Genomic DNA, 144179 nt, shown 5'->3' on the forward strand with positions numbered 1-144179 from the left:
GCCACACATTCTGGAAATGCTATTGCAAAAATAAAAAAGAACATTAAAAAAAGTGGAATGAGGTGAAATCTAACGAGAAAAAGTTGCAACGTTGACACAAAGCTGCCATACAGGCTTTTTTTTTTTTCTTTTGTCTTTCTTTCTTTTTCTTTTTTTGCCATTGCTCAAAAAAAATAATTACAAAAAATCCATGTTATAATGAATTATTTTCAAGGCTCCAATTATTTCAAATATTTAACTTTAAAATGTTTTATGTGGTAAATATTGCAATATATTGTGTAGTTGCCATATAAAAACATCAAAGTTTTCTTTGACAAAAGCGCATAAAACAAACAAAATAATAGTTCAAACGTAAAATCGACAGATATATCTGAAGTTGATCTCGTAACTTAAGTGTTGAAAGTAAAAGAAAAACCTAATAAAAATGTATCACTTAATGAGTGGGGCACCTTTTAGATCCCAAATATATTTGGTATTGTATTTATCTTTTCACTGTGATCACTCAAAAATATTAAAGAAATAAAATCAATGGTGTCCTGCATTATTGATATTTTAGGGCTCTAATTACTAAATACTGCATATTTCAGTTTTACTATAAAAAAAACAACGTTTTTTTTTGACAGAAAAGCCATAAAACCTTATTTTTTTAAAATGTGTATTACTTTATATCAACTTGAAGTTATTATAGAGATCTACTGTAAGTGTTAAATAATTTAAAAAAATAATAATTTCACTTATTTTTAACATTTTAATGACTGAGACCCTTTATGGTCCCCGGGACCCCTAAAGGTAAAATACATTTAAAAAATCCATATATTTTGTTATGGTTTGAAAATGAAAAATATCAAAATGGCCCCCACATGCTTTAATTTTTCCGTGTGCGGCCCTCAGTGAAAAAAGTTTGGATACCCCTGGTTTAAATGGTTGTATTATATTCCCTCAAACTTATTGTTTAATATTAACATTAAACATGCTGAATGTTGGAAATATTGCAAACACTAATGTTTTGTAGTCAATAAATTTTTATTTTTTTTTGAGAAAACTGTTTGTATCAGTTGAAAATACCGTAAAACTTATAGTCCGAAAAATACGGTATTTGGTTTTGGCATGCACCGTATTTTTCGGAGTATAAGTCGCTCCGGAGTATAAGTCGCACCGGCCGAAAATGCATAATAAAGAAGGAAAAAAACATATATAAGTCGCACTGGAGTATAAGTCACGTTTTTTGGGGAAATGTATTTGATAAAACCCAAAACCAAGAATAGACATTTGAAAGGCAATTTAAAATAAATAAAGAATAGTGAACAACAGGCTGAATAAGTGTACGTTATATGACGCATAAATAACCAACTGAGAACGTGCCTGGTATGTTAACGTAACATATTATGGTAAGAGTCATTCAAATAACTATAACATATAGAACATGCTATACGTTTACAAAACAATCTGTTACTCCTAATCGCTAAATACGATTAAATCTTATACGTCTAGTCTCCTACGTGAATGAGCTAAATAATATTATTTGATATTTTACGGTAATGTGTTAATAATTTCACACATAAGTCGCTCCTGAGTATAAGTCGCACCCTTGGCCAAACTATGAAAAAAACTGTGATTTATAGTCCGAAAAATACGGTATGTGTTTTGATTCTTTCTCTCTGAACTCCACAGTTACAGCTACATAGATGGATGGACCAGCAGTACATTAAAACATGCTTATTTGCTTTAAATAGATTATTGAAACAATGATTCTTGAAAATAACACATTTTAAGACTTCCAGAACACATTATTTCAAAATTGTAGGACTAAACTACTTACTATTTAATTTTGTCACTACCAAAATGATCATGTCATATTTATTAATTAACATATATTTCGGGCGTTAGAATTGTAGCTAATTTTGACCATAACTGAATAATGCTGGCAAGCATATGGCTAGCAAACACATATTTTAAGAGTTGAACACGCATAAAAACATATGTTGCAAAAAAGTTGAAAACGTTTACATAACTGAAGAGAATATGTGTTCGGTAGTGACAGTTTTTAAAGGTACACACTGATTTCAAAACTTTGGAACACATTTATTTAAAAACTATTTCCTATGCAACAATGAGGCGGATAAATGAAATGTCACTTCCTGGTCAAAAATGTAGGAGTGTGGCCTAAATTTAGAATCAGCCATGCCTTTAAAACTCGTGTTTCACTAGTGACAAACTAGGGACATGATTTTTTTGAATGCAGTTTTTTTTTTTTTAATTAAACCTACAATTAATCTCTCTTTCAACCTCTGTTTAAACTTAATCATAAAGAGCTTTTAAATTATACAATCGAAACAAATCCAAACAATGTTTTAAGCAGTACTTTTATAAATTGAAATTTAGGGGTTATGTTGGGGCACAGCTACTTCTCAATAGAAAGTACTCTATAAAAGATGATTTTGTATTTATCTATCTTATTATTATTCCAATTAATGCCTTGGGTTGAAACAAATCATAATATAAACTAAGTAAAATGCATGTTTGAATACTTAAGTGTTTTATTAAATCCTTTTTTTTTTTGGTCAAGGGACCGCTCTTTGCTTTAATTCGGTAGAATGCCCCATTTATAACAGAGACTTTTTTTTTTAGGAGCGCTGTGTGGACAGATGTGCAGGGAAGCTGATCCGCTCGAACCACCGCCTGATGGCCACCTACGTGCAGCTGATGCCCCGGCTCGTGCAGCGGCGAATGGAGGAGATGGAGAGCAAGGCTGCTGCGAATAGGGCGGCAGAAGCAGCCGGTTCTCTCGCAAGCACATCCGAAACCTCAGTTAGCACAATCCCACCGCCTCAAGAACCGCTGTTGTTACCTCAGCCAGTGACTGATGATATCCACACATCACCGACTGAGACATAAAGGCTCACGACGTCTGCTTCCCTAAGATGGCAGCAAACTCCTTTTGTAGCCGACGTCCCAGTAGGTGGCACACAAGTGGAACAACTTAACAGAACAGGATGCATTTTTTTTTGTCACAAAAGTCAACAGTTGACTGGGAAATGCCTTGTGGGATGCATTGTGGTTGTCAAAACCTTGCATTGGTGGTTTAAATGTACAGTACAAAAGGTGCTGTCTCACCAGTTTATGGAAGTGAGTTATTTAGCGCATGTTCCAAACTGTAAAATAAAACTGTGGCTTGGTTGCAACCCCTGAGACTGGACTTTCAGACTAAATTGACAGGCAACAAGTTTTTCACACCTGGATTTGGGGATCCTCTGCCATTCTTCCTTGCAGATACTCTACAGTTCTGTCAGGTTGGATGGTGAACATTGGTGGACAGCCATTTTCAGGTATCTCCAAAGATGCTCAATAGGGTTTAGGTAAGGGCTCTGGCTGGGCCAGTCAAAACTGGTCACAAAGTTATTCCGAAGCCACTCTCGTTATTGTAGCTGTGTGCTTAGGGTCAATGTCTTGTTGGAAGGTGAACCTTTGGCCCAGTTAGTGCTCTTGAGCACTCCCGAAGAGGTTTTCTTCCAGGATGTCTCTGTACTTGGCCACATTCATCTTTTCCTTCAATTGCCACCAGTCGTCCTACAGTATCTCTGCAGCTGAAAAACACCCCCATAGCATGATGCTGCCACCACAATGTTTTACTGTTGGAATTGAATTGGGCAGGTGATGGAGTAGTGCCCTTTTTTCCCCCTACATATAATGCTTAGAATTTAAGTCTTGGTCTCATCAGACCAGATAATCCTCTTTCTCATAGTCTGGGAGTCCTCCATGTGTTTTTGGCAAACTATGCAGGCTTTCATATGTCTTGCACTGAGGAGAAGCTTCCGTCAAGCCACTCTGCCATAAAGCCCTGAATAGTGGAAAACAGCAGTGATAGTTGACATTGAGGAACATTCTCCCATCTCCTTACTGCATCTCTGGAGCTCAGCCACAGTGATCTTTTGGCTCTTCTCCCACGATTGCTCAGTTTGGCTGGATGGCCAGGTCTACGAAGCGTTGTGGTTGTCCCAAACGTATTCCATATAAGGATTATAGAAGCCACTGTCCTATTAGAACTTTGAGTGCTGCAGAAATTATTTTGTAACCTTGGCCAGATCACTGCCTTGCCACAATCCTGTCTCCAAGCTCCTTGGGCGGTTCCTTTGACCCCATGATTCTCATATGCTCTGACATGCCCTATGAGCTGTAAGGTCTTGTATAATAATAATAATAATTGATTAGATTTATATAGCGCTTCACAGAGTAGTGAGAACCCATCATTCATTCACACCTGGTGGTGGTAAGCTACTTTCATAGCCACAGCTGCCCTGGGGTGGACTGACGGAAGCGTGGCTGAAGAAATGTGTCGTGCGATGCTTTGTGGAAAACACCGGAGGTTGTAGTGATTTTAAAATGCAGACGAACGACGTGGCAGCGTGCAGTAAAAAGGGGACTTATTGATTAAACAAACTGAACAAAAAGTGAGAGCAACAGGGAAGTGCTCTGAAAGGACAGACGGAGGGAAACAAAGCATAATGCTGGAACACAGCAAAAACACTTCCTAGGAATGTGGAGAAGACAGTGTCCACAAAGTATGTGCGTACTAGAGCTCAGCTTCAAATTAAACAACATTATTGATCCCTCAAAGTTTGCGACGCTTACACATGGCCCACAATAAATAAATAGTCAAAATACATAAAGAGTACAACAAAACAGCACTCTGAAATTGTTTTATGTTTAAGAGTCTAAGTGCAGAGGGGACGAATGATTTGGAAAGGCGATTTGTTTTACACATTGGAAGGGCATAACGTCGGCCTGAAGGCAATAGAGAGAATCACCCGCAAGGACATGGCTCAGGGAGGCAAAAATGCTCTTTGCTTTTCGGAGGATTTGCTGGTTGCAGAAGAAGTTTAATTCTCTTAGTTTTACTCCGGTAATCTTAGGGCAAGACTTAATACTAGTCGGGCTGTTTCGGTCTTTGACTGAAAGACAGTAAAAATAAAAGAAAAACACATAAGACTCTCAAATGTTTGATGAAAACGGGCCTGACAGAGAAATGATTTAGTTTCCTGAGAAAATAAATTATCTGTTGTGCTCGCTTCACTATAAAGTCTGTGTTCACATCAAACTTGAGCTGGTCGTCAAAAAAGATCTTCAAGTATTTATATGATTATACAATGTCAACTTTTTGGTTATGTATGATGCACTACATAGAAATGTCCTTATTACGTCTGAAATTTAATAAATAATTTGGTTTTAGGTACATTTAAATCCAAAAAGTTATAGTCACACCAGGAGATAAAATCAGTTAGTGCGCTCTCATGCTTTGATTGTGAACCATAGAGGAGGGACAGCAGTGCCGTATCATCAGAGAATATAATCAGATCACTGTCCTGCATTCATCAGTATACATAATAAAAAGTAAGGGTGAAAGGACATATCCTTACCTCAGAGAAACAGCCGTTTACAGAGACTCTTTGCCAGTTAAAAAGTCTAAAATCCATAACACGAGCTGGTGATGAGACAATTCAAGTTCAGACACAAGCCTCTCTATTAAGAGATGTGGCTGAATTGTATTAAATGCTGAAGAGAAATCTGAAAATAAGAGCCTGGCATGGGCTTGTGGCTTCTCTAAGTGTTTGTAGAGAATGTTGAGTATAAAAAGCTTTGCATCATCTACACCTCTCCCTGCTTGATAGGCAAATTGTAGTGGATCAAGTCCCTCTATAGAAGCCATGACCAGGCCTTTAATAATGTTTTTCAAAGATTTTCATGATTAATGATGTTAATGCATCTGGTCTTAAATCACTAAGTTGTTTAGTTTACATGTTTTTGGGATGGGGATCACAGTAGAATATTTCAAAAAATGCCAGGACTGGTTACAGTTCAGTGACATTTGAAATATATGTTGGAGGACACTGCAAAGTTGGTCAGCACAATATTGGAGATTGCGCGCACAAATAAGGTCTGGACCAGTGGTTCTTAACCTTGTTGGAGGTACCGAACCCCACCAGTTTCATATGCGCATTCACCGAACCCTTCTTTAGTGAAAAATACAATGTTTTTTTCTTAATTTTATCTTAATTTATGAATATTAACCATGAAGTTATGTTATTATATTAAAGAAATACTAATAAAGATCTATTTTACTAACAGAAAGTTACAGGAATGTACACAGGATCCCATGTTTACATCTCATTGTGCAACATGTGAACGTTTTAGTGGGAACTAAATGCGATATCTGAAAAGGGTATAAACTATTTCCAAAGCAGGAACCCCACCCAGACATACAATACTAGTACACAGCTCATGAAAAACTATATATTTTTGTTATTGTCATTGTAATTGGGCCAAAAGTATATTAGGAAATAATCTCATGGGAATGATTGCTGTCATTTGATTATAATAATAAAATATTTAACTTGTTATTTAGTCAGGTTTGGGACCGGTGTGCTGCTGGTGTGGCCACAGTGCATGTGCTCCACTGAATGCTCAAGGAGTTTTTGCGTTTGCTCACGCATATGGAAAATTAGAGGGAACATTGTTTGGGGGTATCCATAATACGCCGATAGGGAGAAGTTTTTATTTACACGATGAGTCGGGTGTGTCTTGACCTCCGCGGCGGAGGCTCCGCCGAACCCCTGAGGCCGACTCACTGAACCCCTAGGGTTCAATCGAACCCAGGTTAAGAACCACTGGTATGGACCAAGGGCCTTCCTTATTTTGACTTGTTTTAAAAGCCCTCTAACATGCTCCTGCTTGATGATAATGTTTGGATCAGGGGTAAGAGACTTTTTAAGGAGGGCAATATCGGAAAATAATCCTCAAAAGTCACCAGTGAATCGTGAATAATGTCCTGACAAACCAATGGTGTCGCAAGGTCAACTTAAATAGTGCTAATTACAAACAGAAAACAGGTGAGGGCGAAAGTGCTCGAAGGCAGGTGTAAAGTTTCTGCAGGACAGGGGAAAACAGGAAGTGAAAAACCACAAAATAAGAGCGCAAGACAGGAACTAAAACTATACCCAGAAAATCACCAATAAACTCAAAATAAGGAACAGTGTGGTGTGACAAGCCATGACAAAATGGAGAGCATGTGAGTTAAATATGAGTGTCACAGCAAAGGGGCTGAATACGTATGACCCTGTGATATATATGTTTTTCTTTTTTTAAATACATTTGCCAAAAATTTTACATTTTTATTTTTTCTGTCAAGATGAGGTGCTGAGTGTACAACAATGAGCAATACTATGAACTTTTTGATTTTTAGCAATTGACTGCAATGAAACAAAGAGTGAAACATTTAAAGGGGTCTGAATACTTTCTGTATCAACTGTACATGCTCTACTTAAAATCAGTAATTGAGTATGACTTGAGAGATCGCGAAGTGAGAATGCAAAAACAATAACTGGTTACGGCTCTGGGCATTTACGGGGATGGCATTCCCTTTGTCATTTATTTATTTTTCGCTTACTTTGCCTTTTAATGGTTTTGCAGAAAATGTTAAATATGTTTGAAATAATTAGTTGGCACTAGGGTTGTACTGTATACAGGTATTAGTATAGTACCGCGATACTAATGAATCATATTGATACTAATGAATCATATTCAGTACTATACCGCCTCTGAAAAGTACCGGTCCGCCACCCCCCCAAAATGTAAACAAACGCCATGGGTGGATCTACACCTAACATCCACTGAAATGATACCAAGTACAGTAGCATATCTAGTCGATACTACTATGATTACGTCTATATTTGTTGGCATCACAACATCATCTTTCGTTTTTTTAAATATTTATATTATGTTCCCGTGACTGCGTGGGTTCCCTCCGGGTACTCCGGCTTCCTCCCACCTCCAATGACATGCACCTGGGGATAGGTTGATTGGCAACACTAAATTGGCCCTAGTGTGTGAATGTGAGTGTGAATGTTTTCTGTCTATCTGTGTTGGCCCTGCGATGAAGTGGCGACTTGTCCGGGGTCTACCCCGCCTTCCGCCCGATTGTAGCTGAGATAGGCTCCAGCGCCCCCCGCGACCCCGAAGGGAATAAGCGGTAGAAAATGGATGGATGGATGGATGTTTATAAACTCAGGAAATATGTCCCTGAACACATGAGGACTTTGAATATGACCAATGTATGATCCTGTAACGACTTGGTATCGGATTGATACCCAAATTTGTGGTATCATCCAAAACTAATGTAAAGTATCAAACAACAGAAGAATAAGTGATTATTACATTTTAACAGAAGTGTAGATAGAACATGTTAAAAGAGAAAGTAAGCAGATTAACAGTAAATGAACACGAAAGGGACAAGCGGTATACAATGGATGGATGAACAAGTAGATTAATAATTAATTTTCTACCACTTGTCCTTAATACTTTTAACAAAATAATAGAATGATTTTTTATTTTTTTAAATGACACAATATGTTACTGCATATGTCAGCAGCTAAATTAGGAGCCTTTGTTTTGTTTACTTATTAATAAAAGACAAGTTGTCTTGTATGTTCACTATTTTATTTAAGGACAAACTTGCAATAAGAAACATATGTTTAATGTACTGTAAGATGTTTTGTTAAAGTAAAGCCAATAATGCAATTTGTTTGTGGTCCCCTTTATTTAGAAAAGTACAGAAAATAATCAAAATAATTTCAGTACCGGTACCGGTACCAAAATATTGGTATCGGGATAGGTTGATTGGCAACACTAAATTGGCCGTAGTGTGTGAATGTTAGTGTGAATGTTGTCTGTCTATCTGTGTTGGCCCTGCGATGAGGTGGCGACTTGTCCAGGGTGTACCCCGCCTTCCGCCTGAATGCACCCCCCGCGACCCCGAAAGGGACAAGCGGTAGAAAATGGATGGATGGATGGGACAACAGTAGTTGGCACTGAGTATATCCTCATGCGTTTTAGTTATTGATAGTACGGAAACACATGTATCTTGTATGCAATTAATTTAAATATTTGTAAACAAAAAATAATGGGTGTGGAACGTTCAAACAAAACATTTTAAAGGCCTACTGAAACCCACTACTACCGACCACGCAGTCTGATAGTTTATATATCAATGATGAAATCTTAACATTGCAACACATGCCAATACGGCCGGGTTAACTTATAAAGTGCAATTTTAAATTTCCCGGGAAACTTCCGGCTGAAAACGTCTAGGTATGATGACGTTTGCGCGTGACGTCAATGGTTGAAGCGGAAGTGTTGGTACACCATTGTATCCCAATACAAACAGCTCTGTTTTCATCGCAAAATTCCACAGTATTCTGGACATCTGTGTTGGTGAATCTTTTGCAATTGGTTCAATTAACAATGGAGACTGCAAAGAAGAAAGCTGTAGGTGGGATCGGTGTATTAGCGCCTGGCTGCAGCAACACAACCAGGAGGACTTTGAGTTGGATAGCAGACGCGCTATCCGACGCTAGCCGCCGACCGCATCGATGATCGGGTGAAGTCCTTTGTCGCGCCGCCGATCGCTGGAACGCAGGTGAGCACGGGTGTTGATGAGCAGATGAGAGCTGGCGTAGGTGGAGAGCTAATGTTTTTAGCATAGCTCTGTCGAGGTCCCGTAGCTAAGTTAGCTTCAATGGTGTCGTTAGCAACAGCATTAACCGTGTGGTTACAGGTCCAGAGTTTGGTAGTATTGTTGATCTTCTGTCTATCCTTCCAGTCAGGAGCTTATTTAGTCTGTTTCTATATGCAGTTAAGCACAATGCTATCACGTTAGTTCCGTAGCTAAAGTGCTTCACCAATGTAGTGCCGTGGAGATAAAAGTCACTGTGAGTGTGAATGTCCATTTCGCATTCTCAACTCTCATTTTCAAGAGGATATAGTATCCGAGGTGGTTTAAAATACAAATCCGTGATCCAAAATAGAAAAAGGAGAAAGTTTGGAATCCAATGAGCCCTTGTACCTAAGTTACGGTCAGAGCGAAAAAAGATACGTCCTGCACTACACTGAAATCCTTCACTCCAACGTTCCTCATCCACAAATCTTTCATCCTGGCTCAAATTAATGGGGTAATCGTCGCTTTCTCGGTCCGAATCACTCTCGCTGCTGGTGTAAACAATGGGGAAATGTGAGGAGCCCTTCAACCTGTGATGTCACGCTACTTCCGGTACAGGCAAGGCTTTTTTTTATCAGCGACCAAAAGTTGTGAACTTTATCGTTGATGTTCTCTACTAAATCCTTTCAGCAAAAATATGGCAATATCGTGAAATGATCAAGTATGACACATAGAATGGATCTGCTATCCCCGTTTAAATAAGAAAATTTCATTTCAGTAGGCCTTTAAACCGGGAAAAGAACAGATTTCTAAACAACACTTTTTTAAAAACCCAAATACTTTTGTTTTTAAATCAAACTTATTTCCCTCATGAAACAGTTTTGTTTGCGTTTTTTTGAGTGTGTGTTGCAAATCCTGGTGTTTATTTTAAGCTAAATGGTAGTTGTTTTATTGTATTAACAGTTGCCCTGATTTATTTCAATCTGAACGGCTGCAGTACCTCCTTCTCTCCGGCAGGTGATGCTAACTTATTAAGAGTTACTCGTCATCGTATTTTTTTTTATAAGGGAGGCATGTCTTTTCTTATTCATCATTCTGCAACCTTCTTCGCACCATGAGACCACTTTACCTCCCACTAAAAATCACAAAGCAACTGTTTGCACTTTACAGAAGTGCTCCATAGAAGCCCACCTTGATGCACGTCAGGAGGTGAAGGAGACCTCAGAGCTTCTCCTCCAGGTGCCTCCGATGCAACTGACCCGGGAAGAGGACTCGACCAGGGGGGACTCAACGCCGCCGACTTCTCGCAGGTCTCCGGGCAAGATGTGCAGCGAGTGCTACGAAAACCAAACGTTTATTAATGACAATGGCAGCGTGAGCGCCCACAAGACACGGTAATGATTGACATTTTCTTTGCAATTGTCTTTTTTTTATGTGTTGTAGACATCAGCTATCCCAAATTTAGTTATTGATTAGTCAACTCTGTGCGAGTGTAATGTTGCTGTACTCTTTGACACTATGGCAAAAATGGAAACCAATAAGGATGTGAAATTTTTAAATTCTCAAAAAACTTTGAACACCTGTGTGCACTATAACATCAATTTGTCTTAGTCAGCATTCCATCAGGGGTCGGGAACCTTTTTGGCTGAGAAAGCCAAATATTTTCAAATGTATTTCCATGTGAGCCATATAATATTTTTTTGACACTGCATACAACTAAATGCGTGCATTTTTAAGTAAGAACAACATTTTTACAACTTATTATTTTTTAATAACATTGTTATTCGGAAGCTAACCAATAATAAATAAAAGACTTCTTACCATAAATGCGACTTCTTGAACAGGTGCGGTAGAAAACGGATGGATGGATTAAAATGCATGAGAATGTTATTTTTATCACTGTGATTAGATAGATAGATAGATAGATATGTCTTTATTGCCATTGCACGAGTACAAGGAAACTTTGTTTTCAGCACAAACCCGTTCAAGATTAGACAAAACTAACAGTGTACAGCAGGGGTGTCCAAAGTGTGGCCCGGGGGCCATTTGCGGCCCGCAGGTAATTGTTTACTGGCCCGCCACACATTCTGGAAATGTTATTGCAAAAATATAAAAGAACATTAAAAATGAAATCTAACGAGAAAAAAGTTGCAATGTTGACACAAAGCTGTCATGCAGGCTGTTTTTTTAATTTTGTCTTTCTTTATTTTTCTTTTTTTGCCATTGCTCAAAAAAAAAATAATGACAAAAAATCCATGCTATAATGAATTATTTTCCAAGCTCAAATTACTTCAAATATTTCACTTTAAAATGTTTTATGTGGTAAATATTGCATATATTGTGTAGTTGCCTTATAAAAACATCAACGTCTTATTTGACAAAAGAGCATAAAACAAACACAATAATAGTTCAAACGTAAAATCGACAGATACAACTGAAGTTGATATCGTAACTTAAGTGTTGAAAGTAAAAGAAAAACCTAATAAAAATGTATCACTTTATGAGTGGGGCACCTTTTAGATCCCAAATATATTTGGTGGTATTGTATTTATCTTTTCACTGTGATCACTCAAAAATATTGCATAATTGATCTAATAGGGCTCTAATTACTAAATACTGCATATTTCAGTTTTACTATAAAAAACAAAGTTGTTTTTGACATAAAAGCCATAAAACCTTTTTTTTTATTACGTTATATCAACTTGAAGTTGATATAGAGATTTACTGTAATCGTTAAATAAAAAAAAAATAATAATAATTTGACTTATTTTTAACATTTAAATGATAAATAAATGGGTTATAATTGTATAGCGCTTTTCTATCTTCAAGGTACTCAAAGCGCTTTGACAGTATTTCCACATTCACCCATTCACACACACATTCACACACTGATGGCGGGAGCTGCCAATCAAGGCGCTAACCAGCAGCCATCAGGAGCAAGGGTGAAGTGTCTTGCCCAAGGACACAACGGACGTGACTAGGATGGTAGAAGGTGGGGATCGAACCCCAGTAACCAGCAACCCTCCGATTGCTGGCACGGCCACTCTACCAACTTCGCCACGCCGCCCCATAATGACTGAGACCCTTTATGATCCCCGGTACCCCTAAAGGTAAAATAAAAAAAATAAAAATCCATATATTTTGTTATGGTTTAAAAATGAAAAATATCAAAATGGCCCCTACATGCTTTAATTTTTCCGTGTGCGGCCCTCAATGGGAAAAGTTTGGACACCCCTGGTGTACAGGGTTACAGAACAGCAACGCTGATGGGTCGCCACAAGGCGCCCCGTAAAAGATGGGGAAAAGGTAAAACGCTGGGGAAGGATGAGTAAAAAAATACAATCTAGACTGGACTCCTAAGGGGGCCCAGTCTGGAGTGGGGAAAAAACCACCGTAGCAAAGCACATATACATATTACAACGTACATCTCGAGATATCTAGCAACAGAGGGAAGGAAGTGCGAGGTCATGATGATAGGCCGCAGCTCTCTAGGGCGCTGACCATCCATTCATCACCCCTATGGGATTTGCGTCGAGGGCGTTGGGTTGGGGGCGTGGGGTGTGTATGTGTAGCGTATATTTTTGTGGTTGCATGTGTGTGTGTAAGCCCCTAGTGTGTCTCTGTTCCGCGGCCTTGATGTTTGTGCAGTTGCTAGTCTAAAGTCAACAACACCATGTGTGTGTCCATGAGAGACAAGAAGGGAGTTTGTTGTGTCTTCGCTGCACTGTCCTTCGGGAGAGTCTCGACGCCAGGGAAACAATCCAAGTTAGAATGTTTTGTATGCGAGTGAAAATAAAATTTGCTTTTCACTCTAAATTGTCTAAGACTGGTCCTCAAACATTACCAGCGGAATTATTCATTACTTACCGTGTTAAGCAATGTCAGCTAAGATTTTTTTCCGAGAGCCAGATGCTGTCCATCAAAAGAGCCACATCTGGCTCGAGAGCCATAGGTTCCCTACCCCTGCATTAGATGTTCACATATTTATCTTAAAGTCCTGCAAACATTCAATACTTGAAAGATTATTTATTGGCAATTTTCCATATCTAATGAAATACTGTTTTGCTCTTACCCTGTACTCTAAAGCAAATTGAGGGGGGGGGGGAGGATTCAAATAACATTGTAATAATATTGTGTATTGTCAAATAACTGACATTGAAATAAGACGTAAAATAATTGGACATTAAGATATAAAAATGTAAAGAAAATAACCCTCTTACAAAAAAAAAAAAAAAAGATGGCCAAATCATCAAAAAACGACTGAAAGGAGAAAAAAGTAAGCTTTTGTCCCCTAATATATTGTACCTTCTGTAAGGATGTTGTACTTTACATTGCCGATGTACCCTTGAACAACCCATTCGTTTTATGGTCGTCACTTGCTATTGAATTGTCGTCCCGGTTTTTATGTGTCCCATTGACCCCTTATTCATGCATACGGCTGGTTGTGACCGCTCTCTTTTGTGTTGTCGGTTCACTTTTTAAACCCTTTACTTCCATCCAGCTTGTGTAAGGGACCGCGCCACACCATGAGCAGCACCAGCGGGGTGATCTTGGACATTTCCAGGTTGAAGATGGAGCAACTGGAGAGCGAAGTGCCACCGTTGCCACGTCGCTTCCGCTTCCGAGACCTTCTCCTCGGGGACCAGAGCTTCCAGAACGACAGGTACGGACAGCATTGTGGTTTGGCTTCTAGACACATTAGGACAGGACTAACCAACTACATTATTGGGGGGACCACTTTTTTTTTTTAGAAAACTAGGGACTTCATTGTGTATATAACATATTTATACATACAGTCGTGGTCAAAAGTTTACACTTGTAAAGAACATAATGTCATGGCTGTCTTGACTTTCCAATAATTTCTACAACTCTTATTTTTTTGTGATAGAGTGATTGGAGCACATACTTGTTTGTCACAAAAAACAACCATGAATGTTATGAATTTATTATGGGTCTACTGAAAATGTGACTAAATCTGCTGGGTCAAAAGTATACATACAGCAATGTTAATATTTGGTTACATGTCCCTTGGCAAGTTTCACTGCAATAAGGTACTTTTGGTAGCCATCCACAAGCTTCTGGTTGAATGTTTGACCACTCCTCTTGACAAAATTGGTGCAGTTCAGCTAAATTTGTTTCTTCAGCATTGTCCACACGTTTAAGTCAGGACTTTGGGAAGGCTATTCTAAAACCTTAATTCTAGCCTGATTTAGCCATTCCTTTACTACTTTTGACGTGTTTTTGGGGTCATTGTCATGTTGGAACACCCAACTGCGCCCAAAACCCAACCTCCGGGCTGATGATTTTAGGTTGTCCTGAAGAATTTGGGGGTAACGCTCCTTTTTCATTGTCCCATTCACTCTCTGTAAAGCACCAGTTCCATTGGCAGCAAAACAGGCCCAGAGCATAATACTACCACCACCATGTTTGATGGTAGGTATGGCGTTCTTGGGATTAAAGACCTCACCTATTCTCCTCCAAACATATTGCTGGGTATTGTGGCCAAACAGCTCAATTTTTGTTTCATCTGACCACAGAACTTTCCTCCAGAAGGTATTATCTTTGTCACATTTTCAGTAGACCCATAATAAATTCATAAAAGAACCAAACTTCATGGTTGTTTTTTGTGACCAACAAGTATGTTCTCCAATCACTCTATCACAAAAAAATAAGAGTTGTAGAAATTATTGGAAACTCAAGACAGCCATGACATTATGTTCTTACAAGTGTATGTAAAATTTTGACAACGACTGTATGTATAAATATGTTACATACACAATGAAGTCCCTAGTTTTCTAAAAAAAAAAAGGTGGTCCCCCCAATAATGTAGTTGGTTAGTAAGGTGGCCACTTAATGCAAGTTGGCGAACATTTTGAGCCATACTTTGCGGTGGTTGGAGCCATGACAAACTCACACATTGAAGCTATGATGCGACGCGTCGGAATAGTGAACACAGGGGATGAGACATTACAACCCCAGGAAAACAAATATGGAATCGCCAGACTTGGAGGATGTTCATTCACTTGTTACATTTTGTAGGAAAAAGCAGATAATAGTCATTTTGAATGGCAACTTTCTGTCTTTAAGAAACACTAAACAAAATCGAGAATATAAATTGTGGTAGTCAATAACAGTTTAATTTTTGGATCAAACAAGAGTGAAAACATTTTGAATTGCTCAATTCTGAGGGGAAAACAATTATAGAATCAGCCTGCACGTTTTCATTCCCCAAGCTAAAACCTGCATCAGATGAAAGGGGAATGTTGGCTATCATTCACAATCTGTATGTAAGACAAGAACACATATGTTTTTATTTTTTTTGTTAATGCATCCTAACTCTTGAATAAACGCTAGCAAAAGTCAGCTAACAATGGAAGTAATCAGAATTTGCAATATAACGCCTATAAAGGGCTGTAAAAAAAACATCCAAACACCTCCATCAGAATAGAATAGAAAGTACTTTATTGATCCCTGGGGGAAATTCAACGTTTTATATAGACGCTGTTAGTATGTTAGTATGGTTGTATGTTAGTAATGGGCACATTCACAACAACATGTGATATTTACGTATTTTGCTCATTTTAAGCCTTCGGTAGCGTATTAATTTAACAGATGCATCACAACGTTTGCTTTTTCCTTCAACTATAACAACAACACTACTTCAACAATGACTACTTTGGGACAAATGATGATCCAAACCTTATATTTGAGAAGCAGTGTGCTAAACAGATCCAGCTTTAGTGAAACACGAACCATCTTGCAGCAGTATTGCTAAGTACTAAACAAGAATTACAAACTACGAGCATGAAAAAAACGATCACTTACTGTACAATGTCTGATTTCACTGGGATGTTGAGTTCATATGGATACGGAGTTCATTCTGATGTTCACATCTTTGTACTTAGATGAAGAATTAATCATAATCCTTCCGCTTGTAAAAAAAAAAAAAAGTGCGCACAAACGTCTAAACCGTCTTATCGTGTCTTTGTAGACATCTCGCCATTATCGCCATCTCCGGGTTTAAGTTGAATGTCCAAGTTGACCAACTTTTCGGTTTATGGCCACAACCTTCTACAAACCCCGTTTCCATATGAGTTGGGAAATTGTGTTAGATGTAAATATAAACGGAACACAATGATTTGCAAATCATTTCCAACCCATATTCAGTTGAATGTGCTACAAAGACAACATATTTGATGTTCAAACTGATAAACATTTTGCAAATAATCATTAACTTTAGAATTTGATGCCAGCAACACATGACAAAGAAGTTGGGAAAGGTGGCAATAAATACTGATAAAGTTGAGGAATGCTCATCAAACACTTATTTGGAACATCCCACAGGTGTGCAGGCTAATTGGGAACAGGTGGGTGCCATGATTGGGCATAAAAACAGCTTCCCAAAAAATGCTCAGTCTTTCAAAAGAAAGTATGAGGCAAGGTACACCCCTTTGTCCACAACTGCGTGAGCAAATAGTCAAACAGTTTAAGAACAACGTTTCTCAAAGTGCAATTGCAAGAAATTTAGGGATTTCAACATCTACGGTCCATAATATCATCAAAAGGTTCAGAGAATCTGGAGAAATCACTCCACGTAAGCGGCATGGCCGGAAACCAACATTGAATGACCGTGACCTTCGATCCCTCAGACGGCACTGTATCAAAAACCGACATCAATCTCTAAAGGATATCACCACATGGGCTCAGGAACACTTCAGAAAACCACAGTCACTAAATACAGTTCGTCACTACATCTGTAAGTGCAAGTTAAAGCTCTACTATGCAAAGCGAAAGCCATTTATCAACAACATCCAGAAACGCCGCCGGCGTCTCTGGGCCCGAGATCATCTAAGATGGACTCGTGCAAAGTGGAAAAGTGTTCTGTGGTCTGACGAGTCCACATTTCAAATTGTTTTTAGAAATATTCGACATTGTGTCATCCGGACCAAAGGGGAAGCGAACCATCCAGACTGTTATCTACGCAAAGTTCAAAAGCCAGCATCTGTGATGGTGTGGGGGTGCATTAGTGCCCAAGGCATGGGTAACTTACACATCTGTGAAGGCACCATTAATGCTGAAAGGTACATACAGGTTTTGGAACAACATATGCTGCCATCTAAGCGCCGTCTTTTTCATGGACGCCCCTGCTTATTTCAGCAAGACAATGCCAAGCCACATTCAGCACGTGTTACAACAGCGTGGCTTAGTAAAAAAAGAGTGTGGGTTCTTTCCTGGCCCGCCTGCAGTCCAGACCTGTCTCCCATCGAAAATGTGTGGCGCATTATGAAGCGTAAAATACGACAGCGGAGACCCCGGACTGTTGAACGACTGAAGCTCTACATAAAACAAGAATGGGAAATAATTCCACTTTCAAAGCTTCAACAGTTAGTTTCCTCAGTTCCCAATCGTTTATTGAGTGTTGTTAAAAGAAAAGGTGATGTAACACAGTGGTGAACATGCCCTTTCCCAACTACTTTGGCACGTGTTGCAGCCATGAAATTCTAAGTTAATTATTATTTACAAAAAAAAAAAAAAGTTTATGAGTTTGAACATCAAACATCTTGTCTTTGTAGTGCATTCAATTGAATATGGGTTGAAAAGGATTTGCAAATCATTGTATTCCGTTTATATTTACATCTAACACAATTTCCCAACTCATATGGAAACGGGGTTTGTACTATAAAAGTGAGAGGCATGATTGATAATATAAAATTATCGTATACCATATCAGAGGCGATGCAGCAGCTCAGTATGTCAATACTGTGCGGCATTAGCCACAATGGTTACCTTTCTGTGATTTTGACGCCGCTAAAGTAATTTGTCTGTGTTAGCGCTTATAATAACAATATCGCTAATACTTTGCTAATATTTAGGAGTGTTCACCTTGGAGAGCTGTTTAACAACATAGGATGTTTATAAAAGGCAAGCATACTAGTGGACCGAGAAAAACATTAAAAGAGTCAAGACAGAAATTGTACAACAAAACAAATGAAGAACAAATGTGTGGAAACTGGAGTCACCATCAGTGACCAAACTGTAAGAAAGTGCCTAAAGGAAATGGGATTTAAATACAAAAAAAGCTAAACGTAAGCCATCATTAACAGTTAAACATAAAAAACAAGGTTCCAATGCACTAAGGCAGTCCTTCTCAATTAGTGCATGGCTCCCCCTGGGGAGGCGCAGTGCAATGCTTTTTTTCGCCATACCAGAATATGATGAAGCGTATGTAGCACTCGTTACAGAGAATATTTGAGAGGCACTGGGCTAAGAAAAAGTAATTGTTGACTATGGAAGACTGGGTGAAAGTCATATTCAATAATGAATCGCAAATCTGCAATGGGCAAAGTGATGATGACTTTTGTTTGGTGCCAATTCAATGACATTTATGAAGAAAGCATGCACATTTCCACTGTCATCGATGATATGGGGCTGCATGTCAGTAATCGCACTGGGGAGATGGCTGTCATTCCATCTTCAATAAATGCACAAGTTTACATTGACATTTTGGACAATTTTCTTCTTCTATTAATAAAAAGGATGTTTGGGCATGATGACATGATGAAAATGCATCTTGCCATATGCAACAACTGTAAAAACTTTCCTTATAGAAAGATATGGTAAAGTAAATGTCATGGCCTACAAATAGTTTAGATCTCAATCCAATTGAAAATCTGTGGTGGAAATTGAAGAAAATGGTCCATGACAAGACTCCAACCTGCAAAGTTGATCTGAAAAAAGCAATCACAGAAAGTTGGTGTGTTGTCGTGTTTCTTGTCTGTTTTTCATGATTCCATAATTTTTTCATCAGAATTGAGTGATTCCATATTTGATATAAAAAAGAAACTGTTACTGGCAACCGCAATTGATCCTCCTCGAGTTATCTTAGTGTTTCTTAAAGCCAGAAAGTTGCCATTTAAAATGACTATAGTTTTGTGTCATGTCTGCTATCTGTTTTTTTTTCCTACAAAGTTAAACAAGTGAATGTAAATTCTCCAAGTCTGGGGATTTCATTATTTTTGCTAGGGGTTGTAGTAATGGAGATGATTCGTTGAGACGGCAAGAGTAGAGAGCTGCTGCTGGCTTATTGTGATTCTTTGAATGTTTGACAACAAATGAGGGCGAGTGGATGTAACTGTAGTACGTACGGCACTGCCCACCTCATTGCAAACTTCCGTATATGAATCGCACCTGAGTGTCATCGTTAATTTCTGTCATTTATTAAGGCACTTATTCTCCCATGTGCTTAAATAAAAACATTTTCAAAAACTGTGCGGATTCCGACTGTGCAGCATTCTCCCCCTCGACTAAAGGGGACCTATTATGATTTTTTTTTCTACATTTAAAATACTTCCTTGTGATCTACATAACATATAATGGTGGTTCTTTGGTCAAAATGTTGCATGTATTATGTTTTACAGACCATCTTTAAGCTGCTTTCTGACCCTCTCGTCAGGATGCCTAATTTTTTTGGGCGGTCTTATTTACATGCCTCCATTTCAACTGCATCTTCTCCCCAACATTCATTTTTTAGTTTTTAGCACTTCCATATGGAGTATACTGACAGACGTAAGTTCGAGCTATACGCTCTTTTGTATTAGAAATGGCAACAGCAGAGGATCCATATGCATGTACGAGCCAGTCTGCCCCACAACTAAAAAATAAAAAGAAGAAACTTATTGACTAAGGCATCCGACTACAATGGCAGAGATGTGGATGACATCACAGGTCAGAAAATGTTGCAAGTTGGAACGAATTCCAAACGACTGATTTGGCGGTAGTATGAAAGCAGGTAAGATTATTTTATAAATATCTCCGCCATTCAATTTTTCGGGGTCCCTAATACACAAACGCAGGTAAGAAAAGTTTGTTTTGTATAGAATGTCCCCATAAAGTCTGTCAGTGCATGCCTTTATCCAATTTGCATACTTTGGGAGGAGCGACCCTTCACGGTGGGCATTCCCTGTCAAATCCGTCCTTTATTGTATTCTCCTATCGATTTAAGTTTTGTTGTTCCTACGTGCTTCTGAGGCTGTAATAAGTCTAGCACCCTAGGAAGGTGGAACAATATATTGCATTTAAAGTTTGGATGCAGTGTACACCACACACAACAACATGATATAAGAAACTACCAGAAATCAATCAAATCAATTCTGCTTGCTTCAATTGAGACACCTGGAAACATCCATTGAGATGAGGATAAAAAGATACATGATTCCACTCTGTATTAACTATCGAAAATCAAAATGCACATCACTGTCTCGTGAGTCAACCACAGCGGAAGAGGACACGCGTATATCTGCCGTGTTTGAACATCCTGGTGGTAAAGGACGTTGAATGCATGTTACAATTTCATCTGGATCGTGGTCTTTGAACTGTGTGACTATTTAATAGAAAATACATATTTAATGTGGCATCTATCAGTTAATATGATTTTTTTTATAGTTAATATTAAACTGTCACGCTACCTGCACACACACACACACACACACACACACACACACACACACACACACACACACACACACAAAACACATACAGCTGTCTCCGTTATACACGACATGGCTTCACAAACATTTGTACTAAACAGAGCTCCTAACATCACAAATAACATCAGATTGGTCATAACAAGTGAATCAAAGTTACATCTAGGAACTATTATTCAGATCAAGCCAGGAAGAAGAAGCTGTTTTAGCGTGCATACACACACACTACTCATCACCATGACGATGCACGTTCACATGACAAGCACTGCCTGGTTTGATACTGCCTTTGCACATTTAAAATGTTATCTTTTTCGTGAAATTCAATGACATTCACAATTATTAGTAAAACTCCATGTACCATGATTATTGTATTCCTGCTCTTGGACTGTCCTTGTATTTTTTTAAGTGCAATGACAATAAAGCTATTCTATTCTATTCAATTTTTACGCAGCCAAAAAAAGATGTCACAGCAAAGCCAGCCTTATTTGTAAGGTAATTCACGACTTTAGCACTTTTGCCTCACTGGATGGGAGAATACGACTTAGAGAAACACTTGGGGGCAAAAGGAAGAATAAGGACCTAAATTCATCTATCCATCCATTTTCTACCTATTGTCCCTTTCGGGGTCGCGGGGGGTGCTGGAGCCTATTAAACGTAAATATTATAGAAAAAAGCAATTCATAACAAGAAAATAATTCATCACATGGTAGCACGTTTATCCTAAAAAGAGTAAACTATTTTTAAAAACAACAACTGCCACTCCATCTACCAACATCATGTGTCATTGCAGCAAAAAGGGCCTACTGAAAAAAACTAACCGCTGGTTAAAGCGCCTCTATACAACAAGGGCACTCTACTGTTCAGAAAAAAAACGCAAGTCAAAGATCCTCTTTCAGGTAGAAGCGCTCTGCTGTTTTTAGGAGTCTGCAACAGCAACGTTGGTCTCTGCAAAGTCCGGAACTCGCGTCATCACCTTGAATGTTTAAAAAAAATGTCACAACATTTATGAAATATTATTTGACTGATAATCATCATTCCTAATTCCTACTTCACTCTTGTGCTGCTATGTGATAGTGTTCTTCGAGGAGATTGATTACAATTTTCACAGGTAGTGCATATTTGCCAATGTCACCATTTACCGCCACTAAGTATTTTTCTCAAAAAAATAGGACCCCCAAAAAAGCAGGATGATCAAGAGAGCATGGAACCAAACCCACGAAAAGGATCACAAGCAAAAGGAGAGGCAGCTGGTTGGTGTCTGGTTGACATAGTGTAGGTAAGGCGATTATTGGCCATGAGCTGATTTGTTTACGCAAATGCCGAAGGTTGGACAAAGCGCTGTTAAGTTGAATCCATGTATCTGCCCAAGCAAGGTGTCTATAAATATCAATGTCTTATAGCATATAGACGTGCAATCTCTTCATGACTAACCTGATGTGGGTGAAAGCAGTAGTGGACTCTGAAGAGTGCTGGGACATATGAAATGAGTGAGTACAAGCCTCACATTTTAGCAATCATTTTATTATACTGTTGGTATAGTAATGACACCGGGACATAACTTAGAGTAGTCCGTGTATTGCTTGTACTGCAGTATAGGTTTACTGAGCACTGAAAATAGGTCAAGACACAGCCTTTATTGTCTAAACCATTGGGCCCCAAAATCCAGCCCGTGGAAAGTCCCAAGTTAAAAACAAAAAACAAACAAACAAAACAAACATATATATATATATATATATATATATATATATATATATATATATATATATATATATATATATATATATATATATATATATATATATATATATATATATATATATATATATATGTGTGTGTGTAATATATATACAGTATATATATTTATATATATATATATATATATATATATATATATATATATATATATATATATATATATATATATGTATATATATATATATGTGTAATATATATATGTATATATATGTAATATATATACAGTATATGTATACATATATATATATATATATATATATATATATATATATATATATATATATATATATATATATATATATATATATATATATATATATATATATATATATATATATATATATATATATATATATATATATATATGTGTGTGTGTGTGTAATATATATACATCATATGTATACATATATATATATATATATATACAGTATATATATATATATATATATATATATATATATATATATACATACATACATACATATAACGTATGTATGTATGTAGAGAGTTTGAGTTTAGAGTTTGAGTTTATTTCGAACATGCAAGCATACAACAGGATACATCACAATTTCCAGTTTCTCTTTTCAACATGTTCGAAAAGGAGTAGGAAGAAGCAGAGCTTATTTAATCATACCCCTTTTCTTTACATAACAATTGCTGAAACTTTTTTATTCACTTCCTGTTCTCAATTTATTCACAATAAACTCCATAGGTAATCACAATAAAAATAAATAATAGTAAGAATTTAATAATAATAATTGGTGAAGAAAGTCATATTTAATATGATGAGATAAGTAAGATTACTTTAAGAATGAATGAATGGATGGATGAAATAAATTGAAAATGTTTGTCATGATTTTTCTTCTTTGTACTTTGTAAACACTTTAAGTTTGAAGAGTTTCTTGAAGTGGATCATATTAGTACATTGTTTGATTGCTTTGCTTAATCCATTCCATAATTTAATTCCACATATTGATATACTGAAGGTCTTAAGTGTTGTACGTGCGTACAAATGTTTTAAATTACATTTTTCTCTAAGATTATATTTATCCTCTTTTGTTGAGAAGAATTGTTGTATATTCTTGGGTAGCAGGTTATAGTTTGCTTTGTGCATAATTTTAGCTGTTTGCAAATTCACTATGTCGTGGAATTTCAGTATCTTTGATTCAATAAATAAAGGATTTGTATGTTCTCTATATCCAACATTATGTATTATTCTAACTGATCTTTTTTGTAACACCGTTAATGAATGAAGTGTACTTTTGTAATTATTTCCCCATATTTCTACACAGTAGCTCAGATATGGTAACACTAGTGAACAGTATAGAATATGAAGTGATTTTTTGTCTAGAACATGTTTTGCTTTATTCATTATTGACGTATTTCTTGCTACTTTATGTTGTATATTTTTTACGTGAGATTTCCAGTTCAATTTATCATCAATCATTATACCTAGAAATTTGGTTTCATTTACTCTTTCAATTTCTATTCCGTCTATTTGTATTTGTGTTTGACTTTCTCTACTACTATTACCAAATAGCATTATTTTAGTTTTACTAAGATTCAACGATAGTCTGTTTTTGTCAAACCATCTTTTTAATTTGTTAATTTTTTCTGTTATTATTTGTATTATCTCCTGTGTGTTCTCTCCTGAACAAAACGCTGTTGTATCATCCGCAAATAATACTAACTTTAAATCTTTTGTAACTTTACAAATGTCATTTATATAGAGATTGAATAATTTAGGTCCTAATATTGATCCCTGAGGTACACCACAGGATATATTTAGCGTTGTAGACATGTGTTCGCCTAGCTTCACGTATTGTTTCCTGTTCGTTAGATAACTTCTTATCCAGTTTAATACTAACCCTCTGATGCCATATCGTTCTAGTTTTTTGATTAAAATATTGTGATTAATTGTGTCAAATGCTTTAGTTAGATCCATAAAAACTGCTGCTGCACATTTTTTACTGTCTATTGCATTGGTAATTTCTTCTGTAATTTCAATTAAAGCCATTGAAGTTGAGACATTAGCTCTGTATCCATATTGGTTCTCTTCGAGTATTCTATTTTTATTTATGAAACTCTCTAATCTGTTATTAAACAGTTTTTCAATGATTTTAGAAAATTGTGGAAGTAAAGAAACAAGTCTATAATTTGTAAATTGATGTTTATCTCCAGTCTTATAAATTGGTGCAACTTTAGCTATTTTCATTTTGTTTGGGAATGTACCTGTTTGAAATGATAGGTTACTAATATACATTAATGGTCCTGAGATCTCTTCTATGACCTTTTTTATCGTTTCCATATCAATTCCATTACAAGCAGTTGAAGTCTTAGATTTACATTTTTTCACGATTGTAACTATTTCCTCCGTGTCACATTACTGAGGAACATGGAGTTGGGATTTCGCTCTATGGTATCATTATAGTCCTCAATTGGAAATGGGTCTGGAATCCTTTCTTCCAATTTTGGTCCAATATTTACAAAATAATTATTGAAGCTTTCAACTACTTCCTTTATGTTGTCATTGTTTTTATTTCCGTCTAAAAAGTATTGAGGGTAGTCCCTCTTAGTTCCATTTTTAATAATGCTATTGAGGATGCCCCATGTTGCTCTCATATTATTTTTGTTCCTGTCCAATAATTCACTGTAATATTCTTTTCTACAAGATCGTAGTATGTCTGTTAACTTGTTTTTATACTTTTTGTACTTAATTTCTGCCTCTATAGTTCTTTGTGCTATAAATTCTCTATATAGTGTATTCTTCTTCTTACAAGCATTTTTTAATCCTTTTGTCATCCATGGTTGATTATTCTTTCTCTGTTTATTACTAAGTTGTATCCATGGACAATGTTTGTCATAAAGTATTATGAACTTGTTTAAGAAATGTTCATATGCTTCATCAACCTCTTTTTCATTGTACACATTGTCCCAATCTTGCTTTTGTAGCTCAATTTTGAAAGCAGTCATCCTCTTCTCTGTGCATAGTCTTCGAAATGTCCTTTTGTCTTCCATGTTCTTCTTGTAGTTTCCATCATATATTGTAAAAACTGGCAGATGATCACTAACGTCGCTTATAAGTAGACCACTTGTAGTGTTATTGTCAAACTCATTGGTAAAAATATTATCAATAAGCGTGGCACAGTGTGCTGTGATTCTACTTGGCTTTGTGATTTTAGGATATAGACTGATGCTGTACATTGTATCAATGAAGTCATCAATAGACTTTTGCTTGTTGGGGTTCAATAAGTCAATATTAAAGTCATCACATAAGAACATTATTCTTTGACCATTATCCATGTAAGTAGCCTTGATCCATTCTTCAAATGTTTCTATACTTGACTTAGGTGATCTATATATACAACTGATGAAAATGTTTTTGCTTTTTTCCTGACATATTTCAATGGTTATACATTCTAAGATATTATCTATAGCAAATGACATGTTTTTTTTACCACTTTGTAGTTCAGGTTCTTCATCACGTACACAGCTACTCCTCCTCCATTTTTGTTGGTTCTGTTGATGTAGTTTAGTTCATATCCCTCCAGATCAAAATCTATTCCTTTTTTATCATCAATCCATGTTTCTGTGACAGCAATCACTTTGAATGGTTCGTTGATGTGTTCCAAAAAGTTCTTAATGTTGTTGTAGTTTGCATACAAGCTTCTGCTATTAAAATGAATAATTGACAATTTGTTATCGCATGTAATGTTGCTATTATATTGATCATCTGTATAATAAAAACAATTATTACTGATGTGGGAGAAAAAATTTGTATCTGGATCTATATCATTTTCCAAATCCTGGTTTTTGTAATCTTTGTTGCAGAAATTTTTTAGTTCCATATTTTCTTGTTCAACAATCTTTGATGTTGTTTCAATAATCTCAATAAGTGTAGGTGAATGCAATCCTGAATGTAGGTCCTCTTGTTTAGTCGTCCTTTGGAACATAGTAGTGTCGATGTTGAATTTGGGTGTTTGTTTTCTGTCAGAGTCCATTATCATCGTTGTTTTGGTAGCTGTGTAAACTTTAAAAATTGTCCAGGTCCTTGATGTCATGGACAACAATTACTCTTGCTTCTGGACTTCCATTCAGCTTGATGTAGATTTTACAGTTGGTGCTCCAAGTTCCCTGGATTTTTCCCTGCTTTCTCAAGTCGCGTGCTTTCTTGGCGATTCCAGCATTGCGTTTTGTGAGATGCTCATTCATGTACACATTTGTTCCCTTCAGCTTCTTTCCCTGTCTCAGCAATGCCATTTTAGATTTTCTGTTTACGAGTTTCACGAGCACGACTGGAGTGGCGTTGTTGTTTCTTCCGTTCAGTGGGATGCATGTTTCGATGGTATTAATGTCAATTTCAATTTCCTTTGATTGCAGAAAGTTGACCACTTGCTGTTCTGCTGAGATCATATCCATTTCATCTGGTTCACCTTCATTATTCACAGCTTTCGCATAGGATCTTGGTTTAATTCGGTGCCCAGTCACGATGATATCATTCATTCGTTTGTCCTGATCCATTTCATCTATGATATTCCTCAACATGTTGTTGTCTTCTTGAAGGGTCTTCATTCGTTTGCCCATTTCAGTGGCTTCATTATTTCTTCTGTTGTTCTGAGATTGCAGATTTTCTATATTTTCCTGCAGACTTTTCACATCTTGTTGGTGTTCTGTTGTTACTTTTCTCAGATATTCTTTCAATTCTTCTTTCATTTCTTTCATTTCTTTTTTCATTTCTTCTTTCATTTCTTTCATTTCTTTCATTTCTTTCATTTCTTTTTTCATTTCTTTCATTTCTTTCATTTCTTTTTTCATTTCTTTAATTTCTTCTTTCATTTCTTTTTTAATTTATTTCATTTCTTCTTTAATTTCTTCACGTATTTGTATTATCACTTCTTGATTCCCATCATGTCCTGTGTCCAACCTCAAATCTTGTTCCCAGTTGTGTTCTGTAACAGCTGACCCCGAAGGTTTCGGGATTTCAATCTTTCCTTTACCTTTTCGCATCGCGGCAGTCACTGACGTCACTGCCTCTTGCTTGTGTCTTAACGGCAGTTGCTTCTTTAGCGACTTGCGGCACTTTAACTTGTTTTTTCCAACAATTTCGTATCTTGCGCCGTTCAGAGATCAATTTGAGGTGTCAGCCTGTCAACTTATATCACTCTGCGACGTCGGGATCACTTTAAAACAGCTGTAAACTCGCCGTAGCTTTTGGTTGCTAGGCAACCGCTTTGAACTGCGGCAAGGCGCCTTTGGCTTGAGTCTAACGGCTCTCCCAACTCGCCTTCTTTCAGCGTATCAGTGCCTCTCAACTGACCAAAATCAGACTGAAGATGCCAGGGTACTCTCCTGTGGCTGTGATCGCAAATCAGTGGTCAAAATCTTCAGATTTAACAAAAAACTCCGGTAGCAAGAGCGGAGCCTTTCTCTTTTGCGTCCTTTCTCATTGACAGGAAGTGACGTGTATGTATGTATGTATGTATATATATATATATATATATATATATATATATATATATATATATATTGAAAAAATAAAAATAAAATATACATACATACATACACACATATATATATATATATATATATATATATATATATATATATATATATATATATATATATATATATATATATATATGTGTGTGTGTGTGTGTGTGTGTGTGTGTGTGTGTGTGTGTGTGTGTGTGTGTGTGTGTGTGTGTGTGTGTGTGTGTGTGTGTATATATGTATTTTTTATTGTTATTTTTTCTATATATATATACAGTATACTGTATATTTTATTTTTATTTTTATTTGTTCTATATATATACTGTATATATATATACATATCCATATATACACAGATACCGATTCATATATATATATATATATATATATATATATATATATATATATATATATATATATATATATATATATATATATATATATATATATATATATATATATGTATATATATATATATATATATGTATATATATATATATATATATATATATATATGTATATATATATATATATATATATATATATATATGTATATATATATATATATATATATATATATATATGTATATATATATATATATATATATATATATATATATATACATATATATATATATATATATATATATATATATATACATATATATATATATATATATATATATATATATATATATATATATAAAATATATATATATATATATACCTGTATATATACATACATATAGTCATGGTCAAAAGTTTACATTCACTTGTAAAGAACACAATGTCATGTCTGTCTAGAGTTTCCAATCATTTTTGCAAGTTTTTTTTTTTTTTGTGATGTAGTGATTGACGCGCAACATATTTTTTTGCACATAATGTCACATCCAGAAGACTCAGCGCCGGCTCAAGCTTCTGGTTGGTAAACAATCAAACATATTTCACAGTTTTCCATGCCAACAAAGCAAGAAGAAAGTGCTCAAAAGAACAGTAAGGCTGCACTTTTCAAAATGCACTAGCTCAATGCTAATTCACATTGGATTTGCATTATACATGCTAACGATTTGCATGAGCAATTTTACATGGAGATTTGATTGATTGATTGAAACTTTTATTAGTAGATTGCACATTGAAGTACATATTCCGTACAATTGACTACTAAATGGTAACAACCGGATAAGTTTTTCAACTTGTTTAAGTCGGGGTCCACTTAAATTGATTCATGATACAGATATATACTATTTTCATAATACAGTCATCACACAAGATAATCATCAGAGTATATACAATGAATTGTTTACATTATTTACAATCCGGGGTGTGGGATATGGAGGGAGGAGGGGGGGGGGGGTTAGGATTGGATGGTATCAACACTTCAGTCATCAACAATTGCATCATCAGAGAAAGTTAGTTTAGGGCTGAAGTTGCCTGGAGGTGTTGTTTTAGTGCGGTTTTGAAGGAGGATAGAGATGCCCTTTCTTTTACACCTGTTGGGAGCGCATTCCACATTGATGTGGCATAGAAAGAGAATGAGTTAAGACCTTTGTTTGATCGGAATCTAGGTTTAACGTGGTTAGTGGAGCTCCCCCTGGTGTTGTGGTTATGGCGGTCATTTACGTTAAGGAAGTAGTTTGACATATCAGGGAGGTGTAGCGGATTTTATAGACTAGGCTCAGTGCAAGTTGTTTTACTCTGTCCTCCAACCTGAGCCAGCCCACTTTGGAGAAGTGGGTAGGAGTGAGGTGTGATCTGGGGTGGAGGTCTAAAAGTAACCTGACTAGCTTGTTCTGGGATGTTTGGAGTCTAGATTTGAGGGTTTTGGAGGTGCTAGGGTACCAGGAGGTGCATGCGTAATCGAAAAAGGGTTGAACGAGAGTTCCCGCCAGAATCCTCATGGGGCTTTTGTTGACCAGAGAGGAGATTCTGTAGAGAAATCTCGTTCGTTGGTTAACCTTTTTGATTACCTTGGTTGCCATTTTATCACAGGAAAGGTTAGCCTCTAGAATGGAACCTAGGTAGGTGACCTCATCTTTCCTGGTGATAACAATGTCACCCACTTTTATAGTGAAGTCATTGACTTTCTTAAGGTTGATGTGGGACCCAAATAGGATGGATTCCGTTTTACCCAAGTGTATGGATAGCTTGTTGTCAGCGAGCCAGGTGCAAATGCTACAGAGTTCAGCACTGAGGATTTTCTCCACCTGTGACCCGTCCTTGCCGGATACTAGCAGGGCCGAGTCATCCGCAAACAAAAACAATTCACAGTCTCATGCTGATGACAAGTCGTTCATGTATATTAGGAACAGTAAAGGCCCTAATATACTGCCTTGGGGGACTCCACAGCTTACTGAGAGGGGGGGTGACACCGTGCCTTTCACCTCTACCACCTGTTTCCTCCCCTCCAAGTAGGATTGCATCCAGCTCGATGAGGTTTTATCAAATCCGATTGCTCTGAGCTTATCCAACAGTATAACGTGGTTAACGGTGTCAAAGACATTCTGAAGGTCCAGCACGACTATGCTGCAGTATTTGCCCGCGTCCACCTCATGTTTGATGTGGTCGGTCAGATAGAGAAGGCATGTGTCAGTGGAGTGGTTAGTTCTGACAAGATTTCAACACGTCAAAACCTTTGCTTTATGGTTTAAGTTTATTTTTAACGTGCATACAGTTCTAACATGATACATCACAATTTCCAGTTTCTCTTTTCAACAAATTTGAAAAAAAGTAGGAAGAAGCAGAGTTTATTTAATCCTACCCCTTTTCCATTTCATGGCAATCACTAACACTTTTATTTACTTCCTGTTCTTAATTTGTTCACAATTTACTCCATAAATAATACAATTCTAAATAAAAAAATAGTAAAGCAAGTTGTAATTCCCATAATGAGATTAATAGGAGTACCTAATTTTCAGTAAGTTCAAAATGTTTATCAAGATTCTTCTACTTTGTTCAACTTCTTTGCTTTAACAATAATACAATTGTTTCATCATCATCATTTTTATTTATCTCCTTCATTGATGTGCATCTTTGATAGACAATTATACCACAATTATTCAGTTACACCGTTACACACCAATGCCTGAGAAGGAGCAGGATGAAGAAAAATCTTATATTTTCCTGCCCCCTTCACATAATACATAGTCTTACTTAATGATATGTAAGACTATGTATTATGTGAAGGGGGCAGGTTTTAAATTACATTTTTCTCAAAGGTTATATTTCTCCTCTTTTGTTGAGAAGAATTGGAATAAAAACGACAACCAAGATGTACGTTACAAACAGCAACTGTGTAATAGGTACAACACTTACAGTACAAACACTTTGTAAGACTCAACAAAAGAAAATACTGGCGAATTCAACTTAATTACAAAGACTATTCTTGGCTAAGGCACCACACCATAGTTTATGCTAACATCTTGGAATTGTAACCACATGCAAAGTCTATACTGTATTATACAGAATACTTGCAAATGCGACACAGAAATGCAAGGAAAAATAAAAACTGGATATCACAGCTCAGTATTAAATGTTATATAAAAACATGTTTTACATTTATCATTTATTAACACGTTTAAACAAAAATACTGAAAATTGGTACCAGTGAGTACCAGTATCGATTCAAATGTGAAAGGTACCCATCCCTATTTAACCACCATGCTGCTTTACTGTAAGATTGTAGACTAAGGATGTCCGATAATGGCTTTTTACCGATATCCGATCTTCCGATATTGTCCAACTCTTAATGATCGATACCGATATCAACCGATACCGATATTTACAGTCGTGGAATTAACACATTATTATGCCTAATTTGGACAACCAAGTATGGTGAAGATAAGGTCCTTTTTAAAATTAATAATAAAATAAGATAAATAAATTAAAAACATTTTCTTGAATAAAAAAAAGAAGTAAAACAATATAAAAACATTTACATAGAAACTAGTAATTAATGAAAATGAGTCAAATTAACTGTTAAAGGTTAGTACTATTAGTGGACCAGCAGCACACACAATCATGTGTGCTTACGGACTGTATCCCTTGCAGACTGTATTGATATATATTGATATATAATGTAGGAACCAGAATATTAATAACAGAAAGAAAAAACCCTTTTGTGTGAATGAGTGTAAATGGGGGAGAGATGTTTTTTGGGTTGGTGCACTAATTGTAAGTGTATCTTGTGTTTTTAATGTTAATTTAATTAAAAAAACCAAAACCAATACCGATACCGATAATTTAAAAAACGATACCGATAATTTCCGATATTAAATTTTAAAGCATTTATCGGCATCTCTATTGTAGACCTTTACATAACAGGACAATTATGGCTGTGTATTCATTTTCAGTGGATAGTAAATATATACTGATATACAGGCTGTGCATTGACTACTCCAAATTATGCCCAAGTTTTATTTCGGTCCCTTAGGGAAATATATGTTAAGAAAAAATGGTGGCTGTCATGTCAAAGATGTATTCACTTTTGTCAGAAATTCTGGGACATTTGTGGACATTTGCCTGTAGGAATGCAACAATTGCGATACATTGTCTGATTATACTCTACCTACAAACGCACGCTTTGTATCCCTGCATGGAGCTGTACCCAGCATCAGCCACTTTTCCTTCTTGTTCAGTCTGTAGCAATGTTGCTGTGGCAACAGCTTGAGAGATGGAGGGGCAAGGAGAGAGAGATTGTATATGTTTCATAGGATATTCCAATAAGCTTTCCTGCTTCTCATGTCCAAGTTCCTTCATCAGAATGCTTGGACGTATTACTGAATGAGTTGTAAAGAGCATTTTAATAGGTTGAGGAGAGACCGCAACGCATAGCTACAGGTGTTTTCCACCATGGATCCGAGGATCATTATTCCGACCTGGAATAGTCCGACTGTAGGCACTTGGAGTTTGGATCCTTGGGGTAGTGATACAGGGCAGAGGTACGGTACAGAGCCACACGAGGGATGATTTATATCGCTTACACCACGGAATGATATATTAATTTTTAACGCATGTGAGCAGTTATGTCTTTGTTGTTTAGCCCAGTCACATGTTGAGGCAAAACAGATTGTGGTTTTCTCGTACATTTTTGTGTGGAGTGACCTAATCTTTTATCAGAAATTATTTAACCTGGTATTAGTTTGAATTTAGACGGTTTCTCCATAAGAAATGATGGACATTGAGTGAATCCAGTGCAGTGTCAAACTGTTTCAAGCTATGTTCTAACATTCCTAACAGTCATTCAAACATACGTTTAACAAATGTAATGGATGTGTTTTGTCAGATACAACACACGACATTAAAGAGGACATAAACATAGCAACACTAGAATAGCAATGCAAGTTAAAAAAACATTAGAAAAAACTAACTATAGCTCCCATGTCTGTAGCTGACTGATGGATATTTGGCAGAACTCTAGTCTTTATTTTATAGTGTCTAGCAAAGTCTGGTTTCTATTTTTACAACGCCTGTATGTCAAAAAGGGCAGTATAATAAAAAAGTGTCGCTCTCATGTCTGTAGCTGACTGATGGTAGAAATCTAGTCTTTATTTTTCAAATCTGTAGCAAAACCTGCTTTTTTTTTACAAAGCTGTCCTCTATGAAGTGCTTGTCATATACATGGAGAGAGCTCATCTCTAGGTGGTATCAAGTCCATGAACAGGGTCATGAAAATCAGAAACTTTAAAATTTACCGTTTGAGCACATCTTTTTTTCCAAAAATAGAGCAAACAAGTAAGGGAGGAGATGTGTTCTTCTGATAAATAGGCTCTAAGGACATGTTCTAACAACTGTTAGAACAAAATATATTAAAAAAAATAAAAAATAAAACTCCTGTATATAATACATTGTTTGTATTATATTTAACACTAAAGTTTAAAAAAAAAAAGGTTTAAGTTGGAAATATCGTCCAAAAGTAATTTCATTAGTGACATTATTTAAGCTGCAAATAATGTGATTGGAGGAATGCCCGCTGTAAGATATTTGCGTCTTTTTGCATACCAGAGCTGTTCAGAGAGTATGTAATTCTGTGATCGACAGCGGCCAATTAAAGGTCAATACATAACCCGCCTGTGATGGCGCGTGGGTGGATGGGGCACTCTATTGTATAGAAGTGTTCATACCTCGTCTGCTATTGTGGCAGCTGTTTGTGGAGAATATTTTGCATCTCTGAAGGATTCTGTCTGCTCTCTGGTGCACTGGGGCCAGAAATAGCAGTTACACTTGACGTCTGGGCAGCCGTCAACCCACGCCCCCGTTTTGTTCCTCCACTGAGGACCTTGCAGTCGCAAGCCAAAAACCTGCAATGTAACAATTATTAGGTTCATCTGCAAGATGTGATGAGAGCTGAAAGAATACATTTTGTCTTTAATAAGGTAATAATAATGTATGATGCTTACTACAACCCAGAATTGTACAAAGATTGTGTTTAATACCACTGATTATTACTGAGCTTCATTAGGGCCTGAGCACCTAGTGATGGTAAAACAAAGGTCCTATTGAAACTGCTTTTTAATATAATCATTTGCGTTTCTTTGCACTTTTGGGAGCCTTAATATGCATGACAATTCACCAAACCTGTGAAAAATTGTAAATTTTAAAGGTCCTAAATTGAGATGTCCAATAATGGCTTTTTTGCCGGTACCCGATATTCCGATATTGTCCAACTCTTAATTACCGATTCCGATATCAACCGATACTGATATATACAGTCGTGGAATTAACACATTATTATGCCTAATTTTGTTGTGATGCCCCGCTGGATGCATTAAACAATGTAACAAGGTTTTCCAAAATAAATCAACTCAAGTTATGGAAAAAAATGCCAACATGGCACTGCCATATTTATTATTGAAGTCACAAAGTGCATTATTTTTTTTAACATGTCTCAAAACAGCAGCTTGGAATTTGGGACATGCTCTCTCAGAGAAAGCATGAGGAGGTTGAGGTGGGCGTAGGGGCTTGCGGGGGGTGTATATTGTAGCGTCCCGGAAGAGTTAGTGCTGCAAGGGGTTCTGGGTATTTGTTCTGTTGTGTTTATGTTGTGTCACGGTGCGGATGTTCTCCCGAAATGTGTTTGTCATTCTTGTTTGGTGTGGGTTCACAGTGTGGCGCATATTTCTAACAGTGTTAAAGTTGTTTATACGGCTACCCTCAGTGTGACCTGTATGGCTGTTGACAAAGTATGCTTTGCATTCACTTGTGTGTGTGAAAAGCCGTAAATATTATGTGATTGCCTTTAAGGCACGCCCCCCATATTGTTGTCTGGGTGGAAATTGTGAGAAATTTCAGGAGAATGGTTGCCCCGGGAGATTTTCGGGAGGGCCACTGAAATTCGGGAGTCTCCCGGGAAAATCGGGAGGGTTGGCAAGTATGACTGGGAGACGTAACTGCTCTGTACTTCTCCCTACGTCCGTGTACCACTCCGTACAGCAGCGTTTTAAAAAGTCATACATTTTACTTTTTGAAACCGATACCGATAATTTTCGATAGTACATTTTAAAGCATTTATCAGCCGATAATATCGGCAGTCCCATATTATCGGACATCTCTAGTCCTAAACGAAAACCCCAAACACTTACTCAACACTACTCCCTATATATATATATATATATATATATATATATATATATATATATATATATATATATATATATATATATATATATATATATATATATATATTCCTTAAAAATTAGTCGCTGCCGTCAGTTTCACCGATTGTCATCGAACTCGATGGAGACATCTGTCATAACAGGACACGCATTTTAATTTGGACTTAAAACAAAATAATGGTCCCTATTTTACCAAACTCGGACTTGGACCAAATGAGCCCAAATCCAAATTGTGGAGACTAAAGAGATGGACAAAGACAAACTGCAACTTGGCTTGGCCACAAACTTTGATGGTCAGTCTGAAAATTCACTACAAAAATGTATATCTAACTCTGCTCCACTCAGTCAGATCTTGATCATATTTGGTGTGCATGATGAAGATGACACCTTGAAGCCATGCATGGGTCGGTCAATCAATTCGTCAAAGAGCCACGCAGTGGCAACAGGAAATTGCACTTCTGTTATGGTGCGAGGGCTCGTTCAAAGCTGCTCGCTGTGTAATTGAATGTCAGCAGAAGGGTAAATGTTCCAAGTGTATCGTTACACACAATGCTCATGATTGTCTCATGCAGAAAAATTCACAGATGTCTGACCTATCCCCGGATAATTACTTAATTTCAGTCAGAATTGATTGTAAAAGCATTATCATAAGTACACAATTTGAAGCTTGTGCTAATGATAAGATGTGTGTTGTGTTTGTGCTCCCTCTGCCAGGGTGCAAGTTGAATTTTACGTGAATGAAAACACCTTCAAGGAGCGTCTGAAGTTGTTCTTCATCAAAAATCAACGATCAAGTATGCCATTTACAAAGTTCAAGTATACTCAGATGCAGAAATCCATATTGTATGACAGAGTCTACTTTACGGACATTAAAAACTACTTTGATATGTAACAAGATTTCCTCCTTTGCCGTCAGGCCTCAGAATCCGCGTGTTCAACTTCTCCCTGAAGCTGCTCACCTGTCTGCTCTACATCATCCGAGTGGTGACGGACAACCCAGTACAGAGCGCAAACGCTACCCACAGCCCGAGCCAAACGAATGCTATCGGTGGGAACACCAAGTGGTTCGTACAATTGTCTAACATCTGATGTTGGCATAAGTACAATGGAAAGAGGCAACAATAAGAAATGCTAATATGCAAGTGCCCCTAAATCCTATATGAAGGACTGTCACCTTGTAGCATAGCAACAAGATGCATGGCTTAATGAGATGAGAGGCGGTTGGTGTACATGAAGCCTGACTTTGCAAGTGTGACTAATACATGTTTGCTCGCTTCTGGCAGTCCAAAATCGTAAGTAACCATAAGATTGAAAATGAAAAGCTATGTTTGTATTCGTACACAGCATAGACTGTCCCTGGAATGGATCGGTGCAGGATCGGGACATTAACTGGTAAGCAGTAGAAGGTAATACATAGAAATATTGCTGTCTTTTCACCGATAACAATGCTCAGATTTGATTGACACTATTAGAAAGGTTTTATTTTTAATATAATTACACTAATTGTATTCTGGTTACCTTGCCTGATGAGAACAAATTATTAGGAACAGCTATAGTCTAGACCAGGGGTCCCCAAACTACGGATCTGGACCGCCAGTATCCAATATATATTTTTCGAAATTATTAATATTATTTTAAATCTGTCCTTTCTAATCCATTTTCTACCGCTTGTTACTCTCTGTGATTTGCTCAGGCAAATCATATTGTCTTAAAATGCATTTTCCCATCGATAATGTGACATCATCAGCGGCAAGTACGCGCTCTTCCAGTCAATTAGTGCGCAAGGAATACATATACAGTATATATATATATATATATATATATATATATATATATATATATATATATATATATATATATATATATATATATATATATATATATATATATATATATATATATACATATATATATATATATATATATATATATATATATGTACTACCGTTCAAAAGTTTGGGGTCACCCAAACAATTTTGTGGAATAGCCTTCATTTCTAAGAACAAGAATAGTTTCAGATGAAAGTTCTCTTTTTCTGGCCATTTTGAGCGTTTAATTGACCCCACAAATGTGATGCTCCAGAAACTCCATCTGCTCAAAGGAAGGTCAGTTTTGTAGCTTCTGTAACGAGCTAAACTGTTTTCAGATGTGTGAACATGATCGCACAAGGGTTTTCTAATCATCAATTAGCCTTCTGAGCCTTTTTGATTGATTGATTGATTGAGACTTTTATTAGTAGGTTTCACAGTGAAGTACATATTCCGTACAATTGACCACTAAATGGTAACACCCGAATAAGTTTTTCAACTTGTTTAAGTCGGGGTCCAATGAGCAAATACATTGTACCATTAGAACACTGGAGTGATAGTTGCTGGAAATGGGCCTCTATACACCTATGTAGATATTGCACCAAAAACCAGACATTTGCAGCTAGAATAGTCATTTACCCCATTAGCAATGTATAGAGTGTATTTCTTTAAAGTTAAGACTAGTTTAAAGTTATCTTCATTGAAAAGGACAGTGCTTTTCCTTCAAAAATAAGGACATTTCAATGTGACCCCAAACTTTTGAACGGTAGTATATATATATATATATATATATATATATATATATATATATATATATATATATATATATATATATATATATATATATATATATATATATATATATATATATACAGCCTGGCCCCCGGCCAAATTGTTTTAACCAAATGTGGCCCCTGAGTCAAAAAGTTTGGGGACCCCTGGTCTAGACCATTGAGTTTTATATGACAGTAGCATGTTTACATTTTGTGTGTTAACAGCCCTTGATCGAAAAATAACTTCTAAAAACTTCTCCAACATTAAAATGTTTACAATTTTTAGTGAACATTTAGCCAAAGAGTGAAAGAAGCAAAAAACATTGTAGCATGTCCTCCTATAGTCATAATTGCATGAATGCTGCTTTAGCTTAGAATGTATTAACATAGTTCCAATCATTGTCATGATGTACAAATTAAATTATGTCTAATAATTGCTACACTCTTTCTGTAAGGGAGTTGATCTTTTGGGTGGACAGGAAAGTACCTGTTTGGGCTATTCAAGTAAGTATAACTACTATAACTACTTTAAATGAATGTATAAGCCACGCTCAAATGCAAAGTTTTGATCAACAGTGAAACCTCAAAGTAAAGTAGAACCTCGATTTATGAACGCCTCTTTTTGTGAACTTTTTGACCGAGCCAAATATGCCTCCGTGTGCGAACATTATTTCTGTGTACGAACGCTTTATTCATTCATTTGTGCTTACTTGTATTAAAGCAGACCTGGGCATTATACGGCCCGCGGGCCACATCCGGCCCTTTGTGCGTCCCTGTCCGGCCCGCGTGAGGCCAATCATAAATTACAAAATACATTTTAAAAAGTATCTATGTCGAGTGTGCAATACAACGGTGCTGCTTTTGTTTTGAAAAGCGTTATTTGTATTACTTCCGTGTGGACGTATGCGCGTGAGTGATTGGAACAGCGCAATCACAAATTACAAAATAAAGTTTAAAAAACATCTATGTCGTGCGCGCAATACAACTGTGCTGCTTTTATTTTGAAAAGTGTTATTTATGGGCGTATGTCCGGGTGTAACCTGTGAGTGAAGGTGCACAGCGACAAGTGATGAGACGCTAAAAAGAGAAAAGTTGATGACGAATGGCGTGTTTTCAACAAGACATGGACTGCCAAGTATTTCTTTACAGAAATTAAAGGTAAAGCCATGTGCTTAATGTGTGGTACACAGCTTGCTGTGTTTAAAGAATATAATTTGAATCTCCACTACATGACGAAGCACGAGGAAAAATACCGGAATCTGTCCGATGAAGAGCGCGCAAGGGAGGCTGATGCGTTGATGGTAAAACTGCAAACCCAACAAGGACTTTTTGCCATACTTCACACCCCCAGAGATGCAGCTGTCAGGACAAGTTTCGTCATTTCTCACAAAAGCGCCAGAAAAAGTAAGGCGTTTTCTGACGGAGAGTTTATTAAGGAGTGCTTATTGGACTCTGTTGCGCTGTATGCCCGGAGACTTTGACTGTTTTTCGCTGGCTTTGGATGAGAGCTGCGATGTACGTAACACCGCCCAGCTGCTCATCTTCTTACGTGGGATAACTACAGAATTTCAAATCACGGAGGAGCTGGCAGCCATGCAGTCAATTAAAGGGACAACCCCAGGTAATGACTTGTTCACATAGGTAAATGCATGTTTGGACATGTTAGGACTGAAATGGGACAAGCTGGCAGGTGTGACAATCCAATCCACTTTATTTATATAGCACATTTAAACAACAAAATGTTTCCAAAGTGCTGCACAACAGTATTAAAAACAATATTCAAATATTATCCTTAGCGCCACCAATAACTGAATAAAAACAAAACATAATTACATATAAAACCAATATAACAAACAATATAAAATAAATATGATTAAAAACGATTTTTAACAGCAGATAGTTGTCCAAATCTGACGGGGAAAAATGTTGGATAATGCAGGATAAAGTGACAGAAATTAAACCTGTGCAGAAATAGAAATTTTTGCATTGTATTATACGTCAGGAAGTGTAGTGTAAAACAGTGTTAAAAATAAAACCATCAAAAGCAATCTGCTTTTGTATAAAGTTAAGTTAGGTTAAATTAAATCATTATTATTATTATTCATTATTATTATTGTTATCATTATTATTATTTATGTTACGGTATATCAAAAATAATATTGAGCAAAATTTAATTGAAATATTGACGGTGTGGCCCTCCAGCAGTGCTCGGGTTGCTTATGCGGCCCCCGGTAAAAATTAATTGCCCACCCCTGTATTAAAGAGTGTGACGACGCAGGCTTTGTACCAAAGTGTTTTGATTGTGATGAGACCAGATTTTTCTGGCAAAAGATGCCAAGGAGGACTAATATCACAGCGGAGAAAAAGCCATTACCTGTCGTTCAGCGGCGCCTCTTCCAAAAGGGCACACACACACACACATTGCGCCTCCTCCTCCTGCCCTCCCTTCTCCCCCTTTGTCTGCTTCTTTCTCTCCTCTCGCCAGTTGCTCATTTGCCAATAAGAATTTAAAGTGGATTTTTTTCAAAAATATTTATTATCGCAGCAAATGTAGTTGTTGAAGTTAAGGGGGGTGTGTGATTTCTGATCGTTTGGCCACCAAAGGGACTGAAGAGGTGTGTGTACTCTTTATTATTCGCCTTTAATATACCTACTTCATTATCTTTCTGTGACGATCTGTCACTTCATTTATGTTTGTTTCCTTGTTTTTGTATTTACTTACCGTCAGTGCTCTTAATTTATTCCATTTCCTGTTTTTTCCTCACCTGCCGTTGATTGGCAGCCGGTCCACACCTGCTGCCAATCAGCATATGTTCTATTTATGCCTTGTCTCGAGCACTCTTCAGTGCTTCCAAGATCGCCTTATGTTTGGAAGGCTTACATGCAAGACTGCTTCTTTTCCCTCTCTGTTTTGAGTAATAAAACTCATCTTACCTTCACGTCATCTGCTGGTTCCTGCATCTTGGGGTCTCAAAAACTGCAGCCATGCGAGTTCCTAACACTTTCATCTCATTCGTATTTCGTTCGTATTACGTTTCCTTAGCTACCTTCTTAAATAAATCGGTTTCTTTTTTTCTACCATCGATGCACTTCAAAATATTATTTTCTTTTAATTTGCGAAGCGAGTAAAACATATCCTTTTGATTACAATTGTTACTGTTGTTATTGAATGGTATCTGCTTCCGGGTTAAGGGTCCTCTCTGGCATCACACGCCCCCTCGAGAGATGTGGTTTCGAATCGCATAATCCAGGTGCGTTAGTCCGACTTTTCAAAAACTGAACACGATCGGTTTAAGGTGTTTCCATGGGCTGTGGGATGCTTATTTAGAGCCAAACTATTTGAGAAATCGGACTAATTTAGTGCATGGATACGTACTGATTGTTTCTTATGGAGAAAATTGCTTCACGACACAAACTTTTCAATTTATGAACCCTGTTAAATAATCAATTAAGTTCCTAAATCGAGGTTCCACTGCATGATCTACAAAACCCAAAACCAGTGAAGTTGGCACGTTGTGTAATTCGTAATTAAAAACAGAATGCAATGATTTACAAATCCAATTTTAACTTATATTCAATTGAATAGACTGCAAAGACAAGATATTTAATGTTCGAACTGAGAAACTTTTTTTTTGCAAATAATTATTAACTTAGAATTTAATGGCAGCAACACCTTGCAAACAAGTTGGCACAGGGACATTTTTACCACTGTGTTACATGGCCTTTCCTTTTAACAACACTCAGTAAATGTTTGGGAACTGAGGAGACCAATTTTTTAAGCTTCTCAGGTGGAATTATTTCCCATTCTTGCTTGATGTACAGCTTAAGTTGTCCAACAGTCCGGGGGTCTCCGTTGTAGTATTTTAGGCTTCATAATGCGCCACACATTTTCAATGAGAGACAAGTCTGGACTACAGGCAGGCCAGTCTAGTACCCGCACTCTTTTACTATGAAGCCACGCTGTTGTCATCATCATCGGCGGTCTCTCGAAGCGAGTATGACGATCATCCTGGTAGGGGTGTATCCCTTTATGGAGGATGCCTGTGCGTGTGTTTAACGTGGGGAGACTGGTGCACAGACAGTCACCACACGATCCTTGACAGATCCGGGTCAGGGTCCAGTGGCATGGAGTCCAAGACGACTGGGGACCCTTTTCTGCTGCAGCTTTCATCCGCCATCGCAGCCGTTGTGGTAGTTCTTACGTCTACCGTCTTCCGCCTGCTCCGCCGTTGAGGTCTTCACCGTATCCCTGGCTGGGGGGCAGTCAGGTACTAGGCCTTTGCCAAGGTTGTAACACGTGGCTTGGCATCGTCTTGCTGAAATAAGCAGGGGCGTCCATGATAACAATGCTTGGATGGCAACATATGTTGCTCCAAAACCTGTATGTACCTTTTCAGCATCAATGGCACCTTCACAGATGTGTAAGTTACCCATGTCTTGGGCACTAATACACCCACATACCATCACAGATGCTGGCTTTTGAACTTTGCACATATAACAATCCGGATGGTTCTTTTCCTCTTTGGTCTGGAGGACACAACATCCACAGTTTCCTAGAACAATTTGAAATGTGGACTCGTCAGACCACAGAGCCCTTTTACACTTTGCATCGGTCCATCTTAGATGAGCTCGGGCCCAGCTTCCGGGTTAAGGGTCCTCTCTGGCATCACACGCCCCCTCAAGAGATGTGGTTTCGAATCGCATAATCCAGGTGCGTTAATCCGACTTTTCAAAAACTGAACACCCAGTGTTTCTGGGTGTTGTTGATAAATGGCTTTGGCTTTGTATAGTAGGGTTTTAACTTGAACTTACAGATGTAACGACCAACTGTAGTTACTGACAGTGGTTTTCTGAAGTGTTCCTGAGCCCATGTGGTGATATCCTTTACACACTGATGTCGTTTTTTGATGCAGTACAGCCTGAGGGATCAAAGGTCCGTAATATCATCACTTACGTGCAGTGATTTCTCCAGATTCTCTTAACCTTTTAAAGTTAAAGTTAAAGTACCACTGATAGTCACACACACACTAGGTGTGGTGAAATTACCCTCTGCATTTAACCCATCCCCTTGTTCCACCCCCTGGAATGTGAGGGGAGCAGTGAGCAGCAGCGGTGGCGGCGCTCGGGAGTCATTGTGGTGATTTAACCCCTAATTCCAACCCTTGATGCTGAGTGCCAAGCAGGGAGGTAATGGGTCCCGTTTGTATAGTCTTTGGTATGACTCGGCCGAGGTTTGAAGTCACGACCTACCGATCTCCGGGCGGACACTCTAACCACTAGCCCACAGAGCAGGCTTTTTTTGATGATATTATGGACCGTTGATGGTGAAATCTCTAAAATTCCTTGCAATAGCTGGTTGAGAAATGTTGTTCTTAAACTGTTCAACAATTTGCTCACGCATTTGTTCACAAAGTGGTGACCCTCGCCCCATCCTTGTTTGTGAATGACTGAACATTTCATGGAAGCTACTTTTATACCCAATCATGGCACCCACCTGTTCCCATTTAGCCTGTTCACCTCTGGGATGTTCTAAATAAGTGTTTGATGAGCATTCCTCAACTTTCTCAGTCTTTTTTGCCACTTGTGCCAGCTTTTTTGAAACATGTTGCAGGCATCAAATTCCAAATGAGCTAATACTTGCAAAAAAATAACAAAGTGTATCAGTTTGAACATTAAGTATCTTGTCTTTGCAGTCTATTCAATTGAATATACCGGTAAGTTGAAAATAATTTGAAACTCATTGTATTTTGTTTTTATTTACGATTTACACAACGTGAAAAACTTCACTGGTTTTGGGGTTTGAATTAGTCATTGCTCCAATTTGTTTGAATTTAGAAATGGAAATACAATGTCTAGATAAATCATGTATTAACCGTCCATGTGAAGTTTTGATATTTTCCAACTCTATAATGTCACACAACTGCAAAATTCATGAAATTTAATTGGACTTTGGGATTTTAATTTGGCATTTTGCACAAGCCCGGTTCGAAGTCAAAATATTTTCCCAAACTTCCAATTCTTAAATCATCTGTTTAGATTTTAGATTGTGATGATAAATGATTGCTGTCATAACAGGTTACAGTGGCCATCATCAGCTTCCTGGAAACAATGCTGCTGATGTATCTGAGCTACAAGGTGAGACCTTATCTTGTTTAGGCTGAAGCAGTGAAGAAATCGACCCCTGTGCAGTTGTAAATGGGTTTTATTCTCTAGGGTAACCTTTGGGAACAGATATTCCAAGTTTCCTTTCTTCTGGAGATGATCAACACCGTTCCTTTCATCATCACGGTAAATGATGATTCAAGAGAGGATGACCTATGTGATTTAAGAAATTAATAATTGTCATTATCAGATCTTCTGGCCCTCCATAAGGAACATTTTCATCCCTGTCTTCCTCAACTGCTGGCTTGCCAAATGCGCTCTGGAAAACATGATTGTGAGTCATGATCATTAACTTGATGGCTTGTGTTAACGAGCTGGTGTCATTTGCATATTAACGACCTGCATTGTCAGTGGTTTAAATTTCAACTAATTCACTAATCAGGAATTCTCATTTGAGCAACTATTCGCAGATAGTGCACATCTCAGAGGACTCCTCCTGGGGTTTTTGCAAATTCCATCATGATGTGTATCTTTTGTAGCTCAGTTGTACTGCACCAGCAGGGAACATCCATTATCATCACCTATTTTCACTAAGCATCTAACCCAATGACGGGAGAGATTTCAGACACCTAAGTACAATACCCATCGGAAGTTTCCTACAAGAATATTTGCTTGTGTTTAGTTTGTTTTCTTTAAATGTATTTTGTATGCAGAATGATGTCCACAGAGCAATCCAGAGAACCAACTCGGCCATGTTCAACCAGGTGCTCATTCTCATCTGCACTCTGCTTTGCTTGGTCTTCACTGGGTGAGTCTACTCCACACATGAAAAAATTAACTTGAAGCCACCCAAACTTTCTGTTTGTCTGTCTATGTGACGTTAAATTGGTAAAACTAGAGATGTCCGATAATGGCTTTTTTGCCGATATCCGATATTCCGATATTGTCCAACTCTTAATTACCGATTCCGATATCAACCGATTCCGATATCAACCGATACCGATATATACAGTCGTGGAATTAACACATTATCATGCCTAATTGTGTTGTGATGCCCCGCTGGATGCATTAAACAATGTAACAAGGTTTTCCAAAAAGACCAGAAATAGCAGTTACACTTGACGTCTGGGCAGCCGTCAACCCACGCCCCCGTTGTGTTCCTCCACTGAGAACCTTGCAGTCGCAAGCCCAAAACCTACAATGTAACAATTATTAGGTTCATCTGCAAGATGTGATGAGAGCTGAAAGAATACATTCTGTCTTTAATAAGGTAATAATAATGTATGATGCTTACTACAACCCAGAAATGTACAAAGATTTTGATTAAGACCACTGATTATTACTGAGCTTCATTAAGGCCTGAGCACCTAGTGATGGTAAAACAAAGGTCCTATTGAAACTGCTTTTTAATATACAAACCCCGTTTCCATATGAGTTGGGAAATTGTGTTGGATGTAAATATAAACGGAATACAATTTGCAAATCATTTTCAACCCATATTCAGTTGAATATGCTACAAAGACAACATATTTGATGTTCAAACTCATAAACATTTTTTTTTGTTGCAAATAATCATTAACTTTAGAATTTGATGCCAGCAACACGTGACAAAGAAGTTGGGAAAGGTGGCAATAAATACTGATAAAGTTGAGGAATGCTCATCAAACACTTATTTGGAACATCCCACAGGTGAACAGGCAAATTGGGAACAGGTGGGTGCCATGATTGGGTATAAAAGTAGATTCCATGAAATGCTCAGTCATTCACAAACAAGGATGGGGCGAAGGTCACCACTTTGTCAACAAATGCGTGAGCAAATTGTTGAACAGTTAAAGAAAAACCTTTCTCAAGCAGCTATTGCAAGGAATTTAGGGATGTCACCATCTACGGTCCGTAATATCATCAAAGGGTTCAGAGAATCTGGAGAAATCACTGCACGTAAGCAGCTAAGTCTGTGACCTTCCATCCCTCAGGCTTTACTGCATCAACAAGCGACATCAGTGTGTAAAGGATATCACCACATAGGCTCAGGAACACTTCAGAAACCCACTGTCAGTAACTACAGTCGGTCGCTACATCTGTAAGTGCAAGTTAAAACTCTCCTATGCAAGGCGAAAACCATTTATCAACAACACCCAGAAACGCCGTCGGCTTCGCTGGGCCTGAGCTCATCTGAGATGGACTGATACAAAGTGGAAAAGTGTTCTGTGGTCTGACGAGTCCACATTTCAAATTGTTTTTGGAAACTGTGGACATCGTGTCCTCCGGACCAAAGAGGAAAAGAACCATCCGGATTGTTATAGGCGCAAAGTTGAAAAGCCAGCATCTGTGATGGTATGAGGGTGTATTAGTGCCCAAGACATGGGTAACTTACACATCTGTGAAGGCGCCATTAATGCTGAAAGGTACATACAGGTTTTGGAGCAACATATGTTGCCATCCAAGCAACGTTACCATGGACGCCCCTGCTTATTTCAGCAAGACAATGCCAAGCCACGTGTTACATCAACGTGGCTTCATAGTAAAAGAGTGCGGGTACTAGACTGGCATGCCTGTAGTCCAGACCTGTCTTCCATTGAAAATGTGTGGCGCATTATGAAGCCTAAAATACCACAACGGAGACCCCCGGACTGTTGAACAACTTAAGCTGTACATCAAGCAAGAATGGGAAAGAATTCCACCTGAGAAGCTTAAAAAATGTGTCTCCTCAGTTCCCAAACGTTTACTGAGTGTTGTTAAAAGGAAAGGCCAATGTAACACAGTGGTGAACATGCCCTTTTCCAACTACTTTGGCACGTGTTGCAGCCATGAAATTCTAAGTTAATTATTATTTGCAAAAAAAAAATAAAGTTTATGAGTTTGAACATCAAATATCTTGTCTTTGTAGTGCATTCAATTGAATATGGGTTGAAAAGGATTTGCAAATCATTGTATTCCGTTTATATTTACATCTAACACAATTTCCCAACTCATATGGAAACGGGGTGTGTAAGAAACAACGCTGAAAGCAGACACATGCTTGCCGCGGCTCTTTTCTTTCGCCAGAACAATTGAGGGACGGTCTCTAAACACATGTACATTTTATAATAACACCAGAAGAAAGTGATGCATTTGTTGATAGCTGGTTTTAATTATAAAAACAATTAATTAAAAGTCTAAAAACACTTGAAAATATCTCAACAAAGTACATTGTACAAAAAGCAGCAACAATGAAAAATTTGGCAAAACGATTAAACATTTTTTTAATACTAATTAATAACAGATTGGTTTTAAATGTATATATTAGGGATGTCCGATAATATCCACCATTTACACTCATTCACACAAAAGGGTTGTTTCTTTCTTTTATTAATATTCTGGTTCCTACATTGTATATCAATATATATCAATACAGTCTGCAAGGGATACAGTCCGTAAGCACATGTGATTGTGCGTGCTGCTGGTCCACTAATAATACTAACCTTAAACAGTTAATTTTACTCATTTTCATTAATTACTAGTTTCTATGTAACTGTTTTTATATTGTTTTACTTTCTTTTTTATTTAAGAAAATGTTTAAGAAAATTTATTTATCTTTTATTTTAATAATTTTTTTAAAAAGGACCTTATCTTCACCATACCTGGTTGTCCAAATTAGGCATATTAATGTGTTAATTCCACGACTGTATATATCGGTATCGGTTGATATCGGTATCAGTAATTAAGAGTTGGACAATATTGGAATATCGGATATCGGCAAAAAAGCCATTATCGGACATCCCTAGTATATATGCATGTTTCTAGCCTTTTTAAAGAAAATCATATCATCATAGCAAATCATGCAAATTGCTCGATTATGTCAGGGTGGCCACGCCCATAACCACGCCCCCACCGCCACAAATATCTTGGCAGTTTAGGGGAAACCCTGCGAACGATGGGCAAAATTCCGTGAAAGTGTGTTAAACTCCAAAGTCAAAATTTGTAGTTTGGATTTGCAATATATATAGTCTGACACACCTTGTATATTAATTACGTCAGTATTAAAATCCACCATAAACATCAGATTTACAGATGCCATGTCTGCTGTGCAGGTGGTAGGTGTCGTGGTAAAGACATCTACAATCACAGTCCTGGCGATGTCATTTAAAGCCCCTTTGTGGCACCGTCCGTTTGTTTTTCATTCCCTGACGGCTTTTATTTGAGGTGTGGCATTTCTTTATATAAGTGGACCTCACAATTAAATGTGGTTATCTGCAGCTATCTAAGCAGAGGCTGACTCACTATTGTCTATTCTAAACAGCACATGTGGAATCCAGCACCTAGAGCGAGCAGGGAAAAACCTCTCCCTGTTCAACTCCTTCTACTTCTGCATCGTCACCTTCTCCACGGTAGGCTTTGGCGACGTCACACCCCGGATTTGGCCGTCGCAGCTTTTGGTGGTCATCATGATCTGCGTGGCCCTGGTGGTGTTGCCACTGCAAGTAAGTAGATGTTGGTGTTTAAACCACATGTGGGTTTTTGTAGTCTCACAATGCTTGTTGGTGGGTTAGTTTGAGGAGCTGATGTACCTGTGGATGGAGAGCCAGAAGTCCGGGGGGAATTACAGCCGCCACCGCGCGCAGACGGAAAAACATGTGGTGCTGTGTGTTAGCGCGCTTAAAATCGACCTGCTTATGGACTTCCTCAATGAGTTCTACGCCCACCCCAGACTGCAGGTACCAGTCGCCACCCCCGCCTTTAGGTTATTCTTGTGCTGTCAATAAACACAAAGGGTGAGAAGAGAATAGTTATGAGTATATGTTTCATATGCATACATTTCTTATTCTTCAGTCTTTTCATTAGCATACAACCAGAAAACAACCCTCTCGCTCCCCCATGCTGTATGTGTGATTACCAGCACATCTGTAATATTGTATTATTACTGTGTCAAAATGAAAATCAAGCTTTAGCATTTCACATAAAGTGCATATTTTTATCCAAAAAATGTGTTTATATTAATAAAAAAAATACAAGAATTACCAAATTACGCAAAGAGAAGTATTATGGAACATTCAAAGTTTATTTTAACACGACACATTCTGTGATGCTGGTTCACTCCCAAATTGGCCTAATTTACTTCAAGTAGAAATAATATAAGGTGGATAAATACTACGGGTTTGCATGCACTAAATAAAACATGTGAAAACTTAACAGCACACGCAAAGCTGATCGACTAAACATGTGCAAAGTGGATTCCGTCTGTTAACTGACCAAAATAAGGAGCGCAATCATTAAGTGTCTCTGTCTGCATTATGTTTGCACAATATACAGTATGCTATATGATTATCAAAACGCAAATGCAAATACCTGTATATTATACAGCACATGCAATGTGATTTATCAACACTCATCACTGTTTTGGGGGCACTTTTGAACGTTTTATTTAGCACCTCTGAAAAGTATGTGCAAACTGACAGTTACGCACACGGCCATGAGAAAGGATCGGCGCTCGCTCTGCAAAGACAGACGCTGGACAGTGAACCTTCCGTTTTATGTGTATATCAATATATGTACCGTATTTTTCGGAGTATAAGTCGCTCCGGAGTATAAGTCGCACCGGCCGAAAATGCATAATAAAGAAGGAAAAAAACATATATAAGTCGCACTGGAGTATAAGTCGCATTTTTTGGGGAAATTGATTTGATAAAACCCAACACCAAGAATAGACATTTGAAAGGAAATTTAAAATAAATAAAGAATAGTGAACAACAGGCTGAATAAGTGTACGTTATATGACGCATAAATAACCAACTGAGAACATGCTTGGTATGTTAACGTAACATGTTATGGTAAGAGTCATTCAAATAACTATAACATATAGAACATGCTATACGTTTACCAAACAATCTGTCACTCCTAATCGCTAAATCCCATGAAATCTTATACGTCTAGTCTCTTACGTGAATGAGCAAAATAAGATTATTTGATATTTTACGGTAATGTGTTAATAATTTCACACATAAGTCGCTCCTGAGTATAAGTCGCATCCCCGGCCAAACTATGAAAAAAACTGCGACTTATAGTCCGAAAAATACGGTATATATATAATTACAAATATTAGCTATACTGTATGGTGTATTCAGCAATATATTTTTATAACTTCATTGCTGCATGCTGGTTGACTTAAGGGGCTGAATAAAACAAATGCAATTGATGCAATTAGTGTCTGTTGGCAATTTATTTTAAATGTTTGTTTTTTTAATTTGGAAAAAATTACAGATGTCCGATAATATCAGCAGTCCGATATTATCGGCCGATAAATGCTTTAGAATGTAATATCTGAAATTATCGGTATCGTTTTTTTAAATTATCATATCGGGGTTTTTTTTTGTTTTTTTTAAATCAACATAAAAAACACAAGATACACTTACAATTAGTGCACCAACCCAAAAAACCTCCCTCCCCCATTTACACTCATTCACACAAAAGGGTTGTTTCTTTCTGTTATTAATATTCTGGTTCCTACATTATATATCAATATATATCAATACAGTCTGCAAGGGATACAGTCCGTAAGCACACATGATTTTGCGTGCTGCTGGTCCACTAATAGTACTAACCTTTAACAGTTAATTTTACTCATTTTCATTAATTACTAGTTTCTATGTAACTGTTTTTATATTGTTTTACTTTCTTTTTTATTCAAGAAAATGTTTTTAATTGATTTATCTTATTTTATTTTATTATTATTTTTAAAAATACAGTCAAAATTAGACATAATAATGTGTTAATTCCACAACTGTATATATTGGTATCGGTTGATATCAGTATCGGTTGATATCGGTATCGGTAATTAAAGAGTTGGACAATATCGGAATATCGGATATCAGCAAAAAGACATTATCGGACATCCCTAGAAAAAATATAATTATGATATATCTCTTACATTAAAAAAACGAAACATTTTCATTATGCATTGTCTTGCGTTTGAGTCATTCCAGACACACACATTTGCAGCGGTGATGTGATCCACAGCTTCGTGCAGAGAACTAAAAATGTTGCGATTCAGAAAATGTGTTACAAATTATAGATGTGTGTTGTCGGTGCAACAAATCACACACAGGTAGGAGCATATTAACATGTGCAGTAAATGATGGAGTCTCCCACTGTGAAAACTTCACTTAAATAAGGCGGTCAACTGAATAGCACGTGCAATGTTAGTAAACACATGTAACACGCCCGTTAATAGTACACACACTATTGTATAGCTTGTGCACGCTGTTTAGCAAGTGTGATTTGGATCCTAGGCCCTTACTGTACAATAATGCTAAAACAAAGTAAAAGTACTCACCATTTGAAGGTGCCTAATGGGAAGGAAACAGGATAGTGCAGGGGTCGGCAACCCGCGGCTCTAGAGCCGCATGCGGCTCTTTAGCGCCGCCCTAGTGGCTCTCTGGAGCTTTTTCAAAAATGTATGAAAAATGGAAAAAGATGAGGGGAAAAAAATATATTTTTTGTTTTAATATGGTTTCTGTAGGACGACAAACATGACACAAACCTCCCTAATTGTTATAAAGCACACTGTTTATATTAAACATGCTTCCCTGATTCGAGTATTTGGCGAGAGCCGTTTTGTCCTACTAATTTTGGCAGTCTTTGAACTCACCGTAATTTGTTTACATATATAACTTTCTCCGACTTTCTAGGACGTGTTTTATGCCACTTCTTTTTCTGTCTCATTTTGTCCACCACACTTTTAACGTTGTGCATTAATGCACAAAGGTGAGTTTTGTTGATGTTATTGACTTGTGTGTAGTGCTAATCAGACATATTTGGTCACTGCATGACTGCAAGCTAACCGGTGCTAACATGCTATTTAGGCTAGCTATATGTACATATTGCATCATTATGCCTCATTAGTAGGTATATTTGAGGTCATTTAGTTTCCTCTAAGTCCTCTTAATTGAATTGATATCTCATGACACGTACACTATCTGTATGTAATATGGCTTTTAATTTTTTGCGGCTCCAGACAGATTTGTTTTTGTATTTTTGGTCCAATATGGCTCTTTCAACATTTTGGGTTGCCGACCCCTGGGATAGTGTAATTTAGTGGTGTTTTGTAGATATTGTTGGAATTGTGTGTCTACAAAAACACAACTTAAACTTAGTGCTGGTTTCATTAATGTGTACCGTTTAAGTAAGGTGTCAGTCAAATTAATTTGGATATGTAATTAAATGAATTGTATCGCTCTATGTACCTTTTCCTAAGTCACAGTGAGTTATATCTCTGATTCTATGGTTATCACCACACATTCTGTAGGATTACTACGTGGTGATACTGTGTCCAAGTGAAATGGACCTGCAGGTGAGGAGAGTCCTTCAGATCCCTCTGTGGTCGCAAAGAGTCATCTATCTGCAGGGATCTGTTCTCAAAGACCAGGACCTGCTGAGAGCCAAGTGAGTGGATGCTTTAAACCAGGGGCTGTCTCGGGGGCCACATTGGGTTAAATATTTAGAATTAAAATAACGTCCTGCGATGTTTGAAGGTGTTGTCATACATGCATAAAAAGAAGTTAACCACCCATCCATCCACTTGCTACACCGCAGGTGGGGTACATTTGGGACTGGTCAACCATCAGCCGTGGACTAGTATACCTTTTAAGTGCAGATTAAATGGGTCACGCTATTTAATGTTTTTAACTGTCATATAAGTGTAAAAAAAAAACATGTTAACCACTATATATGTGTGATGGACGAACATGCAGAGATCCAAATAATGTAGTTCTTCAATTGGTACTAACCGGTAATTAACTCAAAACACTTTTATCTCAAGTCAACACCATCCATTGAAATAATAATAATGATAATAATTCATTTTATTTATATAGCGCTTTTAAAAGGCGCTTAAAGACGCTTACACAATAATCAAAATAAAACATGATCATAATCATAAAAGCACATACTGTATATTAATACAACAACCAGTTAACATAAAATGGGCAAAATGAAAAATAACTTTGTGTTATGAGATGGTTTGTCCAGTTCTAAAAGCAGTTTTGAAAAGGTGGGTTTTTAGTCTTTTGAACATTGTGGGATTATGACATGAACGGATAGAAAAAGGGGGAGAGAGTTCCAGAGGTCCCCCCAGGTTCTGTGCCTGGGTCTATGCGGAGGGACAGCAGGTGATTGTTGGTGGAACGCAGGTTTCTAACAGGAATGTGAGGGGCAAGGAACTCAGACAGCTAGAACGGTGCCATGTTGTGGAGGGCTTTAGGGGTCAGGAGAAGGATTTTGAACTGGATGCGCTGCGAGATGGGTAGCCAGTGAAGTTCCTGTAGGACAAGGGTGATGTGGTCATAGCGATGGGGACGAGTGAGGGGGCGTGCAACAGAGTTGTGGATGAGTTGAAGTTTATGGAGGACTTTGAAAGATGAACCACAAAGGATGCTGTTGCAGTAATCCAGTCTGGAGGTGATGAATGCATGAATGAGTGTTTCAGTGATAGGGAAGTACGGGTTGGGTCGGAGATGAGCAATATGAGGTGACCACAGAACTTTCCTCCAGAAGGTCTTATCATTGTCCATGTGATGTCAGACGAAACAAAAATTGAGCTGTTTGGCCACAATACCCAGCAATATTTATTTATCATAATATGTTTGGAGGAGAAAAGGTGAGGCCTTTAACCCCAGGAACACCATAGCTACCGTCAAGCATGGTGGTGGTAGTATTATGCTTTGGGCCTGTTTTGCTGCTAAGGGACCTGGTGCTTTACAGAGAGTAAATGGGACAATGAAAAAGGAGGATTACCTCCAAATTCTTCAGAACAACCTAAAATCATCAGCCCGGAGGTTGGGTCTTGGGCGCAGTTGGGTGTTCCAACAGGACAATGACCCCAAACACACGTCAAAAGTGGTAAAGGAATGGCTAAATCAGGCTAGAATGAAGGTTTCAGAATGGCCTTCCCAAAGTCCTGACTTAAACGTGTGGACAATGCTGAAGAAACAAGTCCATGTCAGAAAACCAACACATTTAGCTGAACTGCACCAATTTTGTCAAGAGGAGTGGTCAAAAATTCAAGCAGAAGCTTGTGGATGGCTACCAAAAGCGTCTTATTGCAGTGAAACCTGCCAAGGGACATGTAACCAAATATTAACATTGCCGTATGTATGCTTTTGACACAGCAGATTTGGTAACATTTTCAGTAGACCCATAATAAATTCATAAAAGAACCAAACGTCATGAATATTTTTTGTGACCAACAAGTACACTACCGTTCAAAAGTTTGGGGTCACATTGAAATGTCCTTATTTTTGAAGGAAAAGCACTGTACTTTTATAAATAAATGATAAATGGGTTATACTTGTATAGCGCTTTTCTACCTTCAAGGTACTCAAAGCGCTTTGACAGTATTTCCACATTCACCCATTCACACACACATTCACACACTGATGGAGGGAGCTGCCATGCAAGGCGCTACCACCACCCATCAGGGGCAAGGGTGAAGTGTCTTGCCCAAGGACACAACGAACGTGACTAGGATCGTAGAAGGTGGGGATTGAACCCCAGTAACCAGCAACTTTTCAATGAAGATAACTTTAAATTAGTCTTAACTTTAAATAAATACACTCTATACATTGCTAATGTGGTAAATGACTATTCTAGCTGCAAATGTCTGGTTTTTGGTGCAATATCTACATAGGTGTATAGAGGCCCATTTCCAGCAACTATCACTCCAGTGTTCTAATGGTACAATGTGTTTGCTCATTGGCTCAGAAGGCTAATTGATGATTAGAAAACCCTTGTGCAATCATGTTCACACATCTGAAAAAAGTTTAGCTCGTTACAGAAGCTACAAAACTGACCTTCCTTTGAGCAGATTGAGTTTCTGGAGCATCACATTTGTGGGGTCAATTAAACGCTCAAAATGGCCAGAAAAAGAGAACTTTCATCTGAAACTCGACAGTCTATTATTGTTCTTAGAAATGAAGGCTATTCCACAAAATTGTTTGGGTGACCCCAAACATTTGAACGGTAGTGTATGTGCTACAATCACTCTATCACAAAAAAATACAAGTTGTAGAAAGTATTGGAAATTCAAGACAACCATGACATCATGTTCTTTACAAGTGTATGTAAACTTTTGACCACGACTGTGTATAAAAACTTAATGGAGGTGTTCAGATGTTTTTTAAGGGCTTTATAGACAGAATAGAGCAACTCCCACAGGCTCCATTGTAAGCGGATTTTAATCGCATTTATTTACTATTTTGAGTGCATTTGAAAACAAAAATACACCTGTCGTAATGTCTTTCATAACGAATGATAATGATATGCAAAATTCCCCAAAAAATATAGTTCCCCTTAAGTAGGGACACCAGTGTACTTGGGTGATACCCTCAAAACCTCAAAGTTTTTGAACGGGATATTTTTAAAATTGTACGACCTTTCGGGGTGCCACTGTAGTCAGACCAAGGTAAATGCAATGCGTAATAGCAACTAAACAAAATGAAAATAGCAAATGTTGTATCACTTTATATGACTGGAGACAAACACCAGTTTACAAACAATAGACCTGTTTACTTACTTTCACAATTTTCTACAAAATATAATTGTTATTTTAACAACAGATTGGATAAAATGTTGAATAAAATTGGAACACTCACAGAGAACCAGTACAAATACAGAGCCGATATTTCAATATCAATTAATCCAAATAACGGAGAAATAATGCAATAGATGGTAAACTGTGTGCAGCTGCAGTGTTTATGGATCCAACAAAAACATTTGACACAATTAATCATAATATTTTAATTAACAAATTATAACGGTTGGACTTAAACTGGATAAGTAGCTACTTAAAGGGGTCATGTTAAGATTTTTTTATATATATTTGAAACACTTTCCTGTGGTCTACCTAACATGTAATGGTAGTTTTTTGGTCAAAATGTTGCATAGATTATGTTTTGCAGACTGTTTTCAAGCTGCTTTCTGACCGTCATTTACGGGCCACCATTTCGACACCATATCTTCTCCCCGCCATCTTTGTTGCAGTTTTTAGCACATTTATAGCGACTCTACTCAGAGATACAAGTTAGAACTTTACACTACTTTGTATTAGAAATGGCAACAGCAGAGGATGCATGTACATATATGAGCCAGTCTGCCCTACAACGAGAGGATAGCAAAAAAGAAGGAGCTTATTGATTACAGCGCGGACTACAATGGTGGACCCGCGCAAAGCCCTTTGGGGAAATGTATACCATATATGGATTATCTGCTGATGTCGCACTTGGGAAAAACGTCACAATTGGTGAAAATTCCAAACAGCTTGTTCGGAGGAAGTAAAGGAAGGCAAGATTGTTTTATAAATATCTCTGCAATTCCTCCACAGTTTGACTTCAAATGTTCGAGACTTATGCAGATCCTAAATAAATCCTACATAGCCGTTACCAATAGGTAAGAGAAGTTGGTTATGCATACTAGGTCCTCTTTAACCAACAGGAATCAATATGTGAAGCTAGAAAAATGTGTCTACGTCGCTAAAAATATCTTGCAGCATACACCAGGGATCAATTCCTTTGACCAAAATTGTTCAATCTCTACGCAAAAAACATTTGTAAATTTACCGAAAAATTTAAGTTAGTACTATTTGCAGATGACACGACTGTGTTTTGTTCAGGAGACAACAGAAGCTAATATAAATAATAACGGAAAACATTTTACAAACTAAAGATATGGTTTGACAAAAATAGACTATCTTTCAGTCTTTGTAAAACTAAAATAATGCTATTCGTTAACAGTAGAAGAGAAAGTCAAACACGAATACAAATAAACAAATTAGATATTGACAGAGTAAACTGTCAAGATTCATGGTCCGGATCATGTTTTTGTTATGTTCTGTTAGTTTTAGACTCCATAGTTCCTGTTTTTGTGTGCACTCTTGTTTGTTTTGGTTGCCATGGTGGCATATGATTTTCACTTGCCACTGGTGTTCGGACACTCACCTGGCTCTAATCAAGAGACTATTTAAACCACCTTTGCCAGTCAGTCGGCCTGGCGTCATTGCTCGTTTCAGGTCTGATTCTATAGTTATCCTAGTTATTGGTTATGCTAGTTACAGTTTCATGTTGTTCTATGCCATAGTTCATGTTAGTTGTTTCATGCCACAGTTTCATAGTTGTTCCATGCCATAGTTAGGTTAGTTGTTTGTTTCTTGCTATGCTATAGTTTATGCTAGTTGTTTGCTTCACGCTATTGTCACGCTACCCTCCACGTAAGTCTTGTTTATTTCATGCCACAGTTAGAGAGTTTTTGCCTGTTATTTTGTAGATAGATTAATAAATATGTTCCTACCTGCAAGCCTTGTCCGGAATAGTCCGTTTGCATCCCGGGAGAACAAACCTCGCAGTAAGCTACGAAAAACCCTTTATGACATAAACTACATGTATGGTGTGATAATAGACAATAAAATTAACTGTCACAGAACAAGAAGTTAAATAAATTGTTAGTTATTAATATTAAATGGAAAAGGGGTAAATTAAATAAGCTTTGCGTCTTCCTACTCCTTTTTTAGGAATTTTGTAATAAGAAACTGGAAATATGTGATGTCCATAGGCGCCGATCTACATTTCTGCCAGTGGGTGCTCGGTGAATGTGTATTAAAAAAAAAAAAAGAAAAGATGTTCAGCGAAGTTAATATCCCATATGATTTGTGGCTATATTATTTTGTAAAACGGACCAAACTCGCCACAAAATTAACTACAACCAAATAGATTTTTGTAAAATTCCCACGTTGGTGCTCGGCATTGTCATGTCATTGTCATTGGATCGGCGCCTATGGATGTATCATATTGTAACTGTACCCCGCCTTCCGCCCAAGTGCAGCTGGGATAGGCTCCAGCACCCCCCGCAACCCTGAGAGGGACAAACAGTAGAAAATGTATGCATGTTCGAAATAAACTTAAACCATGAACCATTTATGGCCATTGAAAACACCAAATAGCCAAATATATGGACCATCATGTCCTTGTGAACGAGCTAACATCTCGATCATCAGTGATGGCTGGCGGACATTAATCAAACAGATTTAAATTGCGTACAGACAAGACAGTTTTCGAGCAAATGCATACAAGAGTCTGGGTACATGCTGGCGTGTCCTGCGAATGACAGCATTGCAAGTCCTCCCACGCACCTTTCTCGTTGGAACCTGCCCTCTCATGGCACTGTTAATGACATGCAGAAACAGTCACTGCACGCTGCTCAGTGAGGTGGGAACATTCAAGGTTTCGTATTTGAAGCCAACACCGAATCGACAGATGACCAGTTAAATGTCATTGCAGGTGTGACAGGCTGACTCATTGCCGGTGGGCACTTTAAAAAAAAAAAAACACTTTCATAACCATTATGTATCTTATATTTAAAACAGTCTCCATAGCTTATGAAATTAATGTGTATAAATCAACTTGTCAAGTTATTTTTTGATTGTGTTTCTGACACAGCAACCCCTGGTTTGCCATTTGAACCCCCGAGTGGGCGTGGTTGGCACATGACAATTAGTGATTTGAGAATCCATTCCTATTACACTACAAAAACTGAAATCTAAGTAAGATTAAATATCTCAAATAAGGGTGATATTTGCTTATTTTCTGTCTGATAAGATAATTATTCTCACTAAGCAGATTTTATGTTAGAGTGTTTTACTTGTTTTAAGGGTTTTGGTCCTAAATTATCTCAGTAAAATATTACAGCTTGTAGCTGAGATTTTATGACCTATATTGAGTAAAACATGCTTGAAACTAGAATATCAACTGTTGCAAAGCTGTGTCATCAACACTCACAAGTATAAAACTAATGTTTTAAAGTAATAATTTCTTATTTCAAGCATGAAATAAAAAATCATGACTTTAACACAATTTTGTCTCATAATTAAAACGGATGACAGCCAAATGGACTTTTCTGTTTTATTTTCAATGAAACAAGAGACAATACGTACTCATAAAATAGTACAGTTGGCACAGTACAGTAAACTGACAGTTAATATTTAAACATTTAACATGTGACATTTCTAACAATTTTGAACAGAAATAGTTCATGCACTTTCAGATGAATTCTTCAAAATTACAATTAAAAAATGTTTGGCCCGGGGCCGGGCTGTATATATGCGTACTAATTGACTGAAAGAACACGCACTTGGCGCGATGATGTCATGTTATCAATGGAAAAATGCATTTTTAGACAATATGATTTCCCTGAGTGGCTAGGAAACCCCGAGAGTAACAAGCGGTTGCCTTGTTGCCTTTCCATTAAGAACAATAAATTAGTTTTTAGTATAAGTTTGCTGGTTTCAAGAAATGTAATGCCAAGCGCATATCAATATGTCAAGATAATGGCACTAGCATTTACTTAATTTAAGAATATTTTTCAACATATTGAGCAAAAAGGTCTCATATTATTTTTTTTTCTACCAAGAAAAGTGCATTTCTTATTCGTGAGAATATACTTATTTTAAGGTATTTTTGGGTTCATTGAAGTTAGCTCATTTGACTTGTTTTGGAAAGTCTTGACAAGCCAAATTTTCTTGTTCTATTGGCAGATATTTTTGCTTAGTTCAAATAAAATACCCCTAATTTTTGTATTTTTTTTCCTTGTTTTTGAACACTGACTTTTTGCAGTGTACTGATTCGAGTTCGATACTCTATTTACTTGAGTCACCCGTCAGAGTGCATGTGCGTGTTTCCCCACAGTCTAACCCAGGGGTGTCAAACTCAAATACAGAGTGGGCCAACGTTTAAAACTGAACAAAGCCAAGGGCCAAGGTTGAACAAAATAACCTTTTAATAGGGACCCAAACAAGTTTTGCATTGAATATTGAACAAGCAAGGCTTATATAACTTTATAGTGACATGCAAAATCGAGTTTCAAATAATAATAATAATAATTCAGAAATATCAATGGCATATCAAATAACAGTTAAATAAAAATTGAATGCCTCTTTTCTATTTGCAGCCTTCTGAGGTAAATATCCATATAAACTTTTTCCACAGGCTAATAATAAATTTGAAAATAAAACAATAATAAAACAATAATGAATGAGTCAAACATTCAAGCCTTGAAGTAGCAAGAGAAAATGCATGAATAAAACGTTAAATATTGCTCAGTTTGCTACACTGATTTGCTTAAACACTGAATATGGAACAAGCAACGCTTATATAACTTCTGTGCAGTGAGACCGTATTGCTATATGAATTATTGGTCCTGGGTATGACTCAAAACTGCATCCGTTGATGAGGCTTCAGTTCGGGAGTTCTGGAGTTTTGGGGAAGGTGGAGTTACCCCTCAGTCATCATTGCTCCCAGGTCCACTCTGACCCGGGGTGGTAGTACCTGTCAGGGTCCCAGCTATGGGTTAAATAGCATTTCAAAGACCTCAACGGTGGAAGTGGCGGAGGATGACACTGCATGTCACAACGGCACTGAAGGCGGATGAAAGCTGCAACAGAGGGTGGTCTCCAGTCGTCATGGATCCATGCCACTGGATCAAGGCCCCTCTCTGCCAAGAACCGTGTGGTGGCTGCAGGCGCATCAGTCTCCCCACGCTAAAAGACGTCACGCGCAGGCGTCCTCCCGAATGGGAACCCATCCATTCTGAGGACAGTCATACTCGACTACGAGTGACTGCCGATGATGAGTGCAAAATCAACTTTCAAAAAACAAACGAAAAAACATCAATGGTATATTAAATAAAATTTAAATAAAAAATGGAATACCTCTTTTCTATTTGCAGCCTTCTGAGGTAAATATCAACATTATCTTTTTCCGCAAGCTAATAAATTTGAAAATAAAAGAACAATGAATAAATCAACCATTCAGGCTTTTTTACTGCTCAGTTTGCAACACACTGATCTAATCTGATGTGCCCAAGTCAGATACCTGGCATCTTTTCTGGGATGCTAGTTCATTAATGTCGGGGCTCAGGTGGGCGGAGTTTGGTGGTAGCGGGGGGTGTATATTGTAGCGTCCCGGAGGAGTTAGTGCTGCAAGGGGTTCTGGGTATTTGTTCTGTTGTGTTTATGTTGTGTTACGGTGCGGATGTTTCCTCCCGAAAGGTGTTTGTCATTCTTGTTTGGTGTGGTTTCACAGTGTGGCGCATATTTGTAACAGTGTTAAAGTTGTTTATGCGGTCACCCTCAGTGTGACCTGTATGGCTGTTGATCAAGTGTGTCTTGCATTCACTTATGTGTGTGTAGACGCCGCATTTATCATGTGACAGGGGCCTGCACGCTGTTTGTATGGAGGAAAAGCAGACGTGACGACAGGTTGTAGAGGACGCTAAAGGCAGTGCCTTTAAGGCACGCCCCCAATATTGTTGTCCGGGAGAAATTCGGGAGAAATTCGGGAGAATGGTTGCCCCGGGAGACTTTCGAGAGGGGCACTGAAAATCGGGAGGGTTGGCAAGTATGAGTATTAGCGGTGAATGCGGTGTTACCGGCGGGCCAGCTCTAATGTTAATTTGATATTGCCTCAAGGGCCAAATGAAATTACACGGCGGGCCAGATGTGGCCCGCGGGCCAGAGTTTGACACCCATGGTCTAACCCCTCTGAATTAGTCCCATATTCAATCATATTATTTCTTTAAATTTAGCTAACGGTAGCAGGGGTGATTAGTGAAGGAGCTTACGGAGACGAGTACCCATGAGTCTCGATTCAAAATTTTTGAGTGACTCGTCTATGATTCACACATCTCGCAAGCCAATTTTCTCTTTGGCTTATGAGGCACAGTGCTCCATTAAATCCGTCAAGCGACAAAACCAGGGAAGATAACATAAATAACTTTGTGGATCTGTTGCCAAGCTAAACATAAAGACAACATCACATATTTTTTATTTAAAAAAATGTTACTGTTTCACATTCTCAGTGCATTCAATCGATAGCAACTGGCCAGTTTGGTTTGTCTTAGAAGACGTTTTGTCTCTGATCTAAGTAGGCTTCATCAATTCATGCTCATAGACTTAGATTGGTCAGATCTAGTTGATCTGACTTGACTTGGATGAGATGTCTTTGAAGAAAAACTGAACATTCCAGTTGCGATTATTTGAAAGCCCTAAGAATACAATGACTTGGATGAATGAAAACATCCATAGACACTGTTTCACATATGTTGTCTTATTATTATTTTACGCAGGATGGACGATGCCGAGGCCTGTTTCATCCTAAGCAGCCGTAACGAGGTGGATCGCATGGCAGCGGTAGGATTATTATGTCAACTCCAAATGGTTTCTGCAAGTTCTGTGTCATGTCAAAAACACAATTACACCTCAAATCAAAACACATAATCCTTCGTCCTACAGGACCACCAGACCATCCTGAGAGCCTGGGCCGTCAAGGACTTTGCTCCAAACTGTCCACTTTATGTTCAGATCCTCAAACCTGAAAACAAGTTCCATGTCAAATTTGCAGGTTGGATTAAATGTCAACTCAGATTTTGTGCTTTTTTTTTTTTTTACATTCACTGATATTTTTTTTCACAGCAGTATTCGCTGCCCCCTAGTGGCCCTGAATTCAATGGACAAAAGTGGCTTTAATTGCATTCTGAAAACTAAGCCTAGCTAATGACCTTATACTTGATGTATTTGTATTTTCTTTCTGCTGTTGCTTAATGTTTTGCTTTTTTCATTTTGAAATCCAAATTTTCAATTTTGTTTTTAGACCATGTTGTATGCGAGGAGGAGTTCAAGTATGCCATGTTGGCTCTCAACTGTGTGTGTCCCGCCACCTCGACCTTGGTTACGCTCCTTGTGCACACCTCCAGTGGAAGGTCAGTTATTTTCTCCTATGGAGGCAATTTAAAAATCTCCTATTAGGCAAAATGTATATATTTAAAATGATATAGTCGATTTATCCGTTATACAGTGCTCAATACCGGGGTAGAGCGGAATATACGTTAGGTCAGGAAAAAACACAGAGGCTATAATATCCCTAAAAGCCTGTTTCGCAGGTTTCCCTGCTCAATAAAATCCCTTGACGAGCAGGGAAACCTGCGAAACAGGCTTGTAGGGATGATATAGCCTCTGTTTTTTCCTGACCTAATGTATATATTTTAAATGATGTTAGAGAATCTAAGCACTATACCATCTAAAGAGGCGCTCAATTGGTCGGTTATGACTTTCGGGCCACGCGTGACGTCATGGACAAAAAACCTTGTCCTTTATGGACATGATATTGCCATTGATTGTTAGATTAGTAAGCACCATGTAGAGCAGTAGTTCTCAAACTACAGTATGTGTACCACTAGTGGTATGCAGGTTTCATCTAGTGCAGTGGTTCTTAACCTGGGTTCGATCGAACCCTAGGGGTTCGTTGAGTCGGCCTCAGGGGTTCGGCGGAGCCTTCGCCACGGAGGTAAAGCCACATCCGACTTATCGTGTAAATAAAAACTTCTCTCTATCAGCGTATTATGGATACCCCCAAACAATGTTCCCTCTAATTTTCCATCTGATTTGCAGGTTGTTTGATTGATCGATTTAAACTTTTACTAGCAGATTGCAAAGGAAGAGAATACATTATATGAAACAGTCAGTGGCGGGCGGTGAGGTTAATGTCTGGTGAGGCACGACTGCATCCTCACAGTCAGATTTACAAACATATGAACCTGCAGTGCAGGTGTACCTAATGTTGTGTCCCTGCGGTCGTTCGCGGCTCCTGCAGCGCGAGCATTGTTGTTTTTGCACTTTTTGGCTTCTTGTTAAGTGACTTTTTTTGGGTGGATTCGGTCTTGCACGTGGAGGGTTTGGGTGCGGGCTTTGGTTGGTGTGGCGCTCCCGTCGGGCGGTGCATTCTGCGGCGGAGGTGCTTGGCACCAGGAGGCGGGGTTATGAGACGAGCCTCACACAGTGTGTCTTCGCAGCAGTTTTATGAATGCTCAGCACTTTACACACATACAGTTGTTGACAAAATACACTGTACATTATATACCTCAGCTAACTAAACTATGGAAATGTATAATATAATTCATATAGCAATACAGTCTCACTGCACAGCAGGCCAGCAGTTAGCCGAGTCATTGCACACAATCCATGTTGAGGCACAACGCAGTGACATGCCTCAACTGGCTGATGATCACCGCACCGTCTCTTCTCAGTATTTGAATGGCAAATGTGAAAATAAAAATAAAAATAATCTAAAACTGGTGAAGTTAAATGGAAAATAACTTTAGTATAATCACTGGATACATATAACAATTTAAAACAATTTTTTTTCTTTTTACTTTTTTTTTTCTTTCCATGATGAGGCCGTGCCTCCCCTGCCTCTAGTGACTGCACGCCACTGGAAACAGTACAGTTTACACAGTGCAGTACATATTCCGTACAATTGACCACTAAATGGTAACACCCGAATACGTTTTTCAACTTTTTTAATTTGGGGGTTTCACGTTGATCAATTCATGGTAATGTGTGTAAGGTGTGTAATTTGTTGTGAGTTCATGCACTGTGTTGGTTTTGTTCTTTGAACAAGGTGATGTTCATGCACGGTTCATTTTGTGCACCAGTAAAAAAAACATGACTTTTTCTTGAATTTGAAAAAAAAAACATTTTATTTTTCACTAAAGAAGGGTTCGGTGAATGCGCATATGAAACTGGTGGGGTTCGGTACCTCCAACAAGGTTAAGAACCACTGATCTAGAAGTACGTCAAATAATCACTTGATTAAAGTACAGTGTTTTATTTTCCTATATTTAAACACAGTGTTACTGTTCAAAATGTGTGTGATGTTACCGTGGTGAAAAATATTAAATATACTTGTTAAATAAAACCTCTGCCTTTTAACGAATACTTAAGCCTACTACGCTACTGCTTTTTAATGTTGGTCATTATGGTGGTACTTGGAGAGCGAAGTTTTTTCTAAGGTGGTACTTGGTGAAAAAAACTTGAGAATCACTTTGTAAAAACAAAAAAAACCAGGCTTAGCTACACATCTTAAAATGAAACCGGCAGTTCTGCCAACTATCTGTTAGCTACAAACATGGGAGCTGTAAGTTTGATCAGTTTTTTTATTCAGCAAATAACCTAACGTAGCATGATGTTGCTGTTAAAAAGTGCAGTTTACAGTAGAGTGCACAATAGCTTCTTGGAACCTCACACACTGCTGAAGACATACATGGACAAACATAGCTTATTAGCATTAGAGCTGCAGTACAGATACACAAAATGGCATGTTCCCAGTAGGGATAACTAAAAGCGCTTTTAAGCTGTCCAAATTCCAATATCAAGGTTAGATTTTGAACACTTTGAGTACACTATTTTAGGACCTGTGCGACAAAATTCAAAATAGTATGATGATACAATGGGACCTTTCAAATTCTCCTGATTTGGCAAAGAGCAAGCAGCTCGGTTCTCCATATGAAAAGCTTTCTGGTGATTTTGCCCCAGTGTGCAAACAGATCCCTTTACAACATTGACGTCAGCAGCTTGAAGGGTTACCATTATCTCAATCAGTCGAAGCACAAAAAGGCAAGCTTTCTATCTGGCATAGAGTTTTAGCAAGGCCGTGTTATGCAGTTCATTGAATAATAGCCATTGTATTTTAAAAACAGTAGGGGTGTCAAAGTAGCGGGTTAATTGCAATTCATTCATTACAGTCACATTTAGCGTGTTATATTTTGCACTAATCAAATTTTTAATGTTAAATGTTACCGTCTCTGCATGCCTGCGCGTTTTCTCTCCTTCTTCTTGTGCTTCAGAGCAACAACACTACCGCCACGAAGCAAGTAAGAAGTAAGAAGCCCCGGCGAAAAAGACGTCTCACTCTGTTACAAGACTTTGCCGATGATGTTAGCGGCTTTAAATAGTCAGGATGAGATGAATTATAACTAACGGTGTAAAATGTTCATAATAAACTTAAATACATGTCAGACGAGTGTTTGTTTGCATAAGTTTAATTGTCTCGTTTTTTAGCGTAAAATAGACAGTTTTATTTTTTGTAGCTGTAAAAAAATACAATTATGGGGAAATGGGGTCATTTCCAGGTGTGTTTTAGCACACATAAAGCTGACTTTATACTATTATAACACATCTGTGATTAAATTTGGTGATGTATTACATGTGCAATAATGTGCACATTATATTTCAAATCAGAGCACATTTAGATGGAGGTGAATAATGTTTTAATCGCCTGTGCTTGTCTTAAGGTGCTGGAATAAATAAAACCAAAAGTCATGGTTCTATTGTTAAATAATAGAGATGTCCGATATCGGCCTGCTGATATTATCGGCCAATAAATGCTTTAAAATGTAATATCGGAAATTATCGGTATCGTTTTTTTAATTATCGGTATGTTTTGTTTTATTTCTTAAATCAACATAAAAAACACAAGATACACTTACAATTAGTGCACCAACCCCAAAAAAAACTCCCTCCCCCATTTACACTCATTCACACAAAAGGGTTGTTTCTTTCTTTTATTAATATTCTGGTTCCTACATTATATATCAATACAGTCTGCAAGGGATACAGTCCGAAAGCACACACGATTGTGCGTGCTGCTGGTCCACTAATAGTACTAACCTTTAACAGTTAATTTTACTCATGTTCATTAATTACTAGTTTCTATGTAACTGTTTTTATATTGTTTTACTTTCTTTTTTATTCAAGAAAATGTTTTTCATTTATTTATCTTATTTTATTTTATGAATTTTTTTTAAAAAGGACCTTATCTTCACCATACCTGGTTGTCCAAATGTGTTAATTCCACGACTGTATATATCAGTATCGGTTGATATCGGTATTGGTAATTAAGAGTTGGACAATATCGGAATATCGGATATCGGCAAAAAGCCATTATCGGACATCCATATTAAATAATGTTTAAAACTCAACATAATTTTAAACATTGATGTACTTGTACGAGACATCTGTGATTGACAGTAACGAAAGCCAACATTTCCTCCAATCCATGGGAAATGTTTTACAAAGTTTAACATCTATTGTGACAAATACATACATTTATTTGTCAAATCTATTATGTTGAACCACTATTGGTAACATATGCTAGCACTCCGATTTATAGGTCTGTTTTATGTATTTTATATTATCTGATGCAGAGAAAAGCAACACGTTCAACATTCAATACCTAATGCACAGAGAAGTGTTTTTTTAATAGAATAGAACATAATCCCTTTTTTTTGTCATCAAAGTTACAAAATTAAGTCCCATCCATCAGTGCAATAAAAATACCTAAAATATACAGTCATAAAAACAGTCACACACAAAAAACACACGCACACACACAATTCCTCACATTAAAAAATATTGCATGTTTCCAAATTGTACCAGCTTACAAAAGTTCAGTATTTCAAGAACAGAAACTTTTGGCAGTGTTCCATTCCATTCTTATGTGTTAATTTCAGCACTTTATATGGACCAGTCTTTATTTTAGTAAATACAACTGCATATGTTTAAGTCTGTTAAAACAATAAATGACTAAAGCTAAATTTCTTTTGTGTAGTAATGTAATGAATTTAAATAAAAATACCTCAAGTTGAGGCCCTTCCTAAACATTTTAGGTGAGATTAACCAGATTAATTAATTACAAAACATAATGAATTAATTGCTTATTTTTTTTAATTGCTTGACAGCACTAAATAATAGTGTCCAGTTATTACCACTTCATTAGGCACAATTTGATTAACTTTAATACAGGAGTTGTATCAAAAATACAAAGATTTGATAGACAGAAGGGTATTTCTTGGAGAGCGGAGGTGTAGGTTCTAAATGCCAAAGTTGTTAAAAGTGTCAGAATGAATGCCATTTTCTTCCTCATGCAGGGAAGGACAACAGTCTCCGGAGCAGTGGCAGAGGATGTACGGATGTTGCTCTGGCAACGAGGTCTACCACATCAGGCTGAGCGACAGCAAGTTTTTTGGGGCGTATAGCGGCAAAAGCTTTACATACGCTTCCTTCCACGCTCACAAGAAGTGAGTAGGTTAGCCCTTAGAAGGACAAGAAATTATCATATTTGGTAACTTAAACATGAGTCAAAAGCCCCTTTTATACTGTCCTGTTCGCAAAGTCGACCTATGAACTCACTTATCTGACGAAAGCTGACTAAATACAACTATACTACAATAATTTTTCTTAAAAATTGTGTTGTCATACAGATATGGAGTGTGTTTGATTGGCATAAGGAAGGAGGAGAACAAAAGCATCCTATTAAACCCTGGCCCACACCACATCATGACTGCCACAGACACCTGCTACTACATAAACATCACAAAAGAGGAAAACTCAGCCTTCATCTTCAACCAGGAGGAACATAAGGGACGCGGCGGCGTTGGAATCTATGACGGACCCTCGCAGCTTCCTGTGCACAGCATCATCGCCAGCATGGGTGAGGCGCAACAGGCATGTTAATGCGCCATCATCGGTAAATGCTAAAGTGTGGTCCACTTACAGGCACCGTCGCTATTGATCTTCAGAACTCCAGTCCGCCTGACATTTCGGGCACCAAACTGATGCCACCCGCGCTCAACGGAACGGGCACTCGCCGACCGAGCATCGATCCGGTTCAGGAGATTGCAGACTCCTCCTCAATCCTGCCATGTGACCTCCTTGGTGATCAATCAGAAGATGACTCTGTTTTCACTGATGAGAGAAGCCCCTGGCCCACTGAGTAAGATGATTGTTGGTTTTGATCATACCTGCTGATTTTGTAAATGTAACCCCTTACAAAAGGCATTGACAATTTAGCTTTACAAACAGAGACACAAAATCTAAAAAAAAAATCTTGAGGGATATTGGTCCACTCATCTTCACAGATTTTCTCCAAACACTGAAGGTTTTCAAGGCTGTTGCTTGGCAAGTTCTCAAAGTTTCAACTCCCTCTATACATTTTTCATGGAATTAAGTTCCAGAGACTGTCTATGCAATTCCATGATCTTTAATGTGCTTTTTCTAGAGTCATCCCTTTGTTGCCGCGGCCGTATGTTTCGGGTCATTGTCATCCACAACCCATCTTCAGAGCTCAGGCTGAGGCAAATAAGCTCTCTTTGACCTCATATGTCACAGATTCACAGAAGTTCACACTAGTATACTCAAAATCTTGTAAAAAAAATATAACTTCCAATATTCCATTTTCCAATAATTTTGTCCTCCGAGTGTTTTGAGTAGTTTGTGTAAACTGGCATCTGAACAATGATACTATTTTTGTTGCCAGGTACATGAAAGGTTACCCCCCTAACTCTCCTTACATCGGAAGCTCGCCCACCTTGTGTCATTTGCTGGCTGAGAAAGCCCTATTTTGCTGCCTACGTCTGGACCAGGTGGGCAGTCCTGTTTTGTTCTGTCACCTTAGTCATCCGTCTTGCATCCTGCTGTTCCTTCTCATCTACCTTGACTTGAGTCGTCTATCCCTCTGTGAAACACCCACTTTTTTCCTCTCTATTCTTTCCAGGGTTGCAGGCACAACAGCTCTGAGGACGCCAAAGCTTACGGTTTCAAAAACAAGCTCATCATCGTGTCTGCTGAGACAGCAGGGAATGGTCTCTATAACTTCATAGTGCCTCTCAGAGCCTATTACAGACCCAGGAAAGAACTCAACCCTATTGTCTTACTGCTGGACAACCCGTGAGTTCTCTTTTGTAACATACCATGTATTTCCTTCAGCACAAATCATAGGAATGCATCCTCTCACCAATAGCAAGCCAAGGCTGCTACTGCTGCTTATTACTGTGTATGAGAATAATAAAGAATGCGGCAGGCAGTAACCATGGCAACTTGCTCTGAACTTAAAAACACATCACTCCCTTCCTGCGGCACTCCCTCCCATCCTTTTAATGATGCACCCACACACTATGATACGTAATTGCAACACTTACAACAGTCTGGGGTCTCTTAGCAGCGGCTCTAAGCAGATGCATAATGTTCTTTGAACGGTGTCGCGGAGAACGGGTGCTTAGGGTCAGGTAATAGCAATAATTGAAATGACAAGATCACAAAGCGTATCCTGTCTATCCATTAGCTTCTTGCCGATCCATCTGTTTAATATAACCAGCTCTTCATCTACTACTGTGTTTATTCAATCAAATCCTCACCAACCCTTGTCTACCAACTACCTTGCTTCTTCTGTGTCAGAAAATAACCTCCTTCCCTACCTTTTTATTGTATCCAATCAGCTTTTAATACCCTTCTGTTTCGTTCAACTAGCTCCCCACACACCTTACAATACAGTAGCTGTCAACATTAGTTGTTTGCAATCCAATAGATCTCTCTACAACATATTTGGGTGTGGTGATGTTTTTTTGCAACTGCATTGAAATGTTTAAAATTCTGCAATATAATGAAATGAGTGCCACCCCCACTACTAATATGCACTTGTAATGCATACTTATTCATTTGATATACATCTGATTGTGTATGGCAGTTTTACGATACATTTTATAATTGCTTTATAAATACAAAAGTTTATGTTGCAAAAAACTAACTCTGTTTATATTTCTAATAACTATAATGAAATATAAAATGAACTTAAGACTGTATAATAGTTTTATGTACTACTCAACTAAACTGTTCGGGGGTCATATTTTTAGATTGCTAAGGACCAGTTTGTATCTTCAGTATTTTTTTAAATCATTTTGTACATGCAATTATGTAATCACTTATCTTTAAATTGATACATTGTATAGTCAAAAAATATTATTTTAAGATTGTCAAAATTCCTTTATGTGACATGAGCGCTCTGCTATTTTTAAGAACCGGCTTTTAAAAAAAAAAAAAAAACCTAGTCATAGATTTTCTGTATGACAGGTGTGTTCTGTTTTAAGGATCTACTCTAAAAAGAGAACACAAAAATACCAAGATGCTCTAGTGCAGGGCTAATTAACTGGCTGTCCGGCCCACAAATTACACCAGACCGTACGGTTCAGAAAAACTTGGAAGAGACCAAACATTTTTGCAGTAATGTCATAACTAGCTTTTTTTGCAGTGTGTCCTTAAAAACAGCAGGGCACTCCTATTATTAGTTATGGAATAGTTGTTGTCCTCTTTGCGAGGAAAAAAAAAGACAAATGTTTTTAATGTACAGTACTTTCTCTGTGATCCATAGGCCTGATAATCACTTCCTGGAAGCCATCTGCTGCTTCCCTATGGTCTACTACATGGCAGGGGCCATAGACAAGTAAGACCGTCATGTAGAGTTTACAATTTAGTAGATATACAGTGTCCTCTGGGAAAAAATGTGTATTTGGGTTATGATTGTTACTATGTGCATTTCAGTCTTGACAGTCTGCTTCAGTGCGGCATTATATACGCAGATAATTTGGTTGTCGTGGATAAAGAGAGCACGATGAGTGCAGAGGAGGACTACATGGCTGACGCCAAAACTATTGTTAATGTGCAGACAATGTTTCGGTAATCAATTAAATTTTATCATCACACCCTTATGTTTTGATGCTTATTGTCATTTTAGTGATGATTAAACACCTTACATTTTCTTCCAGGTTGTTTCCTAGCCTGAGCATCATCACAGAGCTCACACATCCATCCAACATGAGGTTCATGCAGTTTAAGGCAAAGGACTGCTACTCTCTGGCTCTATCCAAGCTGGAAAAGGTAAGACAAAGCAGAAAATGTTATGAATGCTAACTATTATCAAAGTTATTTTGTGTAGATATTACGACTGTCGAAGATAACACAAGTAACTTCAAAATACATTGATTGATTGATTGAAACTTTATTAGTAGATTGCACAGTACAGTACATATTCCGTACAATTGACCACTAAATGGTAACACCCGAATAAGTTTTTCAACTTGTTTAAGTCGGGGTCCACGTTGATCAATTTATGGTACAAATATATACTGTCAGCATAGTACAGTCATCACACAAGTTAATCATCAGAGTATATACATTGAATTATTTACATTATTTACAATCCGGGGGGTGGGATGTTGAGGAGGTTGGGGTGGGGGGGTTAGGTTGGGTTGCTATCAGCATACTTCAATCATCAACAATGATATCATCTGAGAAATGGACATTGAAACAGTGTAGGTCTCACTTCGTAGTATATGTACAGCGAGCGGTGAACATAGTGAGCTCAGAAAGCATAAGAACAAGTATATACATTTGATTATTTACAATCCGGGGAGGTGGGATGTGGTGGGGAGAGGGGGTTAGGCTAGGGTTGTAGCTGCTGGAGGTGTTCTTTTAATGCGGTTTTGAAGGAGGATAGAGATGCACTTTCTTTTACACCTGTTGGGAGTGCATTCCATATTAAGGTGGCATTGAAGGAGAATGAGTTAAGACCTTTGTTAGATCGGAATCTGGGTTTGACGTGGTTTGTGGAGCTCCCCCTGGTGTTGTGGTTATGGCGGTCATTTACGTTATGGAAGTAGTTTGACATGTACTTCGGTATCAGGGAGGTGTAGCGGATTTTATAGACAGTGCAAGTTGTTTTATTCTGTCCTCCACCCTGAGCCAGCCCACTTTGGAGAAGTGGGTAGGAGTGAGGTGTGATCTGGGGTGGAGGTCTAGAAGTAACCTGACTAGCTTGTTCTGGGATGTAAACATCTGATCAGTATTTTAACAAAGTGTTTGATTGTGAGGCATTAAAAGCCACAAAATGCAACGGGTCCATCAGACCCACAAACACTGGCTGAGTAACAACAATATGAACACCACACAAGGGTTAATTTATTGCATTGCTTTTTGCGTGTTGTAAGGAGTGATTTGAGGTTATTATTGGGTTGTTTATCTACTTCGGTTTTGCACTTTTGGTATTCGGAGTATTTTATGTCTGTCTTTTATGGCAGCTAATAGGTCCGGATTCATCCATGGTTCAGAGCGGGCTTTGATCCTGACTGTTCTTACAGGAGCCATATCATGATGGGTCTTAAGATAATTATGTTACCAAGTTATGAGCAAAATAATTAATAATACATTTGTGTATGGCATTCTGACAGTAAAATTGTATTTGTGTCAATATAATGGAGTCTTTTTTAATAAAAGTTAATTTCAATTCTTAATTGTGATTAACCACGAAAGTGTGATTCATTTGATTAAAACAATTATTGTATCACAGCACTAGTTTGTGTATTTTACATTTCCTGATTGTTCCCCTCCAGAAAGAGCGTGACAAAGGCTCCAACTTGGCCTTTATGTTCCGCCTCCCCTTCGCCGCAGGCCGAGTGTTTAGCATCAGCATGCTCGACACACTGCTCTACCAGGTTAGCGCACAACAACAAGTTTTGACCCAATAAAGTTAAAAAAAAAAAAAAAAAAATAGTCAATAGCCCCTCCTTATATTCAACTCGGGGACCTTTCTTCTGTTGGTTTTGTTCATTTACTTTCTACCTGTTTTTAAAGTTACATTTTCTCTGAATTTCCACCTCAGTCTTTTGTTAAGGACTATATGATCCTAATAGCACGGTTGTTGCTGGGACTAGACACCACTCCAGGATCAGGATACCTCTGCGCTGTGAGTTGAACAAAGTGTTTTAGTGGTATAAACCACACCTAAGTACTGAATTATTGAATAAGACAGTATTATTTATATATATATATATATACTGTGTATATATATATATATATATATATATATATATATATATATATATATATATATATATATATATATATACACACACAAATCAGCAGGTAGCACCCAATGATTTTTCCCCCTTGCAAGACAGAGCTTTTCTGCCTGTCTCTCACACACCCGCTAGGAAAAAATGTGTCAAATATTGGACATGTTCGCTGACAACAGAGAAGCAGTTATGATGCTAATTTTAAGATCATGGTAATCAATTAAGCAGAGTCTTCTGCGGTTAATCAGCTAAGAAACATACCTTAGTTGTTTCCAATGCTAATTTTTCTAAAAAAGTAGTAGTCGTTAATTTCTTGTCAATATTGTAATCTTCTTTCTTTTGTACCTCAGATGAAAGTAACAGAGGGAGACCTATGGATTGGTACTTATGGAAGACTCTTCCAGAAACTCTGCTCATCCAGTGCGGAAATTCCAATAGGGATCTATCGGACAGAGTCCCACATTTTCTCCAATTCTGAAGCAAGTTTCTCAAAACAACATATACACTCATTCTAAGTGCATGTTCTGTTTAAAACCTTTATGGAAATGGGTTATGAAGGTCTTGCATAATTGTGTTAAGGAAATAACAAACTAGCAGCAATCAAAACGTTAGATAATATTATCTCTGTAAAATGCTCGTTTTGAGTTCCAAACCAGTCTTTCTCAGTCTCAGGCATCTGTCAACGAGTGTGAGGACACAAAAGACCGGAGTCAAGAGTCCCAGCGCCCCAACGACCAGTCAGAACGCCCTCTGCTTAGGAAGAAGAGCATGCAATGGGCGCGTCGTCTGAGTAAGAGAAGCATGCGGTGGCAGGGAACGAGCCGGGACTCCACCAAGGACAATGCCCAACGCATCGCCCAGCAACGACTCAACCTCTACCGACGCTCTGAACGGGAGGAGCTTTCTGAGCTGGTGCGCAACCGCATGAGGCATCTAGGGCTTCCCACCTCAGGATATGGTGAGAACCCTTGGTAACTCTCTTCGAGAGCCATATCAGTTGCAAAACCAAGTTTGCATCCTAAAACTTTAACTACAACTGTATCTGTTTCTTGTCGTATTGCTTTAGAGGACTTGAACAATCTGACAGCCTGTGATGTCATGAACAGAGTCAATCTGGGATACCTGCAAGGTAGTGTTTGTTCATTTATAGCCTGCATTTTGATTCAGTTTTCTGATTGAACTTTGTTTTAGATGAGCAGAACGAACACCAAAACACCCTGTCCTATGTCCTGATTAACCCTTCACCAGACACCCGTCTGGAGCTTAATGATGTTGTGTAAGCATTACTTATTTTTTGCATCGTTTTGTCCCTTTTATACAGAAGTGCAATTAACATTTTCCGCAGAGAATTATGTTACTATGTATCAAGACAAAATAGTAACATAAAAATCTCCCTCTATTGTACCTCAGGTACTTGATACGCTCCGACCCTCTGGCTCACGTCCCTGAGGAGCCTCCAGTCCACAGCAGCAGTCTGAAAGAGAGGCACGAGTCCAGCTTTGAGACCAGAGAAGACACACAACACTGATGGCTTGGTCTTACCTGGAGGCCTGCTTTCTCCAGGACATGTTTAAACTCTATCAAACCAGCAATGCAGTCTTTTGAGTTTCTCTTTTTGGAGCAGGTTACCTAGTGAACTCCTCACACTGACAAAATACAGCAGTATTCTGATTGATTTTGTTACAGCTTCGAGATCCCTCAGGTGAAGTATGTGAACATCCAGCTCAGCATCTGTGTAAAATAAACGCTAAAGTATTTGACTACTGTACTTACACAAAGTGAAAAAGCTGGTCCCTCCTTGCCACAAGTTGGACGCATACAGTTGTCCAAAAGGTCTTGGTAAAATGAAGAATTAAGATTCTGTTAATTTTTAATCGATTTAAGCTGGACTGACAGTACACGTTGTGTTTAAGCTTTCCTTAACTATTTATTACAAAAATCTGTGCAACCACAAGTTTTTTTTTTAAGTGTTAAGGATTTTAAGGCATATTTTTGTAGCTGGGCATTAGCCGTATAGTTATCCTCTAATGTTGAGGTTTTAATTTGGAGGAGTAACACTGATTGGTATCTACGTTTCTACGAGGCTCAAGGACTAAATGCAATACTGAGCCACTAGCAATGTATTTGATCTGTTCTGTTCTGCATATTTTGATGTTAAAAATGGTTTTACTTGACATAAAGTACCAGTCAAAAGTTTGAGAACACTTTTTCATGCTATTGAAGGAGAAGTTGTGTCCAAATGTTTAACACGTTCTGTAAATTATTAATGTAATGACCTGTACTTCATATGTTATATTAGATATTTTTTCTTCTGAAAAAAGTTCTGTATTTAGAGTTTAGATATTTATAGATGACAAAGAAGCAGGTGGTGCCAAATGACACGAGTCAGAGTTTTTTTTCACTGTCACTCACCCCTAAATGTGTTGTACTGTGTAGCTTGTTTTTTAACTCTTCTGTATTACAACAACAATTTTGTGGTAACAAGTAACAGTCAATTTTAATTTTAATACAGCTTTTCAAAATAAATTAAATTAGGATACAATGAAATGGGACTGTAACAGAATAAACTCATAACAAAGCCTGTTTCGTTATTTTAGTAAACATAACTGGTACAAAATATACTACTCAAAACTGTACAAAATGCAGCAAAAGAATATCAAGTATTTTGAAGTTGTAATTATTTTCCCATCATGTTCCACTGACAGTCATAAAGGGAAACCACCAGGCAGCTTGATGAGCATTAAAAGCTACATTTAAAACATTAATTGTTGTCCAGTGAATCCAGTTAAGAGGTGACAAAACATTTGACAGCAGGTCAAGGATCTCAGACGTCGCAAAATTGAAAATTGCACTCCAAGAACATGTGACGTTCCCGGAAACAGCAACAAACATATTTTAAATAAACAGAATAGGTTTGTGTTGCCTGTGTTGTCTACTGCAGGACAGACCTTCCATGAAAAATGCAAATAAAGTCCAAACGTTCCTTACTTCTGCAAACAGGAGGCTAAATAGTAAAGAGACATAACACACACTACTATAGCAAACATCCCACTCATGAACATTGTGAAAGTCTCACCTCCATAAAAGTAGTTATCAGTAGCACAACTCAGAAACTTTTATCCTCACCATGAATAGAAACAACAAACCTTGTTTTTTTTGGTCAAAAGTCGGAATCACTACCTTCTCTTCTCAAGTTGCACTTTTGTATCGACGGGGCCAAAGTCCAGCAGCATTTTTTTTGAAGGTCCAAATCATGTGCAAGTGACAATCGGTCCATCAAGGAGTGCCAAAAGAATGCAGGATGTACCTACAGGCTAAAACAAAAGTGTGGCATGCAGAACAATAATAAAATAACAATAAATAGTGCATTCAGCTGTGTTTCCTATTCTCAGACATTGCTACAGTCGGACAGTGAAAACAAAACATGGCAGCCAGATCTGTGATGTGTTCAGAACAAATACAGAATACATAACAAAACTTCATATTAGAAAAAAAATAATTGCTTGTTCTGAACACGTCATATAGTTATTGGGTCCGGCCCAACAAAACAGAAATACACAGTGTCCACTTCCCTTTTCTCACTTCTTCCTCGCGCTACCTGGCCTCTTGACATGCCACAGGTGGTTGTGGATGGTCAGGGCGTCGACACTGACAGACACTGACTTGGCCGGGATGACGGTGAACTGCTTGCGATCCGAGCTGTATTTGTAGAGCCGTTCAATCATCTTGTGAATGATGACACGTGGCCCAGTGCCGGTGAATTTGACGATCTCCTCAGTGTCCGGTGTGTATGAATAAACAGCGCGGAACTGACAGCCGCCGTCACGGAAAAGGATGATGAGATGATTTGACTCGCACTTTTCCAGCTCCTGTGAAACACAACAACAACGTCTGCCATCAAGCACAATCCGAACAAAGAGATTCTTGAGTTGCTCCCACTGACCTCCAGGATAACATTCTTCTGGGACTCGTTCACCTTTCCAGCCAGGCAGCAGTGTGCGATGGCATTGATGATGATGGGCTTGTTGGATTTGGAGCTTGGCTCCTTAAACAGTTTGGGCCCTTTGTCGAACACGAAGCAAAAAGTTAAGTCTATAATCTTATTCATCATCCTGGGTCTTAAGGTTGGCTTATCGAGAGCAGTATCAGTATAGGGTGGTGCCTTAACCTACTGCTTTGTTGCTAATTGGGAATAGGGCTGACAGGTGCAAAGTAATCAGCTATATGAAGCACTACACTACCAATGGCCCTAGCAGAGAACATGTGTAGCTTCCATTAGGCTTGGACATAAACATTTAATTTTTAATGTTGATCTCAAAACTATATTTACTGATATGTCACAGATGTGTCCACTCACCATTGTACTCGGTAGAAGTGATGGAGGAAGCGATGGAGCCACTCTCCCAATCCCGCTCCATATTCCTGCTGGAGGCTCGACTCAGCACAGGGAATGAATCCATCGAGCAGACAGACTCTGCCCTGCAAGACATACTCAGCTAGTGAATCAGGCCCCTGGACGAGTGTGGACTGAATGTAACGTAATTTATACACAATATTCAAATAACAGTTTCCTATATTACCCAGTTGCTTGGTTGACAAAATAAACCAGCGTCTGATGAGTCTTGTGTGGCATTAACAGCTGTGGCTGTAGGAAACCTTTTTGTACAGTTTTTAACTACACAAGATAGCAGTAGTTGCTTTTGAAGCATCATGAGTGGTCTGAATCGAGTAGAATTACCTACCCTTACAGAATTGTGCTACCTAGCTGTGTGCTCCTTGCTGTGTTGTGCAATACAATAAATATACTGGTCAAATAATCACCTTGTGATCAAAAAAGCTGTGTACGGTGTTCTAAATTAAAGTTTAAAAAAAAAAAGTTGTTATACTGTATACATTATTATTTGCAGGAGCGGGGGCAGCGAGGCTCAGATCGTAGAGTGGTTGTCCAGAAACTTGAGCTCTGCAAAAAATGTGCCACTTGCCGAGATTTAAAAATTGTATTTCTAAAAATTCACAGAGTTTTAAGAGTTATTTACTTATTTTTAGTCATTGACTTTACATCCTAATTTTAATTTTAGCATGAATAATTATATTTTGTCTATTTTAGTTTAAAACTAAATTAATTGAGAAAATAACAAATAAAATAAGATATTTTGGTTTTCCCACATATAACATCTTGATTAAAGATTCTGAAACATCCTGAGGATATTTCATATAATAATTGCAAGTTGAATAATACTTGTTTTTAAAATAAAATACTGTAAAGTGCACTGAGTGTGTAGAAAAGTGCTATATAAATCTAATCCATTAATATCATCATTATTAATATTAATGTTAAAGTTTAACATTTCTAAAATACTAGTACTAAATTCTACTGTTGTGGTTGAACAACATGACTCTTAACATGTAAAGGGGGTTTCACCTCTGTGATTCGGCCTCTCCATAGATGACACTGTCCACCTCTGTAGCCAAAGACAACGTGGATCCTCGAAGACCGCAGCTTAGATCAGCTAAAAGTAGAAAATACATACTAATAAAATTACTTTATGTCCATCAATATTCATCTTTGATATTGTACTGTTACATGCTACTTTCACACAAAAAATGCTAACATTCTTCTGGTTCTTACATGTTGTTGATCCTTTACAGGGGCTAGTAAAGTCACCACGGTGCAAAGATTTAGATTTGTTCTTGCGGGATTTAAATCTGGGTTTTGGCTTAACCTGACCCTGTTCTTCCATCAACGCCTCCTGCTTTCTACGCAGGTACTCCTGCTTAATTAGTTCTCGTCTGGCCTTCTCCTCCTCTTTACGAACTCGATCTTCTTCTGATTTTCGTCTGGAAGAAAAAGTAAATAAAGACCCTCTGCACATACACCCCCTGGACTTTTATTTTTCTGTGTGAAAGCGTACCTGGCCTCATCGCGCTTCAGTTCGCTGTCTACTTCCTGTTGCTGTTTACGTAATCTTGCCTCCTCTGCTTTGCGCTGTTGTTTGAGGAGGAAGGCCGCGCGGCGTTTGGCCATCTCATCCTCTGCCTTCTCTTCATGCTGGGAGAGCAAAGGACAAACCAGTCATTAAAAGATTAGACTCTTGATGCACCACGTCGTATGTCACTCGTGTTGAACTTCACCTTAAAGAAAAAACCAAGCACATTCTTCTGTTCGCCCTCTGTTGTGTCGTCCGTCATAACACCAGCATCCCCCGTGGACTCCTTCGGCTCGGAAAGGTCAACCTCAATCAGTTGACTTCTGAGCCTGGTGCTTTCTTCTCCACCCGCAGATTCAGTCTCTGAGATGTCAGCCCTGTTCTCGACATGTTCTGCGGAGTGTGACGCAGTCATGTTTGCAACTGTTGCATCCTGTGGCTGAGCATTGACAGGAGATAGACAGGGTTCCTCTCTGGTGCTGCCATGGTTATTATGGATTCTGAAGGTTGTGCGTCTTCGAAAGTTTTTCTCTTGCCTTGAGAGCTCAGTGGTAACTCCAGCATCCTGACCTCCTCTTCTAATCTCCCTTGGTGAAGTTGCACCTTCAGTTTCAGACAGCCTGCCATTCTTTTGCTTTGGATTAGAGGTTTTGTTTCGCTGGCTGGAGCTCAGCTTGGGAGGACAACGAGTGGGAGTAGAACTGCTGTCGTTGAAGTCAACAAAGTGGACGGCAAATGATTTAGAGTCTAAAGTGGGAGAGGGTATTGTGTTAGGAGCTGCTTTCTGGTCTGGTTCTTTTTGTTCTGGAGGTGAGACCGCAGTCTTCTTCATGAGCAAGTCTTGCTGCAGTGAGAGCTGCACCATCTGCTGCTGAATAGCACTGATTGCCTCATTGAGGAGATCTATGGAGTGGGAGCAGTCATTTGTGTCAGATTCAGAAGCCCTATCCTGAGCTAAGGTTTTCAACCTGTTGTCCAAATTCATCTTTCTTCCTTCTGTCTTTGCCTGAACATTTATAACCCCAAGACAGGAGTCATCCTTGCAGTAGGGCACCTTATCTTTTTCAGCCTCTGATAGTTCCGCAGAAGGCGAGTGTTTGAGAGGTAGGGGAAGTGTGTCACTCCTCCCTTCACCCTTCTTTACGATATTTAAGAATGCAGCTTTTCCTAGTTTCAGTCGCTGCCGCGCTGACAAGGTCTCCATCCTCTTCTTTTGGTACTCGATTGCACGCCTTTGCTCTTCTAGTTGCATGTGAAGCTGCAGCAGCTCTGAAGGCACCACTGGAGGACTTGCCATCATAGTCTTTCTCACCACAAAACCAGGGTCTTTACCTTGCCATCCGGGACTACCCTCACTTTTCAACTGCCATGGAGGACAAGGAGTAATGTCAGAGTATTCGGGTGTGGTTTTCTGCGAGCTGCTAGTGCTGGAGAAACTGTCATGGAGGCCGAGCTTAAGCAGCTTTCTTTCTGCAAAGCTGGTCATTTTGACACTGGCGCTGCCCGAAGCGCTGCAGCTGCTCGCACAGGACACAGTACTGAGGCACGGGCTGGAGCATCCACTTCTGTCTTCCTTATTGTCTCGCTCACTCACTTTCACGTCTTCTCTTAGCTTGACAGACTCAACATCTAAAAATTCACACAACTGTCCTCGCAATAAAGCAGTTCCCTTTCCTCTCTGTTCGATCAGTTCGACATCCTCTTCGTCATCTTCAAAATCTGCAATGTCCGAGTCAGAATCTAGCCCTGCCTCTGGGTCAGAGGAAAGATGACTCTGACAGTCTGGCTCTCCAGATAAGTGGAGGAAAAAGCCTTGAGGCTGTTTCTTCACTGGCATAGAAGTTGACCCTAGTCTTGGCGACAGGAGAGAGGTGGTTGGGACAGATTCTACCACAGGTATAGGTTTAAAGGTAAATTTACCACATTCAAACACTGGAGATTTCCGTAGTGATTTATGCGGAAGATCTGGGGTTGTTTTAACGACAACTTGCGCTGTCCTGGACCAACTCTCCCCACTCTCTTCCTCCTTGTTCAGGATGATGCTCTTCTCTTTGGCTGGCTTTGTAATGGCAGGCATCAGGGGCTCCAGGTAGTAGCTGTCCGCTTGCAAGTCAGGGGTCAAAAGGCCCATGTCGGAACAAGGAGAGCAATTATCGTTAGAAATCCTCCTGAGTGTGGTCGTAGAAGGTATTTCTAATTCATCCTGTTCCATGTCTGTCCTGAGTGAACGTCTGGGGAAAGCAGAAGGGTGCATCACAGCAACCAGCTCCTCCTCCTCTAGTATCTCCTCCTCATCCTCGATGCAAATGTGACTGAGGAGGCTTTGCCCACTGAGTCGGTGCTGATGCAGTTGACGACCTGGACCGTGCGTGTGTTTGGGTGTCATGACATTGGAAGCCAAGCTGTCTTTGCTGATGGACCGAGCAAGGCTGATAGTGTCTGCATTCTCCTCCGAAGTAGGAAAATGCAGGGCGTAGGGTGCCGGTTGGGATAACGGCCTGGGTAAAAATACCATCAGTATTTATAAAAACTCAACTATCTTTGTCGAGGTCTAATCTTCTAAAACAGATTGTATTTGGGTCTCATTAGATTGTGCGATATGCTAAAAAATGTGTCTTCTTAAAGTGAAATGTCAACACTCACCTCTGCCTCCTCTCTGACCAGGCTTGTGATGAACTCTGACGCTGCTTATCTGTACGTGTTAGAGAGTTACACTGATTCCTCACTGCAGGATAGAGAAAGCATGAATTTTCTTGTCAGCCCATCATCGTGGTTATGTAAAGTCTGAATATTCTTCTACGAATACATACCGTATTATATTTTATTACCTGTAACATCATCCTCAACTCCCCACGGATGTTTCTGTTTTAGAGGCACTAAAGAGTGATGAGTGCTTGGAGCGCTTTTTAAAGTGCTGCGAGGGAAAAGTATATTTTGAATTACTTAAAAGGAGCTGAGTTCAGTGTTAGTTACGTGTTTTTCCTATTCTATTATAGCACATTTCTGATAACCTCTGGCAATAATATAACAATAATTTGTTGATTGTTCCACATCCATCTATAATAACAGCCAATTAGAAGTAACTGCACCTGAGGTCCGGGTTTGGAGATGAGGTCAAGATTTCAGCAGCAGTTACTGTCGTCGGGAAACTACGTTTCATGACACTGGAGATGGACGCATGGGATCGAGAGCTCTTAGGCTGGAGCAGTAACCTCGCTGTAAAGATGTGTGAACCATATGAAAACACAGTGCAGATTTGTTTATACCTTGTTTAATAAGAAACACTAACATAGCAATTCATTAAAGGGGAACAGCAATTTTTGGGGGAATTTTGCCTATCGTTCACAATCATTATGAGAAACATGACGATGGATATATTTTTTTTGCATTTTAAATATTGAATAAATCCGATCAAAATTTAGCTTACAATGGAGCCTATGGGAGCCGTGCACTTCTGCCTATAAAGCCCTTAAAAAAACAACCAAACACCTCCACTAAGGTTTTATATACTTTATGTAAGTTTTTATGTAATCTAGTAAGGGTACATAAATAATAACATTTAACATTAACATATTTTGATCATTTTAAGCATACGCGGCACATTAATTTCAAAAACGCATCACAACATTTGTTTTTTTTTCTTCAGAACTGATTATTACTCACTGCAGACTTCATGAGAGCCAACATACATAATAAAACATCACTCACTCAAAACGTCTGCTGTCATTAGGATGCCAACTGCTGGGATTTTCATATATTCCCATTTAGATGAAGAATGACTCATAATCCTCAAAAAAAAAGGGGAAGGGGACAGGGGGGCCAAGCGTCTTTTCGTGTCATCCTCACCAGTTTCGGGTCCTAAATGGCTGTCAAAGTGTATCAACTTGTCGGAATACCTACTCAGACGTCTTCTGTCCAGGTGATATGCATGATTTATGATCTAGAATAAACTTACAGGGCGCAAGGAAGCGAGGAAGCAGCAGACCACTCGATGATGTAAACATAGGGACACATGGAAGTGATCATGGCGCCGTTATAAATAGTTTGTGTGCATTAGTGCTTATAATAACAATATCCCTAATACTTGGTTAATATCCAAATCACAAAATGTAAAAGGAATATTGTTGGCGTTTTTTTAATGGTTATTTATTGGATTTTATGGGTAAAATAGGCGAGGTTCCACTGGCAATACATACAAAAAATCTATCCGTCGTGATGTCGTTCATAATGATTGTGAACGATAGGCAAAATTCCCAAAAAAAGTGCAGTTCCCCTTTAAAGCTGCTGCATGTCGCTGGCTCAAAATTATTTTTTTAAACCCAAAAATATAAAAACACTACCAACAGCTAGCGCAGTGCTTCTCAATTGTTTTGTGTCATGACACGCCTCGGGAACAGAAATGTTCCATAACCCCCTGCATGGAATAACTATTGAGAACTTGATATTTATTTGTCAGTACAACGCACTGTGTGAGTTACATTGTTTATATATGCAGCTGACAACAACTCATTTAATTTAATTCCTGTCACAAAATATCCGCCTCTCCTGTTAGCTCTGTACACGTGTTGCTGTGTGCTTACTACTTCTACTGGGTAGAACAAGAAGCCTGTTGATTAGAGTGAGCAGTGTTGCCACCGAGCTGCAGGCTTGTGTATCATTCTAAGATAAATCCTAGATTGTAAGCACAAATAATGTACATTTCCACTGCTGCTTGCGACCCCCCCTGACACCTCACCGTGATCACCCACTATTTAAAAAACACTGGGCTAGCTTATGTTCCCAATCCATGGTTTAAAAGAAAAAAACTCAACAAATAAATTTCTGTATTTGTCACAATAAAAATTTTAACTTAACTTGCCATTCGGTCCGAATTAAATAGCAACTGTCTCGCATGCACAGTGACAAAGCAGATTCTCAGGAACAAAAGGCTTTAAAAACGGATGCCAGATTAGTTCTTATATTACTAATGGACCAGTGTTTGAAATGATAGACTATTCCAAACACTGATTTTGAAGCATAGCGTTGTTCTTTTGTTGCAAGTGTATATATTAGAATGGCATAGCTTACATAGTCGGACCATTTCATGCAGTTTGTTCAAACGCTAACCCCCTCTGGGCATCCACCTATCCGTGACATGCAGCAGCTTTAAATGACTTTTGAATATAAGTAAAGGCTGTGATGATTTTACCATCTCTGGCTTCCTTAAGGTCCCTGGGTTGTACAAAGTCTGGCTTTACAATTTCAAACCACCAGAAGAGCTCTGCGACAAACACCAACACATTATTCTGCCAGGAGGAGGAAAGGAGAGTAAATACTGTATTATAAACTAATCCATATTTTTCTGTATTCATCTTATCATAGAAACACTTTGTGACTTAATTCTACAGAATATACAGTGCAAAGCTGTGGCATGTATAGCGAGAGTATGGACAACCCGGTTTCAGCCGATCTCCTCATTGATTGGTCAAAAGCCCTCACGTGACTACAGGGCACCTTGTTATGTGGAGTGTTTGCCGTGTAAAAATGCCCTGTTATGAGGCATGGGAATGCGCCACTCTACACAATACATCAGATACGATAAGACTAGGGAGCAGCAGAGAATATGGAGAGATTTTTGGTCAAGAACATATTTAGGTTTTTTCACTGTTGACGTATTTCTTGCCACTTTATGTTGTATATTTTTATATGAGATTTCCAGTTAAATTTGATTATCTGTTATTATACCCAAAATGTTGTTTCTTTTATTCTGTTAATGTCTACTCCGTATATTTGTATTTGACTTTATCTTCTACTGTTACCGGTGATTTGTCCAGAGTGTGCCCTGTTTTCCGCCCGAATGCAGCTTGGATAAGCTCCAGCCGCCCCCGCGACCCAGAGAGAGACAAGCAGTAGAAAATGGATGGACGGATGGATATTTACCGGATAGCATTATTTTAGTTTTACCGAGATTGAAGGATAGTTTGTTTTTGTCAAAGTATCTCTTTAATTTGTTCTTATATTATTTGTATTAGCTTCTGTGTGTTCTCTCCTTAACAAAACGCAGATATTGTGTCACGTCACACAAGACACTGTAATCGAGCGCTCTCGAGTGTTGACGGCAAACCTTCCCTTCTCATAGGTGTCTCTTTTACGGGTTCGGGGAAAGCAATGTAAAATGTTTCCGCGCTTTTCGCGGGTGGAGCAGTCCCATGCTGAACACCTGGCATTTTTACATGTTGAAACAAGCAGTATAAATAGATGGATGGATGGAAAAACTAACGCAGAAGCGCCACAAACAGAACATCAGCTCAACCTTGGTAGCAGTCATGGCGCACTGGAGTCACGTGAGTGCCTTATGACCAATCAGGTAGGACATTGTCAAAAACCAGGTTGGCCAAACTCTCTCTACACACAACTCTGGTACAGTGTGTGTTCTATTGAACCCTAGAGGCCAACAAAACAGTTAAGGAAGGTTAGAGCCAAGTTCCCACTTTTTCCCCCAATCTTTTTCTAGGACATTTCAGTGATGTTTTACATTGTTATTGGCTCACCCGAAGCACTGAAGGACAATACAGCACGTCTTCTGGCTTAAGATAGAAGCACTTGTTCAAGTATTCATTGGAAAACTCATTCATCAGCTGGATGTTGTACATGCTGTCTGCTATTGAAAGGACGTCTTTCAGGCAGATATCTGTAAAAAGGATGCAAGAACGGCAGAAGTTTGCATTACCATACAAAGACAATAAATTATAGTACAGGCTCTTAAGAACTACGTAATGAAATGATGGCTGCAACCATACCTTCAAGTCTAATGAGTTCAGGGCAATAGAAGTGGATGAGGGCCAGAAGAGCTGCACCATCACACACATCTTTACACAGATCATCCACCAGGGGGAAGTGCTGAAGTGCCCGTCCTGACAGGTGATCCCTGCGATAGCGCACCTGAAACAGGTGTAAAGTTCATGAACATGTCTCAACAGCAGCCAAATATTTCTTAACATCATATATCATATTGCATTGTCTCTCTCTACCTACCTATCTCTAAATATATAGTATACACAGTATATCATTTAATGAAGAGGGGGGGTTCAGAATGGGATGGAACAAAAAAGCTGGGTACATTACCACACGAGAGAACTCCACGGGCTCCAACAGACAATGGGCCAGAGCATGCAATATATCGGGCTGGTAGGGAAAGAGGATAAATATGACTCGGGTGATGTACTAGCAAGCAAAGGGAGCGAGGTATAACTTTCAGCAGGTTGCTGTGCTTCACAACCAAAATAAATTAAGTTTGCATGCCAAGGACGAGATGGAGGGTGTGCAGAAATACTTTGCGGAGGGTTCAACTTATGGATGTAAAAATAGAAGGGTAATGTCCTCTTTGCTGAGTTTTCTGTATGTATCTTTAAAGCCTTCTCTAGATATCTGCTCATTTGTTTTGATGCCTATTATAATGTTTTAATACTTACTGGAGGTTTAGACACAGAGTAACATACATACACAAGGCACAAAGACACACACGTATACAACAGGAAGCTGCTTTATTAATCAAACTTACAGGTACCAGCTTCCAGTACCATTTAGAGGGAGACTATCATCCAAATGGTACAACAGGAGGATATTTGATGGGGGAGACACAAACAGGAAGAGCAACAGACAAAGTTTAGATAGTAACAGACTCATAAGCTTTGTTGGGACACAAAAGAGACAACTGGGCATCTGTGAGTAGCATTGTATCTAAAGTCAAACATAGTCATGCATCCTATAGGGCAGAACATGGTCGATAGCTTATTGTGTTTGTGATCTAAAAATGCTTATCACATCCCAGTGCAAGTGAATACAACAGAAACAGGGTGTGCATCACAACTAAAGTGCATTAGGGATGTACTGGAGGCATTTAGAGGATGTGATAGTGAAAGGGAGTCCATATTATACTACTTTGTGGTATCCCTGTGGGGTACCAACATCATTTATATGGCACTTTATGATACAGATGTAATGTGACAATATAGCGTCTATGATGTCATGCTATTTAAATTCATTAATGCATCAAAAGAGTTACCCAAGTGAAGAATTAGAAGTGATACTTGCACTGCTTTATTTACCTTCTGGTGGCTTGGTGAGTCCAGCAGGTGCTGCTTCATCTTCAGCTCTTTTTCTGAGATCGCCCTCATCTTCGTGTTAACCTTCAGCGACAAAGATGTAGCGTGGGTCAACCCAAAACAAATCCATGCATTAATGCAAAAGCTGTGGCTCAATTGTTCACCTTGTTGATCCAAAAGACCATGGCATCTTCCAGATCGAACGGCCGCTCCTTGGAAGCACTGAAGTTGGAGAAACGCTTGACACTGGACACCACCTTCTCCACGCTGATAATCTCCTTTGTATAGGCCATCATGAGGGCATCAATCAGGTGCATGTGGGAGCTCTACATAACAGAAGACAATACACAAAGTAACGTGGATGAAAAGTGTGCATACCCAGGCCTAGTAACAACAAAGCGGACACACCATCCTGAGAGGAATGGAGCTAAGATCCAGAGCGGAGACGTGTGTGTTCTCAGAGTCTAGCACATGGATGCCCCTTGAAGAGAGGGCCTGGAGCACAGACTTTGGGCTTTGGAGAGAGGCAACTTGCTCGCCACGCAAGATGAGTCTGCACACACGGCAATATATCTCCCCAGAGAGCAGCAGGTGTATGACATGGGGCTTGATGTGCTGTTGCTCATACTGGTCGATGTAAAAAGGATCGTGCAGGTCCGCGGGCATGTGATCTAGGGAAAAATAGACATGCATGCATCATTATATCCAGTACACCAATGGTTCTCAAACCTTTTACTCCAGATACCGCCTCAAAAATATTACGCTTTGCAAGTACCACCATTATTGCTATTTCTGTTGACTATCACTGGCTTGTGGCTCATAACTTAAAAAGTCATTGTATTCTAATTTTAGCAAATGGTTGGTTAATAACCGTGTATTTGTACAATTATTTCATTTGTATATCTCTTTTACAAACAACAATTATATTGTAGTTTTTAAACTTCATTTACCAATGCAGTACAATACATATTACATAAGAGAGACTATGAAAATGCTGATGACTATGATATTAGAAGGTCTCACGTGAGACATAAGGAAAACACTACGACAGAGTAGCAATCCCTGAGATCGATAGGTGCACCATAGAGGCTTTGAACAGTTAAGCCTGCAGGATTTAGCGGTGATTAAAAAGCTGATGTTGTCCCAGCCAGACCTGGTGTTTCCTTGCTGTGGGACGAAGACATGCGGTAGCTATTTTAGTACACCTTGGCGATGTTAATCCAGAGTCACCTGGTTGATTAAGAGCAGAGGTTACGAAGAGAATGCTCAGACATGTGAACACAGTAGTCAGTAGTGGAGTCTAAAATTCTACATTTGCAAAGATGATGTAATATTAAGATTTACCAGTAATTTTAATGTGTTAATGCAATAAGAAGTTGATTTAGGTGATTGTCGTTTGCCTTGCATTATCCTGAGAGATGTTAAAATGGCATTGTAAACACCAGCTTTGCAGATGCTTGTTCTACAAATATTTTGTGTTGTGGTAATAATGATCTACTGGGATACATGGTCTTTATCACATGTCATAGTAAAGGTAATAAATTACAGCCCTCTATGAGGACAAGGGACGCATATATTTGAGTTGTGGCATTTATTTATTCACATGGACGACCCAACCAACAAATAATTAGGGCATGTGTTGTATTAAGGCAGAGGCTTGAATTTTAGGAAATATGCAAGCTCGACTACTAGCCCATTTCTGAACCTTGAGCTGTCCCCACAATGTTTTCTCATCCTTCCTGGTTGCCATGGAGATGATAATGGGGGATACCAGGCCTGGTAAGAGTGTTCAGGTTTTGTGGGAATTACAAATCAGATGATCTTAATGACAGTCAGGGCAGGGCGATCAGCTTCTCTGCTCTGCAGAAGCAAAACAACTATTTTTCCAGTGTACAGCTTAATGCCGAATCCTCCACAGGAGATATGTTAGGAAACATGGCATGGTATTTGTATTGCTCCATTTGTAGTGTAATAATGCTCATTGTCATTTCTGTATTATTATTTATTTCGCTAACTGCTTCTTTGCTATCACTTTCACCATCATATTTGTACATATCGTATTTGCTGATGTTACTCTATTGTTGTTGTTGTTGTTGTTGTTATTGTTGTGTTTGCTGCTGTTGTTTTTGTCTTGCTGTCTTATCCCCCTCTTGTCCCCACAATTTCCCCCTCTGTCTTCCTTTTTTTCTCTTTCTATCCCCTCCTGCTCTGGCCCGGCTGCACCAAATGATAATATAAATACATTTAATAAAGTCAAATACAAATAAGGCAACAAGAGAAGTATCCTACACTTCTCTTTTGTAAAGTAAATCTGAACAGCCGATATGGGCATCTACATCAACTATATGATTTGCCTGAGAAGCTGGACAGGACAACAAAAAAAAAGGAAACATGGCACATAAATTCAGACAACTATAAGTTTGGATTACTGAGGAAGGTTTAAGGTAAGACAACTACACTTGTTTTTTTTTTAGTTTGCAATCACCAAACATCAATATAATGATATGACTTGTAAAAAGTTTATTGTTTGGTTGAAGAAAGTTTGACTAAACATACAGACTTCAGGTCCATCCCATTAGGCACTTAAACATGTGACTGTCTCACCAGGACAGATGAACAACACCATGCACTGTATTTTCTACCTAATCTAATGAGAAGGTTTTGGACTCCACGCAGTGCGTGACTGGTGACTGCTTTACTGAAAAAACACAAACATGAGTGTATGCATTTCACTACACAGACACTATGGTTATTCATACATTTGGACATGTGCAATATGACATTAAACAATACACAATTCAATTCTAGTCACAGCCAAAGAAGAGAAAAAACAAAAGTCAAAGCATCCTGCTGACATCAGCTTTTGATAACCTAATTATATCACACTAAGTGTCAATTCTGTTATCAGGAAAAAGAGAAGGAGAGGTGCCATGAAGTCTCTGTCCTACCAACACAGTTGACGTCAAGAGGAGACAATCAGATTAGGAAACGGTCCACTGGAGTTGGTGTCTATTATGGGCAAATGATCTGTGCCCTATGTGGCACATAAAAGTCAACCCATTAAACACAAAGTGACCATTCAAAAAAAAAGCTGTAGGATGACCAACATAAGATGTAACACGCAAACACCATTTTTTTTTAAACGTGTAATTCATTAACACAGGTGATGCACTCAATATGAGTTTGCAATGTCTTTAAAAAATGCCGATGGTTATGACTGATGACTAAGTGATTGATCTGGAGCTCACACTCCCTCCAGAGAGCAGTCAGAGAGTGACACAAAAACCCACTTCAAAGGGGTAGTTTCCACACATTAGCTCACAGCCTCTCCATGTAGAACAATTTTAGTGGAGCTCGTCAAGAGCTGGCAAGGCTAGTGACCTGTATATAAAAGCATTGGCAGATCATGAGGGTCTAGCAGTACTGTCTACCCACAACATGGATACAGTACTGGACTATCGTTTTGTTATCACTGCAATGCCTTACATTAAGACACGATTAGACTTTAAACAATAAGTGGATGGATATTTGCTGGCTGTATGTACAAATACCTGACACCAATAATATTAAAAGCACAATAATTACTAGTTTGAACATTCCGTATTACCTTAATTAGTGGCATCTGATCAAATAAGTTATATTACCAAATTACTCACTGGGTGTGTCTTGCACAAATTGTTGCCACATCCCCAAATAGACAGCAAATAGCTGATTGTAATTGCCTTTATTGCCTTGTATGACTGATACATTACCCTCTAATGAAAAACATGAATGTCCATTGCAGAGGACACTGACATTTTGGAGCTTACAAACAACCCTGGAACTATGGGAAATAATAGGGTATCTGCCTTAATTTAAAATAGCATGTTTGATATTGAGGACCTATGATGATTTTTGTCTTTTCTGACTTATAAATGTGTTAAACTGTATGTATCCGTGTCAAAGTGTCAAATCATAAGGTACATGCATTTTGGCAATACAGAGCTGCAAAAAAACAGCCGATTTTAGCGCTATTTTGTCACTGAATGTCGCATGTCAGTGTTGTTGTCCGCATGCCAAAATTAGATAATGAAAATAAAACTTTATCTTAAATGTTTCGTGTTTCCTCAAACCAAGTCGTAGTGCTGATCTTTTTCCATCGGAGTTTAGCAGCTAATCCAATTTTGTACAGGTCCATCTTGACAAAACAGTCCCTTGTAAAATTTTGTAAACACATACAAACACGTAACGGAAGTATTTATTTTATAGACACCTAGACATTAGGGCATTAGACGAGAATGATTAACACATAAGGCTCCAGGCAGCAGCCATAACAGTCTCACAGCCTGAAGCAGAGAAGGAACTCCTCCCCTTCTGGCTGATAGCTTATACTTAATGCCTAAATAAGTATGATCACCTCACTGTGACGTCACAACGTAGCCAGTCTTAAAAAGACTGCAAAACATAGCTGGCAGAGGCATCCAAAACTATGTGCAAGCTCACACATAAATGCATGAAACTTTTAATTTGACGCATTGTCTAACACAGATGTTCAACATTGTATCAACATCTTTAACTCTAAAAAGATAAAACAAATCCTCATAGATCCCCTTTAAATAATAATAATACTAAATTGGCCCTAGTGTGTGAATGTGAGTGTGAATGTTGTCTGTCTATCTGTTGGCCCTGTGATGAGGTGGCGACTTGTCCAGGGTGTACCCCGCCTTCCGCCCGATTGTAGCTGAGATAGGCTCCAGCGCCCCCCGCAACCCCGAAGGGAATAAGCGGTAGAAAATGGATGGATGGATGGATGGACTAAATTGGCCCGAGTGTGTGAATGTGAGTGTGAATGTTGTCTGTCTATCTGTGTTGGCCCTGCGATGAGGTGGCGACTTGTCCAGGGTGTACCCGGCCTTCCGCCCAAATGCAGCTGAGAGAGGCTCCAGCAGCCCCCTCCCCCCCGCCGCCTCGAAAGGTACAAGCGGTAGAAAATGGATGGATGGATAATAATGGATTTGATTTATTTAGCGCCTTTCTATTAGATACTCAAAGCGCTCACCGGGGAGCGAGAACGCATCATTCATTCACTATACATTCACAGCTGGTGGTGGTAAGCTACATTTGTAGCAACAGCGGCCCTGTATAAATAACTGTATAAATGCTTTCATAACATAAACAAAAATAGTTTAGACTCCAGTGGCAAGCAGATCAAAAGAACACGAGATGAGAGCAGTTTGTGTAAGTCTGAATTTGTTTTCTTTTCCAAACGTTTTTTTGCACCCACGTACCATTTACAAAACATCTGCCATCACTATGGCCGAAAGCCTGTCATACAATATTAGGATTTAAACACATTATGGCTGGGCTACTCAGAGCTATTTATCTTGTTCAATGGCCTGTCTTGTTACCAACAAACACCATTGTAGCTGTACTGTGTAAAAAGCACAGGGAGTCGGAGTCAGTGAAAACACAGAGGGCGTCTTACCAATGCCATAAGCTTTGGCCAACAGCCAGCGGAGATTTGCTTCTATTTTGGCCCTCGCAGAGTCGTACAGGTCCTGTGGAACAACCAAAATCTCCATGCTTCCTCCTGCATCGCCATCCTCCTCTGCTCTCCTCCTGGTGCTGCCCCCCTGCCCAGCACTCACCGCCACATCCATCCTGCACAAAGACACACATACAGTACTGTGCACTAGTGCCCTTGCAATGCATGCAGGTGAGAGCGTGACGTCATCCGTGAATAACACACAAGCTGTTGTCTGTCTCTGGATTACAAACATATGCAAAATTATATAAAAAAGAGATAGACGTGCATGTTCTTTTTTATACTGTGAGCAGCTGCTGGTCGGTGTTTTAATTCATTTATACAATAAAAAAATAGGGTACTTTATTAGCTTTTACCCAAATGAAGCAGTTAGCATGTTGGTGACAGTTAGCCGCCTTATTGAGACTTGACAGGTTGACCGGTGGATGGCGGCTCTCTTTAACGTCTAGCTAGCTAAACCAGGGTAAAACATCGACATTAATTATTTTTAAAAAATTAAAAAAAAACATACCTTTAGGAACACATTAGCTCCGTCTCCGCTCTGCTGCTTTCTTGTGTTGGTACTGGAGCATACTCGCTAGCGCCGAGATGACGAGGACTCCTCCCCGCCCCGCGACACAAATCTCCGGCCTCTCCGGATAAAGCCGCAGCTTGCCAGCACTGTTGATTAATCCGATAATAATAAATACATCACAATTTGTTTGAAAACCACGTATAATATAGTTTTGGAGGGAAAATCCAAATGTTCAGAGGATGTGGCTAATTACTGTTTGCTGGCATCGCTGCCGCTGAGGGTGGTGGATTAGCGGTTGTAGGAGCTTGTCTCTATGGGGACGGGAGTCGTTGGGCGAGCATGCCTGCAGTACCACTTTTCACCAGCTGAGGGAAATGTAGGCTCGCGTAAACAGATAAACAGCACTAGAACAACCGCTCATCTTTAAAATAATCTACCTTAATGGTGCTCAAAGTTTTTTTTACCAAGCACCACCAAAGAAAAAACTTGGGCTGACCAACATTAAAATAAAGTAGTGTAACAAAACAGAGGTTTTATTTAAAACGTGTGTTTTATGTTATTGGCCACTGTAACATTACACGGTTTGAACACTAACACTGTGTTTGAATAAAGGAAAAATAAAACACTGTACCAGTAGAAGGGAAAAACAGGTAGCCTCTATATTGAAACTATATATATATATATATATATATATATATATATATATATATATATATATATATATATATATATATATATATATATATATATATATATATATATATATATATATATATATATATATATATATATATATATATATATATATATATATATACACACACTACCGTTCAAAAGTTTGGGGTCACATTAAAATGTCCTTATTTTTCAATGAAGATAACTTTAAACTAGTCTTAACTTTAAAGAAGTACACTCTATACATTGCTAATGTGGTAAATGACTATTCTAGCTGCAATGTCTGGTTTTTGATGCAATATCTACATAGGTGTATAGAGGCTCATTTCCAACTATCACTCCAGTGTTCTAATGGTACAATGTGTTTGCTCATTGGCTCAGAAGGCTAATTGATGATTAGAAAACCCTTGTGCAATCATGTTCACACATCTGAAAACAGTTTAGTTCGTTACAGAAGCTACAAAACTGACCTTCCTTTGAGCAGATTGAGTTTCTGGAGCATCACATTTGTGGGGTCAATTAAACGCTCAAAATGGCCAGAAAAAGATAACTTTCATCTGAAACGCGACAGTCTATTCTTGTTCTTAGAAATGAAGGCTATTCACACTATATTGCCAAAAGTATTTGGCCACCTGCCTTGACTCACATATGAACTTAAAGTGCCATCCCATTCCTTACCCATAGGGTTCAATATGATGTTGGTCCACCTTTTGCAGCTATTACGGCTTCAACTCTTCTCGGAAGGCTGTCCACAAGGTTGCGGAGTGTGTTTATAGGAATGTTCGACCATTCTTCCAAAAGAGCATTGGTGAGATCACACACTGATGTTTGGCGAGAAGGCCTGGCTCTCAGTCTCCGTTCTAATTCATCCCAAAGGTGTTCTATCGGGTTCAGGTCAGGACTCTGTGCAGGCCAGTCAAGTTCGTCCACACCAGACTCTGTCATCCATGTCTTTATGGACATTGCTTTGTGCACTGGTGCACAGTCATGCTGGAAGAGGAAGGGACTCGCTCCAAACTGTTCCCACAAGGTTGGGAGCATGGAATTGTCCAAAATGCTTTGGTATCCTGGAGCATTCAAAGTTCCTTTCACTGGAACTAAGGTGCCAAGCCCAACTCCTGAAAAACAACCCCACACCATAATTCCTCCTCCACCAAATTTCACACTCGGCACAACGCAGTCCAAAATGTACCTTTCTCCTGCCAACCTCCAAACCCAGACTCGTCCATCAGATTGCCAGATGGAAAAGCGTGATTCATCACTCTAGAGAACGCGTCTCCACTGCTCTAGAGTCCTGTGGCAACATGCTTTACGCCACTGCATCCGAGACTTTGCATTGGACTTAGTGATGTAGGGCTTAGATGCAGCTGCTCGGCCATGGAAACCCATTCCATGAAGCTCTCTGCATACTGTACGTGGGCTAATTGAAAGGCCACATGAAGTTTGAAGCTCTGTAGCAACTGACTGTGCAGAAAGTCGGCAACCTCTTTGCACTATGCGCTTCAGCATTCGCTAACCCCTCTCTGTCAGTTTACGTGGCCTACCACTTTGTGGCTGAGTTGCTGTTGTTCCCAAACTCTTGCATTTTCTTTTAATAAAGCCGACAGTTGACTATGGAATATTTAGGAGCGAGGACATTTCATGACTGGATTTGTTGCACAGGTGGCATCCTATGACAGTTCCACGCTTGAAATCACTGAGCTCCTGAGAGCGGTCCATTCTTTCACAAATGTTTGTAGAAACAGTCTCCATGCCTAAGTGCTTGATTTTATACACCTGTGGCCGGGCCAAGTGATTAGGACACCTGATTCTGATCATTTCGATGGGTGGCCAAATACTTTTGGCAATTAACTGTATATATACAGTTTATTTAGGCGGTATTTTCACCATACTGGAAATACAATTGATATGGTTTGATGGATACAATGAAACACAATTGCATAAAAGGTCAACATATTTTTCCACTTTAGTGGTACTTTAGTCAAGTGATTATTTGGTGTACCAGCAGTTGAAGCTTACATACCACTAGTGGTACACGTACCACAGTTTGAGAATCACTGATCTAGCTAATCCTAATTATCCATGTTTGATATTTGTACAACATTTAATTATTAACTATTTATCTTTACCATTCCTCTATTGGTTCTGTGTGCACCAATGTAATTGTAAATGTTTATTATTAGTAGTAATTCTAATAATAAACTCTGTCGGTTTGGGTCCTACAAAGCCGAACGTGACGCTTTTATGTCGTGTTTTTTATTACTTACATAAGTATTAATACTAATAATAAAAACTTACAAGGACACTGGTAATAATAATTATTATTACAGTAATAGTAAGCATGGGCGTCGGAAGTGGAGAGGTAAGTGGGGATTTTGTAAAGTTTTTTTAATGGTATACGGGTTATACTTGGTCTCCAACAGCAAAGCTGGCTTATGTCGTGGAGCTGACAGTACCATGGGAAGAAGGGGTTGAAGAGGCTTACGAGAGAAAGAAAAAAAATTCTGACCTGGCAGCTGAAGCATCCCAGAACGGCTGGAAGACCAGCATTTTCCCAGTAGAGGTGGGATGCAGGGGATTTGTTGCCACATCTACCATCAGCCTGTTGAGAAAAATGGGGGTGAAGAGACGTTCCCTCCAACAGGCTATCAAGTCCATGTCAAGTGCTGCCGAAAAAAGCAGCAACTGGCTCTGGAATAAGCGTAAGGACCCCAACTGGGCAGTAAAATAAGAGACAATGGTATGCGGTCAGGCTTAGGCCTGACTCAGGGAAAAGGACGTCCCTGCCATGCAGAGTCCGACAGGATATGGAGGGTATGGCATGGAGGGGGGTGTACCTGGGACGCTGGATACACCGTTGAGCCCTCTGGAGACGTTGTGGACTTCAATCAACGAAACGTCAATGAAGCAGGGTGCCCACCCGATGACCCCAATGACATACTTTAAGATACTTACCCTCCCTTTCACCACTCCACACCGACTGCTACCGTCAAGATTGTTCCTACTTACCAAAGGGATTGAAACATCTAGTTCTATTTGCTTTACTGAATAGCGCTTTTCTACCTTTAAGTTCCTTAAAGCACTTTGACACTATTTCCACATTCACCCATTCACACACACATTCACACACTGATGGAGGAGGTGCCATGCAGGGCCCTAACCACATCACATATCACATATCAGGAGCAAGGGTGAAGTGTCTTGCTCAAGGACACAACAGACGTGACTAGGATGGCAGGAGCCGGTGATTGAACCAGGAACCCTCAGGTTGCTGGAACGGCTGCTCTACCAACCGATTTAAATATGTAAGTAAGAAAAAACACAACATAAATGTGTCACGTTCGGCTGTGCCGGTGTAGGACCACAACACAGAGAAGAAATTATAAGAATAATAACAAAAAGTGCACTCAAAAAGTAGTGAGGAAAAAATAACTAAGGATGCACACATAAGGTGTGAAAAAAACAAAAACGCACATTAATGGCGTGGAGAGGAAACCATTAACACTACACATGCGCCGACGCAGAACCACAGGAAACGAAAAGTGTGAGTGAAGCCAAAGAAAAGGAGATGAACCCGACTGGAAGGGTGAACCATCAGGTCAGTGATTGGACTGGAGACTAAGTAGTCCGGAGGAACTAGGAATCAGGTGTGCTGATTCCCATTCCCTGATAGTTAGCATCAGAAATATTTTATCATTACGGTTTACAGTTAGTTTTAAAGTACCACACATTTTAAGGGTCACACAATAGAGGCCTGACACGAGGGTGTGAGGTTATTGCGAGCGGCAATACTCATCAAGATAAGCTAGCAGAGGAGCAGTTACCAAGGAAACTGGAGTCAAACGGAACACAAACAAGTAGAGGTGCACAAAAAATACATTAATATCCGAATCATGATTCTTATTCACCCCGATTCTAAATCGATTCAGAATTTTCAAAAATCGATTTAAAAGAACGTATATTTTATTTTTTTTAAACATTTTAATTAGTATACATTTAAAAAAATATGTTTTAGGCCATCATTTTAATGCGACCAAAAGGAGATTTTCTAACCCGTAACCTGTTTTGAAAAAGTTTCATTATAATTATTACACCAAATAAGAGAATCAGATTGAATCGAGAATCGTGTTGAATCGAGAATCGAATCGTCACTGAAGGAATCGGAATTAGATCGTTAGGTGCCCAAAGATTCACACCCCTTTGGACAACTTTTTCAACCCCCTTTGGCGAAGTATATCGGATTTTGGGGAGAAGGAGAGAACAGACATTTTGCGAGGAGCCACAGGCAGGATGTCTCCCTTTCTCTACTTGTGGCCATGAGAGAATTGTATTTCTTTGCTTTATAGTCAATCACACTAAAAAATAAATCTAAGATGGTGAATCTGAAAATTGACCACGACTTTGTGAGCTTTATTGGCGATTAAACGAACAAGGAGAGGGAGAAAACGTTTTCCTCCCTTCACGTAAATAAAAGCTTTTTGCATCAAACATTTTGAAACAAGGATGAGGTGCTAAAACAAGGTACCGTATTTTGCGTACTATAAGTCGCAGTTTTTTTCATAGTTTGGCCGGGGGTGCGACTTATGCTCAGGAGCGACTTATGTGTGAAATTATTAACACATTACCGCAAAATATCAAATAATATTATTTAGCTCATTCACGCAAGAGATTAGGCGTATAAGATTTCACCGGATTTAGCGATTAGGAGTGACAGATTGTGTGGTAAACGTATAGCATGTTCTATATGTTATAGTTATTTGAATGACTCTTACCATAATATGTTACGTTAACATACCAGGCACGTTCTCAGTTGGTTATTTATGAGTCATATAACGTACACTTATTCAGCCTGTTGTTCACTATTCTTTATTTATTTTAAATTGCCTTTGAAATGTCTATTTTTTGTGTTGGGTTTTATCAAATAAATTTCCCCAAAAATGTGACTTATACTCCAGTGTGACTTATATATATTTTTTTCCTTCTTTATTATGCATTTTCGGCCGGTGCGATTTATACTCCGAAGCGACTTATACTCCGAAAAATACGGTATACATCTATTTGTGGCAGTATAGGAGAAAGTTGTGTATAAATGTCACTTTTGCATTTCATTACACATAACTGTGGTGTGTTCAAAGACCCTTGATTAAAGTTAGAAACAGAGCTGTCAATATATTTTAAAGACAACAGGAAACATAACCCCCAGGAGATGCACTAATAATAATATAATCATGTTTAATTATGATTTCTGTTACCAAACAGATGATAATCCTACACCAATCAGCTAATCTTGATTTTACACTCTGAAGTAAGGGGAACCTTGACATATTTATAATCATATTTAAGTGAATTACAACAGGTTGTATGATTATCTAAAATCATATTCTGGCCACTTTATATTAAATATGTTGGCACCTTTTTGTAAAAAAAATAAATAAAAATAAAAATACTTTTTTTAAACAAATCTTAATTATTTAGGGGGGGTTATTTAGATATGCTCTAGACATGGTACTCCCATCTTTAACGAGTCAAAAACCTAGTAAAGCTGGTTTCCACAACATCCATGCAATAGTTTTTAGTGCATTTAAACATATCAAGTTTGTGTGTGTATGGGGCAGTGACATTGGGTTTAGGGTGGGATGGGGGCCATTTAGGAGTCTTGTGTTTGGGGGACCAGTATTTGGTGCTACGCCCCTGCTTGTAAAAGTATGTATCTTTATTTTAGTATATTCATAATGTATTGTTTTTTCAAGTATCAAACACAAAATGTCTCCTAATTGACAATATACGGAGTGAGAAAAATAGGAGGCTATTAAGCTACTGCAATGCTACTAGATTTCTAACAAATACACCCAATGGTGGCGCTGTTAATCAACCCCACATTTTGACCCCAAAAATCAGATTGACTTAAAATTCTCACCAAAAAGATGCTCAGTCCTGAAATTTCTACCAACCTATAGAGAACTGGCGAGCAAAAATCTGTCAAATTTAGGCAAGATTGATTGAAAAAGATGGCCGTTGTCAAGCAAAAATACTTTGCAGGGGCTCGGGTGGGACTAACTAACTGCCCATCAGTGTCCTAATTTTTCAGTCGAAGAGTACATATAACATATGCGTTGGGAGCTTACATAATAATGAATTCAAATATTTAAGTAACAGCTTTTATTGAATTAACTCCATTGTTACAAAACATTTTTATCAGGAAGTAATTTGCAAACTACAACATTGCATCAAGGTAGATTTTTTTTTCAAATTACACTTTCATTCAAAACATCTTAACCTCTGCATTAGTTTATAAAACATGACATTTTGGCACCTTGTGCAACACTCCTTTACAAAGCGCAGGCAGTGTCTTTAAGGTCCCTATTTCATTCACAAACAATGTTTTACCATGTTGAAGACATATGCAAGAAAAACCCACAAATACATTGGTTTTCTAAGGAAAAACAAATGTCGCACTGGCACTTATTTAGACTGTAGTGAATAACAACAACAACAAGGCTGAAAGTTAACTCTTCACAGGTTAAACATAGTAACCATAAACATTATTTGTGACAATATGAAATGAGGAATCATCCCTCTGTCATAAAAGCCACAAATCATTTGCTCAGGAGCATTTTAGATAGTCAATTAAAAAAGTAGGCTAAGGTTGATTTTAATGTATTTCTCCCATTTTTGCATTGAATCTGTCAACTGATACAATATATGTTTGTGCTGTGCTTTAAGGTCCCAAATCGCCAAACCACATTCTAACAGGTATCATTTGATATGCGGTTTATATGTGATCATCATCTAACAGACTCAGGGATAAGACTTCAATTTAAATTCAGTAACAAGGCATGTGTCACTTAAAACATAAAGTTAATACTGAACATATATAAACAAAAAAAAGCAAAACTATATATACATAATGCAACAAAAGCCCAAATAAACTTTGAGAAAAAACAAAAATATAAAAACTAAATCCAGTGGATGTTGCAACAAAAGACAAATAAATAGCCAGTGTACACATTACGGAGTCTTTTTCTGATATACTCCTTTTAAAGATGTCTATTCCTTCCTATACATACAGAACAAAACATAACATTAGCAAAAGCATAAATATAAAAACATCTTCTTTATATTTTCAGGTCAAAAAAGCACAGTAATAAATAAAAAGTTACTTTAAAAAAATCGGTTCTTTATATAAAAACTGCTAATGAAGGACCATTGTCAGTGAACCAAATTGTCCAACTTAAGTTGATGTTCATTGCATATGAGTCTACTTAAACTGTTCTGGGATCAGATTCATCTGCGAATGGATACTGGTGGGCGGACTTGAGATGCCTTCCGACCAGTCGGACATGGAATGTGGTGACGAGCTGGACCACTGGTCAGGCGAGCCAGGGGAAGGGGTTAAAAACGGGTGATCGGGCACCTGCAGCTGGTGGTTAGGTGTGTTGTCCATGGGTCCAGAATAGCTGTGCTGGGAGGGAGGGGTGAGAAATTGGGTGCCGAGAATCTGCGTCTCCTGGGGCATCACGGTATGGATGGACATGGAGTGGCCTGAGGCGTTGTTTTGCTGCATGTCGGTGCCATTCAGCTCAATGCTGGGGAAGTTCTGCGTCATAGACTGCCTTGCAGCGTTGGAGCTGGAGTTCTGGTGCTGGAGTTGCCGTGAGTGAGCCTGCTGCATCATGTGTGCAGAAGAAGCCAAGTGGCTAGTCTGCATATTCTGGTATCCCATTATCTGTGAAAGGGTGGCGGTGCTGACCCCGTTAAGGCCTCCCATAATGTTGTGGGATATGGGTGAAGCCTGGGGGAAGCTCCCTTGCTGGGTTTGGTGCATCCTAGACACCCAGTCACACTGGCTTACCCTACCGCCACCTATAGAGGTTGTACCCTGACTACTTGGGCTGGACACTGGTAGATGGGCGAGACGGTGTGGGTTGTGCTCAAAAGACATACGGCCCATGTCCTTACCCATGTTCATCTGACCTATGTGGGAATCTCCCTTTCCTTGTAGGTGATTGAGAGGTATAGGGGGGGACTGCTGGAAAGGTGACGTCATGGAAGGAGAGGCTGCATCAGACAGGTAGCCATGGGGAGACTCTAGGGAATCCACGGGGGAAAGCGCGGCTGATGTGTCAAGCAAATTTCCCTTCCCCTCGAGGGACTTCTTCTTCTTCACCCTGTTATCTTTGCCACCATCTTTTCCTCCTTTTCGAACCTTCCTGACAGACAGACTTGGTTTGAGGTTGCTAAGGTAGTCGGGCGAGCAGAGAGGTGGAGAGAGGCTGGAGGTGTTCAAGGAGGCTGCATGAAGGCCAGGGCTCCGAACAACATTATACTCGTCCAGTAGGCGGACAATATCATGGTGCATGCGCTCCTGGGCAATATCTCTGGGCAGCTGGTCGAGATGGTCAGTGATCTCTCGGTTAGCGAAGTGCTCCAGTAGAACCTTAGCTGTCTCGTAGCTTCCTTCGCGGGCTGCAAGAAATAGCGGCGTTTCTTCCTAAAAACAACAAGGCAACATTTTTAAATATCATGTGCATTACGGTGAATTAACTATAGATACTTATCAGGTCGCATAACGCCACACACCTTGTTGTCTTGCATGTCTTTGTTCGCACCATTTTTCAGCAGCACCACGGCAGCCTGCACATTGTTTACAGCTGAAGCCCAGTGAAGCGCAGATTTTCCTGCAGCGTGGAAAAAAATAGACGGTGAATTATTCTAATGTACTATACAGATTGTGTACATGATAGTTGGATAAAGCGTTAGCTACCTGAATCATCGGTGGCGTTAGCATCGGCGTGGCAGTTGATAAGCTCTTCCACCATTCCCTCGACTGCCAACCTGGCAGCCAGAATCAGTGGTGTTGTCCCGTCATGCATGCGCGCATCAAGATCAGTTGCACGGTTCCGGATTAAAATCTGCAAGAACACCCACCAGTTTAGCTTTGTGATCATACTATATAGACCAGGGGTCACCAACGCGGTGCCCGCGGGCACCAGGTCGCCCGTAAGGACAAGATGAGTCGCCCGCGGGCTTGTTCTAAAAAAAAAAAATTAAAAAAAATAAAATAAAATTAAAAAATTTTTTTATTATTTTTTTTAAAATTAAATCTACGTAGAAAAAACACAAGATACACTTTCAATCAGTGCATCAACCCAAACAACCTCCCCCATGCACACTCATCCACACCCACTCACACAAAAGGGGTTATTTCTTTCTGCTACCAATATTCTGGTTCCCACAACATAGACAACACATCTGCAAGGGACACAGTCCCTGAAGCACACATGATTGTATAGGCTGCTGGTCCACTAACATTTTCATTAATTACTATTTTTTATGTAATTATTTTTATATTGTTTTACTTTATTTTTTATCCAAGAAAATGTTTTTTATTTATTTATCTTATTTTAATTTTTTAAAAAGGGCCTTATCTTCAACAGACCAGGTTGTCAATGAAATTAGATTTGTTTAAAGGTTTTTTTTAAACCAGGCCCAGTCCAGATAATGTCCAAGTCGGACTCAGCAACACACACCTTCATTCATGTACACAGAAAAAAATTAGGGAACACAACAGATTGCATATAATTTATAAACAAAATTACATTTTCAAAATAAGCATTTATGTACAGTCCAGATTATGTCCAGGTCACTCAAATTAAGGAACACAACAACAGATATCATATAATCTATAAACATAATTATACTTTCAAAACAAGCCTTTGAGGACTTCTCATCTTTTTTTTAATGTTTTTTGGCATCATTATCGTTTTCAACCATGTAACTTTCTAAAATTAGAAAATACTGAATAAATGTTTTAAAGAAAGTAATACTAAGTGAATATCTGTTTTTGGCCTTAAAAATAAACATTTTACCGAGTACTATAATTAAATTGACTAAATCATGATTGTCAATGAACTCTCCTAAAATAACAGAAACCACATTAAGCTTCATAAACAAACCAATCCTTAAACACATTTTTTCAACTTCCACCCAAAACAAAGACACAATATGACAATACCAAAACAAATGCATGGTGGATTCAAGCTCCTGACAACAAAATCGGCAATCATCTGACTCTGTCATATTCCATAATTTTAACATTTTCCCTGTGGGTAAGAAGTTATAAATAATTTTAATTTGAAAATAACGATTTTGCACATCGATAGTGGTTTTATAGATTAGTTTGAATATGGCATCCCATGGCAACGGGCAGTCAAAAAAGTCCTCCCATTTTCCATTTGTGTTGTATGAGGCAGCCTTCAAAGATTTCTTTATTAAATAAAAATTATATATTTTTCTATTTATTTTAGTTCCTTTTTGCCAACTAGAATTTCTTGTTAGAGGTTTACAAACTAATAATTTAGTAGTTCCATAATTAATTATTTGTTTCCATCTTTTCCCAATTACTCCAGTTAGTTGATAAAATGAAAAGCTTGAGCAAGCATCACCATACGTAGCTCTAAATTCATCATACTTCATAATTTTACCATTCTCATTGATAATATCATTGACAAAAATGATTCCTCTTTCAAACATATTTTTCCAAAAGAAAGGCTTTCCATCTATTACAATATTAGAGTTCATCCATATTAACTGCTGCAAAATATCGTCTCTTTTTTCTGGCACATAAAATTGAAAACACCACTATGAGTGGATTGTTTCCTTTATGAACCCCGCCATGTTTCCCAGCAGACTTTCTGGGAGGGGATCACTTGTAAAAAAGGATACAATTTCTATTGATACAGTACATGTTTTTTGTCCAAAAGGACATTTGTGTACCACTCAATGTTTAAATACATCTTTGGAACAATTGATGCTTTTAAAGACAGACACATAGCTTCAAGGTTGAGAAGTTTCAGGCCCCCATATTCATACTCTTTGTACAAAACCTTTCTTTTAATCTTTTCTGGTTTGCCGTTCCAGACAAAATCGAAGACCCTCCGCTCATAAATCTTAAAAAAGTTTTGTGATGGAGCTGGTAATGACAAAAACAAATAAATAAATTGAGGAATAATTAACGAGTTGGCAATAGACATTTTACCATACAAGGTTAGGGATTTCCCTTTCCATAATTGCATAATTTTGTCCAGCTTTCTTAGTCGATTATCATAATTTACTGAGCCTAGATCTTCCAGATTCTCTGGGACAACAACACCAAGTATGTTAACTGGTCCATCTGTCCACAAAAAAGGCACTTTGCATTCCATTCGAAAGGACGTTCCCTTTAGATTTCCAATCCTTAACATTTTACATTTATCATAATTAAGCTTGAGGCCAGATTGCTGTGAAAATATGTCCAAAAGATTTAGAAGGTTCCGCAAACAATGAGGAAAAATCTTATCTTTGTGAATCAGCCTTTTCTGACATGAACTTCATCAAGAACAAACACAGAACACGCCTCACTGATGCACATCTGCAAGACTCACTCAGAGTTGCAGTGTCAAGTTACACACCAGAGTACAACACACTAGTTAACAGCATGCAATGCCAGGCTTCCCACTAACTGACAAAGAAACAGATAACAGATTTGGTGTCCAGTTCAAAGTGTGACATGATTTAAAAATTTGAGAGTTTACTTTTGTATTTTACATGAGTTATTATTTGTACAAACATGGTGCAAAGTAATTCATGATTTGTTAAAAAATGTTAGTGGCTAGCTAGTTAAAAATGGGATATTTTGATTTCACAAGACTGTCTTAGAAGTCATCATTTGAAAATGTTCAATTTGAAAAATGTGCACTTAGAGAAAATATAAAAATAAAGTGTTGCATATTGATATTTATCTGTTTCTATATATATTTATTGTGAGAAATCATTAAGATGATCAGTGTTTCCACAAAGATAAATATCATTAATTATTAATAACAGAGTTAAAGGTAAATTGAGCAAATTGGCTACTTCTGGCAATTTATTTAAGTGTGTATCTAACTGGTAGCCCTTCGCATTAATCAGTACCCAAGAAGTAGCCCTTGGTTTCAAAAAGGTTGGTGACCCCTGATATAGACAGTTAGGACATAGAAAGCAAGGCCCAGTAAGCTGAGACACCTTATAAAACAAGGCATTTACCTGGAACACCCCCTGTGCATCTGCAGCCACAGCAGCATGAAGAGGAGTGCGTCCCATGTTGTCCTGAACATTAGCATCGGCACTGGACTCCAGGAGGCGTTTGGCAGCATCGGAGCGGGCGTAGCGAGCAGCCAGGTGCAGGGCAGTCTCGCCTGTGCGGTCAGTCTGGTTGTGAAGGTTGGCTCCTTGGTAAATAAAGTCTGTGATGATCTCTGCGGAAGGATCTTCTTCCTCCTCACTGTTACCGGTTTCCAGTCCCCCACCACTGCAGGAGGCAATCATCAGAGGAGTGAAGCCATCTGGACAGACAAGGAATGAGATAACAATTAGACAATGATTTCCAGATCACTTGAAAACATGATTATCAACAGAACCTAACAAACCTGGTCCTCTGACGTTGACATCCATGCAGTCATTCTCTATCTCGCCTTGGGGAGGTGTCGGGGCTATAGACTGAATACGCAGATCGGCTGCATCCAAATGTTGCTGAGTCCATTTCCTCTGGTCAGTATGGTCACTCAGATCCAGCATGGCCTGCTCCTCAAACTATGTAACAGCAATCATTACTATCTTAACTAAAATGGCTAATTGTAGAAAACACATTTGGTAATCTTTCACTTACCCTAAAGCGCCTACAGTCTGGATCCTCATCACCCCATTCATTTTGATTGTCATCCATGAGATTTATGTCAGATATTTTAATTGGTCTGTTAAAAAGAGATGAAAAGATTTGAATTAATACAAAAGACAGTCCTCAGTTTTCTTTATATTCGAGTGGGCATTTCTACTACTTCTTACCTCAATCCAACAGAATCTTCCCCTACGGGCTCTCTGCGTTTCTTTTTACTTGGCTCAGACACCTTGAATCCCTCAGGGAACCAAAGCTGGCCATGTTCTCGCTTTCGCTTTCGTGATACTAAAACGCCAAGACATACAAAACCCAAAGCCGCTAAGCCCAGGAAGACGACATACATGGGATAGAGCTCTGAACCAGAAGGGGTCGGTCTCACACCTGGGAAAAACAGGCACAGTTTCAGTTTATTACTCAAGGATTTATAGTGTAGACCAGTGATTCTTAAACTGTGATACTAGTGGCACGCGGGCACTATTTAGTAAAAAATAATTTTGAAATGTTTTTATTTATTTTTAAGAACCATCCATTCATCCATCCATCTTCTTCCGCTTATCCGAGGTCGGGTCGCGGGGGCAGCAGCCTAATCAGGGAAGCCCAGACTTCCCTCTCCCCAGCCACTTCGTCCAGCTCTTCCCGGGGGATCCCGAGGCGTTCCCAGGCCAGCCGGGAGACATAGTCTTCCCAACGTGTCCTGGGTCTTCCCCGTGGTCTCCTACCGGTCGGACGTGCCCTAAACACCTCCCTAGGGAGGCATTCGGGTGGCATCCTGACCAGATGCCCGAACCACCTCATCTGGCTCCTCTCGATGTGGAGGAGCAGCGGCTTTACTTTGAGCTCCCCCCGGATGGCAGAGCTTCTCACCCTATCTCTAAGGGAGAGCCCCGCCACCCGGCGGAGGAAACTCATTTCGGCCGCTTGTACCCGTGATCTTGTCCTTTCGGTCATAACCCAAAGCTCATGACCATAGGTGAGGATAGGAACGTAGACCGACCGGTAAATTGAGAGTTTTGCCTTCCAGCTCAGCTCCTTCTTCACCACAACGGATAGATACAGCGTCCGCATTACTGAAGACGCCGCACCGATCTGCCTCTCGATCTCACAATCCACTCTTCCCTCACTCGTGAACAAGACTCCGAGGTACTTGAACTCCTCCACTTGGGGCAGGGTCTCCTCCGCAACCCGGAGATGGCACTCCACCCTTTTCCACTTAATTAAATATTTTAATGACGTGCCTCGAGCCGTTATTAAAGGTTTATCAGCCTTCAATGGAAATCGTTACAATTGGACGACTGTAGGCCGTATTCGATGCCAAAATAAACAATTAAGACACAAACAGAACAGTCGTTCTCCGTAATTTTTTCACTCAACATGCGATTTTCCACTTTCGTCTGTCCTTTCCCAGCCTCACAGCCAATCAACATGCAAAACACATGTAAACAAAGACTTTATGGTGGTACTTGGACAGTCAAGTGTTTTCTGGGGTGGTACTTGATGAAAAAAAGGTTTGAGAACCACTGGTGTAAACAATATATGCATAAAAGAGAAGGTTACGTACTAGTAACAGCTTCTATGTAGGGAACATTAAGATTCCCACTGGAGGCCAAAGCCCCGAGGAAGGCAGCAACATCTGTGGCGCTTTGAAAGCATTCACTGGACTGCTGGTAGCACTGACGGTTGTCAATCTCCAGGTAGACTACAGACCTACATGTGGTAAGAAAAGGGTTGTCATGGTGCTTTTTGGAAATAATGCATAGGGAATGATATGATCCATATAGTGGTACATACCCTTTCACTTGCACAGAATCCAGCTCTCTACGTTTACGTGGACTGACCATCGCAGACACACTGTCTTTCATTTGACCCAAAACATTTGCCGGCATCGCAGCCCACTCTGGCCAACCATCTGCAGAGCGCTTCAGAACGTTGTGCTTAACCAGATCCTGTTCGTTGCCATAATAAGGGAAGATCATCGGCTCTCCTTTGGCATCGCGGCGGAACACCACATTTGTATGAAGAACACTGCTGAGGTCTCTGAGGAAAGCCGAAGAATGATTTTTAAGTTGCTCTGGGGGGATGTGAACCACTAGAACTAAGTGGCCGTCCGCTAGCTTTTCTGGCATGTTGTTGGCACAGTCCAGACCATCCCATTCACACTCTGCATTGTTGCATCCCTGGTCACAGTGGCCATCGGCATAGTGGTCTTTACAGTACTGGTCATAGAGTGGGCTGAAGGATAGAAAGCAGTCGGGTTAATATTTTGACATTTTGCAACACTATTAACAGATTCTAAAGTTGACACTTACTTGCATTGTCCTTCCTGTCCCTGACAGTCAAAGCCATCGTAGAGACACCCAGGACTGTTACACTGGCCGTCACACTTTCCATCGTTGAAGTAGCGCCAACACTGTAGAGCGGCTGAGCAGTTTTGCCAGGGATCATCAAAATTTAGGGAGCAGTCTCCTCCATCCCAGCCGCAAGCATGGTTGTTGCACAACGAGTCACAGATGTGGTTGCCAGCCCACTCATCGCACTGAGGATTCTCACAGCTCACCTCCACTTCTGGAGGTGGGGTAATGTCTCGGCCGAAGCCTCCGACAAAAGAGTAGTCCAGGATGTGGCACAGCAGGCCATTGAAATTGCTGGGACAGCTGCATTGGAAGTACGGCGCATCCGGGGTGATTTGGCAAGTGCCACCATTGTAGCATGGGTTGGAAATGCAGAGGCTGTCAGTCGGGGTCAAACACTCGGGTCCAGTGAAGGTTGTGGGACATAGGCAGCGTGGGCCCAGGTGGCCTGACACGCATGTTCCGCCGTTCCGGCAATTTAAATTCCCACAGAAGCGAGAATCATACTCACACGAGGAGCCAGTGAAGCCCTGATGAAACATAAAAAGACAGGGCTCACACATTATTTGAATAGTAGTGGGCAATAAAGGTGTTTCTAGAGCATTACACTCACCGGGGGGCACTTGCAGATAAAACCATGAGGAGTGTTACTGGCAACTGCACATGACCCTCCATTTCTACACGGTCTACCTTTGCAGCCATCAAACACTTTGTCGCAACGCTGGCCTGGTAATAAGTTACAAACTGTGTTATGACCTTTTTACACACACATCCACACTGCGCTCGTGTCACATGTGGCTGAAGGCACATTAGTACCTGTATATCCAGTGCGACACTCGCAGCGATAACTGTTGGTGAGCTGGATGCAGTTGTATGATCCCCTAGGATCGCATGGGTCTGACAGGCACTCATTAACGTCGCCCTCGCAACGCTCGCCAACGTAGCCCGCCGGGCACACACACTGGTAGCCTCCAATGCGGTCCACGCATTTACCCTTGTTAAAGCACTTGGGCTCGTTGGTCAGTGGGTCGTGGAATGGGTTGCAGTCATCTAGGTTGATCTCACAGTGGACGCCTAAGAAGGATAGAGGTGTTGGGAAATTGTGTTAAATCTTTGTTTTACCAGTGTGAGTTAGGCAATTATGCAATTATATACCTTGTGTTCCTCTCGGACAAGAACACTTGTACGTGTTGATGAGATCAATGCAAGTTCCTCCATTCTGACAGGGCTGAGATTGACATTCATTGATTTCTTTTGAACAGTTTCCACCGTGGTACCCAGGGAGACACTAGAGATACAGACACAATTGTGAGTATTTATCCTGTAAAAAAAAATAAGTCACACAGAGGGCCTGATCTAATAACATCCAAATAGCACGTGCTAAATAATGTGTGTGAATTATAAAAGGGTGTGTACTATTAGTGGGCCTGTTACAGGTGCTCTACTAAGACTGTGTGTAACGTGCAAAAGTGGTGCAGAACGCCCAATTCAAATGAGGTTTTTGCCATTGTTTTCACCGTGGTGGTGTTTCCTCATGTTGTTGACATGCAGCACACAAATATAGTATAAACCGTGTCAGGGCTATTTTGAAGCAATATATAGACAATACAAACTATTTTTAGCACGCTGAAGGTGCGCTCTGGGTGGAACTGTGCTGTTTTGATGGTACGTCTGAAATGATCTCGTTTCAAGAGAATGCATATAGCAAGATATTTTTCATATAGAAGATACATGATATAATATTATATTTAGTATATGAAGAAACAAACACCATTAAAAGAAAAGCAGATACCAAAACGACTCAGTTGAACTTCTTTTAAACAGCCCATTAAATCTTCCAGCATCTATAAAATTATAAAATATATATTGCTGAATAATATTCAAGACGTGCTAATTGTCGATGAAAAACAGCGTCCGAAAAACAGTTTTAGTCTTTATAAATCACAATGAGAGTGCTGTATGATTATAGTTGCATCTTGACAACTTGAAATCACAACTGAAAACATAGCTATTCAAAAGTGCTTATTTATCTTTTCTAATGCTTTTAATTTTGTATCTTGAATCTTATTATTGCCTTACTTTTAGTGATTTAGTGACTTCATTGTGATTATTATTTTGCCTGTAAGGTGACCTTGGATGTTTTGAAAGGGACCAACAAATAAAATGTATTGTTGTTATTATTATTTTGTATACACATGAAGACAGACACGCTAAATGGATTGGGCTCTCTATTTTGCTCATTTAGGAGACGCAATCCTCTTCGCATTAGCTTAGTGGATCATCTTTGCTTGAGCATCATGTTTGCACATGTTTTAATACAGTACACACATACATTTAGTAGATCAGGCCCTTAACGGGGAAGTCCACTTTTTTTTTTTAGAAATGTGCCTATCGTTCACAAACATTATGACAACGGATGTTATTTTTGTAACGCATTCGAACTCGTAAATAAACATAAATAAAAGTCTACTTACAATGGAGCCAATGGAAGGTCCTCTATTCTGCCCATAAAACCCAAAAAATAACCATCCAAAAACCATCAACAATACTTCATTTACATTGCGTGACTTGAATATTAATCAAGTATTAGTGATATTGTTATTATAAGCGCTAACGCAGACAAACTAGTAATAGCTGCGATCACAAGCTTTTGTGCCTGTATTAACATCATCGACTGGTGAGCTGCGTCTTCGCCTCGGTGCTCATTAAAGTTTATTCTAGATCATAAATCATGCCTCTAACCTTGATAGTAGAAGGATGAGGACGTTTTTCAACAAGTTGGTACACTTTAACAGCTCGGAAATGACGAGAAAGACACTTTTTCTTCGTAAGGAATATGAGTCATTCTAAGTCTAAATGGGATTATATGAACATTCTAGCAGTCAGCATCCTAAAGAACAGCAGACCTTATACAGTAAGTGATGTTGTATTATGTTTGTTGGCTCTCATTTGGTCTGCAGTGAATAATAATCAGTGATATTGTTGAAAAAAAAGCGGACCTTGTGATGTGTTTTTTAAATGAATGCGCCACATATGCTTACAATAAGCAAAATACATAAATATTTAATGTTACTATGAATGTGCCTGTTACAACATTACATGAATACTTACAGCATGTACATAAAACCTTAATGGAGGTGCTTAGATGTTTTTAAGGGCTTTATAGACAGTACAGAGCGGCTTCATTCTATGTGGACTTTTGATCTCATTTATATACCATGTAGAATGCATGAGAAAAAGAAAAACATATGTGTTTCACATAAGGATTGTAAACGATAGGCAACATTCCAAAAAAAGTGCATTTCCCCTATAATGTTTTGTCTTTAGATAAATTGTGTACCTCACAACTGTAGCCTCCTAGATAATCAGTGCAGGTGGCACCATTGTGGCAAGGATTAGGGGAGCACTCATCCACTTGCTCCTGACAGTAACTACCAGTGTAGCCTGCCTGGCAACGACAGTAATGTGTGCTTCCAGCATCAAGACACTGGCCTGAGTTCCTGCACAGGTGAGTCACTTCTACACCTAAGAAGACCAAGATGATGATTAAAAAATGTACAATCATACAAACTATGTGTGTATCACTTGGATTAGTACCTTGCTGTTTGGCTGCTACCTCACAGGACACGCTTGGGATGTCACAGTAGAGGCCAGTCCATCCTGTCTGACACTGGCAGGTGTAGGAGGCTCCCTTTTGCCAGCATGTGCCCCCATTTTTGCAGGGGGATGAATCACACCACCGTACAAGATTCTAACAAACAACAAAGTAGGGAATGGTAAATGAAAAACATAAAAAATGACGGTGGTACAGATAAACGCATGCTATACCTGACAGTTGATTCCTGTGTAACCTGGAGGGCAGGTGCACTTGTACGTTCCGAAACTGTCCAGACACGTCCCTCCATTGAGACACGGCCTGGAGTCGCACTCGTTGATGTCATATTGACAGTAGCTGCCAGTGAATCCAGGCAGACACAAGCAAGTGAAGGTGTTGATGCCATCAGCACATGTGCCACCGTTGAAGCACGAGCTGAAAAGACAACAAAGTCAATATCATCCACAAATTCTGAGGTCACTGACAATATTGTCACCATAGTGAACTACCTGTCTGTGCAGTCGTTAGTGTTGATCTCGCAGTTGATGCTGCTGAACCCTGGCGGGCAGGTGCATGTGTAGCTGTTGACGCAATCGGTGCAGTTGGCGCCATTCCTGCAGGGGTTACTCTCACACTCGTTGATATCCTGCTCACACCTGCCGCCGCGAAACCCCGGCAGGCAAGTACACGTAAAACTGTTGATGCCATCGCGGCACAGACCGCCGTTACTGCACGGATCTGAAACACGCAAAATAGGATGTTTGAGATGGGTTTCTTGGGAGACACAATGTCCATTTGATGACCCTTACTTGGTTTGCAGTCATCTATGTCAGTCTCACACTTCTGACCCGTGTAGCCTGACAAGCACTTGCACTGGTAGCTGCCCATGGTGTTGTGGCAAAGGGCACCATTGCCGCATGGGCTTTTCACGCATTCGTTGATGTCAATCTCACAGGTTTGACCTTAATATAAATAAAATCTTGTTATTTGCATTATATCAAAGATGCTGCAAACACATATAGGTACAATAGGTACCTTGCCATCCCCCAGGACAACTGCAAGAAAAGCTCTGGTAGTCCTCAGACTCTTTACATAGTCCACCATTTTTGCAGGGTCTTGTGTTGCACGGGGCCAGCAAAATCTCGCAGTTTTCACCTGAGAACAAAAAAAAAACATTGAAGCCAGTAAGTAGCAGTGTCAACAAGAGCACTAAACCAGTTTTCCATCCCTCTTCCTTATCCATTTCCATGACGACTTAGCCAACTAGGAAGGCATTTCCTGTTTCCTGTTATTGTGCTATCACAGACAGGAAACAGGACGTGGCGCAAGCGCGAGCTCTCCAGGTTATATTAGCAACTGTGGCACATTATTCCTCCGCCCCAAAAAAACACACACTCAGTTATCCATCCAAAACAGACAGGCATATCTTTCCACAACATGCATCCCTGCTAGTGGCGACTGGATGATGTTTTGTTAAACTACACAGGATAGGCCTTCTGTGTGGAAACAAGGTAGATAGTCCCTATGTAAATAAGTAGCTACAAAGTGTTGTACCGGTGTAAGGGAGCTGGCAGTTGCACTTGTATCCTGCCACATCATCAATGCAGGTCCCCTGGTTGAGGCAGGGGTTGGAAGCACACTCGTTGATATTAGTTTGGCAGTTAGGCCCTGTCATGGTGGTATTAGAGTTGGTTAGGAAGGGTAACGCCGAGACAACAACATAGGCGTGAGAAGTCTCCATTACTGACCTGTAAAGCCTGCTCTGCATGTACAGTGGTACCCGCTGGTCATGTCTTTACAGGTTCCTCCATTCATACATGGGTTGGACTCGCACTCGTTGTTGTTGATGTCACAATTTGGGCCACTCCATCCAGAATCGCAGGTGCATTTATAGCTTCAATGAAAACAAAATGTCAGTGATTTCTTGTGATGTGTGCAGCACGCGACCCTGAGACACTCAGTCGTCCCTCATTCATCGTTGTTAATTGGTTCTGGACATGACCGCAATAAATTAATTTCAATGAAGTAGGAATTATTCATTATAAATCAAATATTTTCATAGCTAGAGCATAAAAAATCAAGGTACACTTTGCAACATTATGAGAGCCCTCGAGACATTAAATAACAATCTTTAGTCACCTTTTTGCTTTTCTAATCCAATAGAGTAATGCTGCCTGAGGCTTAGCCAATCCGTGGCCATAAAAAGTAACAACATGCTCTGATTGGTTTGGTGTCCTCTAGTGTTAACTTATGTTTAATTTATTTAGCCATTTTAATTCTTGAAAATGCTCAATTAAAGACCATAAAACATGTGGTGAAACTGCAATATTGGAAGCTTGGTGTGGCGAGGGGCAATTGCACAGTAGATCTGCTGCTTCTCACGTATTTTGCTCATTTTAAGCATACGGCGGCGCATTAATTTCATAGACGTTCACTTTTTCCTTCAACTACAACACTGACTACAACTCATGCAGACTTCATGAGAGGCAATAAACATAATCAAACATCACTTACTGTACAATGTCTGATCTCACTGGGGTGCCAACTGTTAGGATGTTGATATATTCCCGTTTAGATGAAGAATGACTCATAATCCTCGCGAACAGTTAAAAAATAGTTTTGGTGCAAACCAACGTCTTTCTCATCATCTCCGGGTCTAAATTGGCTGTCAAGTTTTACCAACTCCTAGTTTATGTCCACATCATTTTACTATCCAGGTGAGAGATATGTTTTATGACCTAGATTAATTTTTATGAGCTCAGAGGCGAGAAAGCAGTTCACCAGCTGATGTCAATGTAGCAGCATAAGAAAGTTGCCTCTCTCTGATCAATGCGCCACTAACTGTAGGTCATTAATAACATATTATTTATTAATTTGGGTTTATTGAAATTACAGGAGCTAGTAAAGTTACAGACATTATGTGTCATGTTTAAGGCTAAAAGTAAAACATTACCAGCAAATTTACAAAAAACGATTGTCATCACTTCTGAGAATGAAGAGCATAGAAGAAAAGGTCATTTCCAACATCAGTATTCAAGGACAACTTTAAAACAAATGTGTATATCAGTGGTGGGGGTTAAACTATGGAATTATCTTTACAATGAGATAAAAGACTGTAAAAATAAATTCCAATTGAAAAAAATCTATAAAGACAGAACAATAAAATCATATGGACAGCCATAAGTGTTTACATTTTGCTTTATATTTATTATCCTAGTCACGTCCGTTGTGTCCTTGGGCAAGACACTTCACCCTTGCTCCTGATGGCTGCTGGTTAGCGCCTTGCATGGCAGCTCCCGCCATCAGTGTGTGAATGTGTGTGTGAATGGATGAATGTGGAAATACTGTCAAAGCGCTTTGAGTACCTTGAAGGTAGAAAAGCGCTATACAAGTATAACCCATTTATCATTTATTTATTTATTATTATTTTACTTATTTTTTGCCTGGTTTTGTATTTGTTTTGTATCATCCCGTGAGGTGTATATTACTTCTTTTGTTTTTTTTTTGTTCGGTTTGTACTTCATGAAGTTTTGCACTTGTGTTTTTTTTGTGTGTTTTTTTGTTTGTTTTCGTTATATTTGGATGTAATTGTTGGTTTATACATCATTAAGTAAGACTACGTATTATGTTGAATGGGGCAGGAAAATATAAGATTTTTCTTCATCCTGCTCCTTCTCAGGCATTGGTGTGTAACTGTATAACTGAATAATTGTGGTATAATTGTCTATCGATCAAAGATGCACATCAATGAAGGAGATAAATAAAAATGAAATTAAACTAAATTAAATGTTATCGGTTATAATAACGATATCGCTAATACGTTTTGGACGGAATTTGGGTTTTATGGTCAGAATGAACGCCACAGACGCAATAACGTCATGGCTCACTTTGGTTTGTTCTCCTCTAGTGTTTACTTATATTTTATTTATTTAGCCATTTTAATTATTGAATATGCTCAAAGACCAGAAAACATGTGGTGAAGCTGCAATATTGGAAGTTTGGTGTGGCGAGGGGAAATTCCACAGTAGATCTGCTGCTTCTCACCCATTGATGAGGTCCTTGCATCGGCCGTGAATGCAGGGGTTGCTGCTGCATTCGTCCACCTGGGACATGCAGGTGGCATCATTGTAGCCCTCTGGACAGAGGCAGGTGAAGCTGTTGATGCCGTCCACACAAGTGCCGCCATTGTGACACGGGTTGATGGCGCAATCGTCGATGTTGATGTTGCACATTGTTCCTAGAATGATTTCAGGACAACATTTTAGAGTGAATGCCTGAACATACATTTCTGCACACTGACAGAGCACAGCTGGACACTTTTCTCTGTGCTTTGGGTTTTCTCTTTGAACACCCTCCCCTTAGCCCCAGCCCTTGCCTACCCCATTGAGGTGAACCGTGTGGCTTTTGGACAATAGAGAGCCAACACTAAAGACTCCCTGAGCATTCAATTGAAGAAAAAAAAAACAGGAGCAGCTCCAATGTGTGCCGAGCCTGGTGGCCCCCGGGGGCCCTTTTTTTTTTTGCCTTAGAAAAGCAGAAGTAGAGTTTTTAGTCTGGTGGGGGGCTGCTGCCAGGAAGGCCCTACTCTCCCTATTCACAATCATATTACAACACCCCCCACACCCCCCATCCAGGGACACCTAACCTCACAGGGGTTGTTTACAGGGGACAGAAGGCCAGACCCATTTCACACACGGCCGAGTAACAATTAGACCCCCCTCATCCCTTGCTCTTCATCAATCAGGAGGAGGAGGGGCCCAACCGCCTCACCATCAGTTACAATAGTCCTCTGTCCCCCTTGCGTCTCAGGCCCGCCGTGCCCTCCACACTCCCCATGTCGGCACAAAAAGACGAAGGGGAGGAAGAGGAGGAGGGATGCACAGCAGCCTGCACACACACTTTTTCCCTTGCTGCCCTCTTTTTCCACAATCACACAGCCACTACCGGTCAGAACCGGTTCTTTTCAAGCCGAGAAGAGGAGAATGACAAGTGTAGCCTACTTAGTAAGAAAAGTGTATCACAATGGCACAAAAAAATGATGTGATTCAAATCGAGCCCTTTTTCTATTTGAAGTCTCAACTTTCAATTCCACTAATAAGTCTCAGTCTTTTCAAATGTTATATTAGGTTGGGGACAGCGCTCTTTTCAGGACCGCCCCCACACAAACCCCATATCACACAGGCAACATGACACCATCGTTTTGTCAGAGTGGGCCCGCTAGCCACCTGTCTCATTCAACCCTCCTTATGCTCAGGGGACCACCCCCCTTGCACCTGTAAACTCCACCCAGCGCTCACCTGTATAGCCCGGCTCACACGCACACTCGTAGCCGTTGATCTTGTCAATACACCTCCCGTAGTCGCAGGGGTGGCTCTTGCAGTCGTCCAGATTGATCTCACAGTTGAAACCTGCACCGTTGGGAACACATTAAGCATCTCATCTACAAATTCAGATAGAGAGAGGGGATGAAGTCTCACCTGCGGTGCCTTTGGGGCAATAACAGATGTACGTGTTCTCTCTATCCTGGCAAGTGCCGCCATTTTTGCAGGGCTGGCTTAAACACTCGTTGATGTTGGTCTCGCACAAGCGTCCCGTATAGCCAGGGCGGCAGTAGCAAGTGAAGGAAGCCAGCCCGTCCTTACATGTGCCATAGTGACACGGGTCAGAGTAGCACTCATTGATGTTAGTCTCACAGTGCTGCCCTGTGTAACCTGCACAACCACAGACAAATATAATATTAGACCACCTGGGGGAAAAAAGGATTCATCAAAAAGCAGATGTTTTACCTTCAGCACATTCGCAGGTGTATTTGTTGGGACCATCTGTACACTTTGCTCCATTTTTACATGGGGTGCTCGCACACTCATCAATATCCACCTGGCACAAATTCCCTGAAAATCCTGTAAGTGAATCAAACTTTAGTTTTATCTTCAGCGTATCGTAGTTGTGTGCAAAGATTCAGAGAAAATATTTTCTCCGAGGAGATCCGCCGGCCATTGAAGGTACCAACGGACAACAATCCTTTCCAAAGCCCCTCCCCTTCTTCGGGCCTTACTGTGCACAGAAAGTTTCTTTCAAACAACACAATGGGCTTAGGCTGGCGAGCCATAAACCAATCCCTGCCCCCGGTTTTGGCGCTAAGCTGTAGCACAAACCTCCATGCCCGCCAAATATGCTAATGCAGTCCTTCAGTGTAGTAGTAAAACATTTACCTTTATTTTGTGAGCTGTGTAATCTGACAGAAAGGTTACTGGTCTCATTTAGAGACGGATATATTTCACATTTGAATCAATACAATAACAATTCTTGGTACTAGGGAATCGATACTGGTACTCAACAATACCAGTTTCTGGTACTTTTAATATGTGTTCAAATGTTTAATAAATAAATGTTAATTGTTTCTTACACTTCTGTGTCTCATTTGCAAATATTGTACGGTACTTCCCTGCTTGGCACTCAGCATCAAGGGTTGGAATTGGGGGTTAAATCACCAAAAATGTTTCCCGGGCGCGGCCACCGCTGCTGCCCACTGCTCCCCTCACCTCCCAGGAGGTGATCAAGGGTGATGGGTCAAATGCAGAGAATAATTTCGCCACACCTAGTGTGTGCGTGACAATCATTGGTACTTTACTTTACTTTACTTATTATATAGAATACTTTGCATGCAGTTGCAATTCCAAGGCGTTAGATGGCACTAGTGTATACTACACAGGAAGTAGTATTTTCCAATAGAATCAATGTGCCAGACTTTTCTTTTGTTGAGTCCTACAAAAGGTTTAGTGTGCTAATTCCACACAAGTTGTAGTTTTCATTACCAAATTTGGAGGGGTTAAAATTGCCATGTAAAATCGCTAATGCTAATTGTTGGCATATCTATGGTAAATTAGCATCAAAGTAACACATTTCAAAAAGTAGAGCCTTGCTGTACTTTTTAGCGCCTTCATTTTTCTTTGTTGGCATTAAAATTGTAACATTACCTACAGTAGAGGCAGTCGAGCCAAGTCCACTCTGATCGCTTGACTGCTAGTTTCCCGGCAAAGTGTTTGAGCCGAGTGTACAACCGGAGGTGACGTCATGTGCAACACACGTATCGAAATGTGGCACCATTCGATTTTACATGAATCGGTACCTGATAGAACTTATAAAAGTACCCAACTCGTTAACCATCCCTTGTTTGGATTACTGTACGCATCTATTGTCTGGAAGCTGTAACAAACATGTCTGGTATTCTCACCCTGAGGACAGTCACAGTGGAAGGAGTTGATCTTGTCGATGCATTTGCCGTTGTTGAGACAAGGTTGACTGGCACACTCATCCGTGTTCATATGACAGAATACACCTTCATAGCCTGCAGAGACGGCATAAAAACTTTTAGTCAAATGGTGACTCCCTTCTCTTGACATTGTTCTTTTCATATGCATGAACACCCTTACCTGGCATGCAGATGCAGTGGAATCCTCCAATCTGGTCCAAGCAGGTGGCGTCGTTCTGACACGGATTAGACATGCATTCGTTGACGTCCATCTCGCAACGAGGGCCCTCATATCCCTGAAGACACTTACACTGGAAGGAGCCTTTGGTGTTAAGGCAGCGGCCTCCGTGTTCACAAGGGTTGGCACCTAAAAGTACAAACTATGTCAAGTATTTGTGGAAACGTATACGCCCCATTGTTACGGTTATGGTTGTATTTTTTCGAACAGGCATACAGTTACAATATAGTAAGTAATATAAGGCGTGGCGAAGTTGATAGAGTGGCCGTGCCAGCAATCGGGGGGTTGCTGGTTACTGGGGTTCAATTCCCACCTTCTACCATCCTAGTCACGTCCGTTGTGTCCTTGGGCAAGACACTTCACCCTTGCCCCTGATGGCTGCTGGTTAGCGCCTTGCATGGCAGCTCCCGCCATCAGTGTGTGAATGTGTGTGTGAATGGGTGAATGTGGAAATACTGTCAAAGCGCTTTGAGTACCTTGAAGGTAGAAAAGCGCTATACAAGTATAACCCATTTATTTATTTATTATTTATATTTACTTGTTAACATACATTGTTTCCGAATAACATAATTTTAGTTTTACTACGATTCAAAGATAGTCTGTTTTTGTGAAACCATCTCTTTAATTCATTCATTTATTCTGTTATTATTATTTGTATAAGCTTATGTGTGTTCTTTCCTGAACAAATTGCAGTTGTATCATCTGCAAACAGTACTAACTTTAAAAGGGAACTGCACTCTTTTTGGAATTTTGCCTATAATTTACAAAACGTATGTAAAACAAGCACACATATGTTTTTTTATATATTCTAACTAGTAAATAAATGCCAGCAAAAGTTAAGTTGCTCTATACTTCCTATAAAGCGCTTAGAAAACATCCAAACCCTTTCATCAACGTCTTATATACATGCTGTATGTATATACGTAATGTAGTAAAAGGCACGTACGTATTTTGCTCATTTTAAGCATATGGCGGCGCATTAATTTCATAGACGTTCAGTTTTTTCTTCAACTACAACACTGACTACAACTCATGCAGACTTCATGAGAGGCAACAAACATAATCAAACATCACTTACTGTACAATGTCTGATCTCACTGGGGTGCCAACTGTTTGGATGTTGATATATTCCCGTTTAGATGAAGAATGACTCATAATCCTCGCGAAGAGTTCAAAAATAGTTATGGTGCAAACCAAAGTCTTCCTCACCATGTCCGGGTCTAAATTGGCTCTCAAAGTTTACCAACTTCTCAGTTTATGTCCACATCATTTTACTATGCAGGTGAGACATATGATTTATGACCTACATACATTTTCATGAGCTCAGAGGCGAGAAAGCAGCTCACCAGCTGATGTCAATATAGCAGCATAAGGAAGTTGCCTCCCTCTGATCAATGCGTCACTAAATGTAGATCTTTAATGTTGGCAGTTATAATAGCAATATCGCTAATACTTTTTGGAGGGCATTTGGGTTTTGTGGTCAGAATGAACGCCACAGCCACAATAAAGTCTTGGCTTACTTTGGCTCCATTCCATTGTAAGGAGACTTTTATTTACATTTATTTGCGCGTTAGAATGCAAAAAAAAGACATATGTGTTCTGGTCTTACATGAGGATTGTGAATAATAGGCAAAAATACAAAAAAGTGCACTTTCCATTTAAGTCTTCGTACCTTAACAATTGTTGTTTATAAAGAGATTTTGGTGCCAGTATTGATCCCTTGGATACACCGCAACATATATTTAGAGATGAAGTCATGTGTTCGCCTAGCTTTATGTATTGCTTCCTTTTGGTTAAGGAGCTTCTTCCCCAGTACAAGACAAACCCTTTGATGCCATAGCGTTCTAATAGTAATTCATTAATTAAAGGCCTACTGAAATGAAATGTTTTTATTTAAACGGGGATAGCAGATCCATTCTATGTGTCATACTTGATCATTTCGCGATATTGCCATATTTTTGCTGAAAGGATTTAGTATAGAACAACGACGATAAAGTTCGCAACTTTTGGTCTCTGATAAAAAAAAGCCTTTCCCCTACCGGAAGTAGCGTGACGACACCGGAGGAAGGACTGCTCACATTTTCCTATTGTTTACACCAGCAGCGAGAAAGATTTGGACCGAGAAAGCGACGATTACCCCATTAATTTGAGCGAGGATGAAAGATTTGTGGATGAGGAACGTGAAAGTGAAGGACTAGCGTGCAATGCAGAACGTATCTTTTTTCGCTCTGACCGTAACTTAGGTACAAGGGTTCATTTGATTCCACACTCTCTCCTTTTTCTATTGTGGATCACGGATTTGTATTTTAAACCACCTCGGATACTATATTCTCTTGAAAATGAGAGTCGAGAATGCAAAATGGACATTCACAGTGACTTTTATCTCCACGACAATACATCGGTGAAGCTCTTTAGCTACTGAGCTAACGTGATAGCATCGGGCTTTACTGCATATAGAAACAAAACAAATAAGTCCCTGACTGGAAGGATAGACAGAAGATCAACAATACTACCAAACTCTGGACATGTAAATACACGGTTAATGCTTTCCAGGCTGGCGAAGCTTAACAATGCTGTTGCTAACGACGCCATTGAAGCTAACTTAGCTACGGAACCTCGACAGAGCTATGCTAAAAACATTAGCTCTGCACCTACGCCAGCTACGTCTGCTCATCACGACCCGTGCTCACCTGCGTTCCAGCGATCGACGGTACGACAAAGGACTTCACCCAATCACAGATGCGGTTGGCTGCCCGGAGACGGAGGAAGTCGAGGTGAGGTCGTTCGGCTAGTGCGTCTGCTATCCTCAAAGTCTTCCTGGTTGTGTTGCTCTAGTCCGCCGCTAATACACCAATCGCACCTACAGCTTTCTTCTTTGCAGTCTCCATTGTTCATTAAACAAATTGCAAAAGATTCACCAACACAGATGTCCAGAATACTGTGGAATTTTGGGATGAAAACAGAGCTTTTTTGTATTGGATTCAATGGGTCCGAATACTTCCGTATCAACCGTTGACGTCACGCGCATACGTCATCATATCTAAACGTTTTCAACCGGAAGTGTGGCGGGAAATTTAAAATTGCACTTTATAAGTTAACCCGGCCGTATTGGCATGTGTTGCAATGTTAAGATTTCATCATTGATATATAAACTATCAGACTGCGTGGTCAGTAGTAGTGAGTTTCAGTAGGCCTTTAATATGCTATGGTTAATTGTGTGAAATGTGTTTGTTAAGTCCCTAAATAATGAAATTAGAGGAACTAGGAAGTGGACCTACCAAGGGAGCACTCATCAATGTCCAGATTGCAGGCTGACCCAGTGTAACCCGGCGGGCATGTGCAGATGGCCTTGCCATTGACCGGGTTAGTGTCACAGTTGGAGCCTTTTTGACATGGGTTGCTGATGCACGCGTCATCCAAGTGGCACAGTAAACCTGAACACAGCAAGGAAAATCAATACCATTAGCGCCATCACACTCAAGCTCTTTACTGAGTCCTGAAAGTTAAGAGTCGCACCTGTGCGCCCATGTGGACACTCGCAAAAGAAGGAAGCCACGCGGTCGTGGCAGGTAGCGCCGTGGTAACAAGCGGCGCTGGCGCAGTCGTCGATGTTCTCGCTGCAATCGTCTCCCGTCCACCCATTGACGCAGACACAGTGGTAGCTGCCATGTGTGTCATGGCAAGTGCCTCCGTTCTGACACGCGTTGGGCATTAACTCGCACTCGTCCACATTTTCGGTGCAGTATTGTCCTAAGAGAAGAAAGGATCATAATCGTTCAGATAATTCAAGGTAACCAAATTACAAAGTACTTTTTAAGTATCTTGTTACCTGTATAATGAGGCGGGCACTGGCAATTGTAGGTGTTGACGCCATCAACGCATACGCCACCATTCTGACAATTGTGGCCTGGACAGTCATCAATGTTGTGCTCACAGTTCTGACCCGTGAATCCTGAGAAAATAGTGAGTATGTGATTAAGCAAGATGCAAAAAAAGACATCAACCGGATTCAAAACACATTAGGTTTTTGAGTGTACTGTATAGCCGCTTCTTTGTTTTCTCATCTAATCTCTGCACACTTAAGATAAGTACTTCTACATTTGCGTGGCTACACTGCTTTCATGCTTTAGGCAGCGTGTCTCCTCCAAGCGTGTGTGGGTGTTTTATAGCCACGATAACATGATTAACTATCGACCCGCGCCTCAGCAGGTGCCACCTCAGCTCCACTATCTCACCACATTCCAGCACAGACACCCACTAGAGTCACACAGCTTAAACTTTAACACACAATTGGCGTGCAATCTTTCATTTGTCGGCATGTTGCAACGGAAGTAGTGCGAGTGTTTAAAGCCTGAACATTAATGCCTTTTAGTGCAGTTTGGTGTGCACCATAAATCTTAAAGGTTGATTACCTGCCATCACAATAAAGGGGACACTTGTATGTGTGTTACAGGGTTATCAAAAAGAAACATCTGCACGACTGCTTCCTGCCCATTGAAACTGATAGGAAGTTGTGAGTATTTGTCCTGACAGTAAGTGTGTCATTTGTTATCAATGTGTTACCTATAAGACAGCTACAGTCGTAGGAAGTGTCCCCCTTCTGGACGCATGTGCCCCCGTTCTGGCACGGCTGTGGGCTGCATGGGACGTAGCGGGTCTCGCAGTGCATCCCGGTGTAATCCTGCGGGCAACGACAGTGGTAGGAGCCCACCTCGTTCACGCATATGCCGCCGTTAAGACAGGGGTTTGGGGTCTGTGCACACTCGTTGACATCTTGCTTGCAAGTTTGACCGTGGAAGGTAGGTGGGCAGGTGCATATGAAGTTGGAATCGAAGGCCGAGCACTGGCCGCCATTTGCGCATGGATTCGATGCGCATGGGTTAGAGTGTTGGCAAGTTTTGCCTTGAGAAGACGGAAGAAAAAAAAACATGAGTCACTCCAGCAGGTAGAAAGAGAAAGACCGACGAGAGACTTGTCCTACCTGACCACCCGGGTGAGCAGCGGCAGCGGTAGGCAGCAAGGGTGATGAGGTCGCACGTTCCTCCATTGCGACATGGGGAGCTCATGCAGGCATGGTTGGTCGGAGTCAGACAGAGGCGGTCCGTGAAACCAAGCCGGCACACGCAACGGAAGTCAAATGTGTTACCGTGGGAGACGGCACGACACTCGCCACCGTTGCGGCACGGCGATGGGCTGCACGGGCTGGGAAATTGACATCGGTTGCCTACATAGTCACTGGGACACCTGGCGTAGAGGAAGTGGGGATTAGAAATTGTTCTTTTATTGTTCATTATAAAATGTGCCTTCTGATGATGGACATGATGAGAAGGCGACACACTCTTTTTTTCACAATAGCTCCATCTTCTGGATCTGATTGGTCACTGTCCCACTATGCCACAATCCAGGTACAGTGGAACTTTGATTTACAAACCCCTCATGAACCACAGACCCAATAAATTTAGTAAACGAACCACGTCTCAGAGTACAAACATTTCATCCACTCATTGTGTGCCTCACAGTGCAGCCATTTTGTGCCCGGCAGCACAGCCATTGTGGGCGGGCTGATTCAGTCATCAAAGCAAAACTATCATTAGCTACTGCGCTAATTACTACTTTGTGTATGTTTTAGGTGTTTTAAACCTTGTTACAGTTTTTTTCTAGTTTTGCTATCTTAATATGATTTCAAACAAAGCAATGGACAAGCGATGTGGGGTTTGGAACATTCAGGAAGTATTCACAGCTTTGCAACACTGACTTCTCCCTACCATCTCTCTTTCGCTGCATGCCAAAAAGATTGACCGACAAGGTAACGTGGATTTTATTTTTTATCCTTAATTATTGTAGCCAGTTAAAGTTGAGTTTTGTCATTTCAAACTGGGCTAGTGACAGTATGGGTGCGTATCAGAAGGGCAGGTCAGCTAAATGTGTTTGTTTTGGCTTTGTTATTAGATAGAAAGTTGATCCATCACCCCCTTGTTATGTTTGTTTGATATACAGTATTATACAGCACTTTATATTAGGTTCAAAGTGTACAAGTGTACAAACTTTTCCTAAAATACTGTATGAAGGGTTTTCAAGGCTGGAACTCATTATTCATGTTTACATTGTTTTTATGGAGACATTTTCTTGAACTGAATGAGCGATCGACGAGCTCTAGTGTGTGAATGTCAGTGTGATTGGTTGTCTGTCTATCTGTGTTATGCCCTGCGATACGGTGGCAACTTGTCCAGGGTGTACCCTGTCTTCCGTCCGAGTACAGCTGGGATAGCTGCACTAAAAAGGGTAACTAAAAAGTGTTTTGCAGCTAAATGTAATCCGTTCCTTCCTTGGCCCTCTACAGCCGTGTAGTTTTTGGCTAATCTGGCTAACTACCAACAAACAGGATTAAAGCATAGTCTCTCAGTTTACACTTTTCCTACTCAACTGCAATGGCAGTTGAGTAGGAAAAAGGGGACCCGATACTTTCCCACCCGCTCTAGCAGGGGTGTTGTTATTGTGCGTCTATGTGGATTAGACTCTCTCTGAACTTTGAAAACACACTGTGCCGCAAAAAGGGACTCTGTAGTGGAGTGTCGCCCCATTCCGGCTACATTTGCTGCCCACGTTGTCCATACTCATCCTCAATGAACGTGGAGATCAAGGAAGGTCGTGCCGGCCACCATGAAACACTGCATTCAGGACCTAAAGCCCAGTCACATTCCTTGCTCCCATTCAGACACAAAAGTAAAAATGCTACAGTGGGAGAGCAAAATTGTAATTATGTCGTTTGATTTTGCTCTTATAAATAACAAAGCTGACTTTTCTCAGGACATTCAATTGATCGTAACTGGACTGTTCGGTTTGTCTTAGAAGAATTGGATTGGTTAGATAAAGCCAGACTAAATCTGACCAATAAAGTCTATTAGCATATGACAAAATAAATAAAGAGCATGAATGACAACATTCACAAAAATGCTGACTTTTAGATGAGCCTATGTGAGAGTTTATGTGTCAGGGAGGGCATCTGTTTGTATCTCCACAGGGAGCAGGTGCGCATGTTAATGAGGGCAGCTGTCGGACAAGACCCCTCCTTCTCTTTCTCCTTTTTCTCTTCCTGCACTCTTGCTTCCCTGTCTCCCCTCAGGGGGTTCTCGACAAGCCAACCTCTCCTCCGGGAACATTAAGAACTCATGTGAAGTCAGCTGTTTCAACTTCTGTCTTTTCATCACACTCCAGCCAACACACTTTGGGTCTTAACTCCTCTCCTGTTTTGACATTCCCTGCCGACATACACACTTTCCCCATTTCCCTCTTAGCAGACTCCCTAGTAGTTTCCCTTTTACAGCTATCCCCTTGTGTCGCACATGGCTGCCAAAAACTCTCATGTTGACGTTAGGTAGGTGAGACCTCTTAGCGGATTGTGTGCACCGCAGGGAGTCCAGACAGTTACAATTGGCAGAAGACTGTTAAGGCATTTGTGGAGGCTTTGAAGTATCCCCGGTTCGCATTTCACTTCATACAAACAAAATAACCTTTCTTCACTGCGTGGAAAATCTAACTGAACTATCTTTTTTGTCCAGAAACCAGTCCACTCTTGGGACACACCACAGCAACAGGTCTTTCCCAACAATGCAATGTCCCCCTCAGGCCTGGAGCAGATGCTTCCCCGACCTCTGACCCTAAACACTTTTGTATGGGGACAGCCTTGTTGCCTTCTCCCCTTATACCCCCGCCGGGCCCAGCCTACCATCTGCCACACTCGGGTTGACTTTATCCCAACCTGACAACACAAAACCAGACGACTGCGGGGTGGAAATGCCACTGCTGGGGAAAATCTTATGTCAGCCAAGTACAGTAAAGTTTTACACCCTTTGCTCTTTCCTTTCATAGTGTTTATGAAACTGTAATGGGATCTTTTTTCCTTTTCACTCATAAATCTTTCAGTTGCTTCCTCAAAGACATATATTTGCTTATACAATTCTCTTCACTTTGAACTTGTTGTCTTCTTGTGTCATCACCGGCCAAAACCTGACCCCTGTGGTTAACATCTGTTCGTAAGACCAGCAGCTGGACTCTGTAGCTACAACAAAAAATGTACCTATTCAATTAGTTAACACATTGTTGAACACATGTAGTGTGTTGTCTACAAACAAATCAGTACTTTAATATCACCAGAAGAAGATGGAGGTCTTCGGAGTGTTGAGTTACAGCAAAACACAGAGGTGAAGCATTTCTGCAACTGTCACACAGACAATTGGCCACTTCCTGTCTCACCCCCTAAAATGGAGCCAAGTGGGAAGATTTATGGCTCCTTGGCTGAATTACCTCATTTGGTCCACAACATATTTAGTGTTTTTCTCAGAGATAAGGATCCACTCCACTGTTTGCTGATTGGTATCTGCCTCCCTGTTTACTCAGGTTAATCAAAGGAACACCTCCTGTTTGCAGTTCCCACGATTCCAATTACAATTTAACCAACTGTCATCTTTTTTATGTCTATTTGTGTGTTTTTAGCGTAAATTCAACACTGTTGTGTTGTCCCCCTGTCTGGTGGGTTTCTCTTCCTTGTGTATAATTGAAGCACAGATGGGGAAAAACACATACTCACTGAATCATTTGCCCTATGGCCCTGCAGTGCAACACTGACCCAGTAGAGGAGTTTCCACATTTAACAGCCTCAAGAGGGGTATGTGAGGTTTCAGCACCCACTAGAGCCAAATTAGCTCCTTATCGCTGAGTCCCGTTGGCTACAGGAACACAAACCCCTGCTCATTTCTAAACAGTCTATGAACGTGCAATGCTGTTGATCCCATCTGGACTGCATTCTAAATCCACAATGCTAGTTGCACTTGCAAGCAACAGGCATGAAGTGGTGGGCTCGATCAGTGGGGAGCAGTGTCTTTACAGCTTAAATAAAGTCTACTCATTGATGCTCTCTTGTACGCTTCTGATGGGTTTAGGCCCTCATGGAGATGATGTAGTAATCCTATAGGAGGGATAATGAAAAACGGCATTCCTTGAGGGAAAGTGGAACGTCTCTTTAGTGTTGTTTGCAAGCCCACTGCAGACAGTTTTTTACGAGTGACACATTTTACCATCAATATGCAACACCAGACGTCCAAGTGCAAGGTCAGGGGCCTCCAAACACACCAACCTGTTGACAACTGTCACGTTTTTGGCTCTCCAGGGGATCTATTTTGGTCATATGTCTTTTTATATTTCAAGCAGTTGCAGGTGTTTCCTAAATTTACTACCAGCGGTCACCTCAGACCAAAAGGGTGTCTTTATTTCGACAAAGCAGCACCAGTAAGACACACAACTTTAGTTTGCCCTCCTCATCTTGGCATCAATGGAAATTTGAATTGTACACTTTTTAGATCCATCCAGCCCATTACAGGAAACAGGAAGCTAAATTAGCTTTTTTGTATGTCTCCAAAATAGACCACAGTATTGCTTTAAGTTGTCTATGGAGGTTCTCATTCATCCAGGTCATTGTATTCTCAATCCAACGCAACTGGACTGTTCAGTTTGTTTTAGAAGATATTTTGCCTCTAATCCGAGCAGGCTCCATCAATTCATGCTCACAGATTTAGATTAATCAGATTTAGTCCTTATTGTTTTAAATCTACAAAATATTTATTAATGTTCCCCCACTAGGGATGTGTACTGAAACTCAGTTTCATAATGGCCTTGGTACAAACGTAAACGGTAGTAACCACAACGAAAATTCTAAATCAACCAGCTGCAACAAGTGCTTGAAGGTGATATCGTGCAAGTAAATCCTTGTTATTTAATCCGGTAGCGTCTCAACTGAAGCACACATTGTTTTAAATCTTTATTGCCGACTACAACACGCCAACAGGTCCAACACCACAAACACATGTTGGCGTTGGGGTCATCACAACAGCAACTCTTCCTCATTTTGCACTGTGATCAGGGTGCATCTACGAATATCAACATTACGATAAATTGTTTCTCAGAACATTCTTTGTTCTGTATAGTTAGTTTTCCATTTTTTTAAAGTATCAGTTCGGAAGTACTGATTTTGCACCGGTATACATTCAAATGTGAACGATACCCATCCCTAATCCCCACCGCATATATCAGGATTATCATCGCCCTCACACACAAAATCATAAATAATACCAGTTCATTGCATGATTTTAAATGCAGAATAGGTATTGTTTCAACATGCGGTTATAATCCTAGTCAACCCCATTAAAAAAGACATCTGATTACCGGTTTACACCCAACCGAATCGTGCAGTTTTACTCCCTGTTCTCACGCCTAGTGGGAGCCCAAAGAGGATTTGTATTTTACCCCTCGCAACTGTGTCACCATATGTTACGGTGCCGTAGGACATATAAAGTGATTGCACGCACAACTTTTGCAAAAAAAACAACACTTGTGCCTAAATACACCACTAGGTTTCACCATTGCATTCTAATTAAATATTGTTGATGTATTGACATCCTCATCACCACAGTAATGCTGATTTCCCCCAGTTGCTCCCACTTGACTGATGGCCGCTGGGTTTGGGTCTGAGATGGGAGGCAGAGGAAAAGTGTTGCTGGGTGCGGCGACAATTATATAATGTCTGTTTATAATTGGTAACAGGCAAAAATGCATCCCCACAGTCACCTCTTCGTAGAGATAGTATATGGATGTGACCATATGTACACGTGCGGATGGAGTGTGTGCGTGTGTGAGTTTGGGTGGATGTGGGGAGGCGGGGGCTGGGGGGAGTGTGTGCAGATTAGATACTGTGAATTGATGCCCCTGGCTAGTAGCATTGGCTCCTCAATGCTCCCCCTTTGTCCCCACAGACCAGAAGAGGCGCCCACCACGACCACATGCCCCGAGGGGGGACAGGGCCCACCCCGGAGCTGCTATGGCTGACTCTTCAACTGCAACCAACAGAGATGACTGAAATCTATTTTGTCTTCAAGGTATAGAACTAAGAAATGTATGTTTTTTTTTAATAAAAATGTTTAGCAGCTGCCACATCTATACCTAAAAGTCCAATCAATCTCACTCTTTTGACATCCTAACCAATTAGATTTCACAGCCATCTGGCTTTCTAATGGAGATCACACACGGGTGATGCAAAGCAGGGGTCAGGGAGGGTGGGCTTATCCATTCAGTAAGCAGGAGACAAGCCTTTTGGATCTGGGGGGGTAACAGACGGGGGGGGGGCTATGCCAGAGGTTTGCTGAGTGAGTGGTGTGTCGTTTGGGGCGGCCGTGGCATGATGGGAAGGCCCACTCCGATTAGTCACACAGCATTATTCCGACTACACAACAATGGGTGACGGGCGGCGGACGAACCCCAGCTGTCGCCACCGTGAAAGAGCAGAAAAACAAGATTTAGGGCTGGACGCGTCCTCTCACTTGCATTCATTAACAGGCCTGTGGAGAGGGAGAGGTGGGGTGGTGATGGTGGGCGGCTTTTGTCCAAGTCGCCCTTCCACACATCTCGAGGCCCCCGTTCTTTACTTCTTTTTTTTTTTCCAAAGGAATGGCTGCAGCAGGGGTACGCTAAAAAAAAAACACACCGGACCAGAGGAGGGTCCCCTCCGGCCTCAATCTGGTTGCCTGGGCACAGTGGGCTGCTCAAAGGATGGAATGAAAGCGGGCGGTGGGGGGGGGGGATATGTTGTCCCCTGTTTGTCTTTCTGCACCAATCCTAAAAGCATTGTTACAAAGCAATTCCCGCGCAAAATCCCACCCCAACAAACTTACTTGCATTCTCCATTTCCATTCAGGGCGGCTTCACATCTTCCTCCATTTAGACACAATTCAGTGGGCAGAGAGCATTTTAGACCTGTTGAATGCAGACACAATATATAGTTATGTTATTTTTTTTTCATTGATTTGTTGCACGCTCAAAAAAAAGTGTGGTGTGCACAGGTGGGCTCGCGTCGTGATGATGCGTGGCTTTTTTTTTTTTTTTTTTATGGGGGGGGGCACACACTTTGCAGGGGGGGGGCGGCAGCTGCTGAACTGAACAGTGAACAAAAGAAATCAGAGTCCAGCACGAGCCATAAAACACTCTCCTCGGGCATTGTTTAGCGGGGTTGCCTCCTCTCGCGCGCACACGCACACACACGCACGCTCACGCAGACAAAAGGCGCACCCCCAACCCCTCCCCTCCCCTCCCCTTGAGCGTTCCAACCCCCCGGCCCAACAAACGCACTTACTGCTATTATGCATCATGCTATTTAAAACCCAACGAGTAAAAACCTAATCAGCACAGAACAAATATACTTTACCTAGTTGCAAACATATTCACTTTTTTATTTGAGCAGAGAAAAGTGATGCAAAACTTGTGCAGGTTGAAGAAACTTTAAAAACAAAAAACAAAACAAAAGACGTTTAGGTGCAGAAGTCGTTCGCGCGGACATAATTCCAGGTGTCCCGGCTGTGTCCGTATACCAATTAAACACCAAACTATCCCTGAATCGAAATGATCATCTTATTCCAGATATTACAACAACAACAACAACAAAAACATAAGTTTTTACCTTGTGAGACGACGATGGCAGAAGTCAGAAATGTTAGTCTCACAAAGAAACGATACATTCCTCCTCTTCTACTTCACAATTTGGCGTTGACTCCCGCGTAGGGTTGGCATAGATCCACAGTTGGGTGTACTCCGGGTGTTGGTGGGAAAAATGTAAAAGACATAAAAGTAAAAAAGACAAAACGTAAATGAATCGAGGGATATTTCGTATTGTTTCCACAAAAAGGCGTAAAATCCCCAGTGAGAAAGGCACGAAGAGTCAGGTCTTGATGTTAAGTTGGTGCTGGCAGAGTTCTCAATGAAGTGTGGAAGCAGCTCAATGCTCTCAGGTCCTCCCACTTTGCCCTCCCCTTCTCTTTTCATGCAGCTGGTGGTGGGTTGAGGGGGGCACTATTCACTGTATAATGCCCACAATCTCTAAAGAGTTTTCTTTTCTTATTTGAAAAGGTTTTTATTGTTCTACATCAGGGTCCCCCAAACTTTTTGACTCTGGGGGCCGCATTAAGTTAAAAAAAATCTGGCCGGGCCGGGCTGTATATTAGGGGTGTGGGATAAAATCGATTCGAATTAAAATCGCCATTCTCACGTTGTGCGATTCAGTATCGATTCTCATTTTTCAAAAATCTATATTTTTTTCGTCCTTTTTTTTCTTTTCTTTTTTTTTCATTTATTTATTTTTTAAAATTAATCAATCCAACAAAACAATACACAGCAATACCATAACAATGCAATCCAATTCCAAAACCAAACACTCAGAACAGCAATAAACAGAGCAATTGAGAGGAGACACAAACACGACACAGAACATTTCAAAAGTAGTGAAACAAAAATGAATATTATCAACAACAGTATCAACATTAGTTACAATTTCAACATAGCAGTGATTAAAGATCCCTCATTGAAATTATCATTAGACATTTATAAAAAATAAAAATAAAATAAAAATGAACAATAGTGTCACAGTGGCTTACACTTGCATCACATCTCATAAGCTTGACAACACACTGTGTCCAATATTTTTACAAAGGTAAAATAAGTCATATTTTTGGTTCATTTAATAGTTGAAACAAATTTACATTATTGCAATCAGTTGATAAAACATTGTCCTTTACAATTATAAAAGCTTTTTACAAAAATCTACTACTCTGCTTGCATGTCAGCAGACTGGGGTAGATCCTGCTGAAATCCTATGTATTGAATAAATAGAGAATCGTTTTGAATCGTAAAAATATCGTTTTTGAATCGAGAATCGCGTTGAATCAGAAAAAAAATTGATTTATAATCGAATTGTGGGGCACCCAAAGATTCGCAGCCCTACTGCATATATATATATATATATATATATATATATATATATATATATATATATATATATATATATATATATATATATATATATATATATATATATATATATATATATATATATATATATATATATGTATATACCAAATATATACCACATATATATATATTTTTTTTTTTTTATTGGGGATGTCCGATGATGGCTTTTTGCCGATATCCGATATTCCGATATTGTCCAACTCTTTAATTACCGATACCGATATCAACCGATACCGATATCAACCGATATATACAGTCGTGGAATTAACACATTATTATGTCTAATTTGGACAACCAGGTATGGTACTTTTTTTTTTTAAATTATAAAATAAAATAAGATAAATAAATTAAAAACGTTTTCTTGAATAAAAAATAAAGTAAAACAATATAAAAACAGTTACATAGAAACTAGTAATTAATGAAAATGAGTAACATTAACTGTTAAAGGTTAGTACTATTAGTGGACCAGCAGCACGCGCAATCATGTGTGCTTGCGGACTGTATCCCTGCAGACTGTATTGATATATATTGATATAAATAAACATTATTGATTGATTGATTGATATATAATGTAGGAACCAGAATATTAATAACAGAAAGAAACAACCCTTTTGTGTGAATGAGGAGGGAGGTTTTTTGGGTTGGTGCGTTAATTGTAAGTGTATCTTGTGTTTTTTATGTTGATTTAATTAAAAAAAAAAAAAACGATACCCATAATAAAAAAAACGATACTGATAATTTCCGATATTACATTTTAACGCATTTATCAGCCGATAATATCGGCAGGCCGATATTATCGGACATCCCTAATATTTATATATATATATATACATATATACCAAATATATACCATATATATACACATATATATATATATATATATATATATATATATATATATATATATATATATATATATATATATATATATATATATATATATATATATATATATATATATATACATTAGGAAAAAACACAGTGGCTATTTCATCCCTACAAGCCTGTTTCGCAGGTTTCCCTGCTCTTCAGGGGATTTTATAATATATATGATATAGCTGTATATTATATCATATATAATATATATGATATATTTAGGGCAGCTTCACATCTGCCTAAATGATACCAGTTCAGTTGGGGGTGGGGGGGTATCAGTTGGAAATGGCTTTCGCTTCACAGGTGTGCTTGAAGCTCATCGAGAGAATGCCAAGAGAGTGCGAAAAAGTAATCCGAGCAAAGAGTGGCTATTTTGAAGAAACTAGAATATAAAACATGTTTTCAGTTATTTCACCTTTTTTTGTTAAGTACATAACTCCACATGTGTTCATTCATAGTTTTTATGCTTTCAGTGACAATCTACAATGTAAATAGTCATGAAAATATAGAAAATGCATTGAATGAGAAAGTGTGTCCAAACTTTTGGCCTGTATTATATATATATATATATATATATATATATATATATATATATATATATATATATATATATATATATATATATATATATATATATATATATATATATTAGATTCATCTTTAATCTAATATATATATATATATATATATATATATATATATATATATATATATATATATATATATATATATATATATATATATATATATATATATATATATATATATATATATATATATATATATATATATATATATATATATATATATATATTAGATTCATCTTTAATCTAATATATATATATATATATATATATATATATATATATATATATATATATATATATATATATATATATATATATATTAGGGCTGTGAATCTTGGGTGTCCCACGATTCGATTCAATATCGATTCTTGGGGTCACGATTCAATTCAAAATCGATTTTTTTTTTTTCAATTCAACACGATTCTCGATTCAAAAACGATTTTTTTTCCCAATTCAAAAGGATTCTCTATTCATTCAATACATAGAATTTCAGCAGGATCTACCCCAGTCTGCTGACATGCAAGCAGAGTAGTAGATTTTTGTAAAAAGCTTTTATAATTGTAAAGGACAATGTTTTATCAACTGATTGCAATAATGTAAATTCATTTTAACTATTAAATGAACCAAAAATATGACTTATTTTATCTTTGTGAAAATAATGGACTCAGTGTGTTGTCAAGCTTATGAGATGCGATGCAAGTGTAAGCCACTGTGACACTATTGTTCTTTTTTGTTATAAATATAAATGTCTAATGATGATGTCAATGAGGGATTTTTAATCACAGCTATGTTGAAATTGTAACTAATATTGATACTGTTGTTGATAATATTCATTTTTGTTTCACTACTTTTGGTTTGTTCTGTGTCGTGTTTGTGTCTCCTCTCAATTGCTCTGTTAATTGCAGTTCTGAGTGTTGCTGGGTCGGGTTTGGTTTTGGAATTGGATTGCATTGTTATCGTATTACTGTGTATTGTTTTGTTGGATTTTGATTAATTAAAAAAATAATAATAATAAAATAAATTAAATAATTAATAAATAAATTAAAAAAATTATCGATTTAAAAAAAAAGAGAATCAATTCTGTATCGCACAACGTGAAAATCGCGATTCGAATTCAAATCGATTTTTTCCCACACCCCTAATATATTTATACTGTATATATATATATATATATATATATATATATATATATATATATATATATATATATATATATATATATATATATATATATATATAATTGTATATTCTCTGTAGTTTTATACATTTTACGCTATTTTCTTACGTAACTCCCATTTAGTGACACATTTAGGAGTTTTTTTCTGCAACATTTCAGCGTAACAAAGCAGCTGCTTTACAAAGATTATGTGTCCTTTCTCTTTCACTTACATGTGAGTACAACATATGACTACATCCTAACCATAATGGGGGTAGGAAAAGGTCACATTAGGTTTCTAAGCAATAATAAAAATACATTGATACAAAGTACATCAGGCCATTGAGCTACAAATTATTTTTAAAAATCTTCTTACTCATTAGAAAAGTGAAACTGTCAGGGATTTGCTGTACAGTTTCATCACCCTTGGGCAAAAGATTACTTCATTAGACTCCGGCACATGTTGGATCTTGATGGTGTGACAGCCAAATGGAGCGGCGCCAGAAAAGGGGTAAGGTCTCCTGAGGTGCACACTGCGTGGGAAACGCTCAGTGAGCGTCTGAGGGAGCGTGTTTGAGCAATCTTCTTATTGCGTAAGAGAAACACAAACAAAAAAGTGTGGAGGGAAGGTGCTGCAGATGTAAATATGATATTTGTATGGACGTGCACGGTGTCAAAAAAACACCCCTGGACCCACCAGAAAACGTGTAGCATTCAGAGGTGTTGTTAACAAAGCGGTACGTGCCCACACATTCAGATTTAATACACTAGATGTTGGTATCAGGATGACAGGAAGTGTTCTAAGCAAATTCAATTTAATGTTGTTTAAACAAAACCTTTTTTTTTTAATGCAAAAAAACAAACAACTCTAAACTGTGTTTCTATTAGTACAGTGATACTGATGCATTAATTTTAAAAATGCGTCACATCCATTTTTGTTTTTTTACAACATCACTGTTTAGTGCTCACTGCAGACTTTATGAGAGCCAACAAACATAATAAAACATCACTTACTACATAAGGTCTGCTGTCATTAGGATGCTGACTGCTCGGATATTCATATATTCCCATTTAGATGAAGAATGATTTATAATCCTTGCAAAGAAAAGAGGATGGAAACAGACGTCGTAAGTGTGGTTTTCGCCATTACCGGGTCCAAATTGGCTGTCAAAGTGTACCAAGGTCTGTGGTTGAAGCAGGACTAATAAAATGCTGTATTGCTGTTCAGTTCTTGGGTGTTCAATTGTTCGAATAGAGAAATAAGAAAGAGCTTTCATAGAGTCCCGGAAGAAGTGGCTCATAAAGGTAATACAGTCAGGGAAAAAAACAGAAGTGCGTCGAAGGAAATGGCTCTTAAAAATATCACTTTCATCATCTTGTGGAATACATTCGGACCATGGTTGTGTCTGCAGCGATCACTTTGTAAAATGTTTGTTTAAACATTTGATTTGTTTGAGAAACTTTCTGTGATGCAAACAAGTTTATTCTTTATGTTGTTTGATATCAGAGTTAAACGTAAGAAAAGGACACGAGATTGCATTCGTTTGTGTTCTTCTGTGGTTGCTATGCTTAAATATAACTACTGACCTGGTTGTGCAAAAAAATTAACGTCATGTTAAGTCATAGTAATAAATATTTTAATTGTTGGTCCAATCTACGGTATTTAATTCTGATTTTCATAACAGAAACTAAAAGCTTAGTTGTTGTTGTTCAGGAAAGACAAGTGCTTTATTCGACACAGATGACCATAGTGTCTTTGGTGATATTTCTTAGCATCAACAAAATATCCTTAATAATATTGATAAACTAGATGAATACATCTCTCGTAGGCTCAACGGTATATAATGATTCTTGATATCGCTAGCAAACATTGCTGAACAACAGGAACATTTTTAGCTAAATAATGAGACAAAATATGAACTTCACACCATAAAAACAACTGCAGACATGAATTGTAGATGAGACAGATATTTGTAGCAGGAAATCAACTGCAAACAACCATATTCTTTCTCTCATTAGCGTAACGATCACTGCAGCACGGCACTTGGTTTGGTCAATCAAATACGTTACCTACCGATGCATGAATAAATGCAAATTCGTCTTTCACTGAAATTTGTTTTAATTTGTGGACCCCTTAGATGTAAAGACATGATGTACCTTCAATATGTTCTTCTTTAAATACCCTAAGTGTCAAATTAATGAGGTTGTGGCGAGCAGTGAGGTCTTGGTGATGATAAATGGTTTAAATCATTAAAAAATATAAGTTTCTTAAGAGTGTATAAATCCACTCCAGTCTATTTTAAATATTTTTGTCCATCCATCCATCCATCTTCTTCCGCTTATCCGAGGTCGGGTCGCGGGGGCAGCAGCCTAAGCAGGGAAGCCCAGACTTCCCTCTCCCCAGCCACATCGTCCAGCTCCTCCCGGGGGATCCCGAGGCGTTCCCAGGCCAGACGGGAGACATAGTCTTCCCAACGTGTCCTGAGTCTTCCCCGTGGCCTCCTACCGGTCGGCCGTGCCCTAAACACCTCCCTAGGGAGGCGTATTTTTGTCCATGATCCCTTATATATCTGCCTATAAACCTTTCAAAATACGCCCAAATCTGCACTGATTCAGGTAAATAAACAGTAGCCTAGTCGAAGTCTAGACCATCGACCATCTATACCATGGATGTCAAACTCTGGCCCGCGGGCCAAAATTGGCCCGCCGTGTAATTTCACTTGGCCCTTGAGGCGATATCAAATTAACACTAGAGCTGGCCCGCCAATTATATACAGCGGCGGTGCCGCGGTAACACCGCATTCACCGCTAATTCTCATACTTGCCAACCCTCCCGGGAGACTCCCAAATTTCAGTGCCCCTCCCGAAAATCGTCATGTCCGCTTTTCATCCAGTCCAATGAGTGCTGGCCCAGTCACATAATATGCGCGGCTTCTGCACGTACACACACACACAAGTGAATGCAACGCATACTTGATCAACAGCGATACAGGTTACACTGAGTGTGTACGTATAAACAACTTGAACACTGTTACAAATATACGCCACACTGTGAACCCAAACCAAACAAGAAAGACAAACACATTTCGGGAGAACATGGGGGGGTTTGGTGGTAGCGGGGGGTGTATTTTGTAGCGTCCCGGAAGAGTTAGTGCTGCAAAGGATTCTGGGTATTTGTTCTGTTGTGTTTATGTTGTGTTACGGTGCGGATGTTCTCCCGAAATGTGTTTGTCATTCTTGTTTGGTGTGGATTCACAGTGTGGCGTATATTTCTAACAGTATTAAAGTTGTTTATACGGTCACCCTTAGTGTAACCTGTATCGCTGTTGATCAAGTATGCGTTAAGGAGCGCCCTAAGTGGCTGATCCGTTGGCGGTCCCGTCTTCTTAGCGGGATTGTGCCGAAAATGTAATTTCAGTTCTTATGTGTCTTGTACATGTTAAGAATGGACAAATAAAGCTGCTCTGCTCATTCACGTGTGTGTGCGTACAGAAGCCGCACATATCTTGTGACTGGGCCGGCACGTTGTTAGAATGGATGAAAAGCGGACGTGACGACAGCCTGTAGAGGACGTTAAAGGCAATGCCTTTAAGGCACGCCCCCTATGAGATATAATGACTGATGAACACCTTTGTACGATAATGAAGGTTGCCTCAGCTCAAAGCCTGAGCTCCGACATTAATGAACTAGCATCCAAGAAAAGATGGCAGGTATCTGGCTTGGGCACATCAGATTAGATCAGTGTGTTGCAAACTGAGCAGTTTAAAGTCCTGATTGGTTGGTTTATTCATTGTTATTTTATTTTCAAATTTATTAGTCTGTGGAAAAAGTTAATGTTGATATTTACCTCAGAAGGCTGCAAATAGAAAAGAGGCATTCAATTTTTATTTAAATTGTATTTGATAAGCCATCGATATTTTTTAATTATTATTATCATTATTTGAAACTCGATTTTGCATGTCACTATAAAGTTATATAAGCCTTGCTTGTTCAATATTCAATGCAAAACTTGTTTGGGTCCCTATTAAAAGGTTAATTTGTTCAACCTTGGCCTGCGGCTTTGTTTAGTTTTACATTTTGGCCCACTCTGTATTTGAGTTTGAAACCCCTGCTCTATAAAATAGGCAAATCTCTCTGTTTAATTGTTATATTACTTAACGTCAAAAACAAATTAGGCAACAAGATAAGTATCCAATACTTCCCTTTTCTAAAGTAAATCTGTACACCAGATGTGTGCATCTACATTAACAATGTAATGGTACACCATGAATTGATTAACGTGGAGTTGAAAAACTTATTCGGGTGTTACCATTCAGTGGTCAATATGTAATATGGAATATGTACTGTACTGTGCAATCTACTAATAAAAGTTTCAATCAATCAATCAATCAATCGCCTGAAACCCTGCCTCTAGATCATGTGGTTGCAACCCAGCTTATAGTGACTTATAAATTGCCAAAATGTTTTTGTGTGTGTATATTTTAAGTTTATCGCAATTAAAACACAATTAGAAAAACTTCAGAAACAAATATCAGACATTACCAGAGAGCAGTGGCGTGCGGTGAGGTTAATGTCTGGTGAGGCACGACTGCATCATCACAGTCAGATTTACAAACATATGAACCTGCAGTGCAGGTGTACCTAATGTTGTGTCCCTGCGGTCGTTCGCGGCTCCTGCAGCGCGAGCATTGTTGTTTTTGCACTTTTTGGCTTCTTGTTAAGTGACTTTTTTTGGGTGGATTCGGTCTTGCACGTGGAGGGTTTGGGTGTGGGCTTTGGTTAGTGTGGCGCTCCCGCCGGGCGGTGCATTCTGCGGCGGAGGTGCTTGGCACCAGGAGGCGGGGTAATGAGACGAGCCTCACACAGTGTGTCTTCGCAGCAGAGTTTTATGATCGCTCAGCACAAGAAATACGTTACACAAATACAGTTGTTGACAAAATACACTGTACATTAAACACCTCAGCTAACTAAAATATGGAAATGTATAATATAATTCATATAGCAATACGGTCTCACTGCACAGCAGGCCAGCAGTTAGCCGAGTCATTGCGCACAATCCATGTTGAGGCACAACGCAGTGACGTGCCTCAACTGGCTGCTGATCACCGCACCGTCTCTTCTCAGTATTTGAACGGCAAATGTGAAAATAACAATAAAAATAATCTAAAACTGGTGAAGTTAAATGGAAAATAACTTTAGTATAATCACTGGATACATATAACAATTAAATTTTTTTTTTTTTTTAATTTTTTTTTTTCTTTCCATGATGGCAGGTGAGGCCGTGCCTCCCCTGCCTCTAGTGACTGCATGCCACTGCCAGAGAGTACCGCTAGCTTAACTTGTCCAACAAGCTATCCAACAAGCCATTACTCTCTTGTAATGTCTGATAGTTTTTTTCAACTAAATGTCCAATGAGCAAACTATAGTGTGCTTCTTGGACTTTAGACAGTTAGTTAGTTAGTTAGCTAGTTAGTTAGTTAGTCAGTTAGCTAATTAGCTAGTTAGCTAGTTAGCTAGTTAGTTAGTTAGCTAGTTAGTTAGTTAGTTAGTTAGTTTATTCACTCCCCACAATTATTTTTTTTAACCTCAAATCATGTTTAACTCTAACCTGCTTTATTTCTACTTACCAGAATAAGCAGTTGATTTGCTGTTGCCATGATAACATGAACATTTGTTTTTTATTTGTCTTTAATTTTAAGAAACCATGCTAAACTTTGAGAATGTGCTCTGTAATGGAAGTCCAAATATGGTGAAGGAAGGACCCAAATCTTAGAAAATAAACACTGGAAAAGCTTAATATGGAACTCCGAACCTGGATAAATTATCCTTGAAAATGATCATTACAAATTGTTCAAATAATTTACAAAGGAACAATGACAAAACACAAATATATTTTGTGGAGTGAGTAAGAATGAAGCGACAAGGGAGGTTCACATGTCTCTCCTTGACATAGACGTATGTGATGTTATATGACCTCAGTGTCCGACATTTGTAAGCGCTTAGAACCATCTCTCAAAATAGCACGCTGACAATGCGCATGTGGGACCTTGTTTATTGCTTTGGAGGTGCAGAAACATTGGATTAGATTGTATGTATTGTTGTATATTGCATGCAACAAGTTGTAGTTTTGTAAATGCAACTTTCCGAAAGTATGAAAATATCAAAATGTATTCCAAAAATGCCCCTATTGCCTTACCTTTGGAGATTAACCCGATTGTGTTCCTAATCTGAAAGTTGCTCACCCCATGCCAATCTGATGTCTAGTCTTCTGTAAACACAGCTGTTTACTGAAGACGAGAGTTGAATCTAGAGTTGTTGGTACGAAAATAGCCTGCCGCTTGCTCATGTGCAGATAAGTGAGTGGGAAAGCACTTTTTCACTTTTATCAAGAAGAACAGTTGACACCCCTGCCCAGACCAACAACCCCCAACCTCTGTTTTGTCTCTGGAGCATAGACGCCTCTAAACAACAGGACAAAGGTCCTCAGGTGTCCCAATTATCACCTTTCTGTATTGTCTTCACATGTAAACCTTCTTGTGTTTGACTCCTTTTTAATGTGAAACGTGCCCGGACATTGTGATGGACTCACCCACGGTTAAACGGTGAATCATTCAGATCAGGGTGTTTTTTCTCAGGGATGACATGATTATTAAATGGTACACTCCATATTCTAACCATGTGTTTTAAAGTACTATTTTTACATTCTTAAAAATCGTGGTAACCACTCGGACATAAGACATTAAAACTCTGTCTGTAATGACGAATGTGAAAAGGGACTTGGCCATTGAACTTTTGTATAAATACTGTATAAATTCTGATTGATT

At 39.2% G+C, this 144179-nt stretch overlaps 4 protein-coding genes across 6 annotated transcripts in view; 2 read left to right on the forward strand and 2 right to left on the reverse strand.

Annotated features, from left to right (window-relative positions):
- Positions 1–3189, forward strand: part of timm10b (translocase of inner mitochondrial membrane 10 homolog B (yeast)) — a 5004-nt gene extending 1815 nt beyond the window's left edge. Inside the window, exon 3 of the mRNA XM_062031979.1 lies at positions 2629–3189. Coding sequence (XP_061887963.1) covers positions 2629–2895 — 267 coding nt within the window. The 3' untranslated portion in view covers positions 2896–3189. The remainder of the gene's footprint in view (positions 1–2628) is intronic.
- Positions 3190–10603: 7414 nt separating this feature from the next.
- On the forward strand, positions 10604–76993 carry LOC133638504 (potassium channel subfamily T member 1-like). 2 transcript variants are annotated; one of them, XM_062031176.1, is made up of 31 exons: positions 10604–10881; positions 13989–14150; positions 36540–36619; positions 36742–36889; positions 37170–37217; positions 38862–38910; positions 44482–44541; positions 44620–44694; positions 44759–44842; positions 45222–45316; positions 48788–48968; positions 49038–49202; positions 52790–52926; positions 62650–62713; positions 62816–62924; positions 63174–63282; positions 68287–68436; positions 68620–68849; positions 68915–69131; positions 69675–69780; positions 69912–70084; positions 71562–71633; positions 71732–71866; positions 71956–72067; positions 73579–73680; positions 73848–73931; positions 74391–74519; positions 74707–74998; positions 75107–75169; positions 75232–75316; positions 75451–76992. In XM_062031176.1, exons 1-31 carry the CDS (start codon positions 10736–10738, stop codon positions 75566–75568), a joined length of 3780 nt encoding a protein of 1259 aa, XP_061887160.1. In that variant the 5' UTR covers positions 10604–10735; the 3' UTR covers positions 75569–76992. The 2 variants fall into 2 exon arrangements, with proteins under 2 accessions (XP_061887160.1, XP_061887161.1); XM_062031177.1 differs by lacking the exons at positions 10604–10881; positions 13989–14150 and adding exons at positions 22397–22457; positions 69277–69492 and having other exon boundaries at positions 36540–36668; positions 36742–36873; positions 75451–76993.
- Positions 74100–94450, reverse strand: LOC133638503 (calmodulin-regulated spectrin-associated protein 1-B-like). 2 transcript variants are annotated; one of them, XM_062031173.1, is made up of 20 exons: positions 94343–94450; positions 94087–94235; positions 93516–93691; positions 88460–88722; positions 88216–88377; positions 88055–88135; positions 87072–87131; positions 86747–86888; positions 86498–86637; positions 85156–85252; positions 83057–83183; positions 82796–82881; positions 82611–82692; positions 80173–82465; positions 79953–80089; positions 79670–79878; positions 79463–79550; positions 78398–78519; positions 77984–78102; positions 74100–77909 (listed from the first exon to the last, which is right to left on the reverse strand). In XM_062031173.1, the coding sequence occupies exons 3-20, from the start codon at positions 93688–93690 to the stop codon at positions 77619–77621; spliced, it is 4674 nt and encodes a 1557-aa protein (XP_061887157.1). In that variant the 5' UTR covers position 93691; positions 94087–94235; positions 94343–94450; the 3' UTR covers positions 74100–77618. The 2 variants fall into 2 exon arrangements, with proteins under 2 accessions (XP_061887157.1, XP_061887158.1); XM_062031174.1 differs by lacking the exon at positions 87072–87131 and having other exon boundaries at positions 94087–94401.
- A 6472-nt stretch (positions 94451–100922) lies between these two features.
- On the reverse strand, positions 100923–133718 carry LOC133638505 (neurogenic locus notch homolog protein 1-like). The gene is made up of 34 exons (XM_062031178.1): positions 133394–133718; positions 132612–132693; positions 125873–126135; positions 125455–125793; positions 124721–124843; positions 124408–124641; positions 124170–124325; positions 120835–121020; positions 120636–120749; positions 119188–119301; positions 118879–119112; positions 118699–118809; positions 117446–117638; positions 115150–115295; positions 114956–115069; positions 114437–114556; positions 114211–114363; positions 113911–114139; positions 113635–113836; positions 113404–113557; positions 113147–113331; positions 110962–111094; positions 110623–110880; positions 110420–110532; positions 109765–110336; positions 109247–109687; positions 109017–109162; positions 107626–107839; positions 107450–107534; positions 107211–107373; positions 106828–107126; positions 103529–103676; positions 103345–103442; positions 100923–103255 (listed from the first exon to the last, which is right to left on the reverse strand). Exons 1-34 carry the CDS (start codon positions 133449–133451, stop codon positions 102023–102025), a joined length of 7413 nt encoding a protein of 2470 aa, XP_061887162.1. The 5' UTR covers positions 133452–133718; the 3' UTR covers positions 100923–102022.
- Between the last annotated feature and the right edge of the window lie 10461 nt (positions 133719–144179).

The sequence above is a fragment of the Entelurus aequoreus genome, linkage group LG21 (assembly GCF_033978785.1).
Source record: "Entelurus aequoreus isolate RoL-2023_Sb linkage group LG21, RoL_Eaeq_v1.1, whole genome shotgun sequence".
Taxonomy (NCBI): Eukaryota; Metazoa; Chordata; class Actinopteri; order Syngnathiformes; family Syngnathidae; genus Entelurus; species Entelurus aequoreus.

Excerpts from the sequence above, each read along its gene's own strand:
- LOC133638505 (XM_062031178.1), bottom strand. The coding sequence starts at position 133,451 with ATGTATCGTTTCTTTGTGAGACTAACATTTCTGACTTCTGCCATCGTC. Across the intron at positions 109,688-109,764 it reads GGACAGGAAGGACAATGCAA|CCCACTCTATGACCAGTACT; the intron begins GTAAGTGTCAAC and ends TCTATCCTTCAG. Across the intron at positions 107,374-107,449 it reads CAGACTGTAGGCGCTTTAGG|TTTGAGGAGCAGGCCATGCT; the intron begins GTAAGTGAAAGA and ends GCTGTTACATAG.
- LOC133638504 (XM_062031176.1), top strand. The coding sequence starts at position 10,736 with ATGCAACTGACCCGGGAAGAGGACTCGACCAGGGGGGACTCAACGCCG. Across the intron at positions 68,437-68,619 it reads TCCTTCCACGCTCACAAGAA|ATATGGAGTGTGTTTGATTG; the intron begins GTGAGTAGGTTA and ends GTTGTCATACAG. Across the intron at positions 75,170-75,231 it reads CAATCTGGGATACCTGCAAG|ATGAGCAGAACGAACACCAA; the intron begins GTAGTGTTTGTT and ends ACTTTGTTTTAG.
- LOC133638503 (XM_062031173.1), bottom strand. The coding sequence starts at position 93,690 with ATGGATGTGGCGGTGAGTGCTGGGCAGGGGGGCAGCACCAGGAGGAGA. Across the intron at positions 82,466-82,610 it reads TGGTCAGAGAGGAGGCAGAG|GCCGTTATCCCAACCGGCAC; the intron begins GTGAGTGTTGAC and ends ATTTTTACCCAG. Across the intron at positions 78,520-79,462 it reads GGAGAGGCCGAATCACAGAG|GGCAGAGTCTGTCTGCTCGA; the intron begins GTGAAACCCCCT and ends TATGTCTTGCAG.